The following is a 144,179-nucleotide window of genomic DNA, read 5'->3' on the forward strand; positions in this document are numbered from 1 at the left end:
TTTGGCTCTGGGCAGCCCAGGGACACGGAATGGCAGTCGGGATAGTTACGGCCAGTTCCCCACTGACTCTAAGCATATGAGTGGGAAAGCACAAATTCTAAAGCAGAATTTGGACTTTCTCTGACATTGGGTAACATGGGGAAAGACCATGATAAGATCCCCTTGCATCGTATTACTGCAGATCAGCCCCGTCTGATGTTTGGCCACCATGGGATGATCTTGATCTACACCGACCTAAGTGGTAAGTAGATGAGGCCTAAGTCATGAAGAAATATAGAAATAGGTATGTTTGACCATGAGAAAAGAAGAGGACATATGAAATCAGTGTTTAGATAATCTGAAAGACTGTTGTAGAGAAGATAAAGAAAAGCCCCAGAAAAGCTAGAAAAAATGGTATGTATTTTGGGGAAGCAATTTGTATTTTATTGTTCTTGTTTATCTATATGTGTTTGTGCGTGTGCATTCTGCTAAGGTCAAGGAGCAACTTCTTAACATGGAAAACTGTTCAACAATCAAATAGATTTCCTTGCGAGGTGTTGAATTCTCCACTAGAGGCTTTGAGAAAAGACTGGTCATCAACCAATGATATTACAGCCCACAGCCTACTATGCAGAGCCAGTACAGACCAGCGGGTTAGATTCAATGATGCCAATGACCATGTCCAGTTCTAGGTTTGTCAGACTCTTTGTAAAACATGAAATAAGTATTTACAATTATGAATATATGTAGCAATCATGGTGAATTATACCAACCTAAGAATAACTCACAAGTGAACATCTAGGCTGTTTGAAACTGACTCTCCTGCAATTATACTGTACAGTATTCCCACAAGTAGCGCCTTTCTGTGAAAAAAGTATTTGCAGAGAAAAATACTGATCTGTTACCTGGCAATAAAAGCCAAGCAATTTCGCTCTGGGGAAATGTCTGTTTCCATAACTTACTTTGTATTTATGCTTTAGGAGACCTAGTTGTACAGTGAGATTTATAACACAGAGCACTATGTATGTGATGAAAGATGATGGCTGTCCCTCCTCAGGCTTACTGCGGGAAAAGAAGAAAAGAATGACATTTAAAAAGATTCTGGCATCAAGGGTCAAAGTAAGGATAGAATGTTGACTTTGGGCTGGTTTACACATTACAGTCATCTTACTGCCAATTTCAATTGCTTCATGTGGGAAATTACAGCACATACTTTGTCGATCATGAAACAGCTCACAACACTGAGTAGGACATTCCCTTCAAGGCCTCACAACCCCACCATCCCAAAAAGACCTGTGGCAGAAGTTGACCACAGAGTCACACTGAAGATCTAGAGATTCCTAAAGAGACTATGTTAATCAAATCTATGAATAATCATATCTGGAAAAATTAAACCTGCAAAAATGTGGAGGGTCAATCATAAAAGTCTATGGCAATGTACAGAGGAACAATTAAAAACTTCGTTAAAAACTAGCTCTGTCAACAGGTCTTCAAATCCAGACCTGAGAGACAGGGATACTTATGTACCACCCATTGGATGTTATCTAGGGGCTTCATCACACGCAAGAAATATTTAAGAAACAGCTACCAACGGAGCACATCACACAATACAAGTTCGTACCGTGGGTTTAAACTATTTTGCCATTTCTAAAGTGTGACTTTTTCTGATGATTCCTAAGTCTATTGGAAATCAACTTCATTTTAAATTCCCTGCATAGAGACGGGTAAAAATGACAAATTTCATATGTGATGGGAATACTCCATTGTCCACTTAATAAACATAACACTGACGTTGTTCTGGAGTGAGAAGCTGAGATGGGCAATACAGGTTCCTACTTTCCACCATTATCTTTTTTGGGACCAAGGATGAAGGAATGGTAATTTATATCTTTTTAATATGATTTCACATTAAAAATTACTTCTGTGAGAAAAAACAAAGAGGACTTTTCTATCAAAAGAAAATGAGGGAGGAGACAGGAGGAGAAGTTTTTCTCCTATGTGATGGGAAGGCAAACAGATAATTTGAAAAGAAAATGAAACGGGAAAACGTGTGATGGAGGTAGGGAAATCATTTAATTTCCAAATGGGGCATTGCAAAGCTGAAGGGAAAAACAATGATCCCCAACACTTTACTTATTGCATGGGATGAAGTCTCTTCTGCAAATCAACCTAGCCATTTCTAAAGCTGGTCTTACTAAAGTATGGGAGCAGCTAGTTGCAAATAATTAGGTGCATGTGATATTTTTCTTTTTCAGTAATGAAGATAGAATTAAATTTCATTTACAATAACTTAACAAAGGATAAATCCACTAGTTTCTGGGTGGAGCTGAAAATTCAAGTTATTTTTACAGGTGCAATAATAATAAATCTTTATATCCTGCTTTTCTTCCTCATGTGACTCAGTGCTGCTTACAACATATCAAAATCACATAAAAACAATAATAACACATCCATAATAAATATAAACACTAGAAAATAAGCAAATTTGAGAAACAACTAAAATATACATTCACATTCATGTGGCATATCAAGATACATTGCTCCAGTCTATAACATAAGTTTCCTGTTACTCCAGATTACCTTCCTTCACTGAAAGCCTGTCTAACCAAGAAAGTTTTTATTTGGTTCTTAAAAGAAGAAAGGGAGAGAGCTGTTTTAATTTCTTTTAGGAGGGTGTTCCATAGGGTCGGGGCAGCCACCAAGAATGCCCTCTCCCTCGTCAATGTCAACCGCATTTGCAACAGTGATTGAAGTGAGAGTAAGGCCTCCCCTGAAGATCTTAAAGAGTGGGCCAGTTGGTATGAGGTGATGCGGTCTGTTAAGTAAGTTGGACCTGAAATGTTTAGGACTTTAAAGGTCAAAACCAGCACCTTGAATTGGGCTCCGAAACAAATTAGTAGCCAGTGCAGGTGCTGTAGCAAAGGAGATGTGTGCTCCCTGGTTCCAGCACCTATAAGTAGCTTGGCTGCAGTTCTTTGGACTAATTGAAGTTTCTAGGCACTCTTCAGGGGCAACCCCATGTAGAGCCCATTGCAGTAGTCTAGATGGGATGTAACTAAGGTGTGGACCACCATGGCCAAGTCTGGCTTCTCAAGGTATGGGCACAGCTGGCTTGGAATGCACTAATTAAAATAAATTCATTAAAACTTGACAAGCAGTTGTCTGGGGTACACCCACAGAGACTGTATCAATAGAGGTGTCTAGGTCAGAACGGATCTGAATGACTTTATCTGCAAAGAACCTTGCAAATTCCTCGCAATGGACCACCAAGTGGCATGGGGTCCCTGCCTGAGAATCGTGCTGAAGGAGTCACCTGACCACCCGGAACAGCTCTCCTGAGCAGTTCCTTGCAGATGCAAAGTTAGCGGCTGTGAAAGATTTTCTACCACCTTCATTGCCATGGATAAGGAATTCCAACACGCTGTACTCCATGTTTATTCAATGTCGTTCTAGTCTCCTGCACATTTGCTTAATTGCTGCTAGCTCTGTATTATACCACAAAGCTGATTTGGCTCAGGACGTTCAGGAGCGATTGTTTCTACAGCCTTGGCAACCTTCGTGTCCAAGGCTTCAACAGAATCATCTCCCATGGTGGCAGGAAAATCCCCAAGAGCCATCAGGAATCTATTTGGAGCCATAAGCTTCCTGGGGCAAACCATTTTAATTGGTCCCCACCCCTGCAGAGGTTTAGAGTTGCAGTTTGCCTAAACCTGATTAGATAATAGTTAGTCCATGACAATGGAGCTATAGATAGTTCCTCCACTATGCAGAAGACCAAGTCCAATGTGTGTCCAGTGACATGGGTGGGGCCAGATATCACCTGGGACAGCCCCATAGTTGTCATAGTGGCCATGAAGTCCTGAGCCATTCCCGACAGGCTAGTCTCCACATGTACGTTGAAGTCCCCCAGCAGGGAGATGGAATTCCAACAGACTGCAACTCTTCCTCCCCGCCCCCTAGTTCTAACATACTGATGCACCGAGAAGCCTGGTGAGCAAAGACAGGAGAGGCTGACTCCCCCCCCCCCCGCCCCGGCCTTGTCCAGCCAGGTCTCAGTAATACACGCCAGGTCAGTTGTTCCTCCAGGATCAAGTCCTGGATAATAGATGTTTTGCCATTGACTGACCTAGCGTCCAAGAGCAGCAGTTTTAGCCCAGATGGGCTAAATGGTGGAGGAGGAATATATGATCCAAATCTGGTTCATGCAATCTTTCTGTCTTGTAGTGAGTGCTGTTTAAAAAGGTAAAGGTTTTCCCCTGACGTTAAATCCAGTCATGTCTGACTCTGGAGGTTGGTGCTCATCTCCATTTCTAAGCCAAAGAGCCAGCGTTGTCCATAGACACCTCCAAGGTCATGTGGCCAGCATGACTACATGGAGCACCGTTACCTTCCCGCCAGAGCGGTACCTATTGATCTACTCACATTGGCATGTTTTCGAACTGCTAGGTTGGCAGGAGCTGGAGCTAACAGCGGCCACTCACGCTGCTCCTGGGGATTGAACCTGGGACCTTTCGGTCTCCAGCTCAGTGCTTTAACGCACTTTGCCACCGGGGCTCCTGAGTGCTGTTTAAATCCAAGGTATGGATTTAATTATATTTCTCAGCCTGGAAGACACAGATTGGTGGGCAGATTTGACTAATACCTCTGGGTTGTCATGGACAGATCATTTTCTAGTCAGGACTAGTATCATAGCTACAACCTACCTTGCAGGGATAGAGGACCTATCGAAATGGTCCAGTTTTAAGGCTAATAAATCCTTTGAGATTTCAGGAGGTCTTATGATTAGATCACATTAGAGTTCTAAAGTGTTCCCTAACACCTAGTTTGCTCCTGCATAATTCTGGGAAATCTAGTTTAGGGAAGCCAAGGACCTCTCTGGCTGAGAATTCCAAAGGCTCCACTCTAGACTTTTTCTAGAATTCTGCAGGAGCAAAATGGACAGGGAAATGTGTACCTGTGCTTTAGAATGCTGTTTACATTTTCATTACAATTATTGACCAGGGTGTCAACAGGATCATCAATAATAACAGTCATAGGTAAAGGTTTTCTCCTGACGTTAAGTCCAGTCATGTCTGACTCTAGGGGTTGGTGCTCATCTCCATTTCTAAGCTGAAGAGCCGGTGTTGTCCGTAGACACCTCCAAGGTCATGTGGCCGGCATGACTGCATGGAGCGCTATTACCTTCCCGCCGGAGCAGTACCTATTGATCTACTCACATTGGCATGTGTTTGAACTGCAAGATTGGCAGAAGCTGGAGCAACAGTGGGCACTCACTCCGTTCCCAGGATTTGAACCTGGGACCTTTAGGTCTGCAAGTTCAGCAGCTCAGTGCTTTAACACACTTTGCCACCGGGGCTCCAGTCATAGAACACTGTTAATGACATCACATTACATAACATTATTAGAGATTTCTTTGGCTGGTATTACCGATGATCCTGTTCAAGTCCTGGTCAATAATTGGAATAAAAATGTAACCAGGACTATTGACACAATTTCCTCTAAGTGTCCTGATGATCCTGTTGATGCCCTATTACTAACCAGGCTCCTTGGTATACAGAGACCTCCAAGAAGCAGAAACAGAAAAGATAAAGAGTAGAGCATAAATGAGGGAAAACTCAATTTCTATGCAACAACACACGAGATGGAGGACATCTCTGTTCCTATCAAGTGGCAGCACATGCAGTCAAAGGAAGCTTTCTTCTCTGCACATATTGCATCTCATGTTAGTTGAGCATGGTGAGAGGTCTAATCTGATACCCTCCTCTCTGAACTTGCTGTTAGACTCTCCATTAGCTCACTGAGATGCTTTCAGTGCCTATTTTGTAGATAAAATATCCTTTACAAGAGTCAACTTAAGAGGCTGTTATTGGAGCAGAAGTCAATACTGGGGGCACCCAGCAACTCCCTAAGTCACATTACACTAGATCAAATGGTTAGTACTGCTGATGTGGACAAGCTGCCGGGGCAAGTAAGGAACACAGCCTGTTTAACTGATCACAATTCAATGTCAAATACTAGGGATGTGTGAGCCATAAAAAATGGTTCAAAAGTCATTACAAAACTGGGGGGCACTGGCGCTTCATTTCTAAAGTGTTTCTAAAGTATACATAGTGAAAGTTTCATTACTATAATGATACTAACAAATTTTCATTCTGAGACCAAAAATGTGTGACTCATCCAAGGTCATCTAGTGAGTTTCAAGCCCTGCTCTCTAAAGTTGGAAGTCCAATGTTCAAACTACTGCAAAATGCTGGAATATATATGCATATTAATCAAACTATAAATATTTATTTAATCGATGCAATATTGGAGTGGTCTTACAGGAGAGTTTCTCTTCTGAGAAGTACTTTCAAATAAAGAGTTGGTAGCACTCATCCAAAGACTTTGTGGAGCTCCTCCACACTCTTCACCTAGCAATTTTGAGTGTGAAAAGACAACAGTAAAAGGAATGGGAAAACAGGATTTCAAATAGAGAAGATCTGAATCTTTCATACAGTTTCATGATACTGAGGTCAACTACATAATAAAAATCTGAAAGAACTGTAGATAGCATGCGGTTCTTGGAATATAGCACAATTTGCTCAATTCACTATAACAACCATGAATGCCACCCGCTGATTCAAAAAACCTGCACAAACACTGCCAACCTAATTTTATAGGGAATGTCCCAACTGAATTCTCAAGCTTACTTCCAAATAAACACGTACAATGATTTTTTTCCAGCTTGACCTTGTTACACCAAGGAAATGCCTGGTCAGATAATGAAAGCCATAAAGTGGCTATGCAAGACTTCCAGTAACCACCCACAATCAGATAATAGACTCCCAAGAATTTTGATCCACCCCAGCACATTTAAGCACCGTTGGTTTCAGTGGGAGAAAGTTAAACATACTATCAACCTTTTAATACAAAATAATAGGGCTGTACAACGTTTAATTTTGACTAGATTATGCCCTCTGCACATGTGAAATGCAGTTAGTCTGCCTCTATATTCAGCTAATTTAGTGTCCCCCTTAAGCTTTGCAATTGATTTTAGCTAACATATGTTAAAATGCTCAGCCAGACAGAACTATGGGCAACAGACTCAAAGACAGTTCAGGTTGAGTTTTCCTGCAGTGTGAGGTCCTATATATGACAAACTTTACTGAGGATGAGCCTCAAAAATGTTTTTACTCATTTCTGGAAAAAGGTTGATGCATGCATCCCCTGGATGTACACAAAATACATAAATACATACCTCCCCACACTGTATGTGCATAATCTATTTAGCCACAGAATCTGGATCAAATAAGTGAAGCAACATATTTGCTTTCCAGTTGCCTGGGTTTGCACAGCTGGGTGGATAATCTAATCAAACATATTTTGTGCATCTGAAAGCCCTTTCTTTCACCCCTTTGCAATCTAAAAGCTATGAGCAGTTGTAAAACTTCTCCCTGACTCTAGTGTCCATTTTTCCCAGAGCTGACAGCAAAGGCTGTATAAACGCTGGATTCTCATGAAACAACGAGGAAGCTCTGCTTACAGGTGCACGTAGTGTGCTTCCTTATGCCCCAAGGGTTTTGCTAGGGAGGAGCTAAATCCCTGAGCTCAGGTGTAATTCTTCTGCATATATGCTCCACCTTAATCTTCCTGACTCTTGCTGTAGGATTTCTCTGAGCTGCTGAGCACACAGAGGGGAAGAGAGAGAGAGAGAGAGGAAGTTGTTCAGTCTCTTCTGCTTTGTGAACTGACTCAGGCAAAATGGGCTAAAAACTGAGCCAGTTTACAACGAAGCACAACAGTAGGAGAAGAAGTATGGATATGGTCATGAATATGGTAATGTGTCACTGCTTGTTCTCTGCGTGGACTGAGCGAAAAGGGGGTGCAAACCTTTTTGCTGTTTAAACTGTTCTTTGGTTGGTTAGAAAGCTGGTTGTAATTCTTCATGGCTCATTAGAGTGCAGTGAAAAGCAAATTGCATTGGAGGTGGGGAGGCTGGATAGCTAGGAGAGACCAAAAAGTTGTATTCCAGATTTGGTTTTGTATTATTAGATTCTGTGAAAATTTATTGGCACTATGTGAAGTCGGCTGTGTGTCCTCTCTCTTTCTGAAAAGGAATAATAGTATGTGGAGCTATCATTTTTGTCCAGTAGTTCTTTGAGTTGGCTGGAAATGATTTGTCAATTCATGCACTCACCTGTTTAACTTGTAATGTAGTGGGGAAATGATTACTCTCTAGAGCAGTGGTGTCTAACCTTTGATCCTACAGGTGTTTTGGACTCCAGCTCCCATAATTCCTTTCCTTTGGACAAGCTGGCAAAAGCTTCTGGGAACTGGAATCCCAAACACCTGAAGGACCAAAGGTTGTATACCTCTGATGTTGAGGAAATACAGGGTATAAATGAAGGAGATAAATGAATGGATTGATTGGTGTTGAATGTGAAATGTAGGCATTCTACCTGTGTACAGTGCCTTATTAGTAAACACACAAACAGGCCCCCATGTGCTTGAGGGAATTGCTGGTTATGTGTACTGGGTGGGATGCAGAGATGGAACAAGTTTATCTGCACTGTAGAAGTACTGCAGTTTGACATTACTTTAACTGCCATTACTCAATATTATGGATTCCTGGGAGTTGTCCTTTTATAAGATCTTTAGCCTTCTCTGCCAAAGAGTGCTGGTGCCTCACCAAACTACAAATCCCAGGAGTCCATGGCAGTTACAGTGATGTCAAATGGCAGCAATTCTACAGTATGGATTCACCCAAAGTTTCAGGCTGTGATGAGTGTGTGCCTTCAAGTCGTTTCTCCTGAGGTTATTACAGGGTTTACTGGGGCTAAGTTTGTGTGAGTTGGCCAGGGTAACATAGACTATTTTTTTTTTATGTCCGAGCAGATATTTGAACCCTGGTGTCTAAAGGCATAGTCCAAATCTCAATAGGTTTCATTGTAACTCCATTGAGCAGACTGTGAATGTGATAAGACTTGTGTCATCTCTTTTAGGGAGGGCCACACTCCTCAATGCAGTGAGTAAATCTCACTAAACACAAGATTATTAAACATGCCTGTGGCTGGTGGATGTTAGTTTAATAGTGCTATGATATACATGCACACTTTTCTAGCTGCTTTTATTTTGGTTGTTAAACTAGCAGAATAATCATTTTTTCATTTTGAACTTTTGAGAGAGTTTGGGTGGCCTTGCTGGGAAAACCTGCAGGAGAGGCTACTTCCTGGCCCCAGCATGTCATCAAATTCTGTCCTTGGCACCTGATGCATATGGCAAATTTCCAGTCAATTCTGCCTGCCGGGGTCAGAGTACTGCTGCCTTGATTAAACAAATGATAAAGGGAACATGTTCCTCTTTAGAAACACCAGGCCAATAATGTCCCTGAAGACAAGCTGTAAGTAAGCTGTCTGAAAACAGCTTTTCATGGAATTCCCCTGTCGAGAAAGTGCAAAAACGGGGTTACTGCTGATTTTTTTAAGCAGTGAAAATAACAGCCACAGAACATTTGTAAGACTTTAAAGTGGGTGATAAAGACACTGATGTTGTTGGGAAAAGTTTATATCTCAGCCCATATGTTAATAAAAACGGAGGTTGATCAAGAAATCTGAAGAAAATAAAGATTTGGAAAGTCAATCTCTCCTCGTTTGGGGTTTAATTTTTTTTCAAATTTTATTAACAGATTTGATCAAAAACATCTTCACTATGAAACTCGAGGTTCCTCAATATGCCTATGGTCAATTTCCTCCAGTCATGCTGCAAGACCTAGAATTTTCTAGGGAGACCTTCCCTCTAGGAATTTCTAGGTGCTCCCATGTAATTCTGTATTCAGCTTCCAGTGGAGGTTGACCACAGAGTCATGCTGGAAGACTTAGAAATTCCCAGAGGCATGTTCTCTCAGGGAAAAATTAGCCAGTTTCCTTCATTCCTAAATAATGTGCAGTTGTAATAAAGACTGTGATCCTGACTTGTTGTTTGCTTTAAAAAGCAAAGTCTACTGAGCTCTGACCTATTTTTGGTTATATATGGATTTTTAAGTCTGCACTGGAAACCTTTAGTAATGTCATGCTAGCCCCAAATGTTTTGGCTGTTGGTAGCCCTCTGATCATAGAGCGGTAACCCACCGAAGGCTTCATTGAGGTTGACAGAAGGGGCCCATTTCAATACCAGATTGAGACTTGGCTGTTCATCCATGCTTTTGGGACTCAGTGATCACATCTTGGTCTTAATCTAGTGGGATAGTGGTTTTATTTGTTTTGGACAAATGGTTTTAGTCTAGTTTTAGTTTGTTTTTATGTCCTGAGGAACCCAGTCTGAGATGATATGATCAGTCTTTATGGCAACAAGAATTTCTCCCAATCTTATTTTTTCCAGATTTTATATATGGTGTTAGAAGTTCTAATTCTAAACAATTTTCAGCAAAGCTGGAAATTTGAGAACTGAAGCAAAATTTTACGTAAATGAGCACAATTCTTATATGGGAGTCAATGCATTCATTTTGCACTCATTCTCAGTAGCTGTATTCCAGCTCTATAAACTTTCCTTCCAGACAGAAATGCTGCTAAATTGTTTCTTTTTAAAAATAAATAAGCTAAGTAAGATGAATAGATTGTAACTCTCAGGAAGAAGGGAATATTAGTGATGTCAAACTGATTATTTGCAACTACATTTGACAAAGAGGCCAATAATAAACAGGGGTCATAAACGGAATTTAACTATTTCCAGCAGCAATGTGTTCCCAGTGGTAGAAGTGCCAGCATTAGGGGGCTTAGCACTACTGGATATGCATGGATGCACTGCATGTGGTGATGGTAGTATCCACAGAACCCTTCACAAACAAGAAACTTTGTGGCATTCACACTGTCGTTCCAGGTATAAAATCGTAACATTAAACAAAGAAAACCACCTTATTTATAGTCTGGAAGCTGGTGTCTTCATTCTAAAGAGAACATTCCATAATAAAAGAAACATCTTCCCCTATGAACCGACGCGAGCTCTAAGATCTGCTAGGGAGGCCCTCCTCTCACTCCAGTCATAAGCACTGTTGATGGCAACAAGAGATAAGGCCTTCTCGGTGGTGGCTCCCCGGCTTTGGAACTCCCTCCCCAGGGAGATTAGGCTAGGCCCAAATCTGTCCGCCTTCCACAGAGATTTGAAAACCTGGATGTTTCAATGTGCATTTGATGATGGTTAGTCCCTGTTCATAAATGCCCAGCCCTATTTTACCGATTAAGTTTGTACTCAGCACTTTACCCCTCACCCTGGCCCTACAGTCTGCTTTTTGCACAAGTCCATGCCCAGCTCTCTCTAGTCTGATCATGTCCATATTCATACTCCTGGCTGCTGGTTCCTGAATTTGGTTTGATATAGTTTTAACACTGCTTGTATACTTTGTTGTTTCTAATTGTGTTTTAATTGGATTGGTATATGTTATTATGTTTTTGACTGCGTTTTCAGTTGGTGAATTTTGTTGTATGTCCTGGGCCTGCTTGTAAGCCGCTCCAAGTCCCTTCAGGGAGATGGTTAGTGGGGTATAAAAATAAACTTTATTATTATTATTAAGCACCTGGTTTGCAATAAAGAACTTTAAACAGTGCTGTGAATCTAAGTTGATTTTAAAGTATGGACATTGATATTGTGCCTGAGCTGCAGAAACAATGGTGTTTATTTTGTCTTGGCTTCTATTGGTTGTAGTCATAACTCTGTGCAGTGTTTTGGATGCAGATCAGAAGGTTTGGTTTATCTTTCCTTTGTGGCAATGTTAATTGTATACACATTCCAGTTTTGACTTTTCTCTGGCAGAGGGGGCTGTAGGATCATACAGTTGGCTGCTCTAGTGTGATTGGAACAATTGGAATATCTCCTAGGTGCTTTGCGTCATACTGTGTAATGGGAAATAATGGTTGACTAAAAAGGGTTATTTGAGAGAAACAGTTCAGGATTTAATAAGTTGGATGCAATTACCCAGAATTCAATAACAACTCAGGACAAGGCTCAGCTGTGTTTCCTTTTCAATAAAGGCATCCATGACTCTCCTTTGGCATAATGGATGTTCTGTCCGTGGTTGTCTCTTTACCTTTACTTTCTGATCAGATAAGTTACACCCTAGTAGTGCAGTTCCTTTGCACAGGGCTGTGGTTAGCATCCCTCATGCCACAGTAACAGATAACAAAATTCGCAAGACAGTTCACAATACACATAAACCTAAAAAAAAAAAAATCAGTCTCTGGGAGAAATATTAACTAATAGGCTTGCTCAAATAATTCGTTTTCCCCGTTAACCGTTATTAATTCGTTATTTTCGTTTGTTTTGAAGCAATATACGGCATTGGTTGTCCACACGTCTGGATATCGCGGTTTCGAATCGCGAGAGGCTGTTTTTCGTTATGTCGTCGTTTTTTTCGTTAGGAAAAAAAAGCTTTTGCAAATCACCCAACCTCCCACCATTCAGGCCCTTTCCTTTTGCCCCTCAGCAAAAGGGGTGTCACGGGCTCAGCCAATGGGAGGGGGCGAGGGGGAAGGAGGCCGAGGAGGAGGAGGAAGACGGAGGGGGGAAATGGCCGCCGCCGCCGCCGCCTCGCCTCAGCTCAGGCCTGGTGTCTCTCTGTGAGGCGAGAAGGTGGCGGATGGAGCCAGGAATGGAGAGACCGAGAGAGACAGAGAGGGGCCCGGCGGTGAGGTTTTGACGTCTGTGCGAAGCTAGGCAAGTGGGGTTTATATATCTGTGGAAGGTCCAGGGTGGGAGAAAGAACTCTTGTCTGTGGGAGGCAAGTGTGAATGTTGCAATTGGTCACCTTGATTAGCATTGAATAGCCTTGCAGCTTCAAAGCCTGGCTGCTTCCTACCTGGGGGAATCCTTTGTTGGGAGGTATTAGCTGGCCCTGATTGTTTCCTGTCTGGAATTCCCATTTTCTGGGTGTTGTTCTTTTACTGTCCTGATTTTAGCTTTTCTGTAGCTAAAAATGCATATAAAATTGATTCTATAGGGAGGATAAATGATTGGATTTCAACTCCTACAGCTTAGCTTTCTCTGCCAATAATGGTACCATATCAAACTAAACCTCCCAAGATTCTGTAGCAGTGAGCCATCTTGGATATTGTAAGGGATTTATTATTATTATTATTATTATTATTATTATTATTATTATTATTATTATTATTAGACCTTGCTCCCAGGAAGGTGCCTTCGCTGTGGCTCCCAACTTATCTATCTACCTTTCCACATATTCTCCACATTGTGTGTATGTGTATGTATATTATACATGAGCCCCGATGGCGAAGTGTGTTAAAGCACTGAGCTGCTGAACTTGCAGACCGAAAGGTCCCAGGTTCAAATCCCGGGAGCAGAGTGAGTGCCCGCTGTTAGCTTCAGCTTCTGCCAACCTAGCAGCTTGAAAACATGCCAATGTGAGTAGATCAATAGGTACCGCTGTGGCGGGAAGGTAATGGCACTCCATGTAGTCATGCCGGCCACATGACCTTGGAGGTGTCTATGGACAACACTGGCTCTTGGGCTTAGAAATGGAGATGAGCACCAACCCCCAGAGTCAGACATGACTGAACTTAACGTCAAGGGATACCTTTACCTTTACCTATATATATACACACACACACACACACACACACACACATTATGCAGGGACTATATATATATTATATATACACAGTATATATCACACACACACCAATTTAACAAAGTTTCAGCCACAAAAACAAAGTTTCTGAAGTAGAACAATGACTTTCACAGTAAAGACAACCCAATTTAACAGGAAATAAGACTTTCAAACCAGGAACAGATTTCTGCAATTATTAAAAAATGGTTTATTATAAAAGCTATGAAAATTCGCCAAAAATCAGAGGATAAGGGAAATGTTCCAAATTTTGGTGAGCTATCAGTGTTAAATGTGTTCTACCACTGTACCAAGTTGGAAGAAGATCACTCAAAAAATGAGGGTGGGAGAGTCCTGTAAAGTCCTCTCCCTCTGTGCTGTTTTTGGGAATTGCGCATGCGCGTCCGCCATTAACGAATTAATTTAGAAAATAACGAATTTTCATTAATTTCGAATTTTTTGGGGGGCCAAATTCGGAAATACCATCAGAAACGAAAAGCTGCCCCCCTCTAGTTTTGAAACGAGTTTAGAATCAAATTTTTCGTGGATCGATCAAGCCTATTAACTAACCTGTTTTATGCTGTGATTTCCTGCACAGAATCCTGGGGTTACGTACCAGTAAGGGATTCTGTGGTCTTTTAAATAGTGGCAAGTTTGCTATAGAATAATGAGAGCAGAGGTATCTTTTTTGAGTAGGCTAATGCAGTCCCTAAATTTTGACATATCCTAGGATCTACATTTGGGATGTGCTAGGGCAACATTTTCTTTTAATCAGTTTATATTTGCAGAATGTGGGGAAAGCTATTGACATCAGCCTTCGCTTTAGCACTAGTCCTAATTATAAATTTCCCAGGGTCTTTGTGGAATGAAAACAGGGTTTCCAGTACTATTATGTTGTCGAAAACTTTCATGGCTGGAATCACTGGGTTGTTGTGAGTTTTCTGGGCTGTATGGCTATGTTTCAGAAGCATTATATCCTGACATTTCACCCTCATCTATGGCAGGTATCCTCAGAGGTTGAGGGGTCTGTTGGAAACTAAGAAAGTGAGGTTTATATATCTGTGGAATATCCCCACCCTGGAAAACTCACAACAACCCAGTTTCTAGTACTGATAGTTGCTATGTGGGTATATTTATGAACTACTAGTCATTTTGATGTTTTAGAGATTATTTGGATTAATCTGGACTAATTCCAGTTCAAGTTTTACTCTTGTTCAAGTATTGCTCTGATTACTTAATTAAACCCAATTACGGAATTTTTTTATTGAATGCTGTGTCATTTTTGTGTTTCCTTTTAAATGTTCCAGCTATTTGGTTCAGAATTTCTGAGTCAAAACTTCAAATAACAATTGTACATTCTGTTCTTGCTGTTTTAGGAAAGAACTGAGGACTTCAAGGCTCTGCGAGCAAAGTTCCAAAATGACTCTAACTTTTCCAATACACTGCTAACACCTGCAAAGAAGCCTCCTGTAGTGACCAGACCACAAAGTTCTGATGGCAATTCACTGCCCCATCCCAAACCTAAACCCTTGAGCCACATACAAGTTCCAGAAATCATTCCACGGCAAAATAGTAATGGAAACTCTACATCTTGTCCCAAACCCTTGGGACAAGTACAATTTGCAGTTCCAGAGCAAAAGACTGAGAAGTTCAGCTACATATCTCATCCGTCTGAAATAACGCCAGTCAAACCTAGGGCTTTGCCAAGGGTTAGGCTTCGAGATTTGTCTGAGGTAGAGAAGAACAATGATAGGAAAGACTCTGACTTTCCAGGGACTCTTGGTAAAAGACCAATTCCTGGGGCAGACCTGCAAAAACAACGTCCAGCATCTTTTGTTCACCCTGAAGAAATTTTGTCAGGAAAACCCACTTTCCAAAACACTCGTAAACTTTGGGAAAGTGCTTCATCATTGAACAGTGACCAAAAGTCTTCTACAGCACCACCGCAGTATCCAAATAGGACAACCTCCCTGGGATATCTAAAAACTGCTAATGATGTTACTGATGTACCAAAGGATAAAGACAAAAGTGTTGAAAATGAGCAAGCACCAAAGAACCCTTCCCAATGTGAAGCAACTCAATTTCTCATAGTTTCACCTCCAGTGCCACCAAGGAATCACATGACTGTAGACAAAGTAGCATGTGAAGCTGTAAAGCCTATTGACTCCTCCACAAACACTAATGACTTAAACAAGGCAAGCATGACCCTTCACTGTTCAAATGGTAAGTACATTTTTGCAATGTAATCTGTGAAGGTAAAGTATAGCTCTTGTTTCACTTCGGGTAGATGTGGAAATTGATAAGTGAGCTATCTAAATGGCAATAGCCAAACTTCAGGCTGTATGTTTCCCAGTCTTTCAGAATTGTGCATGAAATATGCATAAATGATATTTATCCCATTTTGTAGCACAATGCTTTTAAAGTTATCGCAGGTGGGAGACAATAAATATTTTCCTGCAGTGTCCCAGAACTGATGTATGTGCTTTCAGGTCAACTTCAACTTACAACCTTATCACAGTGTTTCTTGGTAAGATTGTTCAGAAGGAGGTTGTCATTGCCTACCCCTGAGGCTGGAAGTGTATGACTTGCTGAAGTGGGTTTCAATGGCTGGGCAAGGATTTAATATCTAATCTCCCAGAGTCTTGGTCCAAGCCTCAAATCAGTTAGCTGACTGTCACTATGTAGTGCGGATCAGTATGATAGTTGTGCCCACTGGCTACAATTATTTCCCTCTTGGAATACTTTGGGGATTGACTCCATTCCACAGGCCACCACTTTGAGTAGCACTTTGTATGGAATAACAATCTAAAGATTTGGGTAGGAACAAGGGGGAAGAGTATCCATCCCATTTATGACCTTATCACATGCAGTCTGGGCTATGTTTCCATGCACTTCAGATGCTGAATCCCATGGAGGCCATCACATGATGTAAAGGCACTTATAGAGGGACTCCGGTTCTGCAATGCATGGAAACCAGAGTCCAGATTGCATTTTCATGAGTCGGGTTAAAAAAAAAAACAGGGAAAGGATGTGGGATGGCTGGCCATCCCAAAATGCAGACCTTGGTGGTAGGGAAGGAAGTAAGACTGTTTCTTCCACTTTCCCCCAGCTTGTGAGATGAGGTCCTAAGTTAAGATTTTTATTTTTTAAAATGTTTGAAAAATTATTTGGATAAATGTAATCCTTGATTTCTCATATGTGAAGACGGGTCACAGTTTATGATAATGGATATTGGAAGGTTCTTGGAATTAGTATTCACTGCAATAATTGCAGACAAGAGGAAGTGGGAAAATATTTAATGACCCCTTTTATGAAAGTAAAGGTTTGGAGGAATCACACAGTGGTAGAAGCAGTAGATGGTCTGTAATAGAGGAAGTGATGTTAAAGAAAACCTTATTTAGGACTCAAGGTCTCCATCCCATTGCTTGCAGTAAAAGGGAATTCCTTATGCCATCAGGCTAGCAGCATTTCATGCTCTGGTTGTGGACATGCCCAAGGAATGAGAGATTCTGTAGGGCCTCACCTAGGTTACCAAGCCCTGATACTGGTGGCCATATATAAGAGGATAATTGTCCGACCCTGCTTCTGCAAGAGCTACAGCAGTGGAAAACCTCATTTCCATCCCTGATGAACATTTCTTCCTTTCTGTTATCCACACTTTCTCAAGGGCCAGTGATTTGTGACTTCTTGCCTCTAAGAACTTTCTAAGATAGCAAGGAATCTGAACACAGTTCCCCCTGCCATCATTTGGCTAAAGCCTTGAAGTAACTATCCCTGGCTTCTGATCAAAGTGAGTTCTTCATCAATATTAAGTGGCTTGTCTGTTGTCATGGTTACTGTGGAGTAAAAGTGATGTGACTCCACAAACTAGTGCACAGTACTTAAAGGCAAAGGTTATGGCTGAAGGCCATACACTGCCTTTCAGAACCAAATTAAGGAAATTGGCATTCTGATTTGACATGCTTTCTTTACAAGATCTAGGATGAATGCCAAATATGAAAGAAAAAAATGATCACATTTGTTGTGGGTTTTTTTTCTTTACTGGAAACATTTGCCTTTTACAGAAATTTAACATTAAACAACTGTTTTGCCAACCTACAATGGAATGCAAGTGACTAATATGATAAGATTTTCTGTTGTACATGTTCCAGGATATTGTGTTGGCTAACCTTTCATTTTGTACTGTTGCTACAGGGCTTTAGTTCTACTTTAAAGTTTTATTTCATGTTCATACTTTGCTTAAGAGCTTTTAATAGCTGTAGTTAAAATGTCTCTGAGCAACAGAAGAGTGGTAAAAGTCTGATTGTTCAATAGGTACTGCTTTCTGTTGAGATGGTGGCTTTGAGATATAGACCTCACGGATTCACAGAGAGTCACTCTAGGCACTCTAGGCCAATTGCATACCCAGGTTTTGAACAAGTGTGTTAAATATATCATGTGAAAAATGATCAATCTGCTTGAACTAGATAAATTTAGATCTGGTAGAAGTAGAAGAAACATTGTTTGGATTCTTCACAATGTTCAGATAGCTCACAGATCCTATAACTAAAATATAGAAATCACTTTGCTTATTTCTCTATCCTCCCCATATAGCATGGCAGTCTTCTCCTAACTCCAGTGTAGAAGGACACCCTCATGGTGAAGAAACCCACCTTTCAAAAGCCAAATCACTTCCATCCATCATACCCCCTCATAGAGAAAGACACCATGATGGGGGAGAGACTAGACTTCTAAAAATCAAGCCACTTCCACCCATTAAGTCTCTTGGACCTCCTCCAAAAAAACCACCAAGGCCTCCCAAGGTAGATCTTAGTAACTTCCAGATGATCATTCATGGTAAGACATTTTGCATTATCTACTTCCATTTTGAACACTGACAAAAAAAAGTTTATTTTCAGATCTTGAGGATTAAGGGAGAAAAGTGGGATATAAACTTAAAAAACCAATGAATGAATATATGCTAAGTTTATCTGTCTCACCAGGCTGAAAAGACTTCTTCATTTGAAATTAAGCCGCCCTGAGTCCCCTGATGGGTGAGAAGGGCGGGGTAGAAGTGATGTAATAAATAAATAAATAAATAAATTAGTAAACACCCAGAATGTGAAATCTTTGCTATGTCTCATTTCGGTACCATTATTTTTCTTGTCCTTACCCTGACAAGCATTGTCCAGTTACTTTAAATTTTGTTATGGCTCTTCTTATTCATCGGTATTCAGTAAGCAATGTTGTTGAAAGACTTTCTATGGTTCAAACATTAGAAAGCTTGACTATATTTTTTCCTATCCTGATAAATATTCTCAAGAGTATCATGCCGCCCTTGGTGAATTACTGATATGCCCTTGAACAATGCATTTTTCTCTCAATCCTTCATTCTGTTGTATCCAGTGGTGTTAAAAGTAAATTCTAAAGTTCAGGAAAGTCTCTACTGTAGCACCCCTATAGAGAGTCCAACAATGTAGGCTGCTGGTTGATCTAAAGCAATATGAAGCAGCAGTTTTCATCTCCACATGGGGCAGGTATTTTTGTAAAACTAATGTATTTTACCCAAGCCACTCTAAAATACTTTGTGTTACAATCGAGATCTCATAACAGTACATAGTTGCTTAGAAAGTCAACTTGCCCTCCTGCTACTGTGGATGTAATAGGAAAGCCTACAATTGTGTGGCAACTAATGGCATTGTCCTTGCTCATCACAATGTCCTTGGGTTCAACCCTGTAAGCTCTGGCTCGACTATACTACTGGTTGTAGTTTTGCATTGAAACCCTCAGAAATAATGTTGGATACAAGGATGTGAAGTTTTCCATGACCGACAAAGGCAATCTGCTTTAATACATCCTGAAAAGCATATACTGTCAGAATCCACCTACAATAAAAAGATAGATACATTATTGTTCTGAGAAAATCATTTCCAGCAGAAGACCTGGAACATGTTTATGGGAAGCCACAGCTTTTTGAGATCCTTATCACAACCTCATCAAATGGGAGTAAATTCAGTGCTATGTACCGGTTTGCCTTCCCTTTTGCCATGGAGCCAGATAGCATCCATTCCATGACACACAGCTACTTCCTGTGGGGCTCCATGGCAAAAGAGAAGGCAAACCAGTGCATGCTGCCACCATGGTGATGGGTGAGTCAGGTAATGCGGGGCATGGGACAATGGGTTCCGACATCATGATGTGTGTGGCAATTTCGGCGGCCCATCTGATGAGGTCATTAGTGTCATAGAATGTATACAACTCATCTAAATACTATTGCATGAATTCATATTTAACTGCAAATTACACCACACTGTTATGGTGTTATATTCCACTTTAAAAGCTATGGAAACATCCTATGGAATCTTGGGATTTGCAGTTTAGAAAGGGATATTTAGAATTAGCCAGAGAGCTCTTGGACATTAGTAGACTACAAACTCCACAAGACATTACCATGGCAATGAAATTGTAATATAACAACATAGGGTGTTAAGGATATTAGTTATACATGGAATACAGCTCTAGAAATCAATAGAATTTATATTTATAAGGAGTAATGTAGGTCCCAGGGATTTTAGTGGGCCATCTCTAAATATGACTAGATCTGTATCAATCTAAACTAGTGTTGTGCTGAATTGGTAAGAGCTGTTTGAGACTACACCATTCCCATCCCTAAGTGAATAATGCTACATTTAATTTCTCAAACATATTGTGTGGCTATAACCATTTTCTGTATTATATTTTTGTTATTTATTTGTTTCAGAGGCTGTAGATGATGCATATATGACTCCCGAAATGTAAGTGCATATTTTTGAATTGTCCAGAAAACAGAGTTCCTAAACCATACACATAAAGAGCAAGTAATGTTTAAAATTGTTGAAATTATAGGGAGAGCTAAAGATAGGATTTTATTGTACTCCATTTCTCTAGTATTTTTGTGACTTACAATTATAATGATATTTTAACAGTGCATATGTTTTCAAAAAAAAACCTTAGTCAGTAACGCCATTATCCCATCTATAGAAAGAAATATGATTACTTGTCTGTGAAAGGCCCTCTTGTTACTTAATTTCACATAGTTAAGTTCTCCTTAGTTGCCTTTCCAAAATCTAAAATGGGCATTGTGAGCTACTCTGTTGTTTTAATCGCTACAGTTATTGCTTTGTGTTAGTATGTAATAGATAAACAGACAACAAGCAATAATACGTACTCCAGGTGAATTATCATCATCACCACCACCACCACCACCATCATCGCTGCTGCCATCACTGTTTATTTGTATAGCACCATCAATGTGCAGGGTTTGTACAAGTAAAACAACACAAAATAGCCAGCCCTTTCAACGGCATACAATAGAAACATAGCATCATATAGTTGGAAGAGACCACATGGACGGTCTATCCAGCCCAACCACCAGCCATGCAGGAAAAACACATTCAAATTACCTCTGACAGATGGCCATCCAGCCTCTGCTTAAAAGCCTAAAAAGAAAGTGCTTCCACCACACTCTGAGGCAGAGAGTTTCACTGGGTAACAGTCAGGAAGTTCTTCCTGATGTTCAAGTGGAATCTTATTTCTTGTAAATTGAATCAATTGCTCTGAGCCCTAGTCTCTAGGACAGCAGAAAACAAGCTTACTCCCTCCTCCTTTTGACAACCTTTCAAAATTTAACATATACAAATATGAAATACAGGGCAAAAAAGGTATAATGCAAATATAAAACTATTCAATGCAATTACAGAACAGATTATCAGATATAATACAGAAACAATAGTAAAGGTAAAAGTTTCCCCTGACGTTAAGTCCAGTCATGTCTGACTCTGGGGGTTGGTGCTCATCTCCATTTCTAAGCCGAAGAGCTGGCGTTGTCCATAGACACCTCCAAGGTCATGTGGCCGGCATGACTGCATGGAGCGTCGTTACCTTCCCGCCAGAGCGGTACCTATTGATCTACTCACATTGGCATGTTTTTGAAATGCTAGGTTGGCAGAAGCTAGAGCAACAGCGGGCGCTCACTCCGCTCCCGGCATTTGAACCTGGGACCTTTCGGTCTTCAAGTTCAGCAGCTCAGTGCTTTATCACACTTTGCCACCAGGGCGATACAGGATGAATAAAGCAAAAAGGCAGCTAATAACATCAAAATATACAAGACAATAAAACTGTATTAAAGAAACTCAAAAAGCCTCCGATGGCACAGTGGGTTAAACCACTGAGCTGCTGAATTTGCTGACCAACAGGTCTGCAGTTCGAATCCGGGGAGTGGAGTGAGCTTCCGCTGTCACCTCCTGCTTCTGCCAACCTAGCAGTTTGAAAATATTTACATGTGATTAGATCAATAGGCACCGCTCCGGCGGGAAGGTAACGGCGCTCCATGCAGTCATGCCAGTCACATGACCTTGAAAATGGAGATGAGCACCAACCCCCAGAGTTGGACACAACTAGACTTAATGTCAGGGGAGAACCTTTACCTTTACCTCAAAAAGCTCTGGAAGACAATAATGCTTTTCATTGGGATTTTTTAAAGGGTAAGGGGTAGTCCACAAATATTCTGGAAATCAATTCCAAGAGAGTGGAACTGTGAGTGAGAAAAGAAAAAGAAATCCTTGATTGAATGAGAAGCTTTGTGTTCCTAGAGCAGAGATCCCAAGCAGATTGGTCAAAAGAAATGGGAGATGAAAGCTAAGAAGGAGCTAGGTCAGGTATGGGTAAACCCAGGCCTGGGGGCCAGATGCATCCCCTTGGGCTCTTTTCTCAGGCCCTCCTTTCTCTCACCATCCTATCCTTCCTTCCTTCTCTCTTTCCTTCCTCCTTCACTCTCTCCCTCTTTCCCTTCCGCCCTTTTGTCCTTCCTTCCTTCCCTTTTGTCTTTCCTTCCTTCTCTCTTTCCTCTCTCCCTCACTCCCTACATTACCTTCCACCCTTCTGTATCTCTCCCTTCCTTCCTCCCTCCCTCCCTCCCTCCCTCCCTCCCTTCCTTCCTTCCTTCCTTCCTTCCTTCCTTCCTTCCTTCCTTCCTTCCTTCCTTCTTTCTTTCTCTTTTTCCTTCCTCCTTTACGCCTGGGGGATGCTTAGCTGGGAGAAGAGAAGGTGGAGAGGGAACATGAGAACCATGTTTCAAGATTTAAAAGGGTGTCCCATTGAGGAGGAGAGGGAAAACTGACTTTCTGCTGCACAAGTGAGCAATAGGTTCAAATGGCAGGGAAAGAGATTGTACTGAAAATATTAGGAAGAACTTCCTGAGAGTAAGAGCTATTGGAGAGTGGCATAGGCTGCCTGGGAGTGTGGTGGAGTCTCCTTCTCTGGAGGCTTTTCTGCAGAGGCTGTCTATTGGGAGTGCTTTGATTCTGCCTTTCTGCATGGCAGGAGGATGGACTGGAGGTCCCTTGGAGGTCTCTTCCAGCTCTGGGATTCTAGGATTCTATATCAGGAGTAGGCAATACTGGGTCTAATGGATACACTTTTTCTTTCCCATCCACCATCTCATCTTGAGTAAGGCCAACCCTTTTGGGATCCAAACATTTCTTATCTTTCCTTCACTTTCTGCCTCCAAAAGAGAAGAGGAAGGGGGGAGGACAGGGCAGGGAGGGGACTTGGGGAGAACCCCCTTCCTCCTGGCCCACCCACCCTGTTCTGGATCGCCATGTGGCTCCCAAGTTAGAAAGTTTGCCCCTGCCTGAGCTAGGTCATGTAGTTCTTTCAAAGTAATAATCTTAGCAGCAGAATGTTGAACTGAAACTAGCAGGTTAAGATGAGATCAAGTGATTCTTCTGCTGAAACCTAATACTAGCCCAGAGCCATTCTTAAATTATAATTTCTCCTTCCCTGCCATTGTAATACAATATTCTCATTCTCTTCCTTCTAAAAGACTCTTACTCTTGAAATTAAAAAGTGATTTCTATGAGGTACTTGATGAGCTATTGGTTTGTATGTTCATTGTGGGTGGTCCAAAGAATGTGCAACTATTTATTTTCTTTAACTGGTGATCTTTGTGCAGGAACTGTAAAAAGCATGATGTCCCACATAACTTTCCAAATGTGGAACTGCCCCAGGTGTTCATTTTGGGATTTCCATAGTAGACTGCTGGATGGTTGATGTGCAGTGTACATGTGTATTCAGCAAACATGGAGGTTAATCATAACTTTGTGATGTTGCTGCATACTTCCAAGCCATATCTGACATATGACGACCCAAAGGATTTTCTTGGCAAGATTTGTTCAGTGGTTGCCATTGCCTTACTCTGTGGCTTAAAGAGTGTGACATATCCAAAGAATTTCTATAGCTTTCATATATATTTGTTGGAAAGCAGCAAGTTAAATACTTACTGATTAATTATCTCTTATTCAAATGTACCTATTGTTTAAATATTTCAAGGGTATAACATCTGAACAATAGCATAATAGGCGAGGATACTTTAATGTTTGTTTTCATGTAATAGGCAATGTTTTCAAGTTACGTTTATTGTTTCCTGGGATGATGTAAAGTATTTTTCAGGTTGTTGTTATTTGCTACCAAAGTGATTTTAGTTTATTGATAGTAAGGTAAAGGTTTCCCCTGACGTTAAGTCCAGTCGTGACCGACTCTGGGGTTTTGTGCTCATCTCCATTTCTAAGCCGAAGAGCTGGCGTTGTCCGTAGACACCTCCAAGGTCATGTGGCTGGCATGACTGCACCGTTACCTTCCCGCCGGAGCGGTACCTATTGATCTACTCACATTTGCATGTTTTTTAACTGCTAGGTTGGCAGGAGCTGGGGCTAACAGCGGCCGCTCATTCCGTTCCCGGGATTTGAACCTGGGACCTTTTGGTCCACAAGTTCAGCAGCTCAGCGCTTTAACACACTGTGCCACCAGGGGCCCCTAGTTTATTGATGGCTGTGTAAATAAGAGCCCATGTTTTCAGCAGCCCTGCCTAGGCTAAGCCTTCCTTAATCAGATCAATCCACTTATAGTGCAGTTTCCTTCTTTTCCTACTGACTTAAATTTTACCAAGCATTATTGTCTTTTTAGTGAGTTACAGTGTCTCATAATATGTTCAAAGTACAATATAATCTCAATTTAATCATCTTTGTTCCTAGTGAGAGTTCAGGCTTGGTTTGCCCTAAGTCCCATTCATTTCAGCTGCTCATAATATATGTAGAATGTTTCTTCAAAATTGCATTTTAAGTGACTTGCTTTTCATCTTGTCCAACTTTCACAACCAAACATAGAAAGCAAACTTATGTCGTGTATGTTTCTGATGTTGGTATGAAATTATGCATATTTGAGGATCGTATCTTGTTTCTTCATGGCTGCCTTTCCAACTCTTTTTCTTCTTCTATTCAGTATCAATTTTGATTAATGATCCAGTCAAGGCATAAGAAATCTTGTTTCAAAATCTTTTTAGCCATTTTAAAGTTATGTAAATCATCTGTGATCATTTTTTTATCTTCATAATATTTGACTGTAGCCCTTTCTTTGCACTTTCTCCTTAACTTTCATCAGTGGTCTTTCCAAATCTTGGCTATTTTCTACATGTAATATGAAGTCATCTATTAAATCATTTATATTCCTTCCCCCAGTTTTTATATCTATTTTCTCTGAGTCAAATGCTGCTTACTGTATTATACATTTTTAAAATTTTGTTCGCCACTCTGCATCTAGATCAAGAGATAAAAGTAAAATAAATAAATAAAGCAATATGAGAAAGAAGTTGATACAATGGAGCTTTATCTTCCCCGTTGCCATTCTGTTTCTCCACTTTGTGTCCAGACAGTTGCTCCTTGTCCAGAATATTGGTTATGCTTCAGAACAACTGGATACTATAGCATTCCCAATTCTTTCAGAGTAAAGCATACTTTCTTATTATCTACATGAAGACTTTGCATTCCATTATTCAACGTATATTGGCTTCCAAGGACACACAGAAACCTATTTTGGTATCTCTTTCTTTAGAAAGCATCTATTGGCAGAGCTTGAGCTAGGACTAAGTCTGTCGATGTCTACAAATCATGGCTTCATGTTATCTATAGTTTCACAAGCAGGGTGTGTCTTAATGTCAGCTGCTGGAGATTATATGTGGTAGGGTGCTATTGACCCTCTGTTCTGATCTGGGAAAAGGGTTTTGCATGTATTATTGTAAGTACTTTCTTGGGTGAAATTGACTAGGAAATGCAGATATCTATAAAAGACTAATTGTTCATATATTACCAGTTTTTCCTGCTTTGCTGCAGATCCAACTTTACTTTATTCCTTTATTTGTTTTTAATTGGTACTTTTATTATGCTTGTAGTATACCATGTACATTGTTCATGATGTATACTCACCCTTTCAAGAAGCTGACTCCCACACTGTATTTTCCTCTACTTTTTCATTTGTTGACATTTCTGAAGTTATAGACTTTGAGGGACTGTAAACACTCTACTGAGCTTAATCCATGGACACTGAGAACTGATTTTTATTGTTATCACTGAATGCCAGCAGACAAGGCTTTTGATGATGTTTACACAGCAGTTGTAGGCTTAAGCTCCATAATGTTGTGTTTTTTTGTGGTCTTTGTTTAGACAGCTTTTTGAGTACACTTTCTGTTTTTGGGACCTTCCCTCTATAAATGTGTGTATGTATGTGCATGTATATCTTGGCTACCTAACAGCATGATAATCAAGATAAATGTGCCAGTGTAAATCAAGACTGTTGCTACCAATTCGGCAAGATATGTGTAAGCAGCTGAATAAACTAGAGACAGTAGGATTAGCTGCAATGAAAGCTTTCAGCTCTTCAGAGGTTTGGGGAAATCTGTTTCAACCTGTTAAACAAAAAGACAAGACTCTGCGATCTCATGTTATTGGGTTCCAAGATAGCATTTCATGACTGGTAAGCTTTTCTAGAAGGATAAACAGCTTGGTCTTGTGTCATTGAGATAATGCATAAACCAGATTGTCTCTGACAGGCAACAAAAGGGAATAATGTTTTAGAGGAAAAAATTGATGTTACTTTGCAACCATCCTTAACACTTGGCTGACTCCTTGGCTTCCATTTTCCAACCCAGTTCAGCATCTGCTATCTTAAAAATATAACATTTAGTCCACTGATAAACTAACTGAGCTGGTTCTTTGCGACCTGTATCTACATGGCATGTTTGGCTTTTGTCAGATCAAACTTTTGAGATAACTTATAGAGGCATCAGCCAACAAATGCCATCCTAGTTTAGTGAAACAATATTTGGGTGGTTATCCAAGTAGGTTGGGTAACATTTTATTAGAGTTAAATAGCATGCTATTAAATAACCTTTTACTAAATTGCATGCAACTGTGATTTGTTATGATTTGACATTAGCATGCTGAAAAATCGATTCTTAAAAAGACACAAGAGGAGGTCAATCTTCCCCCATTGCCTTGGAATGAGACAGTGAGGGCTTGTGTCCCTCCTAGAAACCTATGCCATTGCTCTAGTACCAAATCCAGAAAGCATCCAAGGTTTCTGTAGTCAGAATCTGGAACATTGAGTTTAAAGATGAATTTATTAGTAATGAATGAGGGGAAAATGATGGCAATGGTGATGAAATTTTATTTTTACCCATCTCCCCTTAGGGCTTGATCTTTTGGGAAAGTTAAATGAGTGTCACTTAATTTAGTATTACTTTATTGATCAAATTGGTTTTTTAAAGTAACTCTTTTAAAAGTTCTCTTTTAATAGTTTTTATGTAAGTTTCATTTCCAAGGTGTCAATTGCCGACACTAAAGCTACGTTCTCTGTTATCAAAGTGATTGTAAGGAATAGGAATTACAGGCCTTTCAATATATTCAAAATAGGAACATCCTGTTGGTGTCTTACAAATGTGAACTTTCTCCTACAAAAACTTTGGACAGGATTGTCCAGTGTGGTATGACTACACTCAGTTCATTGGACTAAATGGAATTGTGCATATATTGCATCACACATGGATGCTATTGCTTATGGTCATTTATTGTGCATGGTTACACAAGATGCATAGGCTTGCAGACCTGATGGTTGTACATTCATGTGCACTCTGTATTGGATAGCACAGTGTTGCAGTGCATTAGCACGACAATGCATTGCAACTGCTGCCGAACTCCTTGGGTTATTTTCCATCATTGCAATATAGAATCATGTCCATTATATCCTAGTATTAGCAGGTATAGCTTACATTCTGAACATCTGTGTGTGGTTCATTGATAACATTGTACATGTCTATTTGTTCTTACTTGGTGTACAAATCCTAGGAATCAGTTCCATTTGAATACATAAACATAACTTAGAAAATGTCTTGTCACTCACTATGTATACGACTCTGTACTTCTTGGAGGAAGGCAGGTCATCTGAGTAATTTTAATTCTTTCACATAGACATTTTCTTAGATAATTTCATTTCATTTTCTTTTCATTTTCTTTAGTACTGAAATTGAAGAATTGAGTACATATGAAGAAACGCTATCATGTCTGGTCCATCCAGAATGTTCTAATTCAATTCACGAAGCTAAGCATAGTGAGTCTTACCAGCTGTTTGCTTCATTCATGGATGATCTTTGGGATATGTTGCTAGATGGATAGTAATTTCAAAGTCTGTAGAAAGGAGCAACTTGAGAACTGAGCTTTTAAAAGGTGGTCGTTATCATTAGCAGTCTATAGATGTGAAGGGTATTTCAAGGAAAGGGTACATCCTTTTAGTTTAATATACTTTTGTACATGTTTTTACACATACTTAAATTTTCATGGATGTATATAATACATTTTTGTAGATTCCTTTCCAAATAATGTATATTCCAATATGCATTTATGATCATGGTAGGAAAGGGAAACAAGTTCAAATACCAAAGGATGACTGTTTATTTGTAATTCATTTCTTGCTTCCAGAATTGCAAAATGAATCCATCTATCCCCCATCTCTAGCTGTTTAGCAATTTAACATTATATATTTCCTCCACATCTTTGACTATATTATGGTGTATCGGCATTAATTGCCAATTTGTAAGCCACCCTGAGTCCCCTCGGGTGAGAAGGGCAGGGTAGAAATGAAGGAAATAAATAAATAAATAAACAAACAAATAAACAAGGCAAACATCTACTCAGTGAGGAATCACTTGGCAATTAAAGTTTTAAATGGTGGTGGTTTGCTCTGTGTGTGTGTGTGTGTGTGTGTGTGTGTGTATATGTGTATATATATATATATATATATATATATATATATATATATATATACACATACATACATACATACATACACACACACACACACACACACACACACACACACACACACACATACACATACATAATTTGTTTTTGTCCATACTAGGTATTTTCAACCTTTCTTCATAATGCTTTAGTCATTCTTCTGGTTTTAATACTGTTTCCTCCTGCTTTTATAACTGCTTTTTTGTGTGTGACTGTATCATTTGTCTCTTAAAAGTTAGCGATTAAAAGTTCTGAAGAGATAAAATGTATACATTCCTAGCCACTGATATCCTGGATCTGTAATAAACTGAACTACAAATAGGGAAAGTAATGGATGGAATCTTGGCTTTTCACTTTATAGGTCTGTATTTATGGAGTTTATTTCTGGGAAAAGGTCACGACTTTTAGCACACTATTGTGCAATAATATCATAAGAGTTCACTCTAGTCTAAAATTGCTCACATGGGACATCCAGTTTAATGTAGCATTGTATCCGAAATGGAATATTATAAGTTGTGATTTTTTTATGTTTTTATGGAAATAGATACAGAAAACAGCAGGGAAGATATACTAATTTGTACACAATCTTGATTCTAGTTCCCAAGGCTGGAAAAAAAGAAGATGCCAAGGTACATATTTTCAAGACTGTGGTTTAATGTTAGCAGTGATAAAGGAGAAGCAAGTACAGAGAAGATGGGGAAGGAAGGAATGTCTTCACAAGGGATGAAAATCTTCACTAATTTCAATCTTAGAAGAAACAATGAGTAACAGCATTGTTTTCAAATACTTTCTGCAATTGGGGACATACTCTATGTTACAATATTTACCTGTGGTGTTTTTCATACATAGCAAAACAAAAATCAATACTTCTTTTTTTTTAAAAAAACTTATGTGCAAATTTTGCACAAAATAAATTCCAAACTGTAAAGATTTTGTAAGTCCAAGATTCTGTTTTTCAAGGCTTGACAACATTTGGGGGAAAGCTTTTTGACATTTTTTTTGCATATTTTAGCCAATTTTTCCTTTCCTATGTTCCACATAGTATTAAGTACATTACTAACTTTCGAAATGAAATGTATTATTTACCCTGAAATTTTGAAAATAAAAGGGGAAAAACATAAATATTTTATATAAAGTAATAACTTAAATCATGGCTTCATATGGAGGATGAACATTCTCCCTTTATAGAGTACAACCATGTTTGAAGATTGTGTAAAGTACTGTTTGGACTGTGCTTGGTTTATAGTTTACAGGAATCATAAGCTAGTAGAGTTGGGGGCCTTGAAGTTTGCACTCAGCATCTGAGCAGGTTGGTCACACAAGAACATAGGTCATCTGATCATAGGTTTCTCCACTGTGGTGAGATGGCCTATGTTTTTCATTACTGGTACCAATTCATTCTCAGTTCGCATACATAAACACATGTGTGTGAGAGGGTGTGCAAACTTTCCTTCCTCTTCTTTTGGTAATTCATTTCCTTTCATGATGTGTAAGTGACTGCTAGAAGCTGAGAACCTACTCATCAGTTGCATAGCCTAAACTTACACCATCAAGACAGTCAAGTTACTGGGTCACATTGTCGTGCAGCTCGTCATACAATGTTCCTTATGACTGTGTATTCTCCAACTGTGCAGCAATCATCCATTGCTAAGGACAGCATTTGCAGAAATGTCTAGAACAGTTCCCCTCTTAGTGTCTAAACTGTACTGATAATGTTCACCCTGTGTGCCAGGGACTAACGCTATATTTATGTCCATTAACTGTAGTGCCTTTCTTTCCTGACAACTCTCCAAGGATTAGTTGCTAACAACATTGGTTCAGAGACACCCCACTTTGAATAGCATTGGTCTAGAGCAGGCCCGTAGCCAGGATTTTGATTTGGGGGGAGCTGGGATTTTGCTTCAGGGGGGGGGGGGCTGAGTCTGAGTGTGTGGGAGGGTCTATCCTACAAACCTTTTGTATCGTTATCCCAATACCCTCATGCATATGGGATATATTGAGCATGGTGATCAGATCATGATATGAATAAACATAACAGTTTAAATAATAAATGTAAAGCCTTCTCACGGACCACCCTGAGAATTTCAAAGGGGTGGGCTGAAGCCCCTCAAGCCCCCCCCCCCCAGCTACATGCCTGGTCTAGAGCAGTGGTCCCCAGATGTTTTGACCTTCAACTCCCAAAAATCCTAACAGCTGGTTAACTGGCTGGGATTTCTGGGAGTTGTAGGCCAAAATACCTGTGGACCCACAAGTTGAGAACCACCAGTCTAGAGAATTCAACCACCTGACAAGTAACCTACACTAGCACAACATACAATGTGCAATCTTGATCAGAAAATACATGACAATTACCTCATTCCTGCAGTGTGCTGGGCTATTTTAGGTGCTAAATAGATATGATTGAAAATGGACTCCTTATGAGATCCTAATCTTTTGTTTAGGACTGATTTTCTAGCTCTGGACCATTTCTATTGGGGTCCTTGGGATTCCTATAGCCTTAATGTTATTCAACTTTAAAAGGCCTGTCATTTAGATACAACTTTTTACTTGCCTACACACTTCTCTGTGCATAATGGAAAAGGTACCCCTCCAGACTATCAGGTATCATTCAAAATGAACCCTAACAGGGAAATGGCATACATGTGCACTTTAGTGATCACGTGGAACCTCTTTGTGCTTTAGTGGCTTCTTTGGATTCTAGCCATTATTTCATAGAAGGAAATGAAACACAGATGTAGAGAAAGATGTTTCTTCTATAAATATGGTTCTTCAGTGTAAACAATGCTATTCTTCTCTGAATGACTTGACCTCAGATTTCTGAAAACTGAAGCTTTCTTTTTATGTTTTTCATAGAAACAAAATTTCCTTGTTGCCATACCCAGGTGAGTGATCTTCCTGGAATTTATGCCTTGAAAAAACAAATGAAGATGCCTAGCAACTAGATATTTTTCTTTTTTAGCTGAACCTGAATAAATAACCGAAGATTACTGCAAATAAGTATGAACAGCCACCTTTTATTTTCCTTCTCCCAGCTTTACATTGTAATTTTTTAAGAAATATGTTTTATATTTATAAAGGATAGAACCTGCGGCTAAGGTAAATACCACAGAACAGTATGTTGCTGTGTATCTCTCAAGGTCACGAAGGCCATGTAGCAGTTCTGCTCTTTCACCTCTAATATCTTGGCAGACCTCTGTGTTTTCAATAGCTGCTCATAGCATTTTAGTATCCCATCCAACGATCCAGACATACCACTCATTATTATGCTAATAGATGTTGAATGCATATTATCAGCATTTGCATATTCTTGTCATGTTCCGATTCTTTAAGAGGTAAGCTAGGACAGGCAGGACATTGAATGAATTGGAACGGAGAGTTTCAGATTTGCAGCAGACACCTATGTGAGTTTGTGCATACCTTTTAGCTGCCCTCTCAATTTGGCAATATCACTTTTTCAGCAGTTTTTAAAATGTAACAGTTTTTCTTTCACCCTTCCATTTTTCCTTTTTTGTTCTCAGGTTACTTTAATGGCTGAAAGTTGAGTTCAAAGTGCACAAGGTTTTCCACTCAGGGGGAGAGGCCATTAGGGAGGTGGAGGCCCTTCCTTAAATGTTCAGGCAAAAATCAAAGTGCTGTGATCTCTCTAGGTGGTGTGCCCTTTATTCATAACTTTTTCCTTTGTAACCACACTCTGATATTCTTTGGCCACAGGTGCCTAGGTTTTCATGTGTGAAAAATTGGAGGGACCACAACACATTTGAGTCCAAGGGGGCTAGGAACTAGGAACAGTTCAAAATAAAGTCATTCTTAGCTTTTTGCCTTGAGTTTTTCTAATCAGTTGTAATAAAAAATAGTTGAAAATTTTGAAGAAATCTAGAGCACATTATTTGCATATATACAATAAGGGTACCAGGATGCCTGGGTTTGTTTTGAAGCTCTGGGTGAATTTCACCCTCATTCTGTCAAAGAACTAGTTCATCCAGTTCATCTGGAGCATTGTAAAGATGAATAAAATTTCTTTAGTCAAAATATACTCTAAATCATCTCTAAACAAACATTGGCATGAAAACTCCAAGATAAGTTTGCCTTGTGACTAACATAAGTTGGAAAAAATGTGAAGCCACCCAACAACAGGAACAACCCCAAATTGAAAGGGGAAGTTTCTGCACGTAGACCAAGCTGTACCCTAAAGATAGCTATGTCTGGAATGTTGAGTAGGTAGCTCTGTTAATAAAAGCTTGCAATCTAGTTTTTATTTTAGTCACCATGAATTACCATTATATTGCTCACCTACTTTTCTGACACTATAATATTTACCAAGATTTGATAGCTTGAGCCATGGCATTGAAGAAGTATGTAACAAATTACACTGTGATGCAAAATACACAATTGTCCAACCATAGAAATATGTGTACGATCTTAAGATACAGGGACTCTTGCATAATATTTTATTATTCCAGCTATTTATAAGTAATGAAATCCCCAAACATGCACACATACACACATGCATATACATCCATTACAAGATTTCATGGAGTTAGGGATGAGTATGGATCTTAATTTCGCATCTATTTGTACTAATATCAATTGATGTTTCTTCGGAACATCTGTTATGCAAACATTGTAACTTGGAAACTTTGTTATCGGATTGACATTTCAGCAGTGAAATAAAGGATTCAAAAGAAAGAGGACCACTCTGGAATCATGATGCACCAAAACAACAAGCTAAAGAAACATCCAAGGTATAGTTAAACAGAAGAGCAAATAGTTTCATGGTGTTCTATTTTAAAAAGTATGCCTGTTGGTAAACATTGTTATTATGTGCTATCAAGTTGACTCTTACAGCACATGGACAAATTTGCCATAAATCAAACATATGTGCCATAAACCACCATAGACATCAGGACCAGATTTGTGTTGAATCATTAACAGAAGTTGTGCAGGGTTGTATTTCTTTATCTGAAGGCCTGAATAGCTGCAGCCAACATTTTTTAAAATGTTGCAGAATATCCTTTTGCTATAAAATATTAGGGGTTTAAGTGAGAAGTTTTGTGTGAAAAGTTTGTATAATACATGTCATTTTCCTGCTGCATTTGCTTCTGGAATTTTTTAGGACTAATAGTGTGTCAAATACCTCTATCTACATTCCTCCATATATTGTGGTCACCTTCTGTATAGTCTTCAACCAGCATTTCTCATTTGTGAATGAAACAAAATATGTAACAAACTTGTGTGGATGTCAAAATCCTATTGTTTTAATGCAATTTATTCTTAGGAAGTGAATACGAAATTCCAGGTTTAAGAGTCTGATATTTTTCTAAATTGAAAGAATTCCATGCTGTTATTGCCTGAAGCTTGGTCTAAAACAGGAATAGACAAAGTGGCCATTTTATGGAGACCAAGTGTCCCCCCCCCCCAAAAAAAAAGTTTTAAAAGGTGCATTTTTTTTCATTTTAAAATGTTCTAGAATGTCAAAGAAGTATCAATAGGGGATTTTCATCACATTTCAACCACCCAGGTGCCTGAGGGAGTACAAAGTACAATTTTATAATTTTCTGCCAAAAAAATATTCCTCCTCCCCACCGATGTTCTAATATTTCCTAGATGGCATTTGAATGTTTTACAGAAGCATGTACTTGGGGGGGGGGGGGCTGTTTAAGGTCTCCTGGGGGGGGGGTTAATGTGGCTCCCAGTCTTTCACAGTTGCCATTCTCTGTACAAAACAGATTTTAGCTTGTTCAGGAGATACTGAAAACTCAGTTTAGGCATTTTTGTTTTCTAGTTCAGCTTGAGTTAAAGAATGTAAAGTATTTACTTGTAGTAGCCCAAATTGGGCAAGGTACATGTTGATAAGCCTTTAACCTGAGTGCCAATATGTTTACTATTAGGTTAGTGATCGTAATGCTGTCCTCACTAACATGAAAATGAATGGAGAAAATAGAGGTGAGAAGCATGTGACTCAGGAAGAGACCATTCAGCCTTCCCCCGGAAAAAGGCTAACAGTAGATGGAAACTGTGAGTTTTCTTCTTGCAGCTGCTTTAGTATTAAGATTAGATGTGACCTGAGAACAATTCAAGTGATGTATGTGTTGGACTACATTCTTAAACTCTATTAACAAATCACAAATCTGGGCAATGACGGAAGAGTTTATTCCTTTTGATGAGTATATCCAGATTGAAAGGTGAGGCACAGTTGTAGGAGCGCTTATTGAAATGTGGTGAAGAAATCAAGCTAGAAATGAGGAAGTTCCTGGTTCAAATAAGCTCTTTTACGAGAAACTTGGCATGAGGTCTTCAAGAAGGCACACCTTGTCTCTACCCTACTAATTGGCAACAATGGGAAAATATTAAAAGTATGTTATAAAGATTAATGAGCTCTGGATGTTTCTGGATAGCAATCACTGGCTATGTTGGCTGGGAGTGATGGGAGTTGTAGGCCAAAACTATGTGAAGCAGGAATGGCTAACCTTAAAGAATACACTATGTGAAATATTAGAGGACTAAACAACTCTTCTTACTGCATGGAAAATGCATGTGCATAAAAGGGGAGGTGGCTCAGGGGTTGCATGGGTAATATTGTCCTAGTTTTGCCTGTCCACATCATTGTAAATTCAGGGGAGTCATTTTTTCAATAAAAAAGAGCACTTTAAAAAAGTCTTTCCTGGGCATAAATTACCTTAAATTGGGGAGACATGACAAAATTACTCCCTATGTCCAAAAGCTTTGTAAGAACATTTGAGATCTTAAAAAAAAAAAAAAGCAACAACACCTGGGGGTTGCTATAGGCCTCTGTGGATTTCATAATTTCCCATCCCTGATTTGGAGGGACCAGAGTAATGTATCCCTTGGTTAAAATATGCAAATGTTCTGTAGAATGGTTATTGTAGCTAGGTCTGGCAAATCAGAAGAACCTTTTTAAAAAGTAAAAGGATTTTTTTAATCTTCAGGATTACATCATCATGTAAATATAGAACCAAGCCCTGTTTGTGTGTTTGTGTTTCGCAGTGTCTTGCAGTGCAGTAACCTGGTCTTCTCATACAGTGAATTGCTCCCCTTTGAGTTTATTTGCTTTTGCTAATGTAACCTGTTTTGCTTTCAAATGCAAAAGAGCTTCCCAGTGTTTGTGAGTTAGAAACTGGCCTTGTTTCATGCTGTTACATCTCTTCCAAGTATAAACACTGCTGAGCTAAAGCCGAACTTAGTCGTCAGATGCATTTGTGTGTCTCACTGAAATCCATTAGTCGTCCTCAGCAGGGTTTGTATGGCAATGGAGAGAAAATGCAATTAGATCATTGGCTATACAGGGAGGGTTAGAAGAATTCAGGGCCAAATGTTATCAAACCCACATGATGAATACAGAATAATGTGAAAAACATACTCTCCAACTTTGCTGATTTGGCAGGGACAGCTCACATGAATCCCTTGAGCTTCTACTTTTTCAGCTGCTTTTAAAATATCCCAGCCCCTTTCCTTCTCCTCACAATTTCCTAGTTAAATTGTTGAAAATGAAGTTCAAAGTACAAAAACAGTTTTCATTTACTTAAGTCTGCTAGGAGAAGAGAGGAAAGGCAGACTTCTTCCCTACAGACTCACCAAAAAGCAATCATCTTGTAGCATTTCTTCATTTTTCTGTTCTTTCATGCTCACATTCTGATGTTGCTTGACTATTCATCTGTGAAATGTTGGAGAGTATGGAAAAGGTGCTAACATAATAAGCTGTGTGGGCCTTTATATCCTGAATAAACAATATGAGACTGTTTTAATTTTCAATTTGTTGCTTAAAGTTCCCTTCCTTAAAGGCCATCTCATTCTATTTCAAATCTTGGAAATAAATGCTTATATTTAATTATAATCTAATAATTTATTGTAAATGAAACTCTGTTGTGTGTCATTAAATATCTTGTTTTTTGCTGCTGCTTCTGTTTCTTAAAATCCAAACCAATATTCCCACTTATAAAACTGTCAGGGAAAGTTAATATGTCCGTATGTTCCCTTTCTGTAGGTTATAAAAATGTGTTAACTTTGCTTTTAAAATAATCATCCTTGAGGTTTACATATTCCCTATGCTTGGCTGTTTCCTCTCTGAGACACGCTGTTCTCAGAACAGTGTGTCACCATAATATAAGCTATTATATGGTTGCTGGCAGGGTAGTGCTATGTTGTGTTTATTAGAAACATGCTTTTATGCCGGATGGAAAGGCATGAGAGAAAGAGAAAATGCAGCTTATGCCAAGTTCATCAACTACATATTGCCTTTGTATATGAGCTGGTTGTAAACATGTTCAGTTGATAGTGACTTTCTATGAACTGCTGCTATTGGAATAACATCTGAATGTTAATCCACTGAACATTCAATGGATGGTACTGACTGAAAGTGTTGGACTTGCAATACGTTTTGAAGAGGTATACAGAAACATTGTCACAATCTTAGTGAAATTGCAGGATTCACAGGACTTGCATAGTCTATTTGTGTAGCGGTCTGCTTTGCCAGTTTTCCTGAATCCAGGAAACCTGGCAAAGAGAATTCTGTTATAGTTTATTTATATAGTATATTTACTTACTTGCTTACTTAATTTTTTGTCCTACCTTTCTCCCAATATAGGGACTCAAGTTGGCTAATAATAAATATAAGGCAAGGCATATTAAAACCACATAAATGTATTAAAGCAGAAGTGTAAAAATTAAAAGCAATTCAGTTCTTTTTGCTATTAAACCATTAAACATAAATGAAAATGCATTAGTTTCAGATGGCTATGTATGCCTGGAAAATTTGATAGTAGATGAAGAGAAAGCAAGCACAACAGCTCCCACATCGATGCAAACTGTGGAGGAAGTATATGATGACGTGGAAGGACTACAAAGTGACCTGTGAGTTCTTTGTAGCAGCGAAACTTCTGCAAGTTAATTTAAGCTTTCCAAAACTGCGAAGTCTCTTTTAACGTCGCAAACATTTCACTCAATGCCTCAACATTTTCTTTTACAGGCAAGCCTGTGATGCCTACAGCTCATTTACTTCAGACACTTGTAAGTATGAAATTAACATACCTTTTAATAAATAAAATAGACTGTTGGAAAGGACTTATGCAAAGCTAGTCCTATAATTACAAAGCTCAGCCATATCCTCAGTGAATTCTGCACAGTGTGCCCTTGATATCCTCCACGATTTGGTTCTAGGATACCAAAATGGCTGAATCATTGGCTATAGAGGGCCAACTATATACATATGCCTCCCGTATCTGGATAAAATATGTTCCTGGACTTCACATGGATATGTGAAACTGCTGATAACTGCAAACCCTATTGCAATTAATACATAGAGCAAATGTGTCAATCTTGTGGCTCTCCAGGTGTTTGGGCCTCTGACTCCCAGAAGTCTTTGCCTGCTTGTTCAATGGCCAGGAACTCTAGGAACTGAAATCCAAAATACCTAGACACCACCGCATAGAGTCATATTAGGATATGCCCAGAGATGACTTTTTTTTGGACATGAATAAATCCAACTGTGGATATTAACCTCACAGATACCGCATTCCTGAAGCACCAGATTTGGTGTTTCCATCTACAGCATAGTTGAGAATAATGCAGCTGTGCTGAAGGTATTGAACTTCAGCTCCCAACAGGTCAGGGTTGCTGGGTGGGATGTGTTGTCAATAACATCTGGAAGGTCACATAATTGCTTCTCTTAGGCAATAACATATCCCTCAATTAAGTGAATTATATTGTCCAGGGCAATGCTATACTTATCACATGACCAGATACAAAGCCACACTGGCTAAAATGGGATATTAATATTCAATTATTTTATCCTTACAAAAAAAGAAAAATAATTTTCACAGTTTTCTACTCATTTCAGAAAAAAATGAATATTTATTTATTATATTAATATAATAGTTATTTCCTGATAATTCACACATCCTGACAGTTTGGAGAAATAATTTTACACAGAAATGCACAGAGGTTTTGGTATATGTGTGAGTGAGATTTGTAGGGTTTTAAACAAAAACAACACTGTCTTCAGACCCCTGAATGTAATTTGGAGGTTTTCTATGCAAAATACGCAATCTTACCAACAAGAAACTTGTCCAAATTTTTTTCACTCTGAATACAATCACCATGCACAACAAAACAATTTGGCTATTTCTAAATGCAAAATTGCTGGATTTTATTTTACTTTACTTTCATGCAAGTCTTTCATGCAAGGTTGCTACATTCTTTGTTAATAACGTGAATACTGGGCAAAAATTCTTACTAATGTATTATTTGTCCTAACTATATATCCTGAGAGCAAGGAAACCACTTATCAGCCAGGAAAGGCTGAGTAGTGAATAGTTCCTTCCCTAAATGGGAGGACTGCAAATTTTGGCATGGCATCACAGGGACAAGGCCTGTAGTGTATGTATTCAACTAGCAGCAGTAGGGGAAAAAATTAAATGACAACTTGTAGATCAGTCTATTAAGATTCCGTTTTCTTGGATATGATCTGGGCCAGTAAGCCATCCAAGGTCAGTCAGTGATTTTTGTGGCTGAGCAAAGCTAGTTAACTGCTCATCTTTTACTAGAATCAGCCATAGTTACAACGTCCAAGGGGTATCATTGTGCTGTCAAAGGAAAAAAATGATTCTTTTATGAGAAACCGATTTGCCCATAATAATACTTAATAGTAGCAATTCTCTGTGTAGTGGCTAAAGTCATAGTCATCTCTGTTTTAATGTACTTTTATGTCAATGTTTTATTGAGGGAACGGTGATAGTTTTTAGTCTGCTCTTCTGGCTCAGTTATTTTTATAGATTCTTGGGCAAGGGATATATGGACTGTGTAGCATTAGCAAAACTTGTTAAAATAGGTTAGTATTTTTAAGGAACTAGTTAAAGAACTATATATGGGTAAATCTCATTTAACATGTCTTCATGTAGAAGTTTATAGTTTGAATAATTCAGTGCTGATTGACGTTTTAAATGTTACTTAGTTTTATTTGGATATAACAGGCGGGCTTTTCTCCTAGTTGCAAATTTGCAATTGAACTGGGTTTTTTCCCATCCTTTTTCTCAAGCCCTTTGCATTGTCTCTGTTTATATCGGTACATCAGAGTTGGGAATTATATAACCTATAAAAACATGTATGTGTTCTTCACACTTTGTTTTGCCCCTCATTCAACTAAGACTTTTACCTTATTGACCACAGATTTCCAATTCCTTCTAGTTTTCATTTATATTGTCCCCTTCCTTCAATTTTCAGGGAATCTGTGCAGCTTGTGGTACAAACCAGAGATGGAAATGAATCTTCATATTCACATTCATAGAAGTAGTCCAGTCCTGGTCTCTATCTGATTAAAAACTATATTAAAAATATTAAAACATTAAAGGGCAAGATTTTTTCTAGTACCTAACTGCAGCCCGTCTGTTTTCTGTGGTAAATCCAAAGGAAAAGTTTCCATTACTATATCTTTAAATTTCTTCTCTGAGCATCGAATTGCATCTTTTTCCCCGAGAACCTCACATTCTGATAATGAATTGTGATATAAAGATTATTATTTTGGTGTATTCAGTTGCAGATGAAAACAATGAAGAAACCTATGAGGATGTCCAAACTGAAGAGTACAATTCAACCAAGTCAGAGTAAGTGTCTTCATTATATCCACAAATAAGTTGCCATTTCTTTGATCAGCCTTTGCTTTTTACCTATAGTGAAAAGAGAACATTGAGTTTTTCTAGTTCGTGTGCTCAGGCTATCTAGCAAGTGGTTTTTCTAAGCTTTGAGGTTTCACCTGCACACATCCAAAACATTTCTCAGGGAAAGTATTTTATTCTGGAAGCCTCCAGGAATAGCAGATCATGTCTGAACCTCTTGAATACTCTCCATGCCGCGGGGGGGGGGGGGGGGGGAATCCCTGAGCTTTGAATCTTTTATTCATATTTGCCAGACCTTTGTTGTTTTGTGTTTATTGTTATCGTTGTTAGTATGTTGTGATTTATTATTTTGTCTGTTCATTAGTTTAATGGTTTTTATGGGTGGTTTATGTTTTATTTTCTTAAGTTATATTTTGTGTGATATAGATTTTTGCATTGGATACTATTGGATAGAAAGGCAGAATAAAATTGTAAACTGTAGCCATTTTTCTCTTAGTTGGTAGCTCTCAGGGCTCAAAGGTTGTTTTGTTCTGAATGTGAATGTTGCATTTACAGTTGTGAATCATGACTTTATCTCATCCTTTTTTAAATGATGATTAAGTTTGTTACAATACATTCAGTGGTTTTACATTCTAGAAATCACTAAGGTGCCAGGGTCTTCTCAATGGTGGCCCCTCGTCTATGTAACTCCTTCCCCAATGACCCGACCTCCAGGAAAAAAACTAAAAACATAGAATCATAGAATTTATTTATTTCGTGTCAAAAGCATTGTACAACAAATACATTTCAAATAATGGAAATTAAAAAAAGAAGAAGAAATCACAAGCAACTAAATAGTTTTGGACCAAAAGCGGGCAACAGCAACCGCATTGTCTGTAGCTTTAAACAACTCCTCCTCCGTGCATGAGGCAGGGCACTGTGGGCAAGCATACATATGCGGAGTTGTTTGTTCAGCTCCACAGTCACACAAGGTGGAGGATTCCTCCAGGTAGTGCCACCTTGCCAAGTTGTCTTTTGATCTGCCCACTCCACTTCTGAGTCTGTTCAGGGACTTCCAAGTAGAATCATAGAATCAAAGAGTTGGAAGAGACTTTATGGGCCATCCAGTCTAACCCTCTGCCAAGAAGCACATTCAAAGAACCTCCAACACATGGCTTTGGAACCAAGCTTTTGGTCAGTAAATGGGAGCAGTGCAATAAGAGACTATAAAACAATGACGACTTGGATTGGCCCTGGAATATGACCTGGACTGTGTGATTTTAATTGATGTTTTAATGTTTATGTTTGAATTGGTGTGGATTCTAATGTATTTTTATTTATCAATATGTATATGTATATGTGGCATCAAATTGTTGCCTTTTGTAAAGCCACCTTGAGTCCCCTTCGGGGTGAGAAAGGTGGGGTACAAGTGGTAAATAAAAAAAATGCATAAATAAATAAAATGTTTATACTTGTTTCCTTTTGTCAACTCTAATATTTCTGCCAATCAGTTCCACTTTTATGAATGATAAAAGGAGTAATGTCTAAAACTTGGAGTTTCTTGTTTTAATTTTATCCTTTGCCTTTTTTTATTTACCCAGGGATGGCAAGGTGGAAAAATTGAAGGGGCTTGGAAAATTTTTCAAGAAAGGAAAATTCAAAGTGAGAAATGCAAACATGAAAGAGAATTTCCGGTATGCAATTTTTGTGAAGGGCAAAAGGGCAGCAGCTGATTAACTTAGGAAGATAATCATCAGTGAATTATTAGCTAACTTTGGTCTCTATCAAACATTTCAAGTTTTGAAATACAGGGATACCGCAGTGCAGGTTACAATGTGGCACAGACTAAACATTCCTGTCTTTTGTAAAATGTCAGCACAGTAGTGGTAGGGGTACCACGTGGCTGTATAAATGCAGGTGCAAAAAGCCGACTATGGTTGAAATATCTAGATGGCCAAAACTGCCATCCTAAACATAAACAAACTTTTATCCCATCTATTTTGAATAGAAAAGATTAGAGTGTGGGATAGGGTATATCGGTGAATCAGAACAAATGATGAACTCTGAGTAAAGCGAAAGAAACGGGAAACTGAGCAAGCTTTGATGAGAAAAGAAGAAAATGCTGGGATCAAAAGTATGGGTGGATTGAACAACAGTCTGCAATATGTTCTGTTGTTTGGTGATTTTTTCCCTTTTTTGATAATATATATTTGATTATATGCCTTGGTTACCAAATCTGTATCACTGCTTCTTAAACTGTGAGTCTTAACCCTTTAGCTCAATGTTGGGGTAATGAAAAAATTGGCAGCAGTAAAAGATTTCTGAATGCTACCAATTTAAATGATTCTGTTATCAAAATGTGCAGTGTTTATAGTGGACTCAGAGGAAAATACTTCAACTTACTCCACAAAAAAGAAAATCAGCCTGTTTAGCAAGCCTTGCAAATGATTTACTATCAGTAAATGTTTGATTTTTATACCTATTTTATATACCTATATACCTAGGATCACATAAAAATTACAACTGCGAAAAGTTTAGGAAGCCCTGATCTTTATTAACAGTACTGGTTCTGGTTAAGCTACAGTCAAACAGATACAAAAGGCCATTTCCTGAGTATTTGGTCTATCATATTTTTAAAATGGTGTCAGAAGCGACTTGAGAACGTACTGCAAGTCGCTTCTGGTGTGAGAGAATTGGCCATCTACAGAGACGTTGCCCGGGGATGACCAGATGTGTTATTATCCTGCTGGGAGGCTTCTCTCATGTCCCCGCATGGGAAGCTAGGGCTGACAGACAGGAGCTCACCCTGTCTTGCAGATTCAAATCGGCAACCTTCGGGTAAGCATCCCAACCTTGAGCTCAGCAGTTCAGCAGTTCACCTGCACAAGGGTTTAACCCACTGTGCCTCCATGGCTCCTGGTCTATCATATATCACGACTACACTTAATGTCACAGGAAAACCTTTACCTTTACCTTTATAACTTCTACAATGTAAATAATGTTGCTATTTGAACTCATGCTGAAATGGGTCATTTTTGTTTTGTTTCTCTTCTTCAGCAATCTTTCCCGTTCTGCACCAAACCTAGGTAAGTTTACATTCTGGTGGTGATACATCCTACTTTGAGAACAGTGTGTCTTCTCTCTGTGTTACTTTGTTGTTGACCTGTTATGAAGTGGAAGATGTCCTGCTTGTTTTAAAGAGAAGTAGTAGACTGGCTACCAAAATTCAATGAAGTAACTTGCACTCATGGGCATGTGGCTACAAATTTACTTTGCCTTGTTGGCTAAGTTTCTGATAGTTGTGTCTTCTTTCTGGGACAACATGTATACTGAGAATGAAAGGTTGCTGTGGCTTCTAAAATACATTGATTTAAGTTTTAGATTTTAGGTTAATTTCTTGGCATAAATGACTTTGTATGGCGTAGTGTGCTAATCTTTCCTACACTGTGAATTGGTGGTGTTAGTTTATTCTCTTTTTCTCTATTCCTTGAGATTATGTGCATTACATTGTAGGGTCATGAAGAGGGCTGCTTCTTTTAATCAAGAAAACTTTATATGCTTTATAAATACTAACCAATGCATTGTTTGGTTTTGTTTACAGATGTTATAGCCCAGGAAACCATGGTGTATAATAATGTTGACACAGAACAAACTGATGCCAAGTAAGTAAATAATAGAGATAAAGGATGTTTTACTCTCATACAAAGATTTTCTCTTCCAAAAAAATCAGGTCTGTAAATATATAATGTACTTAAGATGTATTTATGAGTATCCTTGAGAATACTGATGCAAAATCATGGGAACAGATATACTATTATTATTATTTATTTATTTACAGCATTTATATTCCGCCCTTCTCACCCCAAAGGGGACTCAGGGCGGATCACATTACACATATAGGCAAACATTCAATGCCTTTTAACAGAACAAAGACAAGACAAACATAGGCTCCGAGCGGGCCTCGAACTCATGACCTCCTGGTCATAGTTTTGAGCCAGTCTGTCTTCGAATATAGCACAGATATTATAACTCTGGGAAGAATTATGCTAAGAATTCACTCCAGATCCACTGCTTCAGAAAACAGAAAACTGCATACTTTTCCTGAGAAACCAATGTGTTGTGGTGGTCTGGATGTTGAACAATGACTCTGGAGGCCAGGGCTTGATTCCACATTGGCCGTCAAAACCCGCTGCAGGACCTTTGGCAAGTCACCAAAAAAATGAGGATAAGTTCGTATTAGGGTTGCGATAAGTCAGAAATGATTTGCAAGCACACAACAACAACAACACCAATCGCAACAACAAGAAGAGGGATTTTCACCAGCTAAGAAGCTATTTGTGCTGAAATCCCATCTTTTACACAACTGTTAAAGGTACAAGAGACCTTTCTCTTATTTCATCAGGCAATTCTAGTATAGAGAAAGCCAATAGACTGCTTTTTATGCAATCATAGTAACCCCCACATATGAACCAATATTTAATCCTTTAAAAGTCTAGAGCTTGATACTAATATCAGTTTGTCTCTGCTTTGATCCTGATGTCTGATTTAGTGAGGATGGACATATAGAGAAAGGAGAAGCTTGGTAGAACCATTTACATTTCATTTCTTCTAGTAAGACTGTTAACTGGTAAGAAATACTTGCAGCACAGGATAGCAAAGATCTTCTGGATCATCCACTGAAAAACAGTTTTTGAATAAAAGAAAAGGCAAAAAATATGCACTGTATTTTAAAAGACAGATTGGGAACAGACAATAAGTCTGGTTTAATTTGGATAGTCCCAAATCCATAAAAATATGAAGAGTCCATTTTTCATTAGTAACTCTCCGTGTATAGCAGAGGCACAGATTTTCCCATCGCATAATTCTTTACCATACTCGTATTTGCTGCTGTTTCACTATCATATTTTACCAATTGTCAAACCAGCTGTCCCTCTTTCTCTTACTGTGATGACCCATGGGCCTTGTAGTCCTGCTCAGGACATTGTAATTCCTGATGAAGATGAAAACTTGGGTTTTTTACCTTCCCAGTCTGAACTGGATTCTTCTCAGCCAGATCTTTCCCAGGCAGATCTGGGAACCTTGCACCTGCAAGAAAGTTGTCTCCCAGAAGTATGTCAAACAAGCCCAGAGCCTACTTCTCCCGTGTTCTTGCGGCGGGAGTTTTGTAAACAACAGAGAAGTTTGGAATCAGCTTCGCGCAGGAGTGCGAGGATTGCAGCTAAGAATGTGGCCAATTAAGACTGCTTCTCGTGAGAATCTTTGGGGAGTCTCACATCTGGTCTCAGAGTTTAGCTTTCGGTTCTGATTCCCAGAGAACTGCTTCGGCGGGAAAGTTAGACTCTATTTAGGTGTTTTACCCGCGTAGTAACTTCGCGGAGTCAATTCGTCAGCCTACGGAGCGAGTTGTGTCTGGACAGCGCGCTCCGATTCAAGCCTCGCTCCTGCTCAAGCCTTGCCTTGCTATCCAGCCTTCGCCTTGCTTCCCAGCCTTTGTTTATCTACGGACTTTGCCTTGTTTCCCAGGATCAATCCTTGCCTTGTTCCACGGATTTTATCAAGTTATTCCACGGACCTTGTTCTTGTTCTTAGTTACCTTGTTCCACGTTCAAGCCTTGTTTCAAGTATCAAGTTATTTCCTAGCCTCGCTCAAGTTTCATGGACTAAAGGACCTTGTCATCTCCCCTCACTTTGCTTGGCAAAGTGAGTGTTTCGGTTATTGGATTACAACTTTGGACCTTAATATTTCTTATTGGACATTGCTTTTTTGGACTAATTCTGACCTTTCCTGAAAGGTCTAATTCTGGACTATTTTCTACACTTGTTTTTATTAACTTTATATATTCCTTCAATAAAGATATTAGATAGATTCTGGCCTCTGTGTATGGTTATTGGTGCTCTGCAGCCTGGGTCTTGACAGTTTGACTCCGCGCCCCTAAGCACCAATTAACCTCGGCCAGAATGTCTACCGGAGTCGTACCTGGGCCGAGCGGCCAGCCGATTACCTACACCATCGACAAGGATGAGGTGGACCGAATCCGTGATAAGCTCAATGCACAGGATGGAGAAATAAGGGGTTTGAAGGAACGCGGAATTCGTCTTCCGGCCATGGCGTTGCCAACCAAGTTTACTGGAGAAGCTTCTAAGGTTCATGTCTTCCGTCGCCAATGTCAAGCTTATCTAGAGGCCCGTGCTGCCGAGTTTCCCCAAGAAGACATCAAAGTGGCATGGGTTTACAGTCTTCTAGACGGGCCAGCGGCCAGCTGGGCGACGGCACTGTACGACCAAGCCTCTCCACACCTAAGATCAGCGCAACACTTCTTGGACCACCTCAAGGAGACTTGGGGAATCGAGGACAATTTGGAGGCAGCCGGTCACAAACTCCGTCGCCTTTTCCAAGGAGACAGACCTATGTCTCAGTATATAGCCGAGTTCCGAGTGCTGGCCCACAACACCGGCTGGAACGATGTAGCCCTCAGGGGACAATTCCGGGAGGGTCTCAACATTGAAATGCTGGAAGAAATCTCCAAGGTGGATCCTCCCCAGACCCTCGAGGCACTCATTGATCAATGTTTACGGGCTGAAGTCATGATTGCCAACAGGAAACAGTGGGTTCGAGGCCAGGGCGGTAGAGCCGGGGCAAAACCCCCCGCTCCCGCCAGCGTTCAGCCACGTCCGATCTGGAGACCCCCACCGCCAACCCCATACCCCAGAGGAGGCGAGGAGGTGCCGATGCAGTTGGGCAATGTGCGTCCCAGACTAGATGCCGCCGAGAAGGCCCGTCGTCAACGCTTAAACCTCTGCTGGTACTGCGGGAACGGGGGCCACTTCGCCAGAGAGTGCCCAGCCAAAGGGAAGCCTGCCGCCCGTCTTGCGGCGGCGTCCTCCACGGAGACGAAGACGTCTGAGCCGACTGGCACACAGCCGGCGGGGGAAGCCAACGACCGGGTGTAGAGAGGCTCGCCAACCCGGTCAAAAAATCCATCCAAGAGCCGCCAACCGGGGTCCTGTTCCTTCTCGTGGTCACATTATGGTCAGCAAAAAGGGGACCCGTCATGATCCACGCCATGATAGACTCTGGAGCTACCAACAATTTCATCGATAGAGAGTATGCCGACTCTCTGGGATTACAATATCATGATTTCAAGAATGCCCGTGTGGTGCAAGCCATAGACGGCCGCCCCCTCAAGACGGGCCCCGTAAGTCAGTGGTCGGAACCCACCAGGATGTGGATAAGGGAACATATGGAAGAGATTTCCTTCTTTGTTACCGAGGTTCCCCATTTCCCTGTGATTTTGGGAATTCCATGGCTGACTCTCCACGACCCTAACATCTCCTGGTCCAACAGAGAACTGCAGTTTGCTTCACCGTACTGCCAAAACCATTGCCTCGTAGCCAAGGTATGCCATGCCACAGACACCGAGCCCATCATCACCTTGCCAAAGAAGTACTCCGAGTATTGGGATGTATTCAATGAGAAAGAAGCCGAAAAATTACCCCCACATAGACCTTATGACTGTGCCATTGACTTGGTGGAGGGGGCCCCGATCCCGCGAGGGCATCTCTACTCCCTGACTGAACCAGAGCAAGAAGCTCTCAGGGAATTCCTAGAGACAAACCTTCGCAAGGGATTCATCAGACCCTCTCAATCCCCAGCCGCCTCCCCAGTGATGTTTGTGAAGAAGAAGTCAGGGGAACTACGCTTGGTGGTGGACTACAGAGCATTGAACAATATCACCAAGCGGAACAGCTATCCCCTGCCCTTAATCTCGGATCTACTGGATCGGCTTCGAGGAGCCAAGGTTTACACCAAGCTGGATCTTCGGGGGGCTTACAACTTAGTTCGCATCAGGGAAGGGGACGAGTGGAAGACCGCCTTCCAGACCAAATTCGGATTATTCGAGTCCCGAGTTATGAATTTCGGTTTATGCGGAGCCCCCGCAACGTTCCAGCATTTTGTCAATGACATTTTTCAGGACTATCTAGACAGGTTCTTGATAATCTACCTGGACGATTTTTTGGTGTTTTCTAGATCACAATCAGAACATGAGAACCACGTCAAAATGGTGTTACAACGATTGCGGGATCATGGACTTTATGCCAAGCTGGAAAAATGCGCCTTTGATCTACAAGAGGTAGATTTCCTTGGTTACCGCATCTCGCCTCTAGGGCTTTCCATGGATCCAGCCAAGGTTTCAGCAGTATTGGAATGGCGGGCGCCAACTAACAAGAAAGAGGTGCAGCGTTTCTTGGGGTTCGCGAACTATTACCGCAAGTTCATTCCAGATTTTGCCCGCTGGTCCGACCCCATCACTAGCTGCATCCGTGGAAAGCAGCCTTTCCGCTGGACTGATCAAGCAGAGAAAGGGTTCCAGCAACTAAAGAAACTATTCACCTCCCAGCCAATTCTACAGCACCCAAATCCTGGAACCCCTTTTGTGGTGCAAGCGGACGCCTCTGATGTGGCAATTGGGGCTGTACTCTTACAACCGGTGGGAGATCACCTCCATCCCTGTGCCTTTTATTCTCGTCAACTAACCACACCAGAGAGGAATTACACCATTTGGGAAAAAGAACTACTGGCCATAAAGGCAGCCTTTGAAACTTGGAGACATTGGCTAGAAGGGGCCAAATTTCCCATTGAAGTCCACACTGATCATCGTAATCTAGAACATCTAAGAACTGCCCGCAAACTAAATCAGAGGCAGCAACGTTGGGCTTTATTCTTTGAACGTTTCAACTTCCAGATCCATTATGTGACCCCAGCCCAAACCAAGCAAGCAGACGCCCTGTCACGTAAACCGGAATACGCTGCAGGACGCAAGGAGACCTTTGAATCCCAACTGCTACAACCCGAGAACTTTGCCACGCTCACGGTGGGGAACACCAAATCCATTCCCATTGGTTCAACTTCCCCTACTCCAGGACCCATCTGTGCTCAAGAAATCAGGGCTAGTCAGCAAGCAGATGCCTGGGCGCAGGACCAACTTCGCCAAGGTCTGCATTTTCCCTTTTCGCTTAAAGATGGACTGCTTTGCTATAGAAATCATGTTTATATCCCACCCGGACCGGGCAGGGAAAAAGCGCTTCGTCTGTGTCATGACTGCAAACCAGCAGGACACTTCGGACTATTTAAAACTATGCATTTGATCCTAAGGGATTTTTGGTGGCCCAAGATCCGCAAGGATGTGGAAAAATATGTCAACACCTGCCCAGTATGCCAGCGCTCCAAGATACGAAGGGAGAAGCCCTCAGGGCTTTTACACCCCCTTCCTACCCCATCTCGCCCATGGGAAATAATTTCCGCGGATTTCATCACTGACCTACCACCTTCCTGTGGATTCACCACGATCTTGGTGGTGGTGGACCTTTTCACCAAGTTAGCCCATTTCATTCCCTGTGAAGGCCTCCCCACGGCCAAAGAAACTGCGGATCTATTTCTTCAACATGTTTTCAGACTACATGGATTGCCCAAGAGTTTAGTCACAGACCGTGGATCTCAATTCACCTCTCGTTTTTGGAAGACACTACAAAAACTATTGGGCATAGACTCTCGCTTATCTTCAGCTCATCATCCCCAAACAGATGGGCAAACGGAGCGCACCAATGCCACTTTGGAGCAGTATCTTCGCTGTTATGTAAACTACCAACAGGACAATTGGGCTTCTCTGTTACCACTGTCTGAGTTTGCCTACAACAATGGAGTTCAAGCTTCTACAAAAGAAACGCCGTTCTTTGCAAACTACGGCTTCCATCCACGTTTCTTCCCCCCTGTCATTGAAACTTCAGAAGTTCCCGCAGCAGAGGATTGGCTGCAGGAACTCACAGCGGTGCAACAACTTTTGCTCCAGCAACTGGACCAAGCCAAGGAGGACTATAAACGCCACGCTGACAAACATCGCCAGCCGGGCCCCGAAATCAAGGTAGGAGATCGGGTTTTTCTGTCCACTCGCTTCCTGCCCTCCCACCGCCCTTGCCGGAAGTTAGACGCCCGTTTCATTGGCCCCTATCTAGTGGTGGCGCAACTTAACCCCGTGACTTTCAAACTCCAACTTCCGCGTTCAATGCGCATTCACCCAGTGTTTCACCGTTCCCTGCTCCTTCCGGCGGATGGTGTGCGACCTGATACAGACCAACCGGCCCCCCCTCCTGTTTTGATGAATGGGGAGGAGGAGTTCGAGGTTGAGGACATTTTGGATTCTCGCTTTCACCGCCGCCGCCTGCAATATCTCATTGACTGGGTGGGTTTTGGCCCTGAGGAACGCTCTTGGGAAGACGCCTCCACAGTCCATGCTCCTGATCTAACCCGTCGCTTTCATCAGACCTATCCCACCAAACCGCGACCTCGCGCCTCGGGGAGAGGGCCCCAGTTTGGGAGGGGCCTTGAGGAGGGGGATAGTGTGATGACCCATGGGCCTTGTAGTCCTGCTCAGGACATTGTAATTCCTGATGAAGATGAAAACTTGGGTTTTTTACCTTCCCAGTCTGAACTGGATTCTTCTCAGCCAGATCTTTCCCAGGCAGATCTGGGAACCTTGCACCTGCAAGAAAGTTGTCTCCCAGAAGTATGTCAAACAAGCCCAGAGCCTACTTCTCCCGTGTTCTTGCGGCGGGAGTTTTGTAAACAACAGAGAAGTTTGGAATCAGCTTCGCGCAGGAGTGCGAGGATTGCAGCTAAGAATGTGGCCAATTAAGACTGCTTCTCGTGAGAATCTTTGGGGAGTCTCACATCTGGTCTCAGAGTTTAGCTTTCGGTTCTGATTCCCAGAGAACTGCTTCGGCGGGAAAGTTAGACTCTATTTAGGTGTTTTACCCGCGTAGTAACTTCGCGGAGTCAATTCGTCAGCCTACGGAGCGAGTTGTGTCTGGACAGCGCGCTCCGATTCAAGCCTCGCTCCTGCTCAAGCCTTGCCTTGCTATCCAGCCTTCGCCTTGCTTCCCAGCCTTTGTTTATCTACGGACTTTGCCTTGTTTCCCAGGATCAATCCTTGCCTTGTTCCACGGATTTTATCAAGTTATTCCACGGACCTTGTTCTTGTTCTTAGTTACCTTGTTCCACGTTCAAGCCTTGTTTCAAGTATCAAGTTATTTCCTAGCCTCGCTCAAGTTTCATGGACTAAAGGACCTTGTCATCTCCCCTCACTTTGCTTGGCAAAGTGAGTGTTTCGGTTATTGGATTACAACTTTGGACCTTAATATTTCTTATTGGACATTGCTTTTTTGGACTAATTCTGACCTTTCCTGAAAGGTCTAATTCTGGACTATTTTCTACACTTGTTTTTATTAACTTTATATATTCCTTCAATAAAGATATTAGATAGATTCTGGCCTCTGTGTATGGTTATTGGTGCTCTGCAGCCTGGGTCTTGACACTTACCTTGCTATACTTCTTGTCTGTATATGCCATCTTGTCTCATTACTACCACTAACACTAGCCTGGCTGTCTGTCTTCTATTTGAGGAAGCTCCAAGTTGGCTGGGACAGTTGGCTCTAAAGATGTGTCTTTATGTAGTTATTGCTTCTTCACCTTAAAGGTGAGCATGGTAAGGAGCCATGGTGTCAAGAAAGGGAGTTGGGGCAGTAATGATGCAAAGAAGAAAGAAAATGAAGCAATGGCAAAGTGACAGGCAGGAAAGAAAGAGAGAGAGAGAAATCTGGGGTGGCGTGGGCATTCTTAAAATTGGAGAGGCACACCATTTATTATTCCTGGTGCCCTTCCAGTTGAGGCAGCTTCTCAATCTACCTACGGTTGACCCTTTATTTGAATCTGTAGAAGCTTGATGTGATCTCCATCAATCCCAAAGAACCTTTCTGTATTGTGCAGCCAAGCTTCTTCAGCAATCTTTCTTCCATATCTGTGCAGGTTTTTAGATGTCTTAAACTTAGAGATTTGCAATTAGTGAAGACTGTAGGCTTTCACTGATGTTAGTGAGATGGTGAATCTGTTTTAGCTTAAACTCTTCAAGGTACTGCAAAGATACAGAATGGGGGATGCCTGGCTCAACAGAAGTACATGTGAAAAAGATCTTGGAGTCTTTGTGGACAACAAGTTAAACAATGCGATGCGGCAGCCAAAAAGCTAACGGAATTTTGGCCTGCATAAATAGGAGTCTAGTGTCTAAATCCAGAGGAGTCATGCTATCCCTCTATTCTGCCTTGGTCAGACAATACCTAGAATACTGTGTCCAATTCTGCGCATCGCAATTTAAGGGAATTGTTGACAAGCTGGAATGTGTCCAGAGGAGGGTGACTAAAACGATCAAAGGTCTGGAGAACAAGCCCCATGAGGAGCAGCTTAAAGAGCTGGGAATGTTTAGCCTGCAGAAGAGAAGGCTGAGAGGAAACATGATAGCCATGTACAAATATGTTAGGGGAAGTCATAGGAGGAGGGAGCACGCTTGTTTTCTGCCGCCCTGGAGACTAGGATGTGGAACAATGGCTTCAAACTACAGGAAAAGAGATTACACTTGAACATGAGGAAGAACTTCCTCACTGTGAGTGCTGTTTGGCAGTGGAACTCTCTGCCCTGGAGTGTGGTGGAGGCTCCTTCTTTGGAGGCTTTAAAGCAGAGGCTGGATGGCCATCTGTCAGGGGTGCTTTGAATGCGATTTCCTGCTTCTTGGCAGGGTATTGGACTGGATGGCCCACAAGATCTGAAATACTCTGGAGTATTTGGATAAAACTGGGATGGACTCACCATCCCACTGTCCATCTGTAACTCATTCCTTCCTAGGGAGTGCTAAATGAAAAAAATTCAGGTGGGGTGGGATATGGGCTTTGACATTAAAAAATTGCTTCTGGAAAATGAAACATTTCTGTACATAGAAGACAAAAGTTTCTTGCATAGAAATTCTGCTTTTTGTATACAGTAAACCTATCTTTTTTCTTGTAAAATGTCATTTTCTACACAGGCAAAAAAAAAATCCAGAGGATCAAAATAACTACTTAGCAGTGAATAGTTTTTGTAAAGTATATAGTTTTCAATGACTTAATTCCATCAGGGAGAAAAGTTGTAAATTTACTTATTCTTGCTTGTGAAAACAAAATGTACGAGGATTTCCCTTCATAGATCCCAACCTTCAAGTTCATTAATTTTGAAATATTTTACCCCAGCATGCAAATCTTTTTGATGGGTTCTTGATATTCTCTTTGGAAACCACTAAGCAACTGCCTATTTGGCATTGCAAGTAGTTATATAGCTGCTAGTATGTATGCTCAAAAGCATTTGTCTTAATTACAGATGAGAGCAAATTTTATTACATTCACATTTTACTTCAAGCTGACAACTCATATTTCCTGAACTAATTCACAAATAGAAACACAACCATTCTTTGATTTTTCTCACTTCTCTGAATTTAGCAAAGCAGTTCTCTGGGTGAGAGATGTGGACATTTGAGAAAGTTGCATGTATGTTTACAAAAATAGCATACAAAACCCAGGTACATTTAGGAAAAGTGCTTACAAAACTTCTACAGAGAACTATGACTGAAAATGGATTTTCATGCTGACATCAAATTCATACATACATATATACATACATACTTGATACAGAAATGAGACTGAATGATTTGTGCTTGGAAAAAATGGACATTATGGAAAACAAAGCAGACATTTTTTTCATCTCTAGTCCTGATGGTAACAAAATTGACTCAGAATGTAAAGAAAGCCAACTGTGGGTTGTTTGTGGTGATGTAAGAGTATTAAAAAAAGAATTGACTCCTTAGCAGCATTTATATTTATACTAAATATAAAATGTATCTTTCTGAGGAGCAAAAGTTCACATCTCCTTCAAAGAAAAATGTTAATCTTAGCATCTGTTTTATGGTTGAATTTATAAAGCACTACAACCCTTGTAGATTTACGCCTGCATGAATACTGTGGGCTGCTCGGCTTGCCATCTACTGAACTGCCAGTTGGTGTGCTTCTGTAACTACATGATTTGTATTTGACATTTTTTTGTGATTCGATGGTGCATGAAATGAGGCCTGTTGTCTGGGATATCTTGCTTGATCTCCCTGATACTCATTGTCTCTTTCGAATGTCAGCACTTTACAGTTTTCATGTTATCAAAAAACCAAATCCTCACCATGAAATTAATGAAAACTGAAATTTGAAATGCCACATGTCAAATGGGAAGGATTGAGTGAGGACTCATGATGATGCAGAAGCATCCTGCAAGAAATGTTGGGTTCCCTTTCAAAGAAGTGTCAGGAATGGTCATATCGGTTGAAAATCCTATCCAGTGCTGGTGTTGCATTTGTATTTATGCTAAAGAGCTGTGCACCAGGTTATATGGAGACACATTCACCAATGTCCTTTGGGCTCATTGAGGTAGGGGAAAAAATCACACAAGACAGCTCTGGTGAATATCTCCTTCTGCAATGTTCAAGGTTGTACCATCACAGGATGTCATTCACTGGATTTGCATGTCAATAGCCTACTTACAGTGCAAACACATAAATATTTAGTTTTGGGTGAATCACATCATTTCCAATTAGATTTTATAGTGCAATCTTATATGTATATATGTGCAATCTTGTGTTTATTGTATTTTAATCTTTGTTCTGTATATTTTAATATATGGATTTCATAGAAATGTGTTTTATATATGTATTTTATACAGTGCTTTATAATTATATGTTTTAACTGTGTTGTGCCATTTTGAGAAGAGGTGGATTAGTTCAGGCATCTCATTGAGTTCCATATGAAATAATTCTAGGAAAGCATATTTGCAATATTAAAATTGTAAATCTCATGTTATATTTAGAAAGTCTATGAAAACAAGTTGAACAAATATAACAGTACTCTATGTTTATACAGACTGAATATCCTTTATCCCAAACTGTGAAATATTCCAAAATCGGCCACATGGGTGACATGTGATACCCTTGATTTCTGATTGCTCAATTTTTGTTTCATGCACACAATTATTAAAAACTGTATATAAAATTACCTTCAGGTCATGTGTATGTGGTCTATATGAAACATAAAGGAATTTTATGTTTAGACCTCACTCCTGGCTCCATCATATATCATTATGTACATATATAGGCAAATACAAATATTCCAAAAACTCAAAGCACGTCTAGACTCAACCATTTTGGATAAGGGTAAGGGATACTGTATTGCGTTTATGCCCATTTATTGATTTATCATGTGCATAATCTTTCTTAGCTCTTCCCCCAGGAACTTCTTCAAAATCAAGAAATATAATTTAGAAAAGAATAACAAGATGTCAAAAGAAGAAAAATTGTTTCGAGAAAAGTTCATGGTATGTCTGCTTTTGTTGGTAGTCCCCCCCCCCCCCAATGGAGCTGTTGGGAGAGGTTGGCATGGTTACATGTAGCTCAGATGATCTATTATATGTATGATGCATGAACTATGTTGTGTAATTTATCATCTCCTTCCTTCCATAAAGCTAAGAGTAGTCACATTCCAGAAAGCTGTTCTTTTTTCCATTATGTTCTAATTAGATTCAGACAGTAATTCCTATCAGTTGCCAAGGACTAATATTTGGAGAAATCCATGGACTGTAGAACACAGCAATATTGCCTTTTATGGAGCAGAATTAATGACAGCATATTCAACCAATGTTCTATCTTTTTTAATGAAGGAATACATTCTCTTTAAAAAGAAACTATGAATACAACAGTGCCGTATCATAACACACACTAAACACAATTTAACATGAGAGATTACAAGCAATAATGTTTAGTTGGTCAAGTCAACCTGATGTTAAATGATCCCCAGAAAGGAAAAGAATTCAAATACATTTAATGTCTCTCTTTATGTTACTCTGCTTGTGGAAGCCATATCTTAAACTGTAGCATATTGAGTACTATTTATGAATAGGTTACCAGTAACATTTTTCCATCTGAAATAAATGGTAATACAATTTGCTTCAAAAATATGCATCCTTCTTTTGTGCTCCCTAGAGTTCTGATGTTACCATATGTCAACTTGAAGACATACATAGATGCACATACAGAATAACCATGGCATTAGGAAATCCACAAATGAATCTACAAAAATGCATTATTAAATTGATGTGATCTCAAATCTCAGACATACCACACATTGCACTCTTGTTGTAGTGCTGGTTACAGCCTTCAGTGTAGGCATGGGCAAACTAAGGTCCGGGGGCCGGATGTGCTTTTTTAAAAAGTGAGAACTTTTAAAAAAATCTTCTGTATATTCTCAAACCCTTAATGGTGTATAAGTGTCAAAATAAATAATGCATATTTTAAGGACTTCATCAGATGGGCAGGAGGAAAGCAGGAGAAAGTGTTGGAAAGAGTGGAGAAAACATCTTACCCTGTTCTTTCATGGCAGAGTCCATTACTGGAAATGGACAGCCATCCCTTGACCTTTTTCCATCTGCTTTTCACTCTCCCGCCCCCTTTCTGGGAGTCTTCTCTCCCTTGTAGCACACTGGCAAGATGGAGTGTCACGGACATCCACAGGAAGTGAATGTGCGTCATGGGATGGCCTCCGTGGGACTCTGTTTCACCAGCATGTGATAATGGAGAGAACACGGGGAAACATCCTTGTGATGAGCTTGTAGAAGTGATGCAGTATCAAGAAGTGAAAGACATCTGTTAATCACATAGTATGTGAATTTCCTTACCTCTGTATCTTGCATTTCAGGTGCTTTGTCTTTTGATTGTTCATAGGGAGACAAACATGGTTTTAAATTTGTGGGCCCTTTCATAAGTACTCATAGCACTAAAATTTGATTCTAACCTTTGTGGTAATGTCTCGCAGATTACTAGGATTCACAGAGGTCTCTGGGTGGGAGTTTTAAAGGGTTTTCTGTAAGCTGCAAATCCCAGGATTCCATAGCATGATACCATAGAACTTAATATAGAATTATAGTGGTATAGTTGGGAAGTGTGAGTCTGAAATTACATTCTAAAGTATGTACTCTCAGGAAATCCCATTGTGGGAGAGAAAATGGTTTTGTCCTAATGTGGGATTTCATTTCATTTACCATCGGGATTAACCTCAAATTACCTTTTGAATTTTCCAACTTGATCCTATACACTTAGCCAGAAGGAAGTCCCATATTTCAATGGGACTTGCTCCCAGGAAAGTGTGTATTGCAGCCATATTGACAGGGACATCAAAAACATCTATGCAAAACTACCTTTTCTTTTTATGAAGGTAAGTGTATGCGTGTGTGTGCACACAAATGCATATGAACGTGAAGATGGAGCAATAACACAAGCACAAAATGACAAACATAACAAAATCATTACAGAAGTGCAGAAAAAATAATTTAAGGTGCTTTTAGGATGTTTTTAAAGATATTTTTAAAGATTTTTTTAAAAGATGTTTTTAAGATGTTTTTAAATTGTTGATTTTAGCCGGTTCTTGTAAGCCGCTCCGAGCCCTAGGGGAGTGGCGGCATATAAGTTTGAAAAATAAATAAATAAATAAATAAAGACATACACAAAATTGCTTTGATGCTAAAAAAAAATAAAAAGACAAATTTTTCTTTACGTTTTCTTTTAATCAGCAAGTATAGAATAAATGAGTATTTATATACCTATTTGCTGATTCTCCCCCTTCTTCTAGTATGATAAGGAGATCACAGTAATCAATACAGCTGTTGCACACTGCTCCAATGCTTCAACCAAAGGAAAACGTGACTTGAAGATCACAGCTGGAGAACAACTTGAAGTCATTGATGTTACTGAGGGGAATCAGTTAATATGTCGGAATTCTGAAGGCAAATGTAAGTTAACTATAAAACTTCTTTTTTGTCCTACATTCTTATGTTATGCAACAGCCTTAGACTGAGTTAGACCATTGGGTATATAATATTTTCAAAATTATCTGGCACCAGTTCTTGGGATTGAGGCAGGATTCAGTAGTAACCTTAACTGTAAACTGAACCTCTGAATGTGGCCTTCGGAGATAATGTTTTAGGCTTAATATAGTAAAGGTAAAGGTTTCCCCTGAGGTTAAGTCCAGTCATGTCTGACTCTGGGGGTTGGTGCTCATCTCCATTTCTAAGCTGAAGAGCCAGCGTTGTCCGTAAACACCTCCAAGGTCATGTGGCCAGCACAACTGCATGGAGCGCCGTTACCTTCCCGCCAAAGCGGTACCTATTGATCTACTCACATTGGCATGTTTTCGAACTGCTAGGTTGGCAGGGGCTGGAGCTAACAGCGGCCGTTCACGCCGCTCCCGGGGTTTGAACTTGGGATCTTTCGGTCTCCAGCTCAGTGCTTTAATGCACTTGGCCACCGAGGCTAGGCTTAATATACATTGGTGAATTTCATTATTACAACCCATACTATCAAAACCAATCACTCTGAATGTCACAGAGAAGCAGAGGGTGAAAATTTGAATGCATGGATGACTCAGTACAAAAAAAAATAGTTTGAACATTAATTCTAGGTCCTTCCGTTTCTTTCCAAACTAGGAAACCAGACTCTTGTTACTAAAATCTGATATTCAGCTAATACTATGAGCAAAATTCATTCATGTAACTATTTTCTTTTTTTTATTCCTAGATGGTTACGTACTATTAGAACATTTGAATTTCAGGTAATTTTTTAAAATGTGATTGAATTCAACCTTAGAATCCCATTACTAGAGGAGACAATTGGTTTTGTTCTGGTTTAGATAGTGTAAAGCAATGTGAGGCTTATTCTTTCTTTGAGACAATACATTCACCATCTCTCCACTTAATGGGATGAAGAATGTGGCAGCTTCCTGAAAAAAAAATGAAATTCAAAAAAAGTTGGCAGATATAAGTTATAGTTTCAGCTTACCTATTTGTGAAGTTTTACCACTAAGACAGAAGACCTCTTGGATCATGAAGCATATTCCTTCACAGTATGTTGCATGTATATGAATATATATATATCTTTCCATAGGATGATGGACTGTAACTCCTCTGGTAGTAGTTCTTTCACATGACCTTCATCCTTGCTATATAATACAAAATCTTGATTGCTTTCTAATCTCTAATATCTTAATTTAGAACTATACTCCAAGTTATTTTGCAAGTGACTTTTCTTTATCATAAGAAATCAATATCTAGAATTAATATGGAGACCTGAAGCTGACTTCATATTTTTGTGTGCTCTCTTCCTAACAGGCATTAGCCGTGTGTATCTGAAGCACCACTAACTTTTCCTAATGAAGCACAGATGCAAAGGCTGAAAATATACACCAGTAGAACTATCTCTGCACAGAGAAGAAAGCAACAGTTTATGGCAAACTAAATACTACTAGCTTTGACTTCTTCAGTGAGTGAGTTTTAAAGGCTACCAATTGCTTGTCGATTGCCACAAAATGAATATCATTGCTTTCAAGAGTTATGAAATGGATATACTTTGTTCTTTGAAGTCATGGTTGGCTCCACATTTAAATACATGCTAGAATCCCAAATGCCATGCACTGGTAGACCTCCGGACACACAGATATTTTACTAAATTTTGCTTCGAGCAACAGTGCTCAAGCACTTACAGATCTTCCAGTGATACTGGTTTGCCTTTTGGCTTTGGGGATAAATAATCTGAAAAGTTCCTATGTATGTACAAAACTCTCCTTGAGTCTATGGTTCATGGTTAGCATAAAGAGTTTATATGTGAAGCAGTATTCATTTTCTTGATAAGAGTAAAAAAGAGTGAGAGCAAATGTTAGCACAGTTAGGGACGGACTACTTAGCATTTGTATACAATTCTGTATTAGGCCTGCACTTTGACACAATAATTTTAAATGTAAATAAAATATTGATTGGCATTTACTCGTAGACCCTTCTTTCCTGAATAATCTCTTGCTACCTATATTTCTCACATTAAATTGTAACTCACATTACACAATTAATTTGAGCACAAAATCTGTAACATGCATCCTGGTTTGCCATTTTATTTGTCTCTTCAGTAGCTATTTTAAAAAGTGAATCACATGCCACAGATACTGATAACAGTTTAAATTCACCCCCCTCCTTGTAGCTCGCTACATTTCCAAATCCGTTCTAGAAGATTGGGAACAGTTTGGAGCAGAGTGAGGTGACCAATATTAAAAAAGAATAAAGTGCTACTACATCAGAGGTGTTAACTTGTCCAGTGTTACTCGACAAAATTACCTTTTGCAAAAAAAAATATATGAAAGGGTCCTTGTGATTTTCAAAGCAGGGCTGGCTTCACCTTGGATGGTAAGATTTCACCATAGTTGGGCACACCATGCTAAAGCAGTTTTGAGTAATAGCACACAAAAATGGTAATTTAAGCCAAGGGCTGAAGTCATTTAGAAAAGTGCTACTTAAATGGCAGGTGTACCTTTTTGAAAATCATTCCAAACAGCTAAGATTCTTTACACAAGTACAATTATCTGAACTTTCCCCCATATTTTTATCAGACATTTCAGGATCAGGGATCTGCCAATGCCCCTGAAGTTAGTGTTGGAGAAGTATATATAGACTTAATAAAGTTGAATTTAACATATTTTAATGTGTAAGGTATTATTTAGGCATAATTTTAGTTTGTTGTGTCATCATGTGATTATTAAAATGTTTCTGCTTTTAAATGCAATTATCCAGAAGCACATGCTTCCTTTACTACCTCTCCCTGATGGTAACTGACACTACTTGCAATTTTTGGCTCAGTTCTTTTTGGAGCCAACTCAGGATTTTATTTATTTATTTATTTGTTTACAGTATTTATATTCCGCCCTTCTCACCCCGAAGGGGACTCAGGGCGGATCACATTATACACACATAGGGCAAACATTCAATGCCCATAAACACATCAAACAGACCGAGACAGACAGATGCAGTGGCAATTTAACCTTCTCCTGAGGGGATGTTCGATTCTGGCCACAGATGGGAGCAGCTGCTTCATCATCCACTCTGATGGCACTTCCTCATTCCAGGTCGTAAATTAGTTAAACTTGCCTCCCCACTTTTATAAGTGGTACTTTATTTCCTACTTGATAGATGCAACTATCTTTCAGGTTGCTAGGTCAGCAACGAGCAGGGGCTATTTTTTATTTTTAATTGATGGGTGCTCACCCCGCCACGGGCTGGCCTCGAACTCATGACCTCATGGTCAGAATGATTTATTGCAGCTGCTCAACAGCCTGCGCCACAGCCCGGCTGTATATTTATTGTATGTGACCTCATTTGTTTTATGATTTGTTTTATTGTTGATTGACTTATTTTATTGCTATTTATTATATTGTCTGATATCTGGGCTTGGCCCCATGTAAGCCGCCCCGAGTCCCTTCAGGGAGATGGGGCAGGGTATAAAAATAAAATAATAATAATTTACAAACATTTTATTCTAACAAAGAAACCTAGCTCCCTATAGTACTTAAATACATCTCTTTAGCTTTTAAGTACAAGCAAACTGATGATATCTTAAGTGTCAAAACTTTAATTTGATCATAAAAACAGTGCACAGATTTAGTATTTTATAAGATGATTCTCTTTATTAAAGTGCAAATGTCAACCATGGATAATCATTACACACAGTGTGGTACAATAAAATAAAAACTTTTTTATCAACACAAGAGAGGTGAATGAAATGCTTTCTGCAGTCAATCAGTCATTATATTCTGCTTAAATAAAAGTAAAAGGGCAAGGAGTTGCACATTTTCCAAATGCTGATGTAAGCAAAACAGTGAGCATTTATAGATAATTCAGGTATGTTTTCCAGTAAACCGAAGTTCAAATTGGAAGCATTTTTAAGAACCTCAATATTCTATATTAGTGACACCGGTCACTAATATAAATCAACCTCAAAGACTGTGTTAAGCTATTAAGGTCTTCTTCAGCTGAACTGGAAGAATCCACAGCTTCCATGCTCTGAACTCAAATAGCCCTTTTAGTCATTTCTAACAGTTCCCTCTTTGCAAAAATCATTCTACCTTTACTTTCAAGAAGGAATCGTAACATGCAAACAGAATACAGTACAATGGACCAGGAGGCAGGATGCTTTCCTGAGAACACATACTAGCTTGGAAAAGTTAGTTTTTAAAGAAGATTTCACAACATTTCACAGATCATCTCTGGCCAGCACAAGAAAGTTTGTCTTGTATCTAAATTCTTGGGAGCCGCCCTGAGTCCCCTCGGGGAGAAGGGCGGGGTAGAAATATTGGAAATAAATAAATAAATCCAGCCTCAGTTGTTTGGAGAAGAATATGTGTTTGTTTGAATTACAGAACAAACTCCATTTTTTTTATCTAAGAGGGGCTACAATATACTGTCATTTCAAGCTTCTCAGAACCTACGTAAATAGTGCTAGTGACCTAAATTACAGTACCTCAATGACATAGTTTATAGACATGTGATTGCAGTTTTATTTACTCATTAAACACACACACACACACACACACCATCTTACAAACCCACATACATTTTAATACAGAAAAAATGAGTTTAGCTATGGGAATAAGTATTACCGTAGTTTGTTTTTGGTTTGTGTGAGAAATGTGAAAAAATCTTACTTCTTAAAACTTGGGGAAAATACATACAAAACTACAAAAAGTCTCCACATAATTTAATGATACAAACACACATTAAATCACTTAAGGCAATTTCAGCAGGACCATAGTGGCTTTTTTTTTTTTTTTTGGAAAAGCAAGAGGTGATGTGATTTTTAGATTGCTTGATTTTGTTAGCAGATGCTCATTAAATATGCATATTGCTGTTTAATGCATAGGAAACTGGTTTGAAGACTGCATTTTACAGATTGCTTAGAATTTCCATAGCCAATCAACATTTTGCAATTATGGCATACCTCATGAACAATGGAAGTTACACATTTTAATGACCCCACTTGCAAACAATGAAGTTTACATCTAGACCTTCCATTTTTCTTGAGACAACCATTTTAAACTGAATATTTTCTTGCCTTTTCTGATTTGTTAGCCACTTCAGAAAACATGTGAAATAAAACTCTAAAACCATTCACTATTTATTTTCTTTGTATTATGCGTATTATTTTTTCCATCAATGAGCACCTACTGGTACATATCTAGGAAGGTTCCCCAGCCCATAATTCTTTTCCACCATTCACTTAATTGCAAGCTCCACTGTGTATAAAGAAACATTTGGGGGCAGCTGTGCTATACTTTGAAGTAGATGTGAAATCCTTAAGCTACTCTCTCATTATACTGTAATATAGGTTGGTACATCTTAGCTTTTTACCAATGTATACAACATAATGAATAAAAGCCTGATGTAATGCACATTTACTCTGACCACTGAGGTCAGTGTGAAACCAGTAGAAGAGGAAGTGATGTCACTGTGCCAGTTATTACATGTGAAGCCCTGGAATTGGTTAGAAGCCTGGATGGTGCTTATACACACCAGAGGCTGGCCTCAAACTGGTTCTAGGATCCACACTATCCACAGGTTCAAAGCCAGTGAAGAAGCATCCAACTTTTAATCAGTATTAGTTCATCAGAGTATCTCCTAATTTTGCTTAGCCTGGTTTAAAGCCTTAATGCATGTTGCTGCACATGTTTGCAGCATATATTATTTAAATAGCGGACTGTCAAGGTGCCTTTAAACTGTAGTAAGTGGTCAGTGTAGATGTGACCATAGTCATGGATAATTTGAAGTTACAATGGAGAAAGCAGATGAATAACAAATAATCCCCCCTTTTCAGCTGTACCTGAAAAAATACCATATTTCATCAATTCTAAGACACCATCAATTCTGAGACAGAAAAAAAGCTTGCAATTCTAAAAGGTACCCCATTTTTCAAGATGATTATCTGGGGGGAAAGTGTGTCTTAGATTCAATGAAATACAGTAGTAACACTGCAATTACACCTTTCTGTTTAAAACATTACACATGATATTAGCTTTGTACAAAATCAGACTATTAGTACACCTTGCACAGTAATATCTATACTGCCTGGCAACCATTGTATAGGGTTTTAAAAAGATCTTTGTTAACCTGATCGGGAGGTGACAGGGATTGAACAAGGGCTCCTCTTATTCATGCAAAGCATTACCATGGATTGTTGTAGGCTTTAACGGTCGGAATCACGGGAGTGTTGTGTTGTTTCCAGGCTGTATGGCTGTGTTCTAGAAGCATTTTCTCCTGATGTTTTGCCTTCATCTGATCTGATCCTCTGAATATGGCAGCCACAGATGCAGGTGAAATGTCAGGAGAAAATGCTGTTAGAACAGGGCCATACAGCCTGGAAACCACACAACACCCCATTACCATGGACCTACAACTTTTTACAACTTCATTTCTGCAGCTTGTCTACGGAAGAATTTTAATATGTTTTGCCACAAGTAAATATCATCACTGAAGCATGATGAATACACAGCAAGCACACTTCAAGTATTTTAGATAATCTGTGCCTATAATATGAAAGACAACACACTGTTCTATAGAATTTGTGAAAGTCAAGCATTTGTGACTGTTACAGCTGATAGAAGGCACAATTCTAATTCGTACAAGTCTGTTTACATATTAATATTACCAAAATAGGAATAACAGATTGTTAAAATGCACTAAGCTAAATTTGCAAACTTAGTGATACCTTCAATTATTCATTGATGAAGAAATTAGTGCAATTATATTACAGATGCACATGTGACCAGTGGAATTTTTTTTTTTAGAAGAACAGAACCCCAGTACTGTGAGCTATTAATGTTTAATTATATGATCAATCATAGATCAACATCACATTTTAAATCAATTTCACTATTGATTCAAATGTTCTCCTAGCTACAGCCAATGAGTGAAAATTGCACTTCAACTTCAAGTGTTTTAAAATCAACCCAACTTTCTTCCTGGAACAACAAAACTTTACCTTAAAAATACTAATGCTAGATTTCAGGATGAGTTGAATGTATTCTAAAAGACGTAGCTGAGGCATAGTCTTTTTAGGGAATAGCATAGATTATAATTTATCATAGCTGTTTTGACTGATATTTAAATACATGATGGGAAGACACTAATTTACTCTTGTCCTGATTATCTATTCCACATGATAGGATGAATCCACAAAAGCAATTTACTGACAAAATGCTTTGTGCCATGTTATCAAGTGTGAAAAACTGTGGTGCATGCCTTATGCTAAGAGATGGTCATTACTTATGACCAGGGACAATTCAGTCATATAGATGAAGTCAATATAGATATACATTATCTTTCTCCGTAACCTGTGACATTCTAAAAGGTTGTTGATTCAGTAGGCATCTCTGTGATATTTTCCCCTTAGAAATTTTAAAATTAAAGTGCAATCTAAGTGCAAAATGTTAGATTCAAGCTTAAAATAAATAAGATAGATATATATTCCCGTAACCTTCCCCAGAAACCACACATTCAGTTAATACAATGGGGGAGCCTATGTACATGTTTAGTTTACATTTGTTCCTGTTCATCATAGTAGCCCAGCTGATATAACATTTCAAGCACAAGTGGTACTAATAAGTGTTGGGTGAGATCCTATATCAGAATCTTTGATGTATAGCTTTATGTGGACAAATCAACATCAGTGACATTACACAGCTCAAAAAATGTCTTAATGTTTTTTAAGGCCCATTCTTGGGGTTATTTGGGGTGCTGACTGAGAAAACTGCATGGGATAGATTGCATCAGTTTTAGTTTCTTAGGTATGGTTGCCATGGTTTTCTATGGGCAAGCAAGATGGTATATGTTGTGTGTCTCAAAAACTAGTTGATAAGGGAAAACTGGGGCCAGCAGGTCAACTATACCCAGAAAGAGGCCAAACACCTGAGGTACTGAAATGGGCATTGGCCAGTGTTATATTCAATAAGCCAACAGGGCAGCATGCCAGATGCCTCCTTATGCAATGGGGCCTCCCATTGTGAAACAGATTGTATTTCACATCAGGGCACATTGCATGATAGGACTATTTGCACATGAAAAGAGGTTGTACTTTGCAACTGTTGAACAATGGCTATGCTGTGGGGTCTGCCTGTTTGACACCATTTTAACTGCCATGGCTCAATGCTATAGAATTCTGCAATGTTTAATTTATGGGATATATAGCCTTCACTCTGGTGCCACATCAAATTACACATTTCAGGATTCTATAGTATTGAGCAATGACAGTGAAAATGGTGTCAAACTGCTACAATATACCTCAATTCAAGCAGCCACTAGCTAATACCAGTTAGAACAAACCAATATCATACATTCATTTTAGAAGTTCACAGAAACTGTAGTGAATTTTACCACTTTAAAAAGAATGGCATAATTATTATCACATATAGTGAACCTATATGAAAGATAACTTTCAGAAAATGAAAATGTAAGTTATTCCTGCTTTATTATTGTGCTGGTGAAGGCCACAGTCAATTAAGCTTAGAGGAACAGGAAAGCCCTAAGGTCTAGAATAACACTGTCAAATTTATGTTCCAGTGAAGGGATTCTGTGCTTTAGATATGCTAGAAAGATTGGCTTCATGTTAGAAAGGTAAATTTGGCTGCTGTCCTTTGGAGAGGAAAATGCCCAGAGCTTCAGTCACGAGGAATATTATTTTAATTGAAATGCAACATTCAACAAGCTCCTTATATTTCAAGGTCACTGATCTGTATCATGCAAGTTAATTCACATGACCTTCCCAAGCTGCCTTTTCAATGCATTAAGAATAACCTAAATGACAATTCTGCCATGTGTGACATCCTCTGCATTAAAAAGGTTTCATTCAGTTTGGCTACACTGAACACAAACCTCTATGGTTTGTGGTGTTACACATTTTTCTTGCCTAAAAATATAAAATACAGGCCGCTCTAATTCAAAGTTTTGTGTTTATCACCCTGAACAGAGGTTTGGGCTTGGTGTTAATGTTGTTTGGGAATTGAATACATCACAAGAGGACAATTGATGATGGCACAACACAGTTTTTAAAAGTTGACGGCAATGCAAAATTCTGGATTGGTCATCCAAATACTATATTGAACAATGCTCACTGTATTGTGGGGGGGAAAACATTCTCAGCACAAAACTGGCATTAGTACAATAAGTACAGTATCCATCAGGACTCTGTTTTGGTGCTATAAAATATTATTGAATCTTTGGAAAGAAGAAAAGCTGAACAAGACATGATAATATAACAGAAGGAAAAATAAAGCAAAGATAACAGAGGGTAAAGTTAAAAAAAACAATGCGATGCATATTTTATTATTGGTGGATGCTGAAAGATTCCCAATAACAAGATGCATGGAGAAAAGGAGGCAATAAAAAACAGAATAATGGAAAAAGGCTTGAAAGGATTTAGTGAGAAAAGTGGAGACAAGAGGAACAAACTAAGAGGCACACACAATATTTTAGCTTTTGACACCAACAATCTGAACTAAATGAATAGTAAACCTACAAAGGGTTTAAGTCACCCTTCTAAAGACAGGTGAATGCATTCAAAAGTCAACGCAACATGTTGCTCCAATTTACAAATGAAGTCAGCCTGGCCTTTATGACAATCTCTCTTATGTTCCAGTCTGGTTACAAAGTCTGGCCAACTGATTTGCCACTGTGGTAATCACAAAACCATAAAAAGAAGAATATTAACATATTTACCTTTCCTTAAAGGGCACAGAATAAACAGGATTCAATCTTATATCTGTTCACATAAAAGTGACTAAACCCAATGAGATTTGCTTAACCGAAGAAAAAATCTAGTTTGTTCTACCAATGGACAAATGGCATTATAGAATCACAGACTGATAGAGTTGGAAGAGACCTCACAGGCCATCCAGTCCAACCCCCTGCCAAGAAGCAGGAAAATGACATTCAAAGCATCCCTAACAGATGGCCATCCAGCCTCTGCTTAAAGGCCCCCAAAGAAGGAGCCTCTGGGTGTCTAACAAAAAGGTACAACAAAAAATGATTTCTCTTCTCTGCTCACCCCAAAGTCTTGCTGTAGCAGTGTGTTTGTTAAGTAATGAATTAGATGGCAGAGATGATTTTTAAAAAGATGGGATAAAGTGGTGGTGGTGAGTTATGGGGAGAGGGAATTAGGGGATTATTTCTATATTGTATTGTTCGCTTTATTCTAGGGTCTGTGCTTTTTATTTTTAATTTTAATGGGTTGGATTCAAGTTGCATATTTAAAAAATTAAATAAATCTGAGTTCAAAAAAAGGAGTCCTGAATCAGAAACAGTTACATTGGACAAGTAAACAATAGATGAAAAAAATGAACTCAATTTTGAAGTGAGACAGCACATCAGTCTTAAATAACAGGATGCTTTTGCCCAATTCTTTCCCTTTATTCTTTTAAAATTCCTTGTTATTTTCTTTTCTGACATCTCTCTGAACAGCCTTGTCATCTTTATCATTCATTAGCTTTGTCAGTGTGGCTGAGACCTGGTATGCTTACTGACACAACGTAAATCTCATCATTGTTTTATGCCTTGGGAAGTTGCTCCTTTGTTCTGACTTCCTATCCAACTATGAAGGCTCCTGGGGTACCTTTGTTCTCTTGGCTACTGATTAGTTGTGACTGTTAACCTTTACATTAAACTGGCTCCTTCCATCCCCAAACTAAGTCTGCTCTTTCTGGCTTCATGAAAAAACTTGGAACAATCCAACAATCACTCCTCCATATCTCCTACTTTGTGTACAAGAAGTGTCGAACAGTGGGTGAATGGTTCCTCATTCTCCTCATGGCGGTCAGGAATCATGGTGATGGAGCTCTGACAGCCATCCATCCACTCCTCACACAACTGTTACATTGCTGGAACAAGGAACAATATAACTAAGGCCCCTTCCATACTGTTCTTATATTCCATGATCTGTTCTCAGATTATATGGCAATTGAGATTCATATAATCCAGTTCAAAGCAGATAATCTGGGATCAGATCATGGGATATAAGGACAGTGTAGAAGGGGCCTAAGCAGAGGTTGAGTATCCCTTGTTTAAAATGCTTGCAACCAAAAGTATTTTGGATTTTTGCGGGAGAGGAATTTTAATTTACTTGAATTTGTATAGAGACACATAATGAGATGTCTTAAAATCGAAGCACGGAATTCATTAATGCTTCATATGCACCTTATATGCATACGTCCCCGATGGCGTAGTGGGTTAAAGCCTTGTGACTTGAAGGTTGGGTTGCTGACCTAAAGGCTGCCAGGTTCAAATCCAACCTGGGGAGAGCGCGGATGAGCTCCCTCTATCAGCTCCAGCTCCAAGCGGGGACATGAGAGAAGCCTCCCACAAGGATGGTAAAAACATCAAAAAACATCCAGGTGTCCCCTGGCAACGTCCTTGCAGATGGCCAATTCTCTCACACCAGAAGCAACTTGCAGTTTCTCAAGTCGCTCCTGACACACACAAAAATATATATGCATAGGCTGAAGGTAACTACACACAATATGTCAAATAATTTTGTGCATGAAATTAAGTCTGTGTGCACTGAAATATAAGCAAGTACAGGTTGCACCATCTCAGCTACCCATGTGAATTTAGAATCTGCAGTATTTCACATTTTAAAATTTCTGAAGAGATGCTCAACCTACATTGGATGCTTTTTTTTTCACAAAAGTTCCTCAAAGTACATGCACTTGTGCAACCAAGGTCTATATTAGTTACAGGATTCTGGCTATTATGGGGTTTCTTTGTCAACAAGAGTGTTATTAAAGGACTTGTCTCCTGAAATAAAATATAATTTTCTCCCCTCTCCTATATTTATTAAAATCTACACTGGTGTCTGCAATAATCTTGATCTACTCTACAACTCAATCGGGATGAATATTTACTCCTTATTTAAATAAATAGGACTTGCAATTTGATGCATCTGGCGCAAAGCATGGTCTGCAATGATTGATGGAGGACTAGTAATGTAATTAAGAACAGATTGCTTATGGGACATAGTAGGCAGTCTGAACCTAATAATCCCAGGACAATGACAAAGCATTGAGCACAAAATGGTTATGAAAGATTGCAGCGGAAAGAATTTCTTTGGTGGGAAAAGAAACTCCCTAATGCAAAATTTTAATTAAAACCGTGAATGTGCTGTTGAGGAATAGTTTGGAGAAAGCTGGTGACCCTGCCCTACCACCACCTCCCATAAAAATTTGTTGGCATTTTAAAGATTTGCTGATTTATACAGGCTACCAGCTGGGAGAGTGCTGCCTAGACAATATCCAAAGCATAAGAACTGAAGGACTATCCATTCACTGTCTGATACTTTTTGGCAGACAAAGAAGGAGGGAGTGTAGGAGTGGAATTTAGTCCATTCATTCTAGGCACTTGTTGTGAACTGTTAGAAATTATAAAGACAACAGCCAGGACTTCTATTGGGAAGCCTATAAGCTTCTGTGTATGCCAAATCAGCATTGTTCCTGCACATACTTTGTTCTACCTAGTGGCTCATACATTTCATTCTGGTTTATCTCTGAGTATCAACAACCCTCCCTGTGTTAAGACATAGTCTGCTAGTAACCAAGGTTCTGTTACATCACTAAGCAAAGGCTTGTTCATATTTTGAAACCATAGATGTTTACGCACCATTGCTCACACGTTGTTCATAAAAATTGCTATTTTCTCTAATTCCATCACAACACTCATAAGAGTTGGAAGAGTCCACGAGCATTTTTCACTCCAACCCACTGCCATGAAGGAATGCTAACTGAAGATGCCAATGAACTACAAATATCCCAGTAATCTGTATTATGGCTAAAGTAGATGGAAACCACAATCAACTTCTATGGATCCACAGTTGAGAACGTTTGATGTAGTCATCGCTACCAAAGATAATCATCACCAGCTCTTGTATCCTGCTCTTCCTGGTCTTAGGAAACACTTTACCTGTGGGACCTGACCTAATTACAGAACTATGTTTAGAATAAAGGGATGCATTTGTACGATGCAACAATCAATTCCCAAGAATCCAGAATTTGTGTTGACTCATTAAGCATTCCAAAAGCACTCACCAACAATTTCTCTGTTGAAGATATTTGGAAGTAAGCTTATAAATATTTGCAATCCAGGGTCTCACGCATTCGAAAATTGCACTTCTTATTGAGTATACTCTCTATAGGTGATTTTGCATCTTATAGTCTGTGGAATAGCAGCAAAGGTGGAAAAAAAACTTCCAAGTATATAATGTGCAAATCAACTCTACCAGAATGCTATTATTTTTGTCTTCTGATATCACTTTACTGAATCCTTCAAAAGGAATAATCAAGTCTTCAGGAACAGTATTGCAGGTATGTTCACAACAGCAAGGACACTACTGAGTACATCTGCAGACATTTTTCAGATTTTGGCAGTTGCTGCATTTTTAGAAGAGTATAGCATCATAGTGGCAATGAATAGAAACTGGCAGTTGTTGGAAAGGGTCCATTGTGCTCTTGATAGCTGTCTCCATTGCTTCCACAGTTACTACACTCTTATGACCTAACTCAACTATTCCAAATTCCTTGCAAAAGTAAAGCAAATTCTGTATTTGGAATCACTTCAATTGAGCACGTGTACCGATTTCTCTTAATACACAAAACAGTGTGTCTGCAAAAAGGGAAATTTCTACTTTCAGACTGAGGCTTTAATTGTCACAAGTGCCCAATGTGTCCTTTCTGTGCAGATTTCAAAATGGCTGTGCCTGACAAAGCAAATCAAGCTTCCTACAGATACCTGTCAGCGTGCAAGAGCCATGATGAGACTAGCACACATTTCAAAGAAATCCATGGTATGGCTGCCAAGGCGAGGTGTAACAGAGGGCATGCTACCTGTGAAGGAGCCACTGAGAGACCCCGAAAGTGGTTGGTAATCAGCAGAGGCAGAATCAAAACTCAGTCTTGGTCTGTGCAGTCGAGCTGCAGAGCATGAGCGCTGAGGAGTGGAAGAGCCTGATCTTTGTTCCATGACATCATCTTAAAAGCACAAACAGAAAGTTAATTTATCATAATTGTTCTAAATGGTATGAAGTTCCTCCCCTGCCCCCTTGATCTGACTCATATGCTTGTGGGTTTTGCCTCTAAAAGCATCAACTGAAGATAAAGACAGGAAAAGTTGTTTTTAAGACTTTTCCACAAATTATTGTTAGAGAATGAAACTTGGAAAGTAGTAATAGTAGTAGTAATAGTAGTAGTAGTAGTAATAATAATAACAACAACAATCGCTATTTTATTTTTAACCTCCCTCATGGCTCAAGGCAGGTTACAATATTGCTAAAAACACGCATTCATATAAAAAAATATTCTACAATATACACATATCAAAACATATTTCTACAAAATACATATTAAAATACACATAACAAAGATTAAAGTAAGACACAAGTTTAAAATTCATGATTAACGCTAGGCCTGCCAGAAAAGACAGGTCTTTAAAATCTGACAGCTCATTTAACTGCAATGGATGGGGTGAAGAAGTATGATTTTGTTCCAAGGGCCTAAAAGCATGACTCCAGATGCGAACTCAGAAGAGACCATCAAATAAATGAAGAAATTTCCCTTGCACCCACACTTCTTTAACCTGAAGACTTCCATATTTGTTAGACTATAACACCCATCATTGAATATCAAGTAAAAAGTGGGTGCCACAAATAATATCATACGAAAGCTGACTGGCACAACCTGGGGATCACAACCAGATACAGTGAAGACATCTGCCCTTCCGCTTTGCTACTCGGCATGCCCAGTGTGGAATACATCTCACCACATTAAAACAGTGGATATGGCTCTTAATGAGACATGCCACATTATCACAGGATGTCTACGCCCTACACCACTGGAGAAATTATACTGTTTAGCCAGTATTACACCACCTGACATCTGTCAGGTAGCAGCAGCCACTAATGAAAGGACCAAGGCATTGACATCTCCGGCCCATCCCCTGTTTGGGTATCAGCCAATATGTCAATGTCTTAAATGAAGAAATAGTTTTCTAAGATCTACAGAAATACTTGCAGGATCATCTCAGCAAGCGAGAGTCCAAAAGTGGGAGGCTAAAACCCGGAACCTCAATCAGTGGCTGATGCCGGATGAGAAACTCCCTTCTGGGCACAGAGAAGATTGGACGACTTGGAAGGCTGTGCTCTGGCACCACGAGATGCAGAACCAATCTTAAGAAATTAGGCTACAAAGTGGAGTCCACAACATGCGAATGCGGAAAAGAGCAAACCACAGACCACCTACTACAATGCAGACTGAGTCCTGCCATATGCACAGTGGAGGACCTTCTCACAGCGACACCAGAGGCACTCCAAGTGTCCAGCTTCTGGTCAAAGGAAATCTAGTGTAATGTCAAGTTTTTAACTTCGTTGGTGTTTTTAAAAATACATTATAACTGTACCCTCAGTTCGCTTCTGACACAATAAATAAACAAATCATCAGATAGCATGACTGCTGTCTATATTAAGTACAAAAATGGGAACTGAATTCCCAAACAGTTAGTAGGGGGTTAGAAAAATCATATGAAACTATCACAATACTAGCAATGAGTGTTAGAGTAATAGAGTTCAGGCAAGAAGGTATCATAAAGTAATGGAAAAGTTTAAATGTGCGAAAAGAGATCATATCATGTCAAATCAATGCTTCTTTATATTTAAGGTTTTATGTGACAACAGCTCCTCCTTACCATCAATACTTTTAAAGTCCAGTAGATAGCTACGATTGTCAACCTGATACAGCTGCAAACTCATTTTTACGAAATTCCCCGTCACTGGATTTTTTCTACGAACTCTAAGATGATAAGCATTCACCACCTACAACATATAATTATTGCACATGAGAGATAATGACTTTTTATTATAATTTAATTTCAAGAAAACAAGTTTATCTTTATTAAAAACAAGAATGAAATCCTATACCTGTGTATTCAAAAGAAACTGTACTGACACCACAGTCCTATGCACACCTATCTGGCAATAAGTTCCAGTGAACCCCTGGAGGCTTACCTCTGATTAAATGTATTCAGGATTGTATCTCAACTGAATTAAATGTCAATCTCTTGACTTAATAAAAACAATGAGTACGAATTGTGAAAATAAATCATGAATACAAAATAAATTCATTATCTGTCAAGAGAATGTGCCTTTGAGCATTTGTTTAAATTAACAGATTATCACTTTTCAAAATGCACATCATAAGCACATATCTTCCTAGATATGCTCTTTATACAATTATTTTTAAAGCCTGTGTTCTTATTTCTTGCTCATCTACATTCTCTTGGCTTGTACTGTGCTAATACAATTTAGGAGATTAGAAACAAAATATCATTCTAGGCCATTCATATAGCATTCTGGAACAGTTTTGTGATGAAATATCCATTAAGGAGAATTGCCCCAAACACACACACTTCCCCTGCACATGATAATGGTGTTATTTATTTTTGAAAAGTATATCTGTTACACATATTAATTGAATTTCTTCTCAGATAAATGCGTTCAGGACTCCAGGCTTAATCCTGATAGGTCATTTTGGTGCAAAGAAAACACAGTTTGAGTACCCCATATTCCAGGAGCTATTTTTTTTAATACTCCAAAATTGTCTATATGGGTAGCTCATAAAATTACATCTTTGATTTCTTATGATTCAATGGAAACTTTGTTCCATGCTCAAAATTATTTAAAACAATGGTTCTCAACCTTGGGTCCCTAGATGTTTTGGCCTTCAACTCCCAGAAATCCTAACAGCTGGTAAATTGGCTGGGATTTCTGGGAGTTGTAGGCCAAAATACCTGGGGACCCACAGGTTGAGAACTGCTGATTTAAAGTATTATTTAGAATTACCAGCAGTCTGTATAAGATGCATATAGCAGATATTGTATATACAGTATATACTCGAGGATTTTTTTAGGGCTGGAAAAGCCCCCCTCGGCTTATACTCGAGTGAGGGTCCTGGTTGACTTATATTCGGGTCGTCTTATACTCGAGTATATAGGTAATCAGAGATGAACAGTCTTATCTTAAATTACAGTTTTATGCAAATATTCAAAAACATTTAACCTACTGATGCTTCAATTAATGTAATTTTATTGGTATTTATTTTTATTTTTGAAATCTACCAGTAGCTGCTGCATTTCCCATTCTCGTCTTATACTCGGGTCAATAAGTTTTCCAAGTTTTTGTGGTAAAATTAGGTGTCTCGGCTTATATTCGGGTCAGCTTATACTCGAGTATATACATACAAGTTGACCTCATGTATAAGTCAAGGATAGCTTCTGGGATCAAAAATATGGATTTTTATATGGCCTGTGGATAAGTGCAAGGTCATTCCATGACAAAGGGAAAATACCAGCACCATTTTATGGGGTCAGATGCCCCAGCCACCCCTGAAATTTCACCACTCAGGAATTCAGAAATCCAAAAAATAATGCCATGGTGGAGAGATTAGAAAGGGATTGGTGCATCTTTTACATTCTCTTGCAGTGGACTAATCTCTTGTTTTTCATCACTCTATTCAGATGGTTCATTTTTGTAAGAGTTAAGGTACAGTACTCACATTGATTCATTGATAAGTAGACTCAGGTTTTTGAATTAATTTTTTACTAAAATTTTAGACATATACATGGCTATATACTAGGATAAATGAATTTTGTCAAGATTATATTATTCTATATCTCATTACCTACCTATAAGCAAATACAGGTATTACAAAAATTGGGGAAAAAAATCCAAGATCCAAAATATTTCTGGTCTCATGAACTTGACATAAGGGTTATTCAATCTGTATCATGACATTTTATATTCTCATTCTGGGTTCAGAATAAAATCTAACAGCTAAAACATACAAATATATACAACAAATGCAAATAGAAAAATGCTAATAATCACAAATTAAATCCACATGGAAAAAACCCCAAAATAAAATGAACAGAAAAAATGTAATATTTTAAAATTAAATTCTGCACATATTTTACTACATATATAGTCTAGCTTCCAGTGAATATATCTATTAAAGATAAATAATAGCTGATAAAGTACAGCCCCACTGCCTATGAAGGATGTGCAATAGCCACAGAAAAATAAAAGGAAATGAATCCATTCAACAGTCAACACTGACTTTTGCCTATGATCAATTTATTGAAAAACTAGTGGGGAGCATTTCTTCAATAGAACTATTAATTTTTTTGAGATGAAATCATCTTCAGCTTCAAACATAACTAGAAATGATGGGTGTAAAGAACAGGATATGATATGCTTTAAGAGGCCAATCCTATATATGATTATTCAGGAGTAGGTTAGAGTTCTAACTGTGTTAAACGAAACTCATATCCAAATAGATATGGAAAAATGGCAACCTGAGCTTATTTTACAAACAGAGTAATATTGTGCAACCTAAAAACTACCCATTAGTAAATAAAAGTCAGCTGGAAAATATCCCACTATTTAAAACAGATATAAGGTGACAACATGGCAAAGTCTTCTCTGGCCACGTGGCTGCTTGAAACTATACACAAATAATACGCAAACATCTTTTCTTAAGAGCTTTCAGGAAGATTAGTTACGGAGAAGGGAATTAACTGCTAAAATTAGAAATCTGAAGAGTTCCCTGTATCCTTACAGCGGTGCCAGGCAGAATTATCTCCCCATCCTCAAGCTCAGTAAGCTAATTATTAAAAATAGAAAGTATTTAAATACAGTTACAGTGCAATCTTATGTCTGTCTGCTCAGAAGCACTGAATTGATTGGGTCCTGTTTCCAGATGAGAGTGTTGTAATGTTTTAATATTCACAAAGAGGACGATGTGAATAGACTAAATATATGCACAATTGGATATTGCTGATGCTATCCTGACACTCAACAGGCTACTTATTTAGTTACCCTGAAAGCCTAGACAATGTTGAAACCAGAGCAAAGAAAAGTAAGAAAGGAACATTTCCAAACTTTGTTGGGATCAGGGTATCTGAAGACCTCGGCTCTTTATGGGAGACCTTGCTCCGAGTGTTCCCACAGAGTCAGAAATTAGGGCAGTGGTTCTCAAACTATGGATCCCCAGATGTTTTTGGCCTTCAATTCCCAGAAATCCAAAAAGCTGGTAAACTGGCTGGGATTTCTGGAGGTTGTAGGCCAAAACACCTGGGGACCCACAGGTTGAGAACTACTGAATTAGGGGAACAGTAACAATAAAGACAGAGGGCATCCTCACCAGGGATGCCTCAATCCCCTCCATAGGGTGGACCACCTCCTACTTCTTTTTCTGCATTTTCAGCTCTAGGAAAATACCTTTGTCTACACTTTTATGATGTGCTTCCTCTATAATGGGATAAAATGCTGCTTCTAGTTTCATCCCCTGATTAGGTCCTATGTTATTTGTTGTACACTTGTATTGTTTAAAGCTGGGGTGTGCAAAATGAGTCCCATGGGCCACAAATGCTCCCAAGATTTATTTATTTTTTTTGGGGGGGGGGGGGGGGATCAGCCAAAAATTCTCCTTTGCCATAATAGGAGGCCTCTAAGAGAAACAGTTGTAGACTACTCAAGCTTTAAAAGCTCCTTTCCATAACAATATTCAAATTGGCACTGACTACCTGGGCACTTCTGATTATGTTTCATTACTATTTTCCTCCTGTTTGTTAAGGCTTAATGTGGACCATGATGAATCCTAGGAACAAAAAGCTAGCCTCCAGTCCCACCGAGCCCTATTGTCATGGATCTCTAGCATCAGAAGTAAGATGTCTCTGAGAACCAGTAGAAAGGCACTATTCATGTTTCTTTACCATTTGTGAGCTTTCCATAACCATTTGGTTCACTTTTGTAGGAAAGAATACTGTACCAGATGAGTAAAGAGTGGTAATGATGTGACCCTTCAGAAGCCTGCTAGACTGCAACTCTCAGAATTCCTTATTCTCAGCCATCTCGAGTCCCCAGAGGGGAGATGGGATGGGATACAAAGTTTATTATTATTTATGATGATGCTAGGTCTTCTGGGAAATGTTTTCCAACAATGTCTGAAGAACTGTATGGTTCCAGCCCCCAATAAATCTTTTAGTTTGATTTTTTCTATGTTTTCTTTACGTATAAATTATGTAAAGCTTTAATTTACATATTTATATTAATATTTCAAATTATTTAAATAAATTAAATTATTTTAAATAGATATGTATTAATAAATGTAACTGAAAAATATTAATAAGACAAAAACTATTGATATTTCTCACCTTCCATTCAAACTCCAGTTGTTTCATAGCACGGTAGACTTCAGCCATGATATCATAAGGCTTGCTTTGACTCCGTATCCCTAAATGCCACTTGGCCTTTTTCACAGTCAATGGTTTTGGCTTAGTGGTATTCAGTGCATCGAGGGGACATTTTGCTTTGGGACTATCTGCTACCAATGGAGGCATCCGCTCTGGGTGAGGTTTTACCCCTGGAGGGATGTGCATAGAGTCATCCATAAAAGAGCCAGAAGGAGGGCTGGAAGCGAGGTAGAATTCACTGGCTTGGTTCATGATTCTCCGATTGTCAATAATAAGGTGATAAGCAACTGCAAGTTGATCTTGAGGATCTCCACTGTATAGGCTTGCCATCACCTCTGATTCAGTGCATTCAAATTTCTCACAAACCTCCCGCACAGCATCATCATCAATGACATTGGCATCATAGGAAGGGTCTTCAGGAAACAAGTAATTGGGCAGATCCTGCTTGAACCACTCATGTTCTCTAGAAAAAGAATTTTCACCTGATGATTTAAAATCTTACTTAACAATTAAAATAAAATAATCATTAACATGAAGAACTAAACTTGACAGGCACAGGGTTCGTTAATGGTACAAAAGTCCCTTCTGCAAATGCGCTATAAAGAATGGCTTTGTTCCAGCTATATCCTGTGGCCACAATGGGTGGTATTATTTAGTAACCTGGGCTTGGGGCTATATAAAATTGATGATATATATTTCTTTAAGAATTTTGGTCATTCTTGTTTTTAAAAAGTCTCCTCCTCTACTCTGGGTGGGGCTTCACTCCTGTGAGGATGCCCATACTGTCATCTATAGGAAAACAAATGAGAAGACTGCAGGCACTCATGTTACGGTATTTTACCAAAATGCTATTTCCATAAATGTATTTGTATACAATAATGTTCTATCTTGGTCTACCTGCGAATGCTAAGATTATCTTTTACATAATATTACTTCTGTACTTAGTTTATTTCTTTTTGATATCAAGAATGACTTTGTCTTCTCTACCACAGAAACTTGTTTTAAGGTAGCAATTTTTTAAAAAATGGCACCAAAATTACCGCATATCCTTTATGGTTGCTCTTTTGAGTGGGTCAACCTGCAACATATGCATCAGTAGAGTAGCAACTGAGCGGTTAAGGTATTCAGGAATGTAGAAGACACCTCCACGGATTTTTTTAAAGAGTGTTGGGACATGGTCGTCATCAAAAGGAAGAGTCCCACAGAGAAGAGCATAAAGAATAACGCCACAGCTCCAAATATCAACCTCTGGACCAGCATACAACCTAGGCAAAAAGAAGATTACATGAACCAGTTCCTTAATATAATATCTGTAAAGCAGGGAGAGGAAGAGAGGGGCAATACTGAGTAATACTAAACAGTAACTTCTACTCAGAATGACAGCGATAGAACATCTTATCATGGTAGCATCCTTCCTGCTAATTTGGCAGATCTGGTTTCTCAACCTAGAACTGTCCAAATCTATCCCCTGTGATCTCTCTCCCATTCATTCTCCAAATCTCTTTAAGGCATTGTTTGGCATTTCTGCCCCTTTAAGAAATTGTTCCTTAGAAATGTGCTTTTCTTTTGGGCATGCCTTACTGCAAGAAATATGAAGTTCTTATATCTTGACTCATTTTATGCTGCTATTGATATTGGTTTTAAGTGTGCTTTACGATGGTTGGTTTTTACTATATTTTGTATTATATGTGGCAGTAATCTTGCCATTATGTAAGACCGCTCTGGGTCCCCTTGGGGGAGAAGAGTGGTATATAAAATAAATAAATAAATAAATAAATAAATTTTTCTTGCTTTAAAATAAATTATATAACCTACAAAATAGGATGCTATCATATGAAGGTGAATTAAAGCATTGCAAGCTAATCAGTCATTAGTTGTACGATTTTCAGTGTTAGCCACTTTGAGTCTTCTTTGGGAGAGAAAAAGCAGGATGCAAATACACACAGACAGATCTATATCTATATTTATGATAAAGCTTGTACCCACTGGTTTTATATTCTACCTTCCAGAGATGACTTCTGGTGCTGCATAGTTGGGTGAGCCACAGCTGGTTCGGAGAAATTCACCATCAGACATCATGTTGGACAACCCTAAAAAAGAAGACTTTCACATGTCGACCCTCCCAGATGAAACAAAAATATATGGTTAGGCAACATGGCATAATGCTAAAAGGAAAATTTAGGTAAGGAGGAATACCAGGAAGAGCAGAGATGAAACATCTATCTATCTAAAGCAGTGCTTCTCAACCCGTGGGTCCCCAGATATTTTGGCTTTCAACTCCCAGAAATCCTAACAGCTGGTAAACTGGCTGGGATTTCTGGGAGTTGTAGACCAAAACACCTGGGGACCCACAGGTTGAGAATCACTGATCTAAAGTGAGTGTGTGTGTGTGTGAGAGAGATGATGTATGTTTATGGCCAATTTCCTATGGGCTTGCACTTTCAGAAATGATTGTGACCTCTACCAATGATGGATCTGGACCAAATTTGGCACACAGAACCCCCATGACCAAAAGAACATACTGGAGAGGCGAAAGGGGACTGACCCACCATGGTGGTAGTTGCCGTTCACTCTGCATCCAGAGAGCACTGTGACTCCCACCATTGATGGAGCTGAACCAAACTTGGCACACCAAACTTGGGGGTTGAGAGGGATTAACTTGGCATGATGTGAGTTGTAGTCCACTCACATCCTTACACATTTTTTTAATGGGACCACTCATAAAATCCCATAGTTCATATGGTAATATGTTCCAACACATTAAAAAAACTAAAACAAATTAATAGTACACAGAATTCCAATGAATTCAGGGAAATGACTGAATTAACTGTGAAATGCTCCCTGAAATGTAACATTCGATGTACAAGAGTTTTGGTGAATTTAAAATATTGGAAGAACATTCATTCATTTAGTGCCTCACATACAGGTCTGCTACCTTGATGAGAGGAATAAGACAGCCTACAAGTTTTTTACCACAGCAGAGAAATTGTTAATGATGATGAAAACTGACTCTAAAATCTTTGAAGGATGTTAGCCCTGCAGCCTGTGCTGGTGGCTTACAGCCAGTTACATTTCTGGAATGCTACTGGGGTCACATACCAAAATCAGCTATCTTGGCATTCATGTGTGCATCCAACAGCACATTCTCTGGTTTCAAATCTCTATGAACCACCATGTGCCGATGACAGTAATCTACAGCTGACAGAATTTGCTGGAAAAGACGTCTGGCTTCAGTCTCTTCCACCTACAAAGCAAAGAAAGGAAAACAATAAGATTCTCCCCTCAAAAAACTAAAATATTTAGAAAGGTAAAATGTGTCTCCTTAATGAGTCACAAGAGTCACACTACCAAACAAACAAACAGGAAAATACCATCCGTAGAAAATATTTCATTGCAGTATTCTCTTATGAGTAAGGCTGTTAGACAATTAAATACTCTGAAAAGTTTTAAAACAGCAGCTTTTAAAAAAACAAATTTTCTCTGCTATAGATCACAGTTCTGAAGAGTGCTTTGGCAAAGAACTTCACCTAAACAAGTCCTCTCATTCTACGCCTTCTGTAGATATCAGAGACTATAATTGGAAGGATTGTGTCTCATCAACTAAACTTTTGGAGATTAGGGCCAACATCAGAGTTTGGCATGTCTGAACATCTTGAAAAGTTCTCATCTTGCTATGGGATTCCCTGCTAAGACTCCTTGCCCTGCTGTTTTGTTCTTGTTGTTCTGTTTTTGTTTCCTGCTTAGTATTGAGGTTTTTGTTTCCTCATTCCCCAGTCGAGGAAGGAAGGATGAAGGCAAAGATGAGGATGGACAGCTGCTGCCATCTGCTACCTCGACAGTACAGTCCCTGGTAAGTTAACAGTAAGCGCAGTGAAAAGGATGAGACAACCAAGAGGATCTTCTCCTCATCATCAAATTCTCATCATCTGAACCAGGGCGTAATGTTAGATATACATGTAATGTCACTAGAAGTTGTGTTAACAAAGATGGTAGATGAATTAAACCACTTCAGACTACAGTTGAATGTGTTGCATTCAAAACTCAAATGAAGCTCCTTAGAAAAAAATCAAACTGAAAAAAACCAATCAACCTTTTTCCTAATTTGCTACACATTTTATATTTTAAAGGAGGGATCCCCCCCCCCCACAAGGATATTTTTAAAAAGGTAGCCCAACCTGCAAAGGCTTAATCTATTCATAGAGAAATTATTTTAAACTGCGTTCAGGTCATTGATGAGCTGCACCAACTACACACCATGATAAAATAGTTAAAATCATTGTTCAAACTTTATATTTTAGATCTTTAATAAGGAACATTATTATTTAGTGTATGTAATACTAATTACTTGAATAATTTAGAATAGTGAACCATTTTAGGAAAATGTAAGACTAAAGATAAAGTTAAAGGTTTTCCCTTGATATTAAGTCTAGTCGTGCCTAACTCTGGGGGTTGGTGCTCATCTCCATTTCTCAGCTGAAGAGCTGGCATTGTCTGCAGATGCCTCAAAGGTCATGTGGCCAGCATGACTGCATGGAGTGCCATTACCTTCCCACCAGAGCAGTACCTATTGATTTACTCACATTTGCATTTTTTTTGAACTGCTAGGTTGGCAGAAGCTGGGGCTAACTGCAGGAGCTCACCCCACTCCCCTGATTCAAACTGCCGACCTTTCAGTCAGCAAGTTCAGCAGCTCAATGGTTTAATCCACTATGCCACCGGGGGCTCCAATGTAAGACTACTGGGTACAAAAATTGTAATTCTGCATTTTCAAAGTTAATTCAGTGATGTGACAGCTCCATAATATGTTCCATACTGCATTTCAATACTACTTATGCCTTTCTAAATGTCTGGAGGTGGGGGGGCCAAATAGATTCCCTAACTTCTGAATTACAGCAATGGATGTTCCTTCTGATTATTTTATATTGTTTCTGCAGACAATTTAGCTTCTAAATCTAAACAGCCACAAGGAGTGCTATTTTAGAAAGATGAGAAAATATGAGAAAGAATACTGTATATTTGTATAATCATCCATCAATTATATTGACTAGCTGCCAAAACTATGAAGGCGCGGATTTCACTTGCTTCTTAGCCTGAACTCTTCCCTACATTCTAGGCAATATTGTGGCTAAGTAACCACCTTTGCAAGGGAATTATAGCACTAAACTGATAAGTATCAGCAATCTATGCTCAGCAAATGAATGCTCTGGAATGTCTGAAATGGCCATTATACCAGTTCTGCAACATAACACCATAATAGTAAGCACACATGCCTAAGCATATTTAGGACTGGGCTACTCTCTCTCACACCAAATCCCCTTTGCTGAAGCACTTTGACTGATCAGTGGCAACTGTCCAAATTACAGTAAATTGTTTAAGTACAGATGTATTTAAATTACAAAGACAAGGAGGCATTGTTACTGGTTATCACCTATGCTTGTAAAATGTTTTAGAAATAATGCTATGTAATTTGAACCAAGGGAACTGTGCAGAACGTTTCAACTGTAAGACTGAAGGGAATAATTGCAAAGAAGCAAATATATCATGGTGGTATTATGCCAGTCGCAAGCTATTCCAGATGGGATTGTGATGAAGCCAAGTCTATTTTTGGCTTTAATAACCTTAAAAGAGTCCCATTTAGCAAAGCCATTCTACTTCCCAGTACTATTCTCTCCCACCCACACATTTATCGCTATTGGATAAAGTCACTTACCCGTCCGTGTTTACAGATGTAATCAAATAATTCCCCACCGGACACATATTCCATTACCATGAAAAAATCCGTTGGCGTGCTGATGACCTGGTACCTATTAAAAAGGAGGATGAAATATGATTTCTTATCTGAAAGGCTTTCACTAGTAAAGGCTAGAAAAAAAGGATTGAAGACCTCTTACTAATCTAATGCCAACCTTAAAATAAGAAATTGGATTTCACTTTGCACATAATTGCTTCTCACTTCTGAAGGAGAAATTGATTACATTTTCACAATACAAACCAATTTGAAGTCTTCTGGACTTTGTTAAATGAGTGTATTTTACAGATTTTAGCTTTTCTCTCTCTCTTGTTTAATCCTCTGAAATCTTTGCTCACTAAGCCTGCCTCATTTAGGCAGAACTTAGAAAGTTACTTTTGAGAAGAATCTAATGACTTGCTGAAGAAATCCATAACTGAGTGGCGGTAGGATGATGCCCTGGATCCCAGAGCACCATCCCACCACTGCTCAGTTAAGGATCTTTTAAGCTCTGCTAAGCTCCATTATTTTCTTTTAAGCTCTACTAATGTAAAGACCCTCTTTCAGATTTTCACTTTAGTTAGAGGTACATAAAAATAAGTAAAAAGGTGAAAATGATAATGCCATAAGGCTAGGGAGGGAGTCATGCACCCCACACATAATTCAAGGAACTAATATGGTCTGAGTGATTATCCTTGATGATCAAACACTAAAACAGTGGTTCTCAACCTGTGGGTCCCCAGGTGTTTTGGCCTACAACTCCCAGAAATCCCAGCCAGTTTACCAGCTGGTAGTTGAAGGCCAACACATCTGGGGACCCACAAGTTGAGAACCACTGCATTAGAATATATGAAGGTTTTGTTCCAAAGCTACCACTTCCAGACAAACACAACAATACCAAAACTAGTAACCGCTTGAAAACATTTTCTACTTCAGACAATTAAAATTGCTGCAGTGGCAGGCTGTGGCACTCTAAAGTGTTGAAAAATTGGATGGTATGACCCTGCAGGCTTATATCTTTCCCAGTAATAATTGGACATGGTAAATATGAACCCAAGTGCCAACAAAAAATATGTGCCTCCCACCATTTCACAGATCCTTCCATCTCTCTCCAGCCTTGCAACTTATATACAAATGAGATGTGATGCTTGCTAAACATTGAGGTTCTGCAAAAGGATGGGAGACAAGGATTCATGCTCTTGGGTTCCCAATAGCATAACAGGCAGTGAAGTTTTCATTACTTTCTTTTCTGTCTTTCTCTCTCTCTCTCTCTCTCTCTCTCTCACACACACACACACACACACACACACACACACACACAAATAGTATTAGGGAGAAGCCTCAACTAGGCCCAGGAGAACTTAATTCACAGTATAATATTTACAGTTCTGACAGAAAGGAAGGATATGATTCGATTTCGGATATACATCAAATAAATAATAAATGTACAAACGATTTAATTTCATCTCATTCCAAAATAATAGACATAGAGTAAACTGTCAGCAATTCAGTATCACAAATAAATGAGATACATTAAGGGAAGAAGGGATAGAAACACTTACAGTTTGATAATATGGGGGTGCCGGAAAAGCTTTAAGTTTTGAATTTCTCGTTTGATCTTTCCAACCACATCCAAACTGCGGATTTTTTGCCTATTCAAAATTTTGACTGCTACTTTATGTCCTGTGAGCTGATGTTCACCAACTAAATAAAGAGAAAAATTGAATGTTAACGGTCAGAAAGACTCCAACCTAGAAAAAAAATCTAAGGTTGCTCAAATATTACTTTTATTGTTTACAATAATTAACAATGCAGCCAAATGCCTTTTCAGAAGCAGATTCCTCTTGTGTTCGGTGAGATGTATTTCCTTGTAAATATGTTTAGAAGTACAGTATAATACAGCACAGTCCTGTATTAGCATACCTGGGAGTAAGCTTCCATGGACTTGATAGGCCTTTGACCTGTAAACATGCACAGCGTACATTTGGAAGATTTTGGATGCATCTACACTGTAGAATGAATGTAGTTTCACACCACATGAATTACAATGGCTCTTGAACTACCATGGAATCCTATGAACTGCAGTTTTACTTGACAAATCCTTTAACATTCTATGCCAAAGAGTGCTGGGGTCACACTAAACTACAAATTAACAGTCTTGAAACTATGCACTTTTTGACTTGACCGCCCCCATTTCATCCATGGATGGTGATGTTCGGTTTTTTATTGTCATTCCTCTTACTTGGTTACTATGGTGTTATATTGTATTTTGTGGTTTAATTTGTTTTTATACCTGAATGTTATGATGATACTGTTTTTAGTTATTTATATTGGTTTTAACTTGTCACATTTTGTTTCTGTTCTGGGCTTGGCCCCATGTTAGCTGCTCCGAATCCCTTTGGGGAGATGGTGGGGGGATAGAAAAATAAAGTATTATTATTATTATTAAATCCCAGGATTTCATAGCATTGAACCACTGAGGTTAAAATGAGGTCAAACTGCATTAATCTAACAATAAAGCCTTAGTTCCAGCCCATTATTCTTTCGGGGGTTTACTTTGCTTATAATTTAATTAAATTTAATTGATACCCCACCTTTCTCCACAGGACCCAATTCAAATAGGAAAAGAATATAGTTATCTGTAAATAGATGGCTTGCCATGCTAATAACAACAACATCAGCAACAATGTCAGAACTGAAATGTTTTTCTTTCACCACCCTGTTTGTGAACAATGAAAGGGAGTATCATTTTCTGGTGGCTTGGGAATAGCGGGGGGAACCCTACAAACAGGGGCAACCTGAACCTATTTACTTCACTTACAAGTAATCACAACTGTATTGTAGTTATGGGTGCTTAGTCTACCCAGTTTGAAATGAGTGAGTTTTAAAACTTGATGAGGCTAAGAAGCTAGAGACAAACTATCTGCAGTTGTGGGATGTGACTTGGCTAATAAAAACAGCAGAGTGGTAATGCAGTAGCTGTATAAGTTGAGCAAGGCACTATTATTAGCAGAGATAAGAGTGGCCTGAAATTCTTTCCTCAATAAGAGTGTTCTAAAAATAAGGTGCCTTGCCATGCATACTCCAAAATAAAAACACTTCGGCTTGCTAGTTTGTATATGATTTCCTCTAAGTTCTAAAAAAACCCCACAACATTTAAAAGATTATATTATTTCTTCTGTGCATACATAGCTTGTCCAAAAGTTTTCAATGACAAAGATAAGTTAAGGTCTCTGCCTCTAAAGGGTAGTGTGAAAGAACATGTTTTTCTGGAGCTGAAATAGCATGTTGCTAGGGAATGTAAAACACCCTAAGAAAGTTATATTTTCATGAAATGGCAAGAAGGATAAAGAAGAATTATTATTCACTTTCTTGCTATGGACAGGGAGCCAGAAAACATTCAATTACTCATTATCTGCTGCAACGAGTATGCTATTTCCCCAAACAGTCTAAGCTAAAGGGATACCATGTCCTTGAAATTTCAGAGTTTGTTTGTTATAGTACATGCAAATGTGAGTAGATCAATAGGTACCACTCCAGTGGGAAGGTAACGGCGGTCCATGAAGTCATGCTGGCCACATGACCTTGGAGGTGTCTATGGACAACGCCGGCTCTTTGGCTTAGAAATTGAGATGAGCATCAACCCCCAGAGTCGGACACGACTAGGCTTAATGTCAGGGGAAAACCTTTACCTTAACCTTTTTATAGTAAAAACAATCAAGAGTCCTATGGCACCTTAAGAATTGACCCATAAGCTATGGATAAACCTTTATAGCTTCTTAATAATAATAATAATAATAATAATAATAATAATAATAATAATAATAATAATCCCGGTGGTGATGGGCACACTGGGTGCCATGCTAAAAGATCTCAGCCGGCATTTGGAAACAATAGACATTGACAAAATCACAATCTGCCAACTGCAAAAGGCCACCCTACTGGGATCTGCACACATCATCCGAAAATACATCACACAGTCCTTGGGAAGTGTTCGACTTGTGATTTTGTGAAGATCCAGCATGTCTATCTTGTTTGCTGTGTCATAATAAAATAATAATAATACTACTACACCTGTTGGTCTTCAGGGCATTGCAATTCTATTTGCTCTTTGTGTGTGTCTTCACCTCTATAAATGGGGCACACATCATGTAGCTTTTTATATCCAGGGTGATCAGAAATAGGATGTGGCCTTTTTTTATATTAAGGAATTGCAGAGAAGAGGAAACCTTGGCAGATTCAACTTATTGTCACTAGTAGCAATACAGTATGGTAAGTCATACTTGCAAAAAAAAAAAACCAAAAAAAAAAAAAAAACCACGCACATTCCTTTCTACATCAGTATTAAAACGATTACAACATTATCTGCTTTTGTATCTGGTCACCTGGAGCGTTTCTACTCTATAGAATTAATGAAGTTTGACATCATCTTACCTGCCATGGCTAAATGTTATGAAATCATAATTGTGGTTTTATAAGATCTTTAGACTGCTCTGTCAGTGCCAGTGCCTCTCTATACTACAGTTCCCAAAATCCCTTATAAGTGAGCCATGGCAGTTAAAGTGGTGTGAAGTGGTGCAGGGGCCGCAATAGCACAGCGGATTAAACCACTAGCTGTAGGTAATCTGTCGACCGGAGGGTTGGCAGTTCAAAGCCGTGAGTCGGGGTGAGCTCCCGACTATCAGTCCTAGTTTCTGCCAATCTAGCAGTTCAAAAGCATGCAAATGGAGTCGATCAATAGATACCGCCTTGACGGGAAGTTAAAAGGGAGCCCCGTGCAGACATGCAAAACATGCCAGCAAGACGATTTGATATATCTATGGATACCAGGCTCCTTGGCATGGAAAAATAGAACAAGAGCACCTCATGGTTGGAGTTGAGCAGGGGCGGGGTGTCTTCCCAAGTGCCTGACAGGGCTGAACCTCTATACCCCGCCCCCGAGTTCTAATAAGCGACTCAGGGGAGGTATACAGAGGCTCAGCCCTGTCTTGTGCTCATGGGAAGGGGCCCCGCCCCTGCCCCAGCCCCGCCCTTTAGTCCTAAATGCCTCTCAGGAGAGGCTCAGCCCTGTCTTGGGCTCTTGGAATGAGGCCACATTCACTCCTCTAGCTCCGCCCCCTTGTCCTAACAGACGCCTCAGGTGCTCAGCCCTATCTCCGGCACTTGGGAAGCGGCCCCGCCCCTCCCCTAGCCCCGCCCTGTCTCCTAATAGGTGCCATCACCGCCCCCCCCCCCCCCCGGATCACTGCAGCGCCCACCAGGGGGAGGTAGCGCCCACTTTGGGAATCACTGATCTAAAAAGCTTCCCCTCTCCAATGCCTGAAAATCAAATTTCTTTGAAGATCACAGAAGTTTTTATTTTCTTCGCAATTGTATTGATAATATTTTTTCCTTTGGGAGATGGCACAACACACATGCCAGCTGTATACACACATGGAATAAAGCTGGGATTCAGGAACAGAGGGAATAACACTCAGTGTGTTGCAATATGCAGCCTAAATCCCCCACTTTGCATACTCTTTTTTGGTTCAGAAGCCGTAGTCACAGCTTGTTTTGAGCCATCAAGGATGCTCATCACAACTTTGCCCCAGAAATTTCAGCAAGAAACTAATCTAAGAAAAGACTGGGTATGTGAGAAATATGTAGATTTATTCAAAAAAAAAGAAAAGTTTCCAGAAGTCCACTCCTGATTTTGAAAATTTTTTGGTTTTTTGGTCTATTTACCAGCCTTTTCCTTATTCTCTTCAGTTATCTAATAACCTCCACTTTGATTATGAAAGGGGGAATCTTTCACATAAACATGCATCTACACCGTAGAATTAATAGTTTGATGCCACTTTGATTGTTATGGCTCAATGCTATGGAATCATGGGAGTTATAGGTCTCATTATTCCACAGGATTGCACTATGACAGTTAACGTGGTGTCAAACGGCATTACTGTAATTCCACAGTGTAGATGAACCCATAGACAAGAATCAAAATGCCTAGTTGTGTGCTTGATTAACAGAGTAGTCCTACCTCCCTTTCTCGCCACCCCTGACCTTATTAAGATTAATTGTGCTTTATTCAATATTCTTGAGAGGAGCATTCCCCCTAAACATCCATTCCTCTTCCTGAAGTGGAAAGAAGCATTAATCAGGAAAACAAACGAGGACAACATTATTTTGCTAGTTGTAGTTCATCTCCTATACCTCATTTATAAAAGACATGTGTCTCAATATGGCTTTCTTACTGTCGATACATTAATAATTGATAATAAACAGTTTGCTATGTAATCTATCATTTGCTTACAGTAAGCAATAGATGCAGAGATATTATTGTTTCATTCCCTTGGGACGTGTTAAGGCTACTTGAATGTCTTCAGAGACGGAGACAAGAGAGAAGCCATTATTTATTGTGTGGTGTAGCAACTCAGGTTTCTCATGTGGCAGTTCTATCTCTATCAAGCTAAATTGTAGTACAGTACTGTATTTCCCAAAGGCATCTGTGAGTTTGTATATGTGTTAACAGAATATTAAACCTGCATTCTACAAGACAATATCCCCTTGAGGTGTACAATCTTGGCAAGATTAAGAAAAACAGTTCAATTCAGCAAACCTTAGAAGGTCAGGTGTTAGCTATCATGTGCTGTTCCTGAACTTGGGTACATCTGCACTGTAGAATTAAGGCAGTTTAAAACTTACACACTAAAATGACATTTTCAAGTTTTCAAACAAGTAGAAGGAACTTATAAAGTTTGTATAATTTTGTATTAATTTGCCTGTCTTCGCATTAGTCATTGTAAAATATCCATGGATGAAGGTCACAATCCTTTGCCCATTTACTTGAAAATAAGGTTTGCTGACCTTAATGGGACTTCCTTTTTGAGAAAAAAATACTCAGGTTGTGACAAATGCATGTCAGGGCCAAGAGCTTTCCTGACTTCTTTCTGCTAATTCTTAACCGGTGGCACGGTGGGTTAAACCCTTGTGGGGCAGGCAGAGCTGGCCCTAGGTATTTTTCAAGTGTAGGCGAACAGAATTTTGGCACCCCCCCCCCCCAAACCAATCACTGAAAAATAAAAGTGTTGGATAAGCGAAAATGTTTGATAGAATCATAGAATCATAGAATCATAGAATAGTAGAGTTGGAAGAGACCTCAAGGGCCATCTAGTCCAACCCCCCGCTAAGAAGCAGGAAATCGCATTCAAAGCACCCCCGACAGATGGCCATCCAGCCTCTGCTTAAAAGCCTCCAAAGAAGGAGCCTCCACCACGGCCCGGGGGAGAGAGTTCCACTGCCGAACAGCCCTCACAGTGAGGAAGTTCTTCCTGATGTTCAGGTGGAATCTCCTTTCCTGTAGTTTGAAGCCATTGTTCCGTGTCCTAGTCTGCAGGGCAGCAGAAAATAAGCTTGCTCCCTCCTCCCTATGACTTCCCCTCACATATTTGTACATGGCTATCATGTCTCCTCTCAGCCTTCTCTTCTGCAGGCTAAACATGCCCAGCTCTTTAAGCCTCTCCTCATAGGGCTTGTTCTCCAGACCCTTAATCATTTTAGTTGCCCTCCTCTGGACGCTTTCCAGCTTGTCAGCATCTCCCTTCATCTGCGGTGCCCAAAACTGGACACAGTATTCCAGGTGTGGTCTGACCAAGGCAGAATAGAGGGGGAGCATGACTTCCCTGGATCTAGACGTTATTCCCCTATTGATGCAGGCCAAAATCCCATTGGCTTTTTTAGCTGCCGCATCACATTGTAGGCTCATGTTTAACTTGTTGTCCACGAGGACTCCAAGATCTTTTTCGCACACACTGCTGTCAAGCCAGGCGTCCCCCATTCTGTATCTTTGATTTCCATTTTTTCTGCCGAAGTGAAGTATCTTGCATTTGTCCCTGTTGAACTTCATTTTGTTAGTTTCGGCCCATCTCTCTAGTCTGTCAAGATCGTTTTGAATTCTGCTCCTGTCTTCTGGAGTGTTAGCTATCCCTCCGAGTTTGGTGTCATCTGCAAACTTGATGATCGTGCCTTCTAACCCTTCGTCTAAGTCGTTAATAAAGATGTTGAACAGAACCGGGCCCAGGACAGAGCCCTGCGGCACTCCACTTGTCACTTCTTTCCATGATGAAGACGACGCATTGGTGAGCACCCTTTGGGTTCGTTCGCTTAGCCAATTACAGATCCACCTAACCGTAGTTTTGTCTAGCCCACATTTTACTAGTTTGTTTGCCAGAAGGTCGTGGGGGACTTTGTCGAAGGCCTTACTGAAATCTAGATATGCTACATCCACGGCATTCCCTGTATCGACCCAACTCGTAACTCTATCGAAAAAAGAGATCAGATTAGTCTGGCATGACTTGTTTTTGGTAAATCCGTGTTGACTATTAGCAATGACCGCATTTGTTTCTAAGTGTTTGCAGACCACTTCCTTAATGATCTTTTCCAGAATCTTGCCTGGTATTGATGTGAGGCTGACCGGACGGTAATTGTTTGGGTCGTTCTTTTTTCCCTTCTTGAAGATAGGGACCACATTCGCCCTCCTCCAATCTGCTGGGACTTCTCCTGTTCTCCAAGAACTCTCGAAGATGATTGCCAGTGGTTCTGAAATAACTTCCGCTAGTTCCTTCAATACTCTTGGATGTAGCTGATCTGGCCCTGGGGACTTGAATTCGTTTAGAGTGGCCAGGTGTTCCTGGACAACTTGTTTCCCTATTTGGGGTTGGATTTCCCCCAATCCTTCGTCCATTCCATGTTGCTGAGGTTGAAGATGGCTTTCTTTTTGTGAGAAGACCGAGGCAAAGAAGGCATTAAGCAGTTCTGCCTTTTCCCTATCCCCTGTCACCATCACCCCATCTACTCCTTGCAGTGGCCCTATCGCCTCCTTTTTCTTCCTTTTTCTACCAACATAAGCAAAAAAACCTTTTTTGTTGTTTTTTATGTCCCTGGCAAGCCTGAGCTCATTTTGCGCTTTAGCCTTGCGAACCTTTTCCCTACAGGAGTTGGCTATACGTTTGAATTCTTCTTTGGTGATTTCTCCCCTTTTCCACTTCTTGTGCATGTCACTTTTGAGCTTTAGCTCAGTTAGAAGTTCTTTGGACATCCATTCTGGCTTCTTTGCACTTGTCTTATTTTTCTTCTTTGTTGGCACTGTTTGCATTTGCGCCTTGAGTATTTCACTTTTGAAAAACTCCCATCCATCCTTAACTCCCTTGTTTTTTAATATCGGCGTCCATGGAATGCCGCTCAGTAATTCCTTCATTTTTTGGAAGTCAGCTCTCTTAAAGTCCAGAATGCGTGTTTGACTTGTCTTAGTTTCAGCATTCCTTTGTATTGCAAACTGCAGGAGCACATGGTCACTTGCCCCTAAGGATCCAACCACTTCAACTGTATTGATCAGGTCTTCCACATTTGTTAAGATTAGATCAAGAGTTGCTGATCCCCTTGTTGCCTCTTCTACCTTCTGGACCATAAAATTATCTGCAAGGCAAGTGAGGAATTTGTTGGACTTTGTACTCTTGGCTGAGTTTGTTTTCCAGCAGATATCGGGATAATTGAAATCGCCCATGACTACTATATCTCTTCTTTGTGCCTGTTTGGTCAGCTGTTGACAGAAGGCTTCATCAAGTCCTTCATCCTGACTCGGAGGTCTGTAGTAGACACCCACGACAAGATCTTTTTGAGTCCCGGTTCCCTTGATTCTTATCCAGATGCTTTCAAGCTGGTTTCCCGGATTACAGTCTTGCATTTCTTCTGCAACGTAACTGTTTTTGACATATAAAGCTACTCCCCCTCCTCTCCCCTTTGTTCTATTTATGTGAAAGAGGTTATAGCCCTCAATGGTTAAATTCCAGTGATGGGAGTCATCCCACCAGGTTTCAGTGATGCCTATGACATCGTATGTGTGGTGCTGTGCTAGGAGTTGGAGTTCGTCTTGCTTATTTCCCATGCTCTGAGCATTAGTGTAAAGACATGTAAGCCCCTGTGACCTCCCCTCGAACTGTTTATTTGGGATTATTGTGCTCTCTGTACTTGGTCCTTGCTGTGTTTGTGCAGCCCTCCGTTTAGCCTTACGGCGGTTCCCTGTGGTCGTGGGTAATATAGTGTTCGCCAGGCTGTTGTTCCCCTCCCCCACTGGATTTAGTTTAAAGTGCGCCTGATGAGGTTTGTGAGTCTGTGTGCAAAAAGATGTTTTCCTACTTGTGTGAGATGCACCCCATCGCTTGCCAGTAGTCCATCCTCTTGGAAGAGTAGACCATGGTCAAGGAAGCCAAAATGCTCCTCTTGACACCATTTTCTGAGCCAGTTATTGACCTGTACTATTTTTCCGGCCCTTGTAGAGCCATGTCCTACAACGGGGAGGAGGGATGAAAAGATCACATGTACATTATACAGTTTTAGCTTTGTTCCCAGAGCTCGAAAATCATTTGTGATCTTTTGAAAAGTATGCCTAGCGGTGTCATTGGTACCTACATGAATCAACATAAGGTGGGGAGGGTAAGGAGGGATAATAAGGAGGGATTAAAGAAAAGCCTATTAAAAATCAAATTACATTACGATTTTACAAATTAAGCACTAAAACATGTTTTACAACAAAACAACAGAAAGCAAAGTGGGAAATACAGACTTAATGGAGGAGGATCCCCAATGCAAATGGGGATGCAATAGAAGAAGCAAAGGAATTAATTTGGTAATTCTGTAATGGGCAGTGTTGGAATGCCAAGCGTATCTATGCTATAGAATTAATGCAAATTGACACCACTTTAGCTGCCATGGCTCAATGCTATGGAATCTTGGGAGCTGTATTTTACAAGGTCTTTAGCCTTCTCTGCCTAAGAGTGCTGGTGGCTCACCAAACAAGAACTACTTACATTCCAGGCACCAATCATATTAGAAAGGGCCAAGCAGCAGTTTTATGACAGATGGACTGCACTGTGCCTACACCCGGGGAAAGTTTATCTGGCCCAAAGTGTCACACAATATATGATTACCCGGCTTAGGAAAAGGGAGTTGGGAAAGACTGCATGATTCATCAAGCGAAGTCCCACGTGTGTGTCACTACACTTGCTCTCCTGTGTTTTCCCCTCACTTCTCTGGGCTGTTTTTTTCTTTCTTTTTGTGCCTTCCCCAATGTCAAATGATATTTATACATTCAACAAGGCAGATACGTGCCTTAATTCTCATCCTCACTCTCCAGTACTCCATCCAACCACAGGCCGATATGTGGTAAGCCTCTATGTGGATGCTTGCATTTTGGATTGTTGTTGTTATTATTATTTACTCACCTTTCCCTCAAAGCAAAGTACAACACAGTTAAAATACACAGATAACAAGATCATTAAAACATTTATACAATAGACTCTCAGGTAACTGGAACTCAAACAACTGAAACTCTCAAGCAACCGGCAAAAAAATCAAAAAACTAATGCAGCATTCACAAAACTGCTTTTATAATACAGCAAAACTGTGATAAATTAAGCTTCTCTTTATTTGTCTTAAATGGCTTTTCATTGTTGTATATTAATATTACTATTGTCAATACAGAGCTTATGGTATGGTATAGCATAGGGTAGAGTATGAGGCCTATTTTAATAGTAACTCTCAAGCAACCAGAAACTACATTTATTTGGCACCTACCAGTTCCTGTGGGTGCCAGTTAACTGAGAGTCGACAGTATTATGTATGTATTTGTTGGCATTGAATATTTGCCTCTTATGTTGTTAGCCACTCCGAGTCCCGTATTGGGAAATGCGGCGGGATATAAATAAAGTTTTGTTATTATTATTATATTACATAGCAGAGACGAGATTAAAACCATTTGTACCAAGCGCGGCAGGATATAAATAAAGTTTTGTTATTATTATTATATTACACAGCAGAGACGAGATTAAAACCATTTGTACCAAGTGTTTGCCTTTCATGAAGAGACAAATCCAACTACTCCACCTGTTTTGAGAAATGCCTCAAGAGTGTTGTCGAAGGCTTTCATGGCAAAAATCACTGGTTTGTTGTGAGTTTTCTGGGCTGTATGGCCATGTTCCAGAAGAATTCTCTCCTAACGTTTCACCTACATCTATGGCAACCTCCTAATAGCTAACCTCCCTTGCCCAGTTTCCAACAGACCTCACAACTTTTGAGGATGCCTGCCATAGATGTGTGCAAAATGTCAGGAGAGAATGCTTCTGGAGCATGGCCACAAAACCTCGGGAAACTCACAGCAACCCAATACAGTAGAGTCTCACTTATCCAACATTCGCTTATCCAACGTTCTGGATTATCCAATGCATTTTTGTAGTCAATGTTTTCAATATATCGTGATATTTTGTTGCTAAATTCATAAATACAGTAATTACTACATAGCATTACTGTGTATTGAACTACTTTTTCTGCCAAATTTGTTGTCTAACATGATGTTTTGGTGCTTCATTTGTAAAATCATAACCTAATTTGATGTTTAATAGGCTTTTCCTTAATGCCTCCTTATTATCCAACATATTTGCTTATCCAACATTCTACCGGCCCGTTTATGTTGGATAAGTGAGACTCTACTGTACCTCCAGACTTTCAACTTGCAGTGCTCTTGGAGTTTTGGACTCCAACTCCCAGAAGCCTCTGCTGCCTTGGCCAATGAGCAGGGATTCTGGGAACTGGAGTTCAAAACAACTGGGGGGGGGGCAGAGTTTGGGAGACAAGGCTTCAGACTAGAGTATGATTTCTCCCTTTCGCGCTTTCTAGTCTATACACCAGGCATGGGCAAACCTGGGCCCTCCAGGGGTTTTTGACTACAACTCCCACAATTCCTAACAGCCTATCGGCTGTTAGGAATTGTGGGAGTTGTAGTCCAAAACCCCTGGAGGGCCCAAGTTTGCCCATGCCTGGTATATGCACATGCATGCTGTGTGTATGTATATGTATTTTAAAGATGCTCTTGGTCAATGGGGAGAGTTAAAAAGGGAGGCCCCCAATGAGCGGATATCATGACCAACATTAGGGGTGGGTTCTCATTCCTGCCATGGGGAGGGGGGCACTTGGGAGACCCCGACGGAGGGGTAAAAAGACTGGAGCTGGCCCCAAAGAAGGGGCGTCCTAGAGGCGCAATACAACAGGGGAGACCAGCTCTTTCGGCTCCTGTCTGGATGGGAAGCGCTGTCTTGCGCCTTTCCTGCGGGGATCGGACCCCCCCCCCCCCCCTTCTCTCTTTCTCTCCCCGCTGCGCCCCATTTGGAGATACTCAGCTCTTGACTTTGCCGAAGGTGCCGACGCCCAGCGTGTCTCCCAAGACGTAGTGGCCGATCTTGACGCGCCCGTCGTGCTTCTGCGGCGGAGGAGGCTTCTCTGCCATCTTCGCTGGAGGCGGCGCGACTGCTGCTGCTGTTGCCGCCGCCGCCGCCGCTCTTGCCCACTTTGCCTCCGCCGACACCGGCCGGGCTGGACCACAATGCAGCAGGGCCGGCGGCGAGGGATGGGGAGGGCGGCGGCGAGGGAGGAGGCAGGAGCAGGAGCAGGAGCAGCAGAGCCCGGAGAAGGAGAAGGCGGAGGGGAGGGGAGAGAGCAGGGCAGGTACGCAGGAGAGGCATCACATACATCCCCTTTCTTCTCCCTGGGCATGGCTCAACACATATATGTGTATGTGTGTCGAATGTTTCTCTCTCTCATTTAGTCATACACTAGCTTGGGTACTCGGTGTTGCTCAGGTTATTTGAAAAAAGACAAAATGCAAAAGGTTGTTGTGGGTGAACTCCAACTCACCCCATGCCAAGTTCACGCCATCAGTACTTAAGGAAGGTAAAGGTTTCCCCTGACGTTAAGTCCAGTCATGTCTGACTCTGGGGGTTGGTGCTCATCTCCATTTCTAAGCCGAAGAGCCGGCGTTGTCCGTAGACACCTCCAAGGTCATGTGGCTGGCATGACTGCATGGAATGCCGTTACCTTCCCGCAGGAGCGGTACCTATTGATCTACTCACATTGGCATGTTTTCGAACTGCTAGGTTGGCAGAAGCTGGAGCTAACAGCGGGCGCTCACTCCGCTCCCGGGGTTTGAACCTGGGACCTTTTGGTCTCTCTCCTTCTCCCATCATTGGAGGTCACAACGACCATCCCAACGAGACTTACTTTATGTACCGGGTCCTAGAGAAGTGCACTTGGAAAGGACCAGACGCAGAGCTTTTTCTGTTTTTGCCCCTGCCTTATGGAATGCCTTGCCGCCCTATATGAGAGCCATGCGTGAGTTAGGGCCTTTTACCCTAGCACTCAAGACCTGGCTCTTTACTAGAGCTTTTAATCTATGTTAATTTTATCAATATTTGTATGTATGTATTTTTATCCTTTACAATTTTATCTTGTAAATCGCCTAGAGCATCGTGGATGGAGGGCGATTAATAAGTAATTAAATGATGATGATGATGATGATGATGAAGTTCAGCAGCTTAGTACTTTAACACACTTTGCCACTGGGACTCCATATTACAGTTGGTTATATTGGGCAAGCTTGCTTTGGATTTATTTATTTATTTAAAACATTGATATTCCTCCCATCTCACCCGGACGGGGACTCAGGGCGGAGCACAACATATATATACCGCAAACATTCAGTGCCGAAGCATAAAATAAACCATAAATATACATAAACACTGAAATCAGTTATCTTCACAGTGAAACCATTATTGAAACCCATTGCAAGACAGTCGCGCTGTATCCGGTCAGCAGGGTGAAATTTCCTATTGCTGCCGTTATTGCCCTGCCCCAAAGGCTTCGCCCCACAGCCAGGTCTTTACCATCTTTCTTTTCTTTCCCCCCCACAGTATAATAATTTTTTTAATCATTTTTATTGAAGACTTTTAAATACATAAATAATAAAAAAGAAAAAAAAGGAGAAAAAGGGGAGCAAAGAAAGACAAAAAAAAAACGTGCAGGGGGGAACAGAGGTATGAGGAGGGTTTGTGAGGTAATTTTCTTTGTTGGTAGAGATGTCATAAAGTTCCTTCCCAAAATTCTTGATTTTTGAGGGGGGAATAATTACAGGTTTGGTTTTTTTTTTTTTTTTTTTTTTTGAGGGAGGGATGATTGCAGTTTCTGATCTGGGGGTTTTCTCCTTCTTAGCTATTGTATTTTTAGTTTTGATCTTCCTCGGGTTTTCTAGCTCTTTTTTTCGCTACCTATGCTTGTATCTTTGCTTGCTTTTAGATAATCTTCCAGATTTGACCAGTCTGTTTCTTTTATTGGTTTGCCTTGGTGGTTTCTCATCAAAAATGTTAGCCTATCCATGTTCTTTATCTCCCGTATCTTCGTTGCCCATTGATCTGTGGTTGGTATCTGGGATGATCTCCATATTTTGGCAAAAACAATTCTTGCTCCTATAACCAGATAGTTTAGTATCTTTTCCTCGTTTTTATTTAACTTCATGTTTGTTAGACCAAGGAGATATAGTTCTGGACTCATTTTAAGTTTCATTTTCATTATTTCCTCGCATTCTTTATGTATTCCAATCCAGTACCACCACATATGGTAAACATTTCCCTCGTGGTCTTGGCACTTCCAACACTTTGTGTTTATATCTTTGTTTACGAGTCCTAGATTTTTCGGAGTAATATACCATCTATATACCATCTTATATTGGTTTTCTTTTAGGTCAGTGGCATAGGTAAGTTTGATATTCTTCTTCCAGATCTTTTCCCACTCCTCGAAATTTATGGGTCTCCCAATATCTCTGGCCCATTGGGTCATACAAATCTTGACATGTTCTGATTCGGTGCTCTATTCCAGTAATTTTTATAGATTTTTTGTAATTAACTTGTTTTCTGACTTTAGTATTTTTTCCCATTCTGAGTTTTTCGCCATAAAGCCTTCTTTTTTATCTCTATTATATTGTGCCTTTAGTTGTCTAAAATTTAGCCATGTTAAATGCTTAAATGATTTGAGTATTTCTTCCTGTGGTTTTAGGATGTATTCCCTATCGTTTCTTATCAAAATGTCTTTGTAAATTGGGCCATTTGAGCTTCTTTGGTAGTTCTTCTGGATTAGTTCTAAAGGCGATAACCACATTGGTGTTTTGGGGAACATTCTTTTCTTGTATTTCTCCCAAATCTTATTTAATGGGTCTCTTATAGAGTGATTTCTAAAGATTTTCTTTTCATTTTTGTCTGGTGTGTCCCATAGGTATAGATGCCAGCCCGAATTTAGGTTAAAGCCTTCCAGATTTAATGTTTTCTTATCCTTTAAGGATAGCCATTCTTTGACCCATGTTAAGGCACATGCTTCCTAATAGAGCCGTAGGTCCGGGAGATTCATTCCTCCTCTCTCTGTCATCTGAGAGGTTTTTCATTTTTTATTTACATACATTAACAACCTACAGTGAAACAAAACACAAAAACAATGAACCTTTTATAGACATATAACCCCACCACCAAGGCCTGAACTTTCCTTTACCATATAATTCATATCCTTTCCTTTACCCTATAATTAATAAATCAACCATTAAACTAATGTTTACCATCTTTCTGAAGGACAGGAGGGAGGGGGCTGATCTAATCTAATCTCGCCAGGGAGGGAGTTCCATAGCTGGGTGGGGGGGGGGGGGGATCACTGAGAAGGCCCTGTCTCTCGTCCCCACCAATTGTGCCTGTGACGGTGGCGGGACTGAGAACAGCCCCCTCCCCCCCCCCAGAAGATCTTAATCTCCACGGAAGATGGGGAGATGTGTTTGGACAGGTAAACTGGGCCAGGGCCGTTTAGGGCTTTATAGGCCAAAGCCAGCACTTTGAATTGTGCTCGGTAGCTAACAGGCAGCCAGTGGAGCTGACACAGCATAGGAGTTGGGTCCTCCCTGTATGCTGCCCCAGTATTAACCTGACTGCCTCTTGCTAGACTATTTGAAGCTTCTGAACAGTCTTCAAAGGCAACACCACATAGACCACGTTGCAGTAGTCTATGTCAGATGTAACGAGAACATGGACCACCGTGGCCAAGTCTGACTTCCCAAGGTATGGGCGCAACTGGCGCACAAGTTTTGGATGCATCATCGGTGGGGTTCAGTGTTCTGTCTGGCGGTAGGGTAAACTACAACTATGGTGAGTCAGTCCCCCTCAAACCCCTCCAATAGGTTGAGCCTTTTATTTATCGTGTCAGAAGCAAACCAAGGGTACAAGCTGTAATGTACAGTATTTGAAAACGCAAACAACGTTTAAAAAATTGGCATTATACTAAGGACCTCATCTCACTAGAATTGGGAGCCACTTTAAATCCACTTTAGGGAGTGGCCTTTAAACAGCTGAGCCAGACCGGTCCTGGGCCTCACCAAACTACAAACCCCAGGATTCTGCAGGAGGCAGAAACCGAATTTAAAGTGGATCCATGCTCTGGTGTGATGAGGCAGTTCATGTCCTTTGATCAGTAGCTGGTCACTTGGAGTGTCTCTGGTGCTGCTATAAGAAGGTCCTCCGTTGTGCATGTGGCAGGGCTCACGCTGCTTTGTAGTAGGTGGTCTATGTTTTGTTCTTCTCCACACTCGCATGTCATGGACTCCACTTTGTGGCCCTATTTCTTAAGGCTTTGCATCTCACGGTTCCAGAGCGCAGTCAGTTCAGTGCCTTCTAAGTTGCCCAGTCTTCTGTGTGCCCAGGAGGGAGTTTTTCATCCAGCGTCAGCCACTGATTGAGGTTCCGGGTTTTAGCCTGCCCCTTTTGGACTCTCGCTTGCTAAGGTGTTCCTGCAAGTATCTCTGTAGGTTTTAGAAAACTATTTCTTCATTGAAGGCATTGGCATATTGGCTGATACCTGAACAGGGGATGGGCTGGAGATGTCAATGACCTTGGTCTTTTCATTGCTGGCTGCTATTTCCCAGCTGATGTCAGGTGGTGCAATGCCGGCTAAACAGTATAATTTCTCCAGTGGTGTGGGGTGTAGGCATCCTGTGATAATGCAGCATACCCACTGTTTTAACGTGATGAGATGTATTCCACACTGGGCATGCATATTCAACAGCAGAGTAGCAAAGCGCAAGGGCAGATGTCTTCACTGTCAGGTTGTGATTCCCAGTTTGTGCAAGTCAGCTTTCATACAATGTTATTTATAGTAGGTTGAGTTAGTCATCAGGGTTCTGTGTGCCAAGTTTGGGCCAGGTTCATCATTGGTGGAGGTCACCATTTCTCTGGTTGTGGGCGAATTACAACTCCCAGAAAAGAAGGCCAACTTCCCCCAAACCACTCCAGTACTCAAATTTTGGCATATCAGGTATGTGAGCTAAGTTTGGTCCTGATGCATTGATGTTTGGGTTCACAATGCTCTCTGGATGTAGGTGAACTCTCCCAAATCAAGGTGAATTTTCCCCCAAAGACTTCCAGTATTTTTTGCTGGTCATGGGGGCTGCGTGTGCCAATTTTGGTCCCATTCCATCTTTGACTGAGTTCAGAGTGCTCATTGATTGCAGGTGAACTATAAATCCCAGTAACTACAACTCCAAAATGTCCAGGCCAATTCCCCTCAAAACCCACCAGTATTCAAATTTGGGCGAGTTTGGTCCAGATCCATCATTGTTTGGGTTCATCGTGCATTCTGGATGTAGATGAACAACTCCTTTAAATCCTTCCAAAGACCTCCAGTATTTTTTCTTGGTCATAGGGATTTGCTGTGCCAAGGTAGTTTCAGGTCCATGTGGTGGAGTTCAGAGTACTCCTAGATTATTTTTGTTCATGTCAGGAGTGACTTGAGAAACTACAAGTAGCTTCTGGTGTTCTTACCCTGTTTCCCCTAAAATAAGACATCCCCAGAAAATAAGACCTAGTAGAGGTTTTGCTGAATTGCTAAATATAAGGCCTCCCCTGAAAGTAAGACCTAGCAAAGCTTTTGTTTGGAAGCATGCCCGCCGAACAGAACACCAGAGCATGTAGGATTGGTAAATGTACGTACCATAGATTGTTGTACATGGAAATAATGGTAGTAACAAGAAATTCTTGATAGGATTTACAATTTGGTTATGCTGGTTTGTGATGACAACTACTGTACAGTATATAATAAAAGTTCATTTTTTTGTTCAACAATAAATGTGAATTCTTCTTCATGGAAAAATAAGACATCCCCTGAAAATAAGACCTAGAGCATCTTTGGGAGCAAAAATTAATATAAGACACTGTCTTATTTTCGGGGAAACACGGTAGATTGCAGGTGAACTATACATCCCAGTACCTACAACTCCTATAAATCATGGTGAATTCTCCCCAAACCTCTCTAGTATGTTCACTTGCGATCAATTCCTCTGTTAGCTGTGTGCCATAGAAAACAACAAGGAAAGGGTTATGGGAGAGGCAGTAGGCAGGTTCATGCAAATTCCACACCAATGGAGAGAGTAAGAAACACTAGGATTTCTGTGATGGAGGAAAAACAAAATCTAGGATGAAATTGTCCCTGTATGAAAGCCTTCACTTGGGTGGTGGGCAGCATGGTGTTTGTGGAGAACATTGACAATGCTCTTGGACATGTTCACAGTGCTCACTATACCCTGCAATGTCACTGGAAGGAGGGTCGTTGGTGTCTCCTGAGTAGTGGGAGCTATCGCTGTTTGTGGAAGTGGGAGCTTGTCTGTGTAAGTGAGCACACCAGCCACACACACACATACATATTTTCATATAGATATAGATTTTTCTAATTACACTATGTAACACAATTTTTGTTCCTTGTTTATAAATGTCATTTCCTAACTGATTCTATCATATAAACATGAGGAAAGTGTATTACATTGCAATTTTTTTCGGGACACCCTTCAGCACATTTTGCTAGAGTTTTGCAATGAATATCTCATCAGGTCTCAACCGATTCAACATAGTTTGTGGCAGCCACAAAAAATGGAAGTTCTGGAGCATAGCAACTACTTTCAAAGTAAGTATCACACAATTAAACAGGAAATAACACTTTCAAACCAGGAACAGATTTTCCCCCAAATTTTGTTACGTAGTGTTATTTGAAGCAGTCACTGTTCGTTTTTGGGTTTTATGAATGGTCTCATTAGGAAATGCATAAAGATGTGGGTACGTGTGCCATGTTTGGTACAGATCTGTCATTGGTGGAGTTCAGCATCCTCTTTGATTGGGAGTGGACTACAACTCCCAACATCTGAGGTCAATCCCCCCCAACCCCACCAGTACTTAAAGTTGATCATGATGCTTATGTGTGCTAAATTTGGTCCAGATCTGTCATTGGTTGGGTTCAGAGTGCTCTTTTATTGTGGGTGGACTATAATGCCCATTGTCTGGGATCAATTAGACCCAAAACTCCTCCACTATTTTTTTGTTGGTCATGGCAAGTATATGTGTCAGGTATGTGTGTCCAGATCCAACATAGGTGGGAATCACAGGGCTCTCTGGGTATGAGAGCCATCTGGAAAGCCACATACAAACATAGATACATAGGTCCCTTCTACAATGCCATATAATCCAGATTATCAAAGCAGATAATCCACACGCCTCCCAATTCGAGTAACTTCTCGGTAAACAGAATGAGGTTAGCCAAAAATGAACCCTGAGACGGCATTCCTTTTGGCCGAAATGCACAAGCCTAGTTATAAGTCATAGTAATATAGGGCTCTGACTCTGGAGTCCAGAGTTCACATCCCCACTCAGCCATGGCTACTCACTAGGTGACCTTGAGCAAGTCATATTCTCTCCACTTCACAGGAAACTAAAGGCAAATTCCCTCTGAACACACCTTGCCAAGAAAATTGTGTAAACCCCTGTGATTGGATCACCAGGAAAAGCTTGAAGGCCCACGGCAATCAAGATAGATAGATAGATAGATAGATAGATAGATAGATAGATAGATAGATAGATAGACTGTAGTTCTGCAATTCTAAGACACACTTTTTCCTATATAAACATTATTTTTTAAAAAATGGGGTGAGTCTTGGAATCACAGGTGTATTTTATGTATTTTTGTGGGTGGAGGTGGTACTGAAATTAGGATGCATCTTACAATTGATGGTGTTTCACAATTGAAGAAATATGGTATATAGAAAAATAGAGCTAAAACCAACAGCAACAAAGAATTTTACAACAACTTCCAACATTCCTTATGATTATAAGTGATAGAACTGTATATAAAATCTGACTTCTCCCACTAAAACATCATTCTACTTATTAAACTGAATCTACAAGTATTCCCTTTTCTCTGTAAAAGGATAATCACAAATTTCCAATTTTTCCAAAATGTCTCCAATGACTTTTTTCACATCAAAGCAAATAATTTAACAATTTCAACAAAATCCTTCATTTTTCAGCCTTTCATTGGCATCGTTGCATTCATTTTTATGCATATAATATTTCTGCCATGGTAGTCATGTATTGTAATAATTTCTCATATGTATTCTCCAGCTAGTCAATCATTAATCTTCTTGTTGTTTTTTGAACTAGAGCCAGCATGGTGTAGTGGTTAGAGCTTTTTCCTTATTGGATTGGCTAGTGTTTCTTATTATAAAGATTGTCCCCTATTTCATGGTTAGGAAGCCTTTCCCTTCCTTTCCTTTTATAGAAGTTGGACAAAATGTCTGTATTTGGGGGTATGGGCTTTTTGTAAGAACAAAAATGTGGGCATTCTGTAATTTATTAACAGAGAAATACATGGCAAAATTAAGTTAATTCAATATTTTCTTTTGGTATTTACGCATGACACGCAGTTTCTAATAGTGACTTCCTGATTGTCAACCCTTCTGATCATAAATTTTGACTGACCCTTATTTCTGGTTTGAAAACTTGGCAATGCAATGTTCAACCATCGGTTCTTATGTAATTAAATAAAGCTGGCCTGATCAAACACTAGAAGCCTGGAGTACATTAAAAAGTACCACATTTTGAAATAAAAATTGTAACACAGCGCTAGGTAGAGTAACTGTTTCTTCATGTGTGTGCGTGCGTATGTGTGTGTCTTGAAGGGAGCTGACGTAACTTTTGGCTGGGCAAGAGATAAGCTTGAGGAGTTAATTAAAATCTAAAAATACATTACGTCTGACATTTGTGCAGGTTCTTAAAAGTTGAACATTCCTGATCAAGGGCAACCATTGGCCGCATTTCAAAGTTATATATTCTTGGATACAGATATTGTTCAAAATTTCACAAAAATGAATCTATACTCAGACTTGGCTTAAAACACTAACTTTATAAAGTGAGGGGAAGCCTTGTATTACAAGGCAATGGAAGCATTAAGGAAGTCTAAATTTTAGTAATCCCTCCAATTTATTGTATATATGTATATTGTATATATGGAGTTTCTTGCTAAATGTAATAAAATTGTAATTCTTTCCTACAGAGACTATGATGAAGTCTTATCTGGAACTTTTGTTACAGCAGAGCCGGTCCAACAATGAGGCGAATTAAGTGGTCGCTTCGGGCGCAAAATATATGGGGGTGCAGTCAAGACTGCTTTTTCTGATGATTTTTGTAAAACATGATATTTTGGTGCTTAATTTGTAAAATCTTAATGTAATTTGATGTTTAATAAGCTTTTCCTTAATCCCTCCTTATTATCGAACATTTGGACAAACTGCGCTAATACCAAATTACAGGGCTTTGGGGTTTCAAGGGAGCAGCCTCTGTGCCTTGTGTTCTTGTCCGCTTTGGGAGATTTCTGTCTGCTTTGCTCATGTCCTCTTTGGGGAATTTTGGGACCTTCCACAGATATATAAACCTTCCTTGCTTAGTTTTCCCAATATACCTCACAACCTCTGAGGATGCCTACCATAGAGGAGAGATGTCAGGAAATGGCAGTAGAGAATGCTTCTGGAACATGGCCATACAGCACAACAACCCCAACACCAGAGTTGTGCCATCGCGCCTGGGTCTATAGCTCTTAGTGAAAGAAGCATGGACGTGACATCTTTCCGCAGTGGATTGCTTCTTGCCCTCCTTTAGGGAAACTGGAACTCCCAAGGACCAAAACACTGTAGATAACTCAAAAACTGGTTTTATTGTTCACAAAAGGTTATCTGGAAGTTTCAAAGGGGTAAAAGGAAATATACATTACAGTCTTTGGTTGTTTTAAGTCCAAGGAGTTCTGAAGCTGAGAAGCTTTTCCAGTTCCCTCTTTCTCAATGGCTGTGGATGCCGGAGCAAACTCAGCCTCAGTCCAATGACCTATGTCTGAAGACACAGTCTTCCTCTGTTGCCAAAGGACTGATTTGAAGGCGCTTGAGACTCCTCAACGTCCATCTGGTAGAGAGCTTGCTGGTGGAATGAAAGGAGGAAACACTGTCCTACTCCAGGAAGAGGTGGAGCCAAACAGTTGAGCTGAGTGAGCAATATAACAGGTGCAAACAACATTGATTGACAGATAAAAATAACCAATCCAACTACATTTGCAGGGTAAGGGCAAAATCAGGCATGATACAACAATTCAAATCTTGCAACTTACAGTTTGACATATAGATGGCGCCACTCGCGCCGTCACAAGAGTCCATTACTGAACATATGTGAACTTCAAAACATAAAAAGTGGAAGAACAGATAAGCCTGTGTTTCTGGTTACATTTAACATGTTAAAAAGAGAGAGAGGAGGGATCAGGATATTTGGCCATCAGAACAGAAACCTTAGGGCAGTTCTACACAGCCATTTAAACCAAGTCAGGATGTGAATGAAAGAGAACCAGTTCACTGCTGCAGAGCACCTGCACAGACATCTCAGGAACTGGTTGGAGGCTGGAACAGTGGCCACAAAGATCGAGCTGAATATATATATTCTTCACCCCTCAGAAGGGATGCACTGATGAGCAGCAGCATGTCTGATCAGGATAAGCACTAAAACAAGCCAGGGCTCAGCAGCAAGGCGAAGGAAAGCAGGCATTCTCATGGGATTGCTGTGGTTTTCTTTTGGGGGTGGTGATGTTTCTAACAAGATTTGTTAGTGCCAGCCCAGTCCTGACAACTCTCTGCATTTCTCAATCTTGATTCCAGCTCTGCGTGGAATATACATTAATTGGCTGCAGCAGATTTTGTGCCTTATTCTGAAATTTCCAGTGAGTTTTTTGCTACGCTGTTTTGGGCTGGATGTGTGCTGCAGCGAGTGATGGGGGCATACATTTTGTAGACATCCTGGGCTCAAAACTTTTGAACTGCATTATAGTGGCTGTGTAGAACCGCCCATTAGGAAAGTGGAGGATAGTTTGAGAAAAACTCATATATGCAATTTGGAAGAAACCTACAAATGGTCACAGAGAAGTTAAAAATGGTTTTATCTATACAACAATGTTTCATTTCACATGTTCACTTTGTTAGTTTTGAATAAAATTTTGCTAAAATATGGTGAACCACTGTTCATTTTTTGTGGGATAGGAAACTGTCCCTATTGTTTCCATATTATTTCTGTCTCTGGTACCCAGAGGCGGTCCAACCATAAGGCGAAATAGGCACTTGCCTGTGGCGCCATCGTCCCGGGGGCGCCATCGTCCTGGGAGGAGGGCACCACTCTCCACCTCCTTCTCTTTCGGGCCTTCCAGCTGGCGCGGACCCACCTTCGCACCACGCGAGCCCACCTTTGGGGCCTTCAGAGATTGTGAGGTCTGTGGGAACTTGGAAGCTAGGTATGTGGGGTTTATATATCTGTAGAAGGTCCAGAGTGGGAGAAAGAACTTTTCTTTGAAGCAGGTGTGAATGTTGTAATTAATCACCTTGATTAGCATTTAATGGCCCTGTGGCTTCAAGGCCTGGCTTCTTCTTGCCTGGGAGAATCTTTTTTTGGGAGGAGTTAGCTGTCCCTGATTGTTTACTGTCTGGATTTTTTCTGTTTTCAGAGTGTTGTTCTTTATTTATTGTCCTGATTTTAGAGGGTTTTTTTTATACTGAGGGCTATCTGGGTTATCTAAGTCCACACTGCCCTATATCCCTGTTCAATGTTTAGTGCTAAATTCGCAAATATAGTAATTCCTACATAACATTACCATGTATTGAACTGCTTTTTCTATTTATTTGTTGTAAAACATGATGTTTTGGTGCTTAATTTGTAAAATCATAATGTAATTTGATGTTTTATAGGCTTTTCCTTTATCCTTCCTTATTACCTGTGCTGGACGGGGTTACACTCCCCCTGAAATCACAGGTCCGCAGTTTGGGGGTCCTCCTGGATTCAGCGTTGACGCTTGAGGCGCAGATGTCGGCGGTGGCCGGGAGGGCTTTCGCACAACTCAAACTTGTGCGCCAACTGCGACCATACCTCGTGAAGTCTGACTTGACCACGATGGTGCATGCCTTAGTTACCTCTAGACTGGACTACTGTAATGCGCTCTACGTGGGGCTTCCCTTGAAGACGGCCCGGAAGTTACAATTGGTCCAACGCTCGGCCGCCAGACTAATAACGGGGGCGAGTTACAGGGAGAGATCTACTCCCCTGTTTAAGGAGCTCCACTGGCTGCCGTTCATCTTCCGGTCCCAATTCAAGGTGCAGACCATCATTTATAAAGCCCTAAACGGTTTGGGACCCACCTACCTTCGTGACCGTATCTCCTACCATAAACCTGCCCGATCTCTCCGATCATCAGGGAAGGCCCTCCTGTCGCCACTACCTATATCTCAGGCCCGCCTTGTAGGAACAAGGGAGAGGGCCTTTCCTGCTGTGGCCCCTCGTTTGTGGAACTCACTGCCTATTGAAATCAGGCAAGCCCCCACCCTTTTAGCCTTCAGGAAAGATTTAAAAACATGGCTCTTCCGGTGTGCTTTCGGAGAGTAAATGTTCTTTGCTACTCCCCCCAATATTTATCCTCTAGACTGGTTCACTATCTGATGTTCCTGTCCCTCGAGGTTTTTATTCTGATCCCTTTCTCACCCAGAGTTTTTAATTTTTAATCTAGTTTTTAAATGTAGTGTTCATGCGGCCCGCCCTTGTTATATTGCTGTTTTGATCTTATGTTGTACTGTTTATTTTATGTATTGTATTATTTAATTGCATTATGATATGGTTATATTGTATTGTCCTGGGCATGGCCCCATGTAAGCCGCCCCGAGTCCCCATTGGGGAGATGGTGGCAGGGTATAAATAAAGTTTTATTATTATATTATTATTATTATTATTATTATCCAACATTTTCGCTTATCCAACGCTTTTATTTTTCAGTGATTGGTTTGGGGGGGGGGGGGGTGCCAAAATTCTGTTCGCCTACACTTGAAAAATACCTGGGGCCGGCTCTGCTGGTACCAAAGTTTTTATTAAAGAAGTAATATCAAAGGACCCATCTACTTTGTTCAGTCACACACAAACCTATAATTCTTGTGAAGCTAAATTCAATTGTCTTGTGTGTGATAGCCTATTTTAAGTTGACTTAGGTGCCCCTAGATAGAGATTGTGCTTTGTTAGTTATAAATGATCTCTGTGCTTACTCCACATTTTTACCAACAATTGTGACACTCTTTTCAGTATTTGTTTTAATAACTACTTTAAAACAAAGTGTCTCTTTTCTGCTTACGTTTAAGTGTCACTCCTTCCTGTTCTCTCAACATCAGTAGTAAACTATTTTTTAAATAAACTGTTCACCTGTGGTCGATAGAGTGAAAAGGGATTTATGAATTAAATAAAAATAATAATATGCATTCCTCCTGGAAAGACACATTCCAGCCCTCCCCCCTTTGCTCAATAAACCAACTTTTTTGGCAGAATGCCAATATTTTTATGAATAGAAGCCTTACTTTTGCTGGGAGCCTCTCTGAAATATTAATTAAAAAAGAAAGCTCTACATGAGGCATTCATAACTGTACTATTTTTAGTCATAGGCAAGGCATCTTGAAACCAGAGTATTTGCTTTGAGTAATTTCTTCCAAATATTGTTTAATTCAGGGGAAAGTAACCATTATTTTATATATTCTTTATTATTTTTCATATCAACATTGGACTTAATACACTGCTCTTGCAAGCTGTGGTATTAAAAATATTGTCTGTTTACATTATCCATGAAAATTTCATAGGTGACATTAATAGGGTACAAAAGCAAATAATAAATACGTCACTCTAGAACACACTTTTAAAGTAAAAGATCAATATAGTGGCACTCACAACACTGGAAACTGATAAGAGCATTATTTTTTATAAGATATTATTTAAAATGACAATTTCTAAATATTTTTTAAACTATCATGCATCAGTAGGCTCAGTTTCTTTGAAATATGAAAACGTGTTTGAAAAAGCTTACTCTCTCCCTATAACATTTGGAATAGAACAATGTAGTTAGTATGTCTTGATCTTCCCACTTCACTAATAAGAACCATGTAGGAAAAACTACTCTTGCCAGGTATATAGATATATTTCCAGTATTATGTTTACCATGATCTCGATCACTGGAGATAGCAAGCAACTGTACATCTTGGCAATTATTCTTTATAATTTTATTTATATTATGTTTAATACAAGCCTAACTAATATTTGAGATCCTCAGATAAAGACTTGAATTTTGTCCCCCCATTAGCATGGATGATAGGAAAGAGGATCTTCTTGGTGGCTGTTTCCAGTCTCCCATTCCACATGATGAAGCTGTTCGTCTACACCAGTGGTTCCCAACCTATTTTTTTTTTAACCAGGGACCACTTGACCAGGGACCACTCTCCAACAGTATTCAAAAGGGTTTTGAATCAGTTTTTGGTCAACTTTAGATTTGGTTTGGTTATTTGGAGTGCTGATTCAGAAAATGCATTGGATAGACCACATCAGCTCTAGTTTCTGATACAGAACATATGCCATCCAGAAATCACCATCTGCTTGCCCACAGAAAACCATATTTAATAATCTAGAACTGATGTGGTCTATCCAACGCAATGTTCTGAATCAGCACTCCAAATAACCCCATGAATAGGCCTAAAAACGAAGACCCCAAGGTGCCCCCGCTTCCAGGCACCAGATGGAATGGCTCCGTTCAGCGGGAGGGAAGAGGAGGAGAAGTCAGAGGCTTGTTGTTATGCCTTTTGTGGGTAGTTAGCCTCTCCCCTCCCAACATCCCCATTGCTTCTCGTTACAACAGTGTAGTAACGGTTAGGCCACGGACCATATTTTAGTTCTTGGGGACCACTGGTAGTCCATGGACAACAGGTTGGGAACCAGTTATCTACACTGTAGAATTAATGCTGTTTGACACCACTTTATCTACCATGGCTCAATGCTATGGGATCCTAGGAGTTGTAGTTTTACAAGGTTTTTAGCCTTCTCGGCCAGAGTGTGCTTGCCTCACCAAACTACAAATTCCAGGATCCTATAACATTAAACTATGGGGGGAAAAGGGTGCCAGACTGCATTAATGATGAACTTATCTTAGCTCCTTTATACTATCTTTCTGCTAGTAGGCACATAACTATTTATTTAGACATCTGACACTTTCAAAAAACTATTTTAATAAAAGGTTCTTACCCTTACTATTTTAAACTGTTTTATTTTTTTAAAAAAAAATCAAAGTATTCTATTAAAATATTTAAATTTAATATTACTGCATTTTTTCTTTAAATATTTGTAAATATTTTTTAGCCGCTGAAAATTATTTTATTTTAAGCAACTTGGTTTTCATACTGGGATAAAGGTTGGATAATAAATAAATAGATAAATAATGCTCCTTTTCAAAAAAGCAAGGCACCTAGATTCAGTCAATGACTTCATTTGCAGCCTGCAGATCTCAGTAAGCTCCTCTCAGTGTTTGGCTGCCTTCCTAGTGTCAATTTTCTGGAAACCATGGAATCACAGGGTTGGAAGAAATTGCAAAGATCATCTAGTCCTGGTACCTGACAGCAAGCCCACACACAGACCTATCAGTCCCACGATATGGTCCCCCGCCGTCCTCACAGCTTTCCTTTGTAGCGGATCAAGATAGAGGGCAGATGGGGGACATTTGGCAGAAGTTTTTTTAAAAACACTCCATTATATGCTGGACCGTTTATACGCATATGTGAATATCTTAATATAGACACAAGCAGATTTGCATGTCCTCATATGAGATCCAGTGCATAACCGAGGGATTTTTAAAAAGCTTCTTTTGAAACTCTCTCTTACCCCAATTCTTAATTTGTTCTCTAAGATTGTGAAATGTAAAATAAATAATTTCAGTGAGTTCTAAATGCTCTGCATTTGTGCTTCCCTTGAACCACTTGTGTGTTCATTTGACAGCCCGATCAGCTTTTTCGGGTTTTTAAAAAGTGCATGTACAATGGAGCAGTCTACACAGGGTGGAAGGAAGGAAAGCACATATTTTGCATGACTGCAGGTATATACAGTCAGGCCAAAATGCACATTTTTCAGGCGGAATCAGGTTTTAAGTGCACCCTTTTAACACATGCTTTTTAGCTCTTAACCCAATCCTTCCCACACTTTGGCTAAACGTCATTTAGCCATCCCCCCTTTAACCCAGTTACTTCTGGCTTTATATGCTTTATGTGACAGTGTAGATGGGGCTGAGTCTTGTCTTTTTCTACTAATTTAGCTAATTAGCATGCAGATTGCCTACTCCAAGGAGTGGACCCCCCCAGCTAATGTTGAAAGCATCATTCAGGTCCATTAAAAAGTATTTAATCGAGTTGCCAATATTTCTCCAGCATTTGACTCAATTTTGTCTTCCCATCCTTCACTTTAGATATGGATTCTTTGGCTTTGCATTCTAGACAGACAGACAAATGTGGTTTTATCATGACTTCAGTGGGTGACTTGAATATGGGTCCAGTTTTGGGGGAGACGAGACCTGCCATTTTTAAGAGTCTCTAAGAGACCTTGAGAGTACAGGCAAACTGTGTCAATCTCAGTAAACCAATTGAGGCTGAAACTGTGGTTGTAAGGAAGTAGTTAACTAGTGACATTCACATGTCTTAGGGCACTTCCAGACAGCCCCATATCCCAGGATTTGTCTCAGTTTTACCTGAGGCATCCAAATAATTTTTCAGTTTTCTCTGCATTGATTAAACACTTGGAAAGATCCAAACCTTAAGGTAACGTCCAGATATTTCCACGTGTAGACTCTGTGGGGGTTGATTCCCAGAATTGCTTTTGCAATCCCGGGGGTCAATCCCCATAGCTATTCCAGTTCTTCAGACTCAAAGAGCCTAAAGAAGCAGAAAGACACCCACCCGCTCCTCTACCAGTCCCTCCCCCCAATTTCCATACCCTCTCCCCACAGACCCCTCTGGAAAGAACTTTTGACATGCGAAAATGATGTGTCAGGAGGTGGGGAGGAGGGAAACCCCCCCACACAACTCCTGATGCATCATTTTCATGCAACAGGAGCTCTTTCTGGAGTGGCCTGTAGCTGCAGTCAGACCCTTCACATAAGTTGGGTGGGGGGAGGAATGGGTTTGGATTGGGATGGGGACTATATATATAATATATAATATAATGTATAATATCCCAGTTCCTCCCAGGATTTAGTGATGCCTGGAAGGACCCTTACTCTGTACATAGAGGGTAGAAAGATCATGGCATTTTGTAACATACAATCAGCCCTCTACTTCTGTGGATTCGACATTTGTGGATTTGATTAATATGGTCTCTCTGGGAATCTTTAGGCTCTCCAGTTCAACTGTACAATTAACTTCTGTTGACTACTTGTCAGCAACTTTTTCTTCACCTCACTTGTGTGCAGAGGCGGTTCAACCACCCGGCCAACTAGGCATTTGCCTGTGGCGCCATCTTGTTGGGGGCGCCATCAAGGCAACTCCTGTCTCCTGCACCCTGCCTCCGCAAGGTATTGAACTGCTTTTTCTGTTGATTTGTTGTAAAACATGATGTTTTAGTGCTTAATTTGTAAAATCTTAATGTAATTTGATGTTTAATAGGCGTTTCCTTAATCCCTCCTTATTATCAAACATTTTCGCTTATCCAACACTTTTATTTTTCAGTGATTGTTTTGGGGGGGGGGTGCCAAAATTCTGTTCGCCTACACTTGAAAAATACCTAGGGCCGGCTCTGCTTGTGTGTCATCCGTATTAAACTGGAGAACTCAGGGAGTGAATCCTTATGAATGAAAAGCATGTGGTCCACCAATCTCGTTAAAGCGATGTAAGACTAGTGGAAGATTTCAGTATTCCTAATGTCCCTAAATGACTCCAGTGACCCTAAAAGCAAGTAGAAAAGAAGAATGACTTTTGAAAAAATGGGAAATAAAAACCACTCACTGATGTCCTAAAGAAATTAGCTCATGCCTGCTAAGATGTTCTCTCTCTCCACCCCACACCCCCAAGCTATTGAATGCTTGTCTTCTAATTCCCACAATAATGCACAAGAATTACCTGGCCTGCATACAGCAGGATATCAGAGGTTTCCCGGCTTGTCGATGGAGCTTCACAGAAGTAGAGCCTTGTGTCTCTTTCATTCCTCTGTGGACCAAAGGTTCAATCATACAACACTATTCTAGCACTATACTGTAGCACATTTGAATTGGCATGGGTATATACTATAGAATCCCGGAGCTTGTAGTTTGGTGAGGATTTAGAGCTCTTTGGCTGATAATGTTAAATTCCCTTCCCTAATCTGAAACATCAAAAATGGAACCGTAGCAGTTAAAATTAAATAAAATGCTATGACTACACGTGTGAATGGGCCCCCAGCCACAACCATTTGTGTGGTCCTCCAGCTAGGAGAGACTCCTTTTACCCAAGAGCTTATGAAACAATATGGTATTAGCCATTTTGGTTGCCTCTTTGCTATATTTAGTAGAGTCAACATATGTATACCATGGAAGTAAAGACAGTTGACTTTCTAAGATGGATGCTGATGTCTATATCTTAACTGTTACTTCTGCCCCATCTATCCTTGTAAGCAACCTCTGCTCATAGTATATGAAGTTGTTTGAGAATAGATATAGACTTACAATACTGGTATAATGGTTCATTTTTATCTGAGTGCAGACAAAATATTTCAAGGGTGGCACCATAAAGTTCTTCTTGTCAAAGTGACAAAACCCTGAACTGTACATTTCTAACTTAAATGGCTGGAGTTTTGAAACCTTGCAATTTGAGACTGCAAAAAGTTATCTTTTGTGCCAAGGTTATTCTTAACTGTTCAAGCTCTTATTATTCCAAATCCTAGAGGTCTCTGACTAGTACTGAAAAAAACACTTCTTTGGGATTGTGGGCATTGGTTTCTAACAAGCAGATTTAGGTAGCTAGACACTTAGAAAGGGGCATCAGTAGCATTCTTGGAAAACAGAACTATGTATGTCACAAAAAATGCACTCCACCACCACCCCAGGTTGTGGATATAGTGTAAGTTCTTAAGTAAAGAAGTAGGATTCAACTACTAGTCTAGTTTATCTTCTTTATGGGGCATGAAAAAGAGGGTAGCTTTGCTTCAGGCAGTTAAAGGTCTTGAGTCAGCCATGTCAAAAGGCATAGACATGCAGCAGTCCATCCAGGGGCATAAAGTTAGCAAACTCGTTTTCTGGTAACTAGTGTTTCAATGATTACATTGATGCTCAGTAAAATTATACCACATCACAGCAACCTATGGTAATGCTAAGGTGACCATGTCACAGAGATTTCAAGATTTGTCCAGGGGGAGGGAGCATGCCACTGCCTTCCTCTGAGACTGAAAGAGTGTGATTTGCTCAAGGTCAACCAGAGGGTTTCCATGGCTGAGCAAGGATTCAAACTATGATCTTCAGAGTCATAGTTCAACACTAAAACACAGTATCATGCTGGCTCTGTGCCTTCTTCTATAGTTATGTTCATTGGTCCAGTTACAACGTTCCTATGTGTAAAAAAATAATCCTAAGTGTGAAATCAGGCTCTCACCAGATGCTTTGCTAATATAAAATATGTCTGTTATCTATTGGTTTTATTACTATGTTTGCTATCCCACTACTGAAATAAGAGACCAGACAATGGTATGGTTTGACATATGGGCAATGTGACGGCGCGAGTGGCGCCATCTATATGTCAAACTATAAGTTTCAAGATTTGAATTGTTGTATCATGCCTGATTTTGCCTTTACCCTGTAAATGTAGTTGGATTGGTTATTTATATCTGTCAATCAATGTTGTTTGTACCTGTTATATTGCTCACTCAGCAAAACTGTTTGGCTCCACCTCTTCCTGGAGTAGGACTGTGTTTCCTCCTTTTCATTCCACTCTATCGGATGGACGTGAAAGAGAGGCTTGGCTCTGAAAGCCCTTCAAAAGTTACCTCTCAGCACCAATTCTGAGGTTCTTACCCTTGGGACTCACACTTCATGTTCAGGGCCAACCTGAACAACGTTGAGGAGTCTCAAGCGCCTTCACATCAGTCCTTTGGCAACAGAGGAAGACTCTTGTCTTCAGATATAGGTCATTGGACTGAGGCTGAGTTTGCTCCGGCAGTCACAGCCAGAGAAAGAGGGATCTGGACAAGCTTCATGGACTTAAACAACCAAAGACTGTAATGTATATTTTCTTTTACCCCCTTTCTGAAGAATAAACCCAGTTTTTGAGTTAACTACAGTGTTTTGGTCCTTGGGAGTTCCAGTTTCCCTAAAGGAGGGCAAGAAGCAATCCCCTGGGGAAAGATGTCACGTCCATGCCTCTTTCACTAAGAGTTTACAGCCCCAGGCGCGACGGCACAGTGCTGAGAGGACCCTTCTTTTCCAGCAGTGCTGAGAGAAGCCTTCTTTTCCAGAAGTACTGAGAGAGGAGCCTTCTTTTCCAGAACTGCTGAAAGAAGCCTTCCAGAAGTGCTAAGAAGGGAAAAGAAGGAGTGAAAGGGCCTTAAATTTGCCAAGCCCATAGTCTCCTAAAGATAAAGAAGTCAAAAGAAGCCTGCCTTTGCCTCCAGAGGGAAGCCCAGCCTTCACAAAATTGAGACATTTGCAAGCTTTCCCGCTCTTTTTGCATCTCAAGCCACCAGCAAATTGCTACATTCAGCTCTTGTAGCTGCAGCAAGTTGAAGCCTTCTGCAAAGTGGATACATTTGCTAGAAGCCTAGCCTTTGCAAAATTGATACATTTGCTAAGTTTCCCGCCTTTTCTGTTTCTCAAGCCAGCAAATCGCTACATCCAGCTCTTGCAACTGCAGCAAAATCCAGGTTTCTGCAAAGTAGATACATTTATCCAGAAGCCAGCCTTTACAGCAACCAAGCCTCTTCCAGAAACCAGTTTGCAAAGCAATAAATTCCAACCTTCTGCAGTTCCTGCCATTTTCTTCAAAGCCTGCTGCAAGTTTATGAAAGCCCAGGCTTAACTTCTCAGTTAAGCAGCTGTTTTAATTGTCTTGTTTAAAGTATTGCATTGCCCTTTTGTGTGCCTTTAATTGTATAGTTATATAGTATTGCATTTTGTACTGTTTGAAACTTGGGATAAGTTTCCTTTTGAATTACAGAATGTCAAGTCATAGCAATGAGATTTTGCAGACAAGGGTCAAATCCCCCCTTGTAGAAGGTGCAGAAGAAAGGGTTCAAGGCTCCCCATGTGTAAGCCTTAGATCCAGTCTGCTCAAGATTCCATCTAATGCTAGCCTTAAATCCAAGCATTCATCTAGGCATAGCAGTTCCTCCCAATCCACACACTCATTCATCAGTACTTCTTCCAAAGCAGCCCACTACAACAGAGAGGCTGTCCGTTTGAAAATTAGAAAAGAGGTTTTAGAAGCAGAGGCGTCTGCAGAAATGGCTAGGCAAGACTTTGCCTTCAATGAAGAGGAACTCCTCCTTCAACAGGCTAAAGCCAAGCAGAAACTGCTTCTAGCTCAGGCTAGGGCCCAGCAAGAAGCTGATCTAGCGCAGGCTAGGGCCCAACAAGAAGCTGATCTAGCGCAGGCTAGGGCCCAACAAGAAGCTGACCTAGCACAGGCTAGGGCCCAACAAGAAGCTGACCTAGCGCAGGCTAGGGCCCAACAAGAAGCTGGCCTAGCACAGGCCAGAGCCCAGAGAGAAATAGAGCTTGCAATGGCTGAAGCCAAGCAAGATGAGCTGCAACGGGATCTAGATCTGCTTCAAGTAAAAAGAGACACAGCACAAAAGATAGTCAGAGCTAACATTCTAGCCAAAGCCCTATCACAGGAACTAACACAAGAAAACCTTAGTTTCCTGCCAACACAAGAGCCTACAGCAAAGGTTTCAGCACATCTGCAACTGGAATCACCTGTAGTGCAGAGTCATATCTCCTTTTGCCACCTTGAAGATCGCTCACCTGTTCCAGTGTTCGCAACTTCAAGGCCAGCCCATTCCTCAGAAGTACAGCAAAGCACGGCCGGGAGAGTGCCATCTCTGTCAGAGTCCATTCCTGTACTTAGGCCTCAGAGATACCACTTGTCTACTTGGGAACAAAAGGATGACGTCTTTCAACAACATCCAGATGTCCATTCACATTGGCAAGGCATGGCCGGGAGTGAACCACCACATTCATCCCTGCATACCAAGTCAGTTCTCCCATCGCTGAAGATGAAGGCTTCAGAGGTGCTGCCTGCCAGCAATCTGCTGAACCCAGCATCGCCTACCATCATGACAAGATGTGTTCAACCGAAGAACATTGACTTCGTCGGGCCACATCACACTCCTCAGATGTACCCTTACACACTGGAGTCTCAATTGGGTTCCCTCTTGAGAAATCCAAGAAGAGACATCAGAGACAAAGGCGTCCAGAAATTCACTGACCGACCGGATGACTACCTTCTGTGGAAAATCCAATTCATGAGGGCCATTCGAGATTTCAAGCTAGAAGCGGATGAAGAACTGTCCCTTCTTATGGCGTGGCTTGGACCCAGCTCAGCCGAGCAAGTAAAAAGACTTTATGCTGCTCATGTAGCAGACCCCCAAAGAGCTTTGTCCACAGCGTGGTCTCGCTTGGACCAGCGCTTCGGTGCGAGCACTGAGATAGAAGCGTCCCTCATGGATCGACTCAACAGGTTCCCATCACTAAAGATGAAAGATTGCAAACAGCTTTGGGACTTTAGTGATCTTTTACTAGAGCTAGCTTCAGCCAAAGGAAATCCAGAGCTGCCAGGTTTAGCATGTCTGGACCAGCACACGTCACAGAGTGCCATTCTCTGCAAACTTCCTTTTCCTCTTCGAGAAGCTTGGGGGAAACAGGTGTTCAAGTACAAAGAGGAGAATGCAAATGTATACCCGCCCTTCACTTTTTTGGTGGATTTCGTCACTAGAGCAGCCCGTGAGAGGAATGACCCTCAGACAGGTCTTCCCGCTTTGTACCAAGGCCTAAAGCCTGAAAAGACCTCCAAAGAAGACAAAGCCCAGGGCAAAGATCTTAGAAGGAACCTGAGTGTCAAGATGACAGACGCAACTCCTGCAACTTCTGCTCAACCAGTCAGCAACAACACCATATCCTGTCCCATTCATCAAAGGCCACACAGCCTAGCTGAATGCAGAGAGTTCGCAAAGAAGCCTTACGAAGAACGACTCCAAATAGTTCAAAAGGCCAAGGTGTGCTTTAGATGCTGCGGCGCCACTATTCACTTCTCCAAGGACTGCAAAGAAAAGGTTAAATGCCAACACTGCAACAGCATCAAGCATTGTTCTGCAATGCACAACTTCGATTCCCCTCAATTCAAAGCAAAGTCAAATTCTCCTGCCAAAGAAGAAACCAAAGAAGACCAAAAGCCTACAGAACCTCAGGTAGCCCTCAAGGCTCCTGCGGTTGCCTGCACCAAGCTTTGTCAAAATAGCCACAAGCCCAGGATTTGCCACCCAATCTGCCTGGCAGAGGTGTATCCAGACAAGCAGCCGTGGAATAAGAAAAGGGTCTACGTCGCTTTGGATGCCCAAAGTGACGCATCTCTTGCAACCCCAGAGTTCTTCAACATGTTCGACCTTCATACCGAGACAGTAGATTACACCATATCCACTTGTTCTGGAAAGAATAAGATGAATGGCAGAGTTGCAACAAAGTTCAAAATCTCGCCTGTCGGACAAAAGGCCAGGTACGATCTTCCTGACCTTATAGAATGCAGCCTGATTCCCAGGAACAAAGAACAGATAGCCACGAAGGAGGTGGTACAAGCCCATCCTCATCTCAAAGGTATTCAAGATCTAATACCAGCTTTGGACTTGGAAACAGACATCGTCATGCTTATTGGTGCAGATTGTCCCACACTGTTCCGTGTTAGCAACCAGATTGAAGGTCCTAAGGGATCACCCATGGCCCAGCAGTTGCCTTTAGGATGGACGGTGTTAGGCCCAGTCTGCCTGAACAAGATGTTCCAGCCTGTCACTAAAAGGCCTTCACTAATGCAAGGATGTGCCAGCCACATCTCAGTTTGCTGCCAGGGAGTAATGCCCGATTACTCTTCCATCGAAGTCACAGAGAGAGATGAGCAAACAGCCTTCTCTAAAAATGATCAGAAGTTTCTTGAGATGATGAACAACCAAGTCACTCAAGACCCTGAAGGTAATTGGATAGCACCTTTACCTTTCAAGCCGGAAAGACCATCTCTACCCAACAACAGAGATGTTGCCCTTCATCGTCTCCTGTCCTTAAGAAGAAGGATGCTAAAAGATCCGAAGGTAAAGACCCAGATCACCCAGTTTGTGGAAGACCTCTTCAGAAGCAACTACGCTGAACCAGCCAGCGTGTGTGCGGAGGGAGAAGAGCAGTGGCATTACATATCCACTTCAGAAAATCCGGCAGATGTGACATCCCGAGGAACATCAGCCGCAAAGTTGTCCAAGTCATCCTGGATCACTGGACCCAAATGTCTTCAAAATCCTTCCTTTCCAGAAAACATTTCCGTGCTCAAAGACACTGAGTTGCCAGAAATTCAGTCCTGCAAATCTACCATCGATGGCCAAGACTTATCAAGGCAAGGTTTAAATCCAGCCAAGTTTGAAAGATTTTCAAAATGGACTAGACTTCAGGCAGCCATTGCCAGGCTCATACATTACATCACTACAAAAAACAGTGGTGCAATTCAGCCCCAAGATCTTTCAAAAGCCTCAACAGTCATCCTGAGATCCACTCAAAGACAGTGTTTTTTAGAAGAAATAGCTTGTCTAGAAAGAAAAGCTTCCTTACCCAAAAATAGTTGTTTAAAGGACTTGAACCCCTTCCTGGACAATGAGGGTCTCCTTAGGGTTGGAGGTAGACTAAAAAGAGCAAAGATTAGATCCTGTGTTAAAAATTCTTTTATTTTGCCACACCATAGCCACATAGCTCTGCTGTTGACACAGCATTTCCACACAAAAGTCAAACACCAAGGAAGGTCAATTGCTGAGTCTGCCCTAAGAAACAATGGGTTTTGGTTTGTTAAGTGCCAACGTAAAGGTTGGGGATTTGGTGTTCCTTAAACAAAAGATGCTCCTAGATACCAATGGGCTAAGGGTATTGTGTCAAAATTATATCCTAGCTCTGACAATAGAGTGGGCAAGGCCCAGGTTAAGGTCGTCTCTAACGAAAAGGTTTCTTTATTTGACAGGCCTATTAGCGGCATGGTTGTGTTATTTTCAGAAGACATACAGTCTAAAGTTATTAGAGTTAAAGGTATTTAACTCCATTTTGTTTAGATTTCCGAAAGTCCGGAAATCTAGGCCGGGAGTGTGACGGCGCGAGTGGCGCCATCTATATGTCAAACTATAAGTTTCAAGATTTGAATTGTTGTATCATGCCTGATTTTGCCTTTACCCTGTAAATGTAGTTGGATTGGTTATTTATATCTGTCAATCAATGTTGTTTGTACCTGTTATATTGCTCACTCAGCAAAACTGTTTGGCTCCACCTCTTCCTGGAGTAGGACTGTGTTTCCTCCTTTTCATTCCACTCTATTGGCTGGACGTGAAAGAGAGGCTTGGCTCTGAAAGCCCTTCAAAAGTTACCTCTCAGCACCAATTCTGAGGTTCTTACCCTTGGGACTCACACTTCATGTTCAGGGCCAACCTGAACAACGTTGAGGAGTCTCAAGCGCCTTCACATCAGTCCTTTGGCAACAGAGGAAGACTCTTGTCTTCAGATATAGGTCATTGGACTGAGGCTGAGTTTGCTCCGGCAGTCACAGCCAGAGAAAGAGGGATCTGGACAAGCTTCATGGACTTAAACAACCAAAGACTGTAATGTATATTTTCTTTTACCCCCTTTCTGAAGAATAAACCCAGTTTTTGAGTTAACTACAGTGTTTTGGTCCTTGGGAGTTCCAGTTTCCCTAAAGGAGGGCAAGAAGCAATCCCCTGGGGAAAGATGTCACGTCCATGCCTCTTTCACTAAGAGTTTACAGCCCCAGGCGCGACGGCACAGGCAACTTTTATTTAAATGTTACCTGAAACAACTTTATGTGACTTGCAACATGTAACTAAAGAAGAATAAACCTGGTTTGAATTTAAGCTGAGGTAGTGGCCCTCCATGACCTATCCCTCGGCTAAGTTGGGCAGAACCCCTGGGTCCCCGGATATAGTAAACTTTAATGTTTACAGGGCAACCCCTCAGGAAAACATATGAAGAATTCTGCCCCAAGTCCAAAGGATTTTACAGAGGCCAGAACTCTCCCTATTTCAAGGCCATTTTCATTCGTGCTCACCCTGGTTACGTAAACACAGGTGAGGGTTTCCATTCCTGCCCTACACCACAAAGGGGTACTTTACTGTACACCAAAGGTAAACCTATGGCTGCTTTCCTCGGGCAGGTCTATTTAAAGGCCCACCATCCCAATTTGCCCTTATAAACAGTACAGTATAGAATAGACGAACCCCCTGCCCAGAACATGTGGGGAGAGGTTACTACCTGGCCTCAGTAGATGACCAATATATTATACTGTTAATGGGTGAGAGGGTGGGCCAACGATGAGCTCAAACTGAGCTCAATGGGACAAGCTGCTCCCTAAGGCAGCCACACCTCTGAAAATAGTTCCTCCAGCCTTCAATATGGTTGGCAAAAGGCTTCCCCACACCAGCTGCGTGAGGCTTGGGAAGCAAATTATTGCTCTTATTACTATAAACCAGCTAAAATACATACAGAAATCAGGGATGAACAACTATATAACACATATCATCAGGAGGGGTTGTGATTGGAGAGAGTGGACACTGAGTTTACCCTCCCTTCTGCCAAATTGTACTTTTTTTCTTGTGCACCTTCAAGTACTTTTCAACTTATGGTGACCTTCAAGCAAACATATCATAGCATTTTTGAGGCTAACCACCTCATCACAAAGGCCTAAAATCAGTGGCATGTGCCGATTTTAGCCCAGGTCACCTATGGAGCTGGTCAGCTTCCATCACATGATGCCATGCCGCCTCTGTGGGTGAAGGAGGGAGGAGCCAGTGCAATGCGCCAGCTGGGTAACATGGGAGAACTCCTGTGTTGCCATACAATCTATGGGGAAATTGCCCTCACGTGGATCCGGGCGATGCAGGGCATCGGGTGCCGGATTCTCCACGCCCCTATATGAACCGGAGTGCCGCCGCTGGCCACTGGCAGTCTGATGAGGTCATAAGAGTGTGAGAATTGTCTGAAATCACCCAATGGATGTTCATAGCCACATGGGGATTAGAACCTTGTTCTTCTGTCCAATGGTAAAAAAAAAATGACACTACACTGACTCCTTCTAAAAGAAGCTAATGTACACAGTTTGGTGCCTGGATTAAAGGAGTAGACATTTTTTACAGCTCACTTGCACATATGACTTTCCATCTAGCTTGCTTCCTAGCTGGAATGGATTTTAAAGACACATACACACAGAGAGAGTTGCTGTCACTTCTTCAAATTAAGGAAAGTTAAAAAATCCAGGGTGCCATACTAAGGCTGCTCAACCTGTCATTATACTCATTCTTATCAAATTCTTATCAAATAAAGAAGTTAAGATTGGTGTGTGTGAGAGAGAAAGAGAAGTTCACTCAGGTTAAAGCAGGACTTGAATCCTGGCCTCTCTAGTGAAAGATTAAACATATTAGTGCCTGACAGAACTGTTTCTTGCCATAATTAGGTCTGCAAGTGAATTCAGTGGTTTGGGTTTTTTTCCACTTCATGTAAAAATGTACAAGACATTTAAATTTAAGGGTTTGTGACTGCTTGTGTTGAGTGATCATTTTTTCCATCCTTTGCTGCCCATCCATTGCAGGGAAAGAACATTACTTAATAATTGCATGCCATGACACCAAATTCCACTGCTGCTTATCCTCATGGGGTGCAAGTCATCAAAACACATTCCTCATATCCACAACATCCATATCAACACTCCAAAACAAAGAGGGAAGGTTTCCACTTCATACAGCCTTGGCCTTGTTTAAAGAAGAAGTGAATGTGGCATAGCCTTGCCTCTCTGTCTTGCAGCCAGTCAACAAGGCTTTTCACGAGGCTTTATTGCTAAGGAATGGAAAAAATGTCCATGGATATATACATGGCTAAGCAGGTAATAGAGGGCAGATGTATAAGACTGAGTAAAGCAGAGATGCAAAAGGAAAATATTAACTAAATCCCAATGCAATCCAAGCTATAAGCATTGTATAGTGGTTGTTTGCTGGAGTGCTGGACTATGACTCTGGAGACCAGGGTTCAATTCCCCATTCAGCTATGGAAATCCACTGCAAGTCATGCATTCTCACCCTAGGCAAGTCATGCATTCTCACCCTAGCAAATTCCATTATAGGTTTGCATTAGGGTTTCCATTAGTTGGAAAGGATTTGAAGGCCTAGAACAACAAGAAACAACAGCTCAATAAAATCAAGGAAGGGATTGGATTTTTTTTAAAAAAAGAATCACATCTCTTCATCGTATATGTACCAAATATTTCAAAAGGTTTATTTCAATGCCATCTATATATATAAATTTCTACTTTAATCAAAACAGCGAAACTACACATCCCAGAAACATGAAACTTGGCCACAAAAGACATAGTCTTCCCAGCTGTGTTTAGACATTAAAAAAAACAAGAAAAAATAAAGACCAAATAAAAACCCCATTGCTTACCGTGCAAGTGCAGAGCTGCCCCTGAACTGAAACAACTACATTACCCAGAGGACCTTGCACCTGTGGGCGGAGCCTAATCCAATTTCAACAAAACGCTGCCATGGTGGGCGGGGCTTCCCTTTCCTCGGCCTCTTTCCCCCTCAGAAGAGAGAAAGGTAGGCTCTGCTGCCTTTAGCCCCCCTCCCCACTGCCTTTAGGCCCCGCCCCCTTCGTATCCTAGCAACTCCCTCACCGAAGATGGCACCCAGGGGATAGGCACTTAGGTCTGAGCCACACTTCCTATAAAATACAGATTATCTGATTAGAACTGGATTATATGGCAGTGTAGACTCAAGGCTCTTCCACACAGCTATATTACCCAGAATTCCAAGGCAGATAATCCACAGTATCTGCTTAGAACTGGATTATATTGAGTCCACACTGCCATATAATCTAGTTCAGTGTGGATTTTAAACAACTGTGTAGAAGGGGCCTCATATAATCCAGTTCTATGCAGATAATATAAGATTACAAATATAATGTGTAATAATTACTGTGGTATAATAATACAAAACAATATAATCTCTAAAACCAGGACAGTAAATAAAGAGCAACACTTTGAAAGCAGGGAAATTGGGAATTCCAGACAGGAAATAATCAGGGCCAGCTAACACCTCCCAACAAAAAATTCCTCCAGGAAGGAAGCAGCCAGGCTTCAAAGCAGAAAGGCCATTACATGCTAATTGTTTCGGCTAATTGCAGCACTCATACTTGCCTCCAACAGACAAAAAAAAGAAACAATCAGGAATATTGTATATTAACAAGCTTGAGGAAATAATATCCCCTGGTGGCGCAGCGTGTTAAAGCGCTGAGCTGCTGAACTTGTGGACAGAAAGGTTACAGGTTCGAATTGGGGAAGTGGAGTGAGCCCCCACTGTTAGCCCCACCTTCTGCCAACCCAGAAGTTCAAAAACATGCAAATGTGAGTAGATCAATAGGTGCTGCTCTGGCGGGAAGGTAACGGCGCTCCATGCAGTCATACCAGTGGTCACATGACCTTGGAGGTGTCTACGGACAACGCTGGCTCTTCGGCTTAGAAATGGAGATGAGCACCAACCCCCAGAATCGGACACGACTAGACTTAATGTCAGGGGAAAAACTTTACCCTTTACCTTAACTACCACCAATTCCTCAATACTTTATTTCCCATACCACCATACTTTGCCACAGCAACGCATGGCCGGCACAGCTAGTATAAGATATAAATGCTTTGGCTGGCTGACATGTAGAACTGTGCTGAAATGAATCTTGAGGATGTCAATGTAAAGCTGATAGAATGAAAAGCCTCATCAGTGTCCGTACCAATTCTGAAAGGATGCAGGTGTGACCAAAAGATTAGCAAGCTATCTCAAGTCCTTGAGAGCAAGTTGTGCTCTCTTGGCCAGCCAATGTTTGCTTCTACAATAGGGAGAAGTTTATTTATTTATTGGATCAGAAGTGAACCGAGGATATAGTTGTAATGTATTTAAAAACACAAACAAAGTTAAAAACTTGGCATTATATTAAATCTCCTTTGACCAGTAGCTAGCCACTTGGAGTGCCTCTGGTATTGCTATAAGAAGGTCCTCCTTTGTGTATGTAGCAGGGCTCAGACTGCATTGTGGTTTGCTCTTCTCCACACTCGCATGTCATGGACTCCACTTTGTGACCCCATTTCTTAAGGTTGGCTCTGCTTCCCATTGTGCCAAAGCGCAGTCTGTTCAGTGCCTTCCAAGTCACCCAGTCTTCTGTGTGCCCAGGAGGGAGTCTCTCATTCAATATCAGCCATGGTTTGAGGTTCCGTGTTTTAGCCTGCCGTTTTTGGACTCTCAGAATGCCAAGAAGACAATGGAAACCTTAATCCAATCAAAACAATGGAGGTGCATCCCACATCTTGTTTGTGGCAGTACCTCATTCAAAACTATTTTGTAAAATGTTGTCTGAATGAACAGATGCAAAAAATATGCAATTATCTGTCTCCTTTTTGTTTTGTTGTTTTGTTTTGGTTTGGTTTTTTCGCTGAGAAATGTTAGAACTTAGAAAGGAATACCGATACATCTGTGCTTATGCAAGAAAATATCAGATGCAGGGAGGGGGGTTTACTGGCAAATCTATGTTCCCCAAAGGAAATATCAGATGCCTCCTTATATGAGGTTTGAATACATTTATTTATTTCAAATATTTCTATCCCGCCCTTCTCACCCGGAGGGACTCAGGGCGGCGTACAATTGGCAACAATTCGATGCCGATACATCATTAAAAACAACAACATATAAAAAATACAACCAATTAAATACAGAATAAAATATAAAACATAAAACGTGTTTAAAATCCGTTCGTCCAATATCCTCCAACTTTATCCATATAACAATCTGGGTCGTCTTTATCATTTATTCATTAAAAGCCTGGCCACAAAGCCATGTTTTTAAGGCTTTTCTAAAACTCAAAAGGGTTGGGGCTTGCCGTATATCTCTGGGGAGGGTGTTCCACAGCCGGGGAGCCACCACTGAGAAGGCCCTGTCCCTCGTTCCCACCAGCCGCGCCTGTGAGGCAGGCGGGACAGAGAGCAGGGCCTCTCCAGATGACCTCAGGGATCTTCCTGGCTCATAGGAGGAGATACGTTCGGACAAGTAGATTGGGCCAGAACCGTTTAGGGCTTTATAGGTCAAAACCAGCACTTTGAATTGGGCTCGGTAGCATATCGGCTTAACAAGGGGGTGGTACGCTCCCTGTAAGCTGCCCCAGTTATTAGTCTGGCTGCCACCCGTTGTACTAGTTGGAGCTTCCGGGCCGTCTTCAGAGGCAACCCCACGTAGAGAGCGTTGCAGTAGTCCAAACGGGATGTAACCAGAGCGTGGACCACCGTGGCCAAGTCAGACCTCCCAAGGAACGGGCGCAGCTGGCGCACAAGTCTTAGTTGTGCAAAGGCTCCCCTGGCCACCGCCGAGACCTGGGGTTCCAGGCTCAGCGATGAGTCCAGGAGAACCCCCAGACTGCGAACCTGCGTCTTCAGGGGGAGTGCGACCCCGTCCAGCACAGGCTGTAACCCTATTCCCTGTTCAGCCCTGCGACTGACCAGGAGGACCTCTGTCTTGTCTGGATTCAGTTTCAATTTGTTTGTCCTCATCCAGTCCGATACAGCGGCCAGACACCGGTTCAGGACCTGAACAGCCTCCTTAGTGACAGGTGGAAAGGAGTGACAGAGCTGGACATCATCTGCGTACAGATGACACCTCACCCCGAAACTCCGGATGATCTCTCCCAGCGGCTTCATGTAGGTGTTAAACAACATGGGGACAGTACTGAACCCTGCTGGACCCCACAAGTCAATGGTTGTGGGGCCGAGCAGGTGTCCCCCAAGGACACCATCTGGGTCCGACCTTCCAGGAAGGACCGGAGCCACTGCAAAACAGTACCTCCGAGCCCCATCCCGGCAAGGCGCCCCAGAAGGATACCGTGATCGACAGTATCGAAGGCCGCTGAGAGGTCCAGCAGAACCAGCAGGGACACACTCCCCCTGTCCAGCTCGCGGCGTAGATCATCAACTAAGGCGACCAAGGCTGTCTCGGTACCATGCCCCGGCCTGAAGCCAGACTGTGCCGGATCCAGATAATCGGTATCTACCAAGAATGCCTGGAGTTGTGCGGCCACCACACGTTCCACGACCTTGCCCAAAAAGGGGAGATTGGAAATAGGCCGAAAGTTCTCTAATTGAGTGGGGTCCAGTGATGGCTTCTTCAACAGCGGTTTGATCACAGCCAATTTGAGGCTCGCTGGAAATATGCCTTCCCGAAGGGAGGCATTCACCACCACCTTCACCCACTCGGCCAACCTCCCTCTGGCTTCTCTCACCAGCCAGGATGGGCAGGGGTCTAGGATGCATGTGGTAGCCCTCACCTCTCCAAGCACCTTGTCCACGTCCTCAGGCTGAACCAATTGAAACGAATCCATCAAAATGGGACAAGCAGGTGCTCTTGCTACATCCTCGGAGACTGCCGTTAATATGGTGTCAAAGCTAGAACGGATCAAAGCGACTTTGTCCGCAAAGAACTGAGCAAATGCTTCACAGCGGGCTGCCGAGTTGTCAGGGATCCCGTCTTGGGGGGCGGGATATAACAAACCTCTGACAACTCAGAATAGCTCTGCTGGACGGTTCTTTGCGGACGCAATATTAGCTGTAAAGAAAACATTCTTTGCAGCATCTATTGCCGCGGCATATGCCCTGAGATAGAGACATAGCCGTGTTCGGTTTGGCTCGCTCGGCTTTGAACGCCACACACCCTCTAGTTCCCTCTTCTTTCGCTTCATCGCTGCCAGCTCCTCAGTGAACCAAGGAGATGGTTTAGCTCGGGTACTCGAGAGGGGATGTTCCGGAGCGATCGTGTCTATTGCCCTAGTCACCTCCTTGTTCCAGAGGGCGACCAGAGCATCGACAGAATCACCAGCCAAGGTGGCAGGAAAATCCCCAAGAGCCATCAGGAATCCATCCGGATCCATAAGCCTCCTGGGGCGGACCATTTTGGGTCCTCCACCCCTGCGGAGGTTGGGGGGCGCAGTGATTCTAAACCTGATCAGGTGATGGTCGGTCCATGGCAAAGGAGCGATGGTGAGCTCCTCCACACCGCCACCTTCCTCCCATCCCTGGCAGAAAACCAAGTCAAGTGTGTGCCCTGCTCTGTGGGTAGGGCCAGATCTTAGTTGGGACAGCCCCATGGTTGCCATGGCGGCCATGAAGTCCTGAGCTGCACCAGAAGGAGTGGTCTCAGCATGGACATTGAAGTCCCCCAGCACAATGAGCCGTTGGGACTCCAGCACCAGGCCAGAGACCATCCCTGCTAGCTCAGGCAGGGAGACTGTAGTGCAGCGGGGTGGTCGGTACACTAGCAGAATCCCTAAACTGTCCCGGCCCCCTACCCTCAGATGAGCACACTCAAACAAGGTAGACTGCGGGATGGGGCACCTGGTCAGGGGGATGGACTCCTTATAGACCACTGCAACCCCTCCTCCCCTACCTCCAGATCTTGGTTGATGCTGCACGGCATAACCTGGTGGACAAAGCTGGGTGAGATTGGCCCCCCCAGCTTCATCCAACCAGGTCTCCGTTATGCACGCCGTTATACATGACTCTATACATGCACAAAAGCAAAAAGCAAAATAATGTTCACAGCTACGCAAAGAAAACAAAGTAGGGAGCATGGTAGTCTCTCTAGGAAGAGGCTTCCATAGTGTGAACACCCTCGCAAAGAAGTCAGTCTTCAGTAGTTCCAATAACTTAGACTCCCTTCGTAGTGAGACCTACCAAAGGGACTGAGGTTACTATGTGGTTTGAATGAATGCACAGCTCAAAACTTTATCTGAAGCAGAATTTGAATTGCAATGTATGGCTGGCTACCCACAAAACTTTGGTATTTTTATCAGGAAGTAAGGATATAGCAAAGTAAAGTGATTCACCAGGAAGAAAATATTTGCGTAATGAATGTAAGATGTTCAAGACTGAAAGAATTGGGATTCAGGGTGATGACAAGGATTAATACAAATATTATCTGACATGAGGGATGGGAGTCATGTGGCCTTCTAGAAGGCCAAGTGGCCACATCCAGTATAGTCAGTGCTGAGCAGGCGTGACAATATCTGGAGAAAAACATAATTCCCCCACTGCTTTCTTATATAATTGAATGGAATAGAATGAACATTTGATATCATATACTATGATAATTTGCAGGTGGGAAAAAGCTCATCTCATAGTAACTGCAAGCTCCTGGACTAACTTTCTGATCTCTCAAGTTTCAGCAGAAATTGCTCATATATTTTCTAATTATGTGGTACTTGAATACATCTGTGTACGTAGTTTATTATGTCTAGCAGTTATGGATGAGTTCTGCTGCAAACTTGCAAAGACCAATCTGGAGTCTAGCCCCACTGAACTCAGTGGGGATTTTTTTCTGAGTAGACATGCATAAGGTTTGCTGTGAGGGCCACTTCCTAAAATTCCATGAAATATTGGTTACAAAGAATATTTGAGTCATGATTCAATGCTCTTTAAAGAAGATAGTAGCTGTATTGATTTTTTTAAAACCCAGTCTGCCTATCTCCCCAACAGCTCATAAATCATAACAGAGTATATTTGGACAGTGTCGTTATTGGACCTAATAGGAAAGAGGAGAGCTTATTATCTCTGACACTTCATGTTAGCTGACATGAATGGAAAAAGAAGATGGTTTATTTTGGGTAAACAGGAGTGACCAAGGGGGACTAAATGACAACAGCTTGTCTTATTGCAGATTCAAGGACAGCTGTGTCACTCCAGATTCACAAACTTGTTATTGATTTGAAAGATTTATGTATTTTGACACCCGGGAGACAAATAACTATAACCCTAGATGATCTGGAGTGTATGTGTTTTTAAAGCTTTCGTGTTAAATACACATGTGCTTGCGCACACACACAGAAGGGGACTGAAGGAGAGACAGAACTATTCTGAACAAACAGTTGGTGCTGTGATATACAGTTCCCAGCGCCTTTGACTCCATGGATCTCGCAGCAAAATGAACTCTGAATGAGGAACACTAGGTGGCGTATATTCCCCACTGTAAATTAAACTTTTGAACAAGTAAATGTGGCAAGCTCTTTTTAAAAGCTGTTCTTAATTTAAAATCGTAAGGGTATATGGAAGGAACATGTTCCCCTTTTGGCCAGCCCAAAGTGCTTCACATCTATTGCAAAAAAGTGATGTGAAAGATGCCAAGCTACGTTTTGCAAGATACAGCATGCCTTCCCAAAGTGCTTCATGATCCTCCAACATGATTGATAGGGGCCCTTGGTGGCACAGTGCGTTAAAGCACTGAGCTGTTGAACTTGCAGAACAAAAGGTGCCAGGTTCAAATCCCGGGAGCGGAATGAGCGCCCGCTGTTAGCCTCAGCTCCTGCCAACCTAGCAGTTCGAAAACATGCAAATTTGAGTAGATCAATAGGTACCACTCCGGCAGGAAGGTAAGGATGCTCCATGCAGTCATGTTGGCCACATGACCTTGGAGGTGTCTACGGACAACGCCGGCTCTTCAGTTTAGAAATGGAAATGAGCACCAACCCCCAAAGTCGGTCACGACTGGACTTATCGTCAGGGGAAAACCTTTACCTTTAACATGATTGATAACAGGGAAGAACGACTAAATCAATCAGAACAGCAATGCAATTGTATGAACTACTCCTAAGGCGAAGTAGTGAAATGTTTTAAGCAAACTTATTTTCCGATGTAGGCATACTCTAGTCATTAGAGTGTAATGGAAATATGAGGAAATATGGTCCATGGGTGCCATGAAATTTCAAAAGCCTGCTTTTTTAGCCATTGAAGCTGCCAGTTGATTTCCTTGAACAATTTAAAAAATGGCATGATGGTGGGGATCTTCTTCTTCTTCTTCTTCTTTTTCTTTTTTTCTTCTTCTTCTTATGTTTATTTATACCCTGCTTTGAACTGCACCAAAGTAATTAAAATTACACAAAAGCAGTACATTGCCTGCAGCCCGTTTCTTTGGCCATACATCAACCTAAATGATGGCCAGAAGTTACACAATATAACTTCTGGCATGCCCGTATGTATTACCTACAGGAGAAGTCATATCTAATGAGATGTCTGATCACCTTTGGCACCATTTATGTGACATAAGACACAAATATTGTATTACATATCCAAAATGGTGCTAAATACACCCATTCCATAGCAGATGTAACAGCAGCTTTACATTTAACAAAGTTAAAATAAGGAGTTGTTTGCTCCTGCTGTTAGCTACTTGGCAAATGTCATGATATAAATGGATCTTTGCTGGGTAGAAAATTCAGACTTTTAGAGGTTACAGAATAGGGAGCAAGCCAGAGGCCCCTTCTGCACTTTCTTATATCCCAGGATCTGATCCTAGGTTATCTGCTTTGAACCGGATTATATGAGTCTCCACTGCCAGATTTTTTTTCCATGACAGGAGCGACTTGAGAAATTGCAAGTCACTTCTGGTGTGAGAGAATTAGCCCTCTGCAAGGACGTTGCCCAGGGGATGCCCAGATGTTTTTGATATTTCAACATCCTTGTGGGAGGCTTCCCTCATGTCCCTACATGGAGCTGGAGCTGACAGAGGGAGCTTATCCACGCTCTCTCCAGGTTAGTTTCAAACTGGCAACCTTCAGGTCAGCAACCCAAACTTCAAGTCAGCAGTCCTACTGGCACAAGGCTTTATCCCATTGCGCCACTGGGGGCTCTTCATTGCCAAATAATCTGAGATTTAAAAAATCTAGGATCAGATCCTGGGCAGTGTAGAAGTGGCCTGAGTCTGGTTTTAAGCTATGTCTGAGCACATCCCAATAAAGCCAAGGTTTTTGATGGGATTTACTCTCAGGTAGCTTTCTTGAGAGTAAGTCCAACTAAATTCATCTGGTCTTACACCTGAATACATGTGTTGAATTGCACAATTAGCTGTTTAAGTGCATATAAAATTATTGATCAATGCACAGCTATAACTTACAACTGTTTATCCTGTTTTTGTGTTCTGATCACACACCGCTGTAGGTTCTACAGGAAATAATGAGAAATCTGCTGTGCAAATACCTCTCCTGCTTGCAAGCATTTTCTCAGACATTGCAGTGAAAAGAGCATCTGTGTGCACATATTCAATCTGGCAAGCAGAGTACGTCACAAGCTATCCAAAATGAATGAAATAGTTTGTGACTTGCAAAAGCTCCAGGTGTATATTGGTTTTCACCTGGGCCTTTGGATAGGGATGTTGGTCTGTAGTCTCAATAACAGGATATTACGTACCTCTTTTAATAAGATGGATATTCTATTTTGAAACAATGCTTCTTCAAGATTGTGATATACGAGGCTATCCTTTCAATGACCTGAAAATGCAGTCTCAGCATACTGCATCACTTGCTTTCTAAACTTCTGGATACCAGCCAGCATGTAGCACAAAGTAAGAATTTACCAGCCTTTATATAGCCTCTTACACACATACTATTTCTTTCATTACCAGCTTACTACTCAAATGCCTGCTTTGTGTACATAACACATCAGGCAGTATACACACAAGTTCTATAAGGGTAACTATAACCACATGAAACAGAGCTTGAGAAATGTGTGTGTGTGTGTCCACCCTACACATATGCAGTGATTTTGAAATACCGCTGTTTTTCTTCTGCTGGAATGGCTAATAATTGCTCTCCCTTTTGCCTTAATAGTCTACCATGCTTACTCTAAATTTGCTCCAGACACTTATATTTGACAGCTGAACTCTCTTGGAAACCACAAGTTATTAGGCTAAGTCTGGTTGTTTAGTCCCAACTAGAAGAAACCTTATTAACCTAACAATGTATGTACTAGCCATTGGTTAGTGAATCTATTCTAGTTGGGAAAGACTCAGACTTTAATTTAGCCAGTTCATTTGAAGATCTATATCTTCAAAAACAAATCTCAGAGAATTCTTGGGGATCCATCTCACTCAGCATATTCCTTTTTTGAATTATTGTCATCTTTCAGACAATACAGGGTGACAAAGGCAAGGACAAACAGACTGGGAGACAGCTTTTATCCTAGAACTGTAGCTAGGTTGAACTCCATGGTTTTGTATTGATGTAGCATTGGGGCTTTGTGGCGATGGTGGGAGTGTGGGGGCATGGGTGTGTTGTTTTGTGCACTTAATTTCATTGTACAATGTATAATGACAATAAAGCTATTCTATTCTATTCAAGGGTGGATTTGCATCTTCAAAAATGAAAGCTAATCTTACAAGCTGAAAATTCTATGTTAATAGGTATATGCTTCTGCATACATCTTGCCAGAGTTAATTTTGGAATGTCTTGTGCCTCATATAATAGTTTTTTTTTCCAGATAAACACAGCACAATATAATGCATCAGAATTTAATTCTTTTTTCATTCAAAAGAAGGAGCCCTGGTAGTTTGGGGGTTAACTCCCTTGTGCCGGCAGGACTGCTGACTTGAAGTTTGGGTTGCTGACCTGAAGGTTGCCGGTTTGAATCCAACCCGGGGAGAGTGTGGATGAGCTCCTTCTGTCAGCTCCAGTTCCATGCAGGGACAGGAGATAAGCCTCCCACAAGGATGATAAAATATCAAAACATCAGGCCATCCCCTAGGCAACGTCCTTACAGATGGCCAATTCCCTCACACCAGAAGCGACCTGCAGTTTCTCAAGTCACTTCTGACATTAAAAAAAATGCTAGAGGATTCTGGGATTTTCATTCCCTTAAACTTTGTGCTCAAACATTAAGCAAGATTGCTAGACCACAATCAAATACCTTTGAATAGTCACATCGATTAGTATAATTCTTTTGTTCAGTCCAGCTAGTGTCATGTTTCTTACATATTGTTGTTCCTCCCTTCTTTTGATTTTTTTTTTTTTTTTTAGTGCCAGGAGTGACTTGAGAAACTGCAGGTCGCTTCTGGTGTGAGTGATTCAAGGATTCAAACTTTCTCATTCTGGTGGAGTCATCTCTGAGAAAGAGTTGTATGGAATCTCCAGTTCAGCTTGTGAATCAGCAGTTTGCCACAGCTCGCAAGGAATAATTGATGTGTTGCTGCAACTTACTATAGGTTAGTTAGCTTCCTGCATCTTTCCCAATCATTGTAGTACCAGAACTCACCCTCCACTTTGATTTGCATCTGTGTTCTGGTTAGAAGCAAATAAATTAGATTAAATGTTCTTATCCTGTCTCCCTAAGTGTAAAGGAATTATCTGCTCATTTTCTTTTCATCTGGAAACAGCCCTTTTAGCTAAATTTCTGTTATACTTCATAAATGGGTAAACATGTTATCTCCGTGTGTTTTTGTTTGAATGACAAACTGGAAGGAACTGTGCTGAATGGCATCATGGGGAGCCATGCTTTGACTTTAGGTTTAGCTTTGGAAATCCGTGGACCTGGAATAAGTTTAAACAGCAAGAACCTGTGTTTGAGCTTTACCCTTATTTATTTCAATGATTTTCAAAGTGAGGGTATAATTTGATAGGAGAGTCAGGCTGAGGTGCAGAAAAAGTTCTGGTTTTTTAGAGTATTAAAGTTATATCATAGGATATATATTACATATAGCTTTTCCTGATACACATCTCTTCTGGTACCATCGCTCCTCATCCCACACATCCGATAAAATAAATAGGTGTCCCTTATAGTACCCCTTGTAGTAGGAACCGTGGTGGCACAGTGGGTTAAGCTAAGCTGCAGAACTCTGCAAATGTGCGGAGACCAATAGGTACCACTTCGGCGGGAAGGTAATGGTGCTCCATGCAGTCATGCCTGCCAAATGGCCTAGGAGATGTCTACGAACAACGCTGGCTCTTTGGCTTAGAAATGGAGATGGGCACCAACCCCCAGAGTCAGATTTGACTAGACTTAATATCAAGGGGAAACCTTTACCTTTACTTTTATCCATTGTACAGTAGAGTCTCACTTATCCAACATTCGTTTATCCAACGTTCTGGATTATCCAACACATTTTTGTAGTCAATGTTTTCAATACATCATGATATTTTAGTGCTAAATTTGTAAATACAGTAATTACTACGTAGCATTACTGCATATTGAACTACATTTTCTGTCAAATTTGTTGTATAATATGATGTTTTTGTGCTTAATTTGTAAAATCATAACCTAATTTGGTGTTTAATAGGCTTCTCCTTAATCTCTCCTTATTATCCAACATATTCACTTATCCAATGTTCTGCCGGCCCATTTATGTTGGATAAGTGAGACTTTACTGTAGTTAGGTGTTAGGATGTTGGTTATGAAACTTGTCTTCCAAATATTTGAACTTCAGTTTCCCAAAGCCTCCGCTACCATGGTCAATGCTCAGGAATTCTAGATGTCGAAGTCCTAACATCATCAGAGTTTGAGAACCGCTGTTGGAAGAAAAAACTGTTTTGCTGTTTCTGTTTGTTTTAGTATAAAAAGGAGGAAGGAAAGTGATGGGAGGAAGGAATGTAGCAGGACCTTTAAGACAAAGTACATTTTATTTTAGCATGAGCTTTCATGAATGTGAACTCACTGCTTCTGATCTTTTTATAATTAAAGAGGTAAAAGGATTCCCAGTTCTTTCCAGTTCCATCTTGTACAGGAAGAAACATTAAGTTTTTTTCTCATTCAATATGCTTACTCAAATTAAAACTATCATAGTTCCTTCTTTCTTCTTTCCCTCCCTCCTGATTGAGGTGGATGGATATTCCATGCATTCATATCCTCTCCCACATATACACCATTTGCTGATTCTTTTTTAAATGGATCACAATAATAATAATGAAACAGCTAATCTATGATTTGTTTTTTATCATTACAAAAATGTTAATAATAACTAACAACATCAAAATGTGTATTTTGTGGATAGTGCATTACTGCATTCAGAATGTGCAAAATGCATAGTAAAAAAGGCTGAATAGCCTTGCTATTCACAAAATTTGTGTGGCTTTGATTGCATTACCCATTGGAATCACTAGATGGTAGCATTTCCTTCTATATGAAATTTTAAATGGCAATTTCTTCAACAAAACTGTGAAATAAGAGAACCTTTTACAAAGCAGAAGCAAGACAACCTGATTATTAGATGGTGGACAGCTTAAATACCCCGAAGGCACAAGATCCCATCCGGTTTGGATACTAAAGAGGGCCAGACCTTGTTAATACTTGGATGGGAGACTATCAATGAATACGCTGTGGGCTATATTTCAGAGGAAGGAGATGGCAAAAAATGCTTCTACACAAGAATTTCTCAAGGAATATATGAGGTCTGCCATAAACTTGGAGGCACATACACACTCAACTAAACATTTTTTTGTCAATTGTATTAAGAGTTTATGAACTTATTTTACAATATTGCTGCATTATTGCTTATCCTTCTCAAAACAGCTGTCTTTTGCTTCAATCTAGGGGAAAAGATTCCTGCTTCTTGGCAGGGGGTTGGACTGGAAGTTGGAAGTTGGAGACCATGAGGTCTCTTCCAACTCTATGATTCTATGAAAGTAGTCATACTGATAACACGATAAGTATTTGTTTAATTTGTTCAGTACTCCTTTATCCAAAGGACTCACTTAAAAATATTCATGAAAATGACGAAATAAAACATACAAATACGTTTTTAAGTGTATAGAACTACCAAACCTAGACAGTTACATAAGGTAAAGTTAAAGGTTTTCCCCTGACATTAAGTCTAGATGTGTCCGACTCTGGGGATTGGTGCTCATGTGGCTGGCATGACTGCATGGAGCACCGTTACTTTCCCGCCAAAGTAGTACCTATTGATCTACTCTCATTTGTATGTTTTCAAACTGCTGGGTTGGCAGAAGCTGGGGCTAACAGCAGGAGCTCACCCCACTCCCTGGATTTGCCATTGTCTTCCTCAGAGGCTGAGAGAGTGTGTTTTGCCCAAGGTCTTCCAGTGGGATTTCATAAATGGAGATTAAAACCCTGGCCTCCAGAGTTATAACCCAACATCCAAACCACTGTGTTTGTGCCTTTATCAAGTTAAAAAAATTGAATTTGTTTATCTGAGGTATGCATGAGTCTGCCGCTGTTCATACTTAGTTGGTCACCACAAGTTACTTCTGTGAAAGCATGCAGAGGGACATGTCCAAAATGATCAATTCTACCAAGCTTGCATATGATTGCACCCCATGGAGCATGACTGGACAGCTGCTTGGTTAGAAATCATAGCCTTTGAGCTCCATGGTATTTAATTACTAATAGATAGATTTAGGGCTGTGAAATGGAGGATTTATCGCCTATTTAGACCAGCCTCATTTCTGTGACAGCAGAAATGCAAGCTACAGAGGAAACAGGCCAATTAGAAGGTTAATGATGTTTTCATTGATTCTTAATTTGTATTTTATTCAATTACTCTATCAATGAAAATTTAATGACTTTTTATGTGAGTAGAAACATTTCTGAAGCAAGAGCTATAAATATGGCTAAACATTTTTGGTTGTAGGTTTCACTTTGTCTTGTTTGTTATCTTGTAAGATAACGATTATATTGTAAGAATTTGTATTATAAAATGTGTGTGTATGTATGCACACACATATACGTCCATGCGTATGCACAACCCAATTGATTAAATATACCTTTTTAACTGATTGAATGTATTATTTCTTTCTCTCTCTTTTTCCTACCTGGATATAGAAAGAATGCAAGGTTTGGTACTATGATATATATTTTTGAACTTTTCTTGACTTCTTTTAAATATTGAAATATATTTTCTGGCCATGTCCATTTAGTTCCTAAGGACATTGTGTTATTTTTCTATTCTTATTTTCAGTATTAAAATGAATTAAATTATCTTTTACAAAAATCAAATTCAAATACTAAAGGAATCATATACAGGCAGCCCCCAAGTTACAGACAAGATGGATTCTGTCAGTTTGTTCTTAAGCTAAATTTGTTTGTCAGAACAGGTACATTTCAAAGTGTAACTCCAACGCTCTCTCTCTCCCCCCCCCCCTCTCTCTCCACACACACACACACAGGCTTTAGATAGCATAGAGAAGGCTTAACACCCATGTGGAGTTTGCTTTACTATCTATACTCCTGTTCAGAAGATTTCACCTCACTTTCTGTCCATGTAATAATTGAATTTTGAAAATTTGGCTTGGTGTGGAAACAAAGATTGGTGATAAATCTTTAGTGGAGATACCTTTTCCTCATAATATCTCTTTTATGAGTGAATTTCCCTTCGTATGGGTAGATTTCTCTCACTTCCTGTTGTTTCACTCCCGTTCTTAACTATGAGTAATTTGTAAGTCCGATTTTTGTAACTCCGGGACTGCCTGTACTTAATCCTGATGCTATGAATTCATGAATGTATTTCCAGAAATTGTGGTCTCAGCCCTCTAGAGTCTGTATTCATAGAGAGGATATTGCTGTTTTTTAAATTTCAAACCATCATGGTGGACCTTAGCTTTGCTCTAGAGGGCGAATCTTCCACTATTTCAAAGGTAATGCAAGCACAGCAGAAATGCAAAGACTGCTGTGTAAGTCAGAAAGTCAGAATTTCATGTAGGAACATGCTTTAAAACACTAAGTCATCTTAGCATGCTGAAGAGTTGTCTAGCAAAGCAATTTCCAAACAGCTTTTGACAGAGTTTTCTTGAAGTGTAAAGACTCTCTTTTGTCATCTCTCCTCCTTGTTTATTACAGGGTGTCCATAATATTTGAACAACTAAGTATATTGCCCCATACCAAAGACAGGAACTAAATAACTTGTAATAAACCACACTGGATTCAATGGGACTTGCTTTTAAGGAAACATGTCAAGGGTTGTGGGTTGTTTTTTGTTGGGGTTTTTTTTTGTGATGTGCAGAAAGTACACTAATGTTCAACTAATGTCATGGCAGAGGCCAAAGTTCTCTTGATGGTACCTAATGTGTGATCATGCCCAACTAGCTAATTGATCCTCCCCCCTAAAATACTGTGTATATTTCTGTGAAATATATTAGGGGATGCTTTTTTGTGCCCTCAGTGAAACGTTTTTATTTGCTATCAAGTCAGATTTGACTTATGTCAAACTTATGAATGAGAGACCTGTGAGACACCACATCAACTAGGTCTTGTAGACTCAAGGCCCTTCCACGCAGTCATATAACCCACACTATCTGCTTTGAACTGGGTTATCTGAGTCCACACTGCCATATAATCCAGTTCAATGTGGATTTTATACAGTTGTGTGAAAGGGACCTCGGGGCTATGAATTCTTTGATTTGAGTGAGTCCAACCATCTGAAATGCAAGCTTCCTCTTTTCCTGCTGCTTCCTACTGTGCATTGTTGTCTTTTTGAATGAATCATGTCATCTCATGATATCTCCAACTATGATAGCCTCACTTTGGCAATTTTGTCTTCTAGAGAAGCAAGTTTGGGAGTGTGTGGCAATGAAGGTGTTAAACTGGGATAATAATACTATACAGTGGGCCCGGGATACAGTCTGACAACACACTTTAGGTGTAGGGGACCTAAGCAACAATACTGCTCTGCCAGGCACATTGGCAAAATACTTAATGCAAAGAAAAATTACCACCATAAACCAGCAGATCCATGTCTTCTTTATTGTCCTTTCTTCTTAAGGATAAATTATGTAAGTTATGTGAAGTGATATCTTTAAGTAGCAATTTTCCCTTCTACTTGGTAGTATCAGCCAATGAAAAGGAGCAGGGGTGGGGAAAGTTGCAGTATCAAGGGGATACAGAGCAATATGGGCTTTGTATTGCTTTGCTGTAAAAATGAAAAGACAATCCAAATTGATAAATCATAACAACATCCAAGGCTAGCGATGTTGGGAAATGCAGTCCAACAACATCCAATGGGCTGTACGAGTCCTACTGCTGAGGTATTTGTCAGGGGTAGCATAACTTGGCACTGTAGTTCTCGTCATTGTGTGTTTATGTTTCTCAGAGTCTAGACCCCCATTAATTTCACAGGATTTTTATAGGCAAGGAATTCTCAGAGGTAGTTTATCATTGCTACCCTCTGCAATAAAGCCTATGGCCTTTGGTATTCATGGGATCTCCAATCCAAGTACTAACCAAGACTAAACTTGCTTAGCTTTTGAGAGCAGAGCTGATCTGATGCCTTCAGGGTATGTGCACCCATTTGACAGGAGATTGTGATTTACTCATTTTATGTTTTGTGTACTATCCAATACTGGGGCTCAAAGCTACTTAGAAAAATTAGAAGAGAATTAAAAGGAATACTATGAAAAATACTGACCATGTCACAAAATGAATGTGTGTGTACATGCGTGTTATTAAAATGCAATTAATCTTCCCATAGAAAGAAAACAATTTAAAATATATTAAAAACAACAATGCAGAAAACCAACACTCAATTCAGAAAAGTTCATTGGAACAGAATAGTTTTCACTTGCTGATGGAAGGATTGCAATTTGCAATATTCCTGGCTAGAGATGCTGACAGATGAAGTTCAGTATCTTTTGGAACTGTATAATTAACCCTCTTGACATCAAAGAGACAGGTCAGAGCTTATTTTCTCTACAACATCTCCAAGAATCCCTCAACCATCTTGGTTTTTACATATAGTTCCAAACTCAGAATTGCCTTTTCTTTTACAGGAGGATGCCTGCTGATGTTGACACACAACTCTTGCTCAACACTTTTCACATCAATCGTGTTTAAACAAAAGATTCTCCATGTGACCTGATGCCAAAACAGATAACACTAGATAAGAGAGAAAAGAGTAACTAGCCAGACAATTCTTCGATTGCTCCAACTCCCCTTTATATCATGGGGGCTCAAGCAAGACATTCCTTGAATATTGACACGAGACTGTACCAAATTACTGAAGGATTGTTATCTTGAAAGACTTCAGAGTTATATTCTTGGACTTCTTCATGCATTTGAACTGCTGGCTGTTGCTCAAGGTGGACCACATGCTTTATACAGAGTCCCAAACATCTCCAGGTCAGGGCTTGTTTGAACTGCTGGAGAGATCCTCTCAAATGATGTAGGCATTAGGGAACTAGGTGGACCAATGGTCTGACCTGGTATACAATTACTTCCTGGTGATTTTAGAATTTTTAAATTCTTTTGGAGGGAATATTTTCACACTGTGCATGCTTGACTCTATGATGTCAGAAACTGTGGATAGAGAGGACTGACTACTTTCTTGTTGGCTGCATGTCTCTTCAGCAATTTGTGGCTGAAGCATTCCAAAAACTTCCAAAAATCATAGTAATCTTAACTGCAAACCGAGAAACTATCTTCTCTGGAAAACATACATAAACATACAGGGAGCATATTATGTATATTCTTGGTGAGAACGTGGAGAAGTCAGTTTTAGATGACAACCTCCAGAGTCTACACTGTCACTGACTGGGGAATTCCTGGCTGGGAAATATTTGAGCTCCTGTCTTAGGAGAAAAGATAGGCCTAAAGAAAGTGATTGATGGGGGAAAACAGCTTTTCTAAGCTCTAAGCCTAGTTATGACTTTTTCAGTTTTCCTGGCCAATATGAGATTTTCTTTTAGGGAAAAATAAGACTTAGGTCTGCTAAAGCCATTAGGTCAGAAGCACTGCCCTATATATTATGGAAGTCAAATCCATCTTAATAATGTTACAGTCTTATATCCTACTTACAGAGATGCTGGAATTATCCTCATGCCATAGATTGAATAAGAAGGGTACATGCTTCCAAAGCAGCTTCTAATGAACAGGAAAGGAAGCTTAAGGAATAAGAATAATCCTAAATGAATAGTGGTGGCTGAAGTTTCACAA

At 40.5% G+C, this 144,179-nt stretch overlaps 2 protein-coding genes across 11 annotated transcripts; one reads left to right on the forward strand and one right to left on the reverse strand.

Annotated features, from left to right (window-relative positions):
- Positions 1-7,590: 7,590 nt before the first annotated feature.
- On the forward strand, positions 7,591-60,078 carry fyb2 (FYN binding protein 2). 7 transcript variants are annotated; one of them, XM_008109387.3, is made up of 19 exons: positions 7,591-7,794; positions 14,947-15,793; positions 18,164-18,406; positions 20,310-20,343; positions 27,933-28,024; positions 29,311-29,342; positions 31,567-31,595; positions 33,374-33,455; positions 34,602-34,728; positions 37,461-37,581; positions 37,697-37,737; positions 40,259-40,328; positions 41,921-42,013; positions 43,377-43,405; positions 43,921-43,981; positions 55,491-55,587; positions 57,894-58,053; positions 58,838-58,871; positions 59,428-60,078. In XM_008109387.3, the coding sequence occupies exons 1-19, from the start codon at positions 7,774-7,776 to the stop codon at positions 59,432-59,434; spliced, it is 2,220 nt and encodes a 739-aa protein (XP_008107594.1). In that variant the 5' UTR covers positions 7,591-7,773; the 3' UTR covers positions 59,435-60,078. The 7 variants fall into 7 exon arrangements, with proteins under 7 accessions (XP_008107594.1, XP_062834340.1, XP_062834341.1 ...); XM_003220175.4 differs by having other exon boundaries at positions 7,592-7,794; positions 37,455-37,581; XM_008109388.3 differs by having other exon boundaries at positions 7,592-7,794; positions 37,455-37,581; positions 55,503-55,587.
- On the reverse strand, positions 44,129-97,689 carry prkaa2 (protein kinase AMP-activated catalytic subunit alpha 2). 4 transcript variants are annotated; one of them, XM_008109385.3, is made up of 10 exons: positions 97,346-97,685; positions 85,699-85,840; positions 84,119-84,212; positions 81,508-81,652; positions 80,411-80,498; positions 79,449-79,673; positions 78,370-78,871; positions 73,846-73,972; positions 71,994-72,137; positions 44,129-44,517 (listed from the first exon to the last, which is right to left on the reverse strand). In XM_008109385.3, the coding sequence occupies exons 1-10, from the start codon at positions 97,449-97,451 to the stop codon at positions 44,393-44,395; spliced, it is 1,698 nt and encodes a 565-aa protein (XP_008107592.1). In that variant the 5' UTR covers positions 97,452-97,685; the 3' UTR covers positions 44,129-44,392. The 4 variants fall into 4 exon arrangements, with proteins under 4 accessions (XP_008107592.1, XP_008107593.1, XP_003220224.1 ...); XM_008109386.3 differs by lacking the exon at positions 44,129-44,517 and adding an exon at positions 55,905-59,039 and having other exon boundaries at positions 97,346-97,684; XM_003220176.4 differs by lacking the exon at positions 44,129-44,517 and having other exon boundaries at positions 61,737-72,137; positions 97,346-97,682.
- Positions 97,690-144,179: the final 46,490 nt, after the last annotated feature.

Source organism: Anolis carolinensis, chromosome 4 (genome assembly GCF_035594765.1).
Source record: "Anolis carolinensis isolate JA03-04 chromosome 4, rAnoCar3.1.pri, whole genome shotgun sequence".
NCBI classification, from domain to species: domain Eukaryota; kingdom Metazoa; phylum Chordata; class Lepidosauria; order Squamata; family Dactyloidae; genus Anolis; species Anolis carolinensis.

What these genes read in the sequence shown, in the direction of transcription:
- fyb2 (XM_003220175.4), top strand. Translation starts at nt 7,774, where the DNA reads ATGGATATGGTCATGAATATG. An exon ending in CTCATTTACTTCAGACACTT is followed by an intron (nt 37,738 to 40,258) that starts GTAAGTATGAAA and finishes TGGTGTATTCAG; the next exon opens with TTGCAGATGAAAACAATGAA. An exon ending in AACATGAAAGAGAATTTCCG is followed by an intron (nt 42,014 to 43,376) that starts GTATGCAATTTT and finishes TCTCTTCTTCAG; the next exon opens with CAATCTTTCCCGTTCTGCAC.
- prkaa2 (XM_008109385.3), bottom strand. Translation starts at nt 97,451, where the DNA reads ATGGCAGAGAAGCCTCCTCCGCCGCAGAAGCACGACGGGCGCGTCAAG. An exon ending in CCAGAAGTCATCTCTGGAAG is followed by an intron (nt 79,674 to 80,410) that starts GTAGAATATAAA and finishes CTTTTTGCCTAG; the next exon opens with GTTGTATGCTGGTCCAGAGG. An exon ending in AACTGGAGTTTGAATGGAAG is followed by an intron (nt 73,973 to 78,369) that starts GTGAGAAATATC and finishes TATATGTTGTAG; the next exon opens with GTGGTGAATGCTTATCATCT.